Source organism: Xenopus tropicalis, chromosome 10 (assembly GCF_000004195.4).
Source record: "Xenopus tropicalis strain Nigerian chromosome 10, UCB_Xtro_10.0, whole genome shotgun sequence".
NCBI lineage: Eukaryota > Metazoa > Chordata > Amphibia > Anura > Pipidae > Xenopus > Xenopus tropicalis.
This window is the reverse complement of record NC_030686.2, coordinates 13,139,690-13,283,868: the sequence shown is the minus strand read 5'-3', so window position 1 is coordinate 13,283,868 and position 144,179 is coordinate 13,139,690. Positions and strand designations below refer to the sequence as shown.

Below are 144,179 nucleotides of genomic sequence, written 5' to 3'. Positions count from 1 at the left end.
CCCAGCCGCGTCCCCTAACCCCCCCAAGGGCCCCCCTAACCCCCCCGAAGGGCCCCCGCCTGACGTCCTCCCCGAGCGCGTATAAATTGAACGCGTCGGGGAGGAACAGTCAGTAGCGGGGAGCGCCGGCAAAGGTCGGACTGGGCCGCTGGGGCCCACTAGGGCCGGGGCCCACCGGGATTTTTCCCGGTGTCCCGGCGGCCCAGTCCGACCCTGGTAGTAGGCTAGTAGTAGTAGGTTTTATTGGATTTGTTTTGTAGGATTTCAAAGATAAGCACCTGCTTTGAGGCCACTGGGGACTAGTGATGAGCGAATCTGTTCCGTTTTGCCGAAAAATTCACGAATCTTTCAAAAGATCAGCGAAACGGTGAAAAATTTGCGAAACGGCGAAAATGTCGTGCAACAAAAAAAATGTCGCCCGCGGCTATTATTTTGTCGCGCGGCTATTGTTTCGTCGCCCGCGGCTATTATTTTGTCGCCCGCGGCTATTGTTTCGTCGCCCGCGGCTATTGTTTCGTTGCCCGCGGCTATTATTTTGTCGCGCGGCTATTGTTTTGTCGCGCGGCTATTGTTTCGTCACCTGTGACTATTCTTTTTTTTACGCCGGCGACAATTTTTGGACGTGCGGCGCATTTTTGCGCGGCAAAATTTTTCATCCGTTTCGCGAAACAATCAGCCAATGGCGAAACGCGGAAATTCGCCGCGAATCCATGCCTGGCGAAACTTTTCGCCCATCACTACTGGGGGGTGATGAGCAACATGTTGCCCCTGAGCCACTGGTTGGGGATCACTGACCTATAGCATGCTGTAAAATGGTATTCTGTAACAATTTGTTTTATTTTTGGTTTTTGGATGATCGTACAAGTATGGGACCTGTTATCCAGAATATTCGGGACCTGGGGTTTTCCGGATAAGGGATCTTTCCATAATTTGGATCTCCATAACTTAAGTCTGCTAAAAATCATTCAAATATTAAATAAACCCAGTAGGCTTGTTTTCTTAGTTGGGGTCAAGTACAAGGTTTTGTTTTATAATTACAGAGAAAAAGGAATCATTTTCAAAAATTAGAATTATTTGCTTATAATGGAGTCTATGGGAGATGGCCTTCCTGTAATTTGGAGCTTTCTGGATAACGGGTTTCCAGATAAAGGAAACCCATATCTGTACTTGTATTTTTACATATATATATTATACTTCATTTATAATATATTTATTACTACTATATTACTATATTATACTTCATTTCAGTGCATTCAGCTGGTTCCTTACCCCAGATACAGGTAATGGATTGAATGACAGGCTGAAGGATGAATAGGAGATGGTCTGGATAGAAAGCATAATAATTACAAACTTATATAGAGCCACAGAATGTATCCATTCGCTTGGTTCAGGCATTGCTGACCCTGGCTTATTGGATTTCAGACTACAGAAAAGCTGATTTAAGAGGCAAATCATAATAAAAAAAATGAAATCTTGTTAAAAATTGGCTCAATATATCAGTTTATACAGCATACTAAAAGCTAATTCTAATATAAACCTCACCTTAAGGCTTTAGATTTCATTTGAAAAGTAATAAAAACATGCTGCACCTCATATATGTGCTACCGAATGGAATTTTCAAAGTCATTGATCAGTGCCAAAGGTAAAGATATACAAGTGTGGGACCTGTTATCCAGAATGTTTGGGACCTGGGGTTTTCTTGATAAGGGATCTTTCCATAATTTGGATCTTCTTTCCTTAAGTCTACTAAGAAATCATTTAAACATGAAATAAACCCAATAGGATTGTTTTGCCCCCAATAAGGGGTAATTATATCTTAGTTGGGATCAAGTACAGGTACTGTTTTATTATTACAGAGAAAAGGGAATCATTTAACCATTAAATAAACCCAATAGGACTGTTCTGCCCCCAATAAGGGGTAATTATATCTTAGTTGGGATCAAGTACAGGTACTGTTTTATTATTACAGAGAAAAGGGAATCATTTAACCATTAAATAAACCCAATAGGACTGTTCTGCCCCCAATAAGGGGTAATTATATCTTAGTTGGGATCAAGTACAGGTACTGTTTTATTATTACAGAGAAAAGGGAATCATTTAACCATTAAATAAACCCAATAGGGCTGTTCTGCCCCCAATAAGGGGTAATTATATCTTAGTTGGGATCAAGTACAGGTACTGTTTTATTATTACAGAGAAAAGGGAATCATTTAACCATTAAATAAACCCAATAGGACTGTTCTGCCCCCAATAAGGGGTAATTATATCTTAGTTGGGATCAAGTACAGGTACTGTTTTATTATTACAGAGAAAAGGGAATCATTTAACCATGAAATAAACCCAATAGGGCTGTTCTGCCCCCAATAAAGATTAATTATATCTTAGTTGGGATCAAGTACAGGTACTGTTTTATTATTACAGAGAAAAGGGAATCATTTAACCATTAAATAAACCCAATAGGACTGTTCTGCCCCCAATAAGGGGTAATTATATTTTAGTTGGGATCAAGTACAGGTACTGTTTTATTATTGCAGAGAAAAGGGAATCATTTAACCATTAAATAAACCCAATAGGGCTGTTCTGCCCCCAATAAGGGGTAATTATATCTTAGTTGGGATCAAGTACAGGTACTGTTTTATTATTACAGAGAAAAGGGAATCATTTAACCATTAAATAAACCCAATAGGACTGTTCTGCCCCCAATAAGGGGTAATTATATCTTAGTTGGGATCAAGTACAGTTACTGTTTTATTATTACAGAGAAAAAGGAAATAATTTTTAAAAATTAGAATTATTTGCCTATAATGGAGTCTACGGGAAATGGCCTTCCTGTTATTTGAAAATTTCTGGATAATGGGCTTCTGGATAACAGATCCTATACCTGTATTATCATAACCCAATAGATTCATACATGACTTGATCTTGACAACCCATGTTTTGGGCCAAATTAGGCTAGTTGTTGGATAACAAATAGTTCAGGGGACTGGAGCGAATTAAAAAAAAAATAGTCTTTTAGTAGATGTAATTTTTGTTATTATTTCTTATTATTATTCTAGTGATTATTGCCCTTATCTTATTTATTTTTAAAAAAAAATGTATTGCCCCAGTCTCATTCTTGTTTTTTTCTTTCTTGGCCTTTCCTCTTCTACTAAGTCATAATTCAAGCTCATAGCCAAGTTAATGTATACCATAACGCTGCAAGGTCTTTAATCCTTCAAAGTCAGTGCTTAGAATATGTGTTATGCTTCAAAACTGCAAGGTGTTTAATCCTTCAAAATCAGTGTTTATCATACTGCTCTAGCAAGTCCAGACCTCTCATATCAGAATACTTTACGTTACCTGCCCTTCAGCAATGTTAAAGCACCTAAGAATAGACATTACATTACATTAACATTTATTTATAAAGCGCCAACATATTCCGCAGCGCTGTACAATAAGTGGGTTACATACATTGGACATACAGAGTAACATATAAAGCAATCAATAACCGATACAAGAGGTGAAGAGAGCCCTGCCCAAAAGAGCTTACAATCTACAAGGAGAAAGGGTTGAGACACAAGGTGTGGGAATGGGCATGACCAGAGTTGTGAGAGGTGGGGCACAGGGTGTTGCTAAACTAGATTAGGGTAAGCTTCTCTAAATAAATGTGTTTTTAGAGATCTCTTGAAGGCAGAGAGATTGGGAGAAAGTCTGACAGTTTGTGGGAGCGAATTCCAGAGAAGGGGGGCAGCCCTTGCAAAGTCTTGAATGTGATTGTGTGAGGAGGGAATGAGAGAGGAGTTGGGGAGCAGGTCAGTAGGGAGCGTAACAAGCGGGTTGGATGGTACCTAGAGATGAGTTCAGAGATGTAGGGTGGGGCAGAGTTATGGGCTGCTTTAAATGTGAGGGTCAATAGCTTGAATTTTATCCTGGATGGTAGGGGAAGCCAGTGCAGGGATTGGCAGAGCAGCTCGGCAGGGGAGGAGCGGTTGGAGAGGTGTATGAGCCGGGCAGCAGTATTCATTATGGACTGGAGAGGGGACAGTCTTTGGAGGGGAAGGCCAATTAATAGGGAGTTACAGTAGTCCAGGCGAGATATTATAAGAGAGTGAATAAGAATTTTGGCAGCATCTTGGGTGATAAATGATCGGATTTTGGAGATATTTCTTAGGTGAAAGTGACATGATTTGATAAGTGATTGGATAGACTGATGTTTAAATAATACTAAGGGGCCGTTTTACTAATCCACGAATCTGAATCCCGAATGGGAAAATATCGGATTGGAAACGAACATTTTGCAACTTTTTCGTATTTTTTTCGTCACCGTCGCGACTTATTCGTAGCCATTGCGACTTGCGCGAATTGTCACGACTTTTTCGTAGCCGTTACGACTTGCACAAATTGTCGCAACTTTTTCGTATTGAGCGCTAGTAAACGCCGGGCAAACGTTTCTGATTTTTTTGCGACAGCTAGGAAAAATTTGCGACAATTCGAGCAAGTCGTAATGGCTACGAAAAAGGCGCGTCAATTTACGAAAAAGTCGCAACGGTGACGGAAAAATCGCAAAATATCGGTCGTTACGAAAAAAACGCATTCGGACTCTTTCGATCCGTTCGTGGATTAGTAAATCGGCCCCTAAATGTTAATGCCCATGGTCAAATAAACTGGCCTTTTTGGTAAAGATGTCCACAAAGTATTCATTATAAACATATCTTCTATATTTACCTATAGAGGGGGGGAAAAGCACATTTGTAAGTATTATAATTTTAATGCTGATCTATACTTAATCTATATCTCCAAAATATTCAGGCCACACTGCAGCAATGTACCTACCACCTGGCCTATGTACAGTATGTAGGAATGTTTATCCAATATAATAAAATATAATTAATGCATAAACAGGTGAGAACCTATCCTCAGCCAGCAGTGAGCAGCCAGTTATTGGAGTTGGCGAAATGCAGCCTCTGGTAACTTAAATAGCTGAATATCCACTTTTTAAAACAGAAATTCAACTCTTCTGGTGCAGAGAGCACAATAGCACTTTCATGTGTTATCAGTTAACAGTACTGTTATTGACTGACTAATAGACAGAGCTGATGAACCAAAGCCTAGAATTAGCAGTCCAAAACTATTAGACTACACATGGAACAGTAGTTAAGTCAGGTTAAGCTGACTTAAGGTGGCCATACACAACAAATTAAAACTCCTGATTCGGCCCCTTCAGACCATGTCGGCAGCTTATCTGCCCTCCAACAGCCTGACCAACAGATATCTGTCTACAAAAACAGCCAGATATCGATGGGGCATATTAAATTATTCCTGTCGGGGCGAGGGCCAGTTCATTGATGTAGTCTTTGCCTTGATGGCCCAAAGGTTAAATGACCAGTTGAGCCAGATATCAGCCACCTCAGGGTGGCCTTCTCACAGAACCATCTGTTCATTTTGTGATTTATCAGTATATGGCAATATTAGGGTAACTTAAGACCAACATACAATTCTTAACACTGACCAGAGTTTGATTGGTCTAATCCAGTGCTGTCCAACTGGCGGCCCGCGGGCCGCATGCGGCACTCAACCCCCCTCTGTGTGGCCCCCCACCTGTCTGACTGCTTTGATGGTTTACCTTTGTGTAAGCTTTAAATGGTATCAGTACTGAGATTAACTGCCCCCCTGCATGGTTCTCACCTCAGATTCAGGCTGTAATCCCTCTGTATTGTTTAAAAATGTAATCCCCTGTGTTGTTCACACCTTCTAATCTCTGCATTGTTTACCCCCTGCAGTGGGGGGGGGGGGGGGGGGTAACACCTCAGGCTCAGGCTGTAATAACCCATATTGTTCTCCTGTTGACACCTCAGTCATTGTATGTACTGCCTGACCTATGCTGCCTGTGTGAAGACAGCATAGGGTAGGCAGAGTATGGCACATAGGCAGCATAGGGCAGGGAGGATATGGCACACACAGGCAGGGTAGGACAGGCAGAGTATGGCACACACAGGCAGCATAGGGCAGGGAGGGTATGTGCCATACTCTGCCTGCCCTATGATGCCTGTGTGTGCCATACTCTGCCTGCCCTATGATGCCTGTGTGTGCCATACTCTGCCTGCCCTATGATGCCTGTGTGTGCCATACTCTGCCTGCCCTATGATGCCTGTGTGTGCCATACTCTGCCTACCCTATGCTGCCTGTGGGAGGTGAACTTGGCAGGGGTTTGTTTTGGGAGTTTGTTAGCAGTTGGAAATAGCGATGAAATGGTCTCTAAGGTGTGTAATTATATGCTGGGAGTTGCTTCCACAGGGGAGGAGGAGGCATATGGATTTAAGGGTATGTCTTAATATGACATAATATAATTCTTTCACATATGAATGATTGTGTGAGTGAGGACGAAGCATTTGGGTTTTTGCTGCACTACCACCATTGTGATAAAATGGGTGTGGTTTGAAGTGGGTGTGGTTTAAAGGGGGAGTGGCCAAAATTGGCTTCCATTAGTGGCCCTCCACCATGTATGCGAGAGAAATTCCGGCCCTCGGCACCGCAGAAGTTGGACAGCACTGGTCTAATCCATTGTTAGTGGTGAGTAACATGTTGCTTCTGAGCCACTGGCTGGGGAACACTGATGTAGACATTGATATTCTGAGACAATTTGTAAATGGTCTTCTTTTTTTTTATGGGTTTTAAGTTATTTGGCTTTTTGTTCAGCAGCTCTCCAGCTAGGTATTTCAGCATCTACTTGGTTACTAGGGTCTTATTTACCCTAACAACCCAGCCATCGTTTAAACAGGAGATGGGAATATGAATAGGAGAGGGCCTGCATGGAAAGATAAGGAATAAAGAGTAACAATAAAACTGTAGCCTCACAGAGCAATAGTTTTTGGCTGCCGGGGTCAGTGACGCCCATTTGAAAGCTGGAAAGAGTCAGAAGAGGAAGGCAAATAATTCAAAAACTATTAAAAAAAAAAACTAATGAAGACCAATTGCAAAGTTGCTAGGAAACAGGATATTTTTTTTTCTAAAACGTTAGAAAAAAGAAAAATATATAAATAAATCTCACAAATGCGTAATGTGAATTACAGATAAATGTATTGAGACAGTTCTAATGGGTCTATAATAATATCAGTACTGAAAGTAAGTGGCACTGTATAGCTAGAATATTTAATCAATAAATACGGTAGTTATAAATAATTTATGTTGAATTCACAGTAGATAAAGCCCCTGTGTAAATACATTATGCCATATTCTTACATGCATCTGTTCCCTCCATGGTTTTTTGTGTTTTTCAATTACACTAAACCCTAAATAGGGAGTAATGCTCCTTCAATCCATGAGACTAACACGTATGTGGTATTGATAATTCAGTGTGCTTGTGAGTACAGGAGGTGTGTGGTTATATCACAGGTTATGTTTCATGTATCCAATGCTATGCAGTCATGCAGGGTTTCTTCATTTAATTATATGTAATAAGACATCTTGAAGTGGCTGCCATTTTTATAATACTGATGACTAAAATTGGCCATACACAGAAATCCTACCTGAGAGCCAGTGGGGATGCATATGCAACAATAGAAGAAGTAGATCCCACAGTCCAGGCCCCTCTGTGACCCCAAAATTTGCTTCTTCGGTTGTTACCCCACTGGATCTTTGCATGATTGATTGTTGAGCTGTTGTTCCCTAACATTGTCCATCAAGCAAATCAAATGTAATACAAATACAGTCATATAGTGCTGCAGATCTTCTTTACTTTACAAAGACAGCTCTTTTACAGGATTGCTGGCATTTTTATTAGTGGTAGACAGGGTTGATTACTTTGCCTCCTATCCATGTTCTCATGGTACTGGCACTGGTCTGAATAGTCGGTACAGTGGTTCCAGTGGTAGTGATAACTTAAAGTCTCCTAATCTTCCGGAATGCTTAGCAATCTCCTGGTTCTGGGATGTTTCGTAATCTCCCAGTGTTCTGGAATACTTATCAGTCTTCTAGTGTTCTGGAATGCTTAGCTATCTACTGGTGTTCTGGAATGCTTAGCTATCTACTGGTGTTCTGCAATGCTTAGCTATCTACTGGTGTTCTGCAATGCTTAGCTATCTACTGGTGTTCTGGAATACTTATCAGTCTTCTAGTGTTCTGGAATGCTTAGCTATTTACTGGTGTTCTGGAATACGTATCAATCTTCTAGTGTTCTGGAATGCTTAGCTCTCTACTGGTGTTCTGGAATACTTAGCAACCTTCTTGTATTCTGACATACTTAGCAATCTTTTTGTTCTCCTTGCTTCACTGGTTTCTGTTTGATGCTCTTTATACTAGTACTGTTCAACCTATTATATGGAATGGGCCAATTATTTCTAGTACAGCGTGCTTGAGGGTAATGGAAACATAACATTGTCTTGATTGTGGAGTAAGGGAGCTTTCACTGTTAGTATAGGAAAGATTTCTCTATTGTAAGTTTGGGTTATGGGGTTCCCTACAAAAGAAAGGTGTTTATGAGGGTCGTTGACAATGTATTCTTCCTTGAGTTATTAACTATACAACTATTTTCCACAATCCTCAGTGAAAATGAATTGGCATGTTGGGTGCTTGTGTTTTGGTATGGTTGAATTTATTGGCGATTCATGGGCTTAATTAAGCAGTGTTATTAAGCAATTAATCACATTTTCTTTGCAGAATTTTTCACAATTACACTTTTTGTCCAAAATAAATTTTGAAATGTAGTGATATAGGGGCCCATCTATGATTGCTCAAGCTCAGGGTCGGACTGGGCTGCCGGGACACTGGGAAAAATCCCGGTGGGCCCCGCTTCTAGTGGGCCCCGGTGGCCCAGACCCGACCCTTACCAGCATTCCCCCTCCCGAACGCTCCTCCCCTGACATGTCAAATTTGCGCGCTCGGGGGAGGACGTTGGGTGGGGGATCCTGCCAGGGGGGTTGGGGGGGGCCCTGCGAGGGGGGGTTAGGGGACGCGCTTGGCTGGGGGCACCTGTAGGGCCCCTGGGATGGGAGCCCCGGTGGGCCCTTCACCCCCCAGTCCGACCCTGCTCAAGCTTTCATGTTCAGGCAGTCATAAAGGAAACCTTACGTGAATTTCTAGTCATGGGGTGTTGTGCCGACAAAGCTCAGCAATCTTTGTAAGTTTGCCTGAACAGGCTTTCGTGAAGAAGATTTTTTTTTTATGATTGCCCGAGCATGAAAGATTGAGCAGTCATGAATGGGCCGATGTGTAAATGAAATTAATAGATAAATTTCAGTCTGAAGGATTCTGGGGAGAAGGAGTTTTTGGTCGGGTAGAGGTTAAAAAGTTACTCAGGTGGGATACAAAGTGTATGGGCTATGGGGAGATGGAGTTTTTGGTCAGGGCAGAGGGTAAAGAGTTAATCAGGTGTGATAAAAAGTGTGTCGGCAATGGAGAGAAGGAGTATTTGGTCAGGACAAAGGGTAAATAAATGCTATGGTGGTTTACAAAGTGTTTGGAAGGTGGGGAGAAGGAGTATTTGGTCAGGATAGAGGGTAAATAGTTGCTCAAGTGGGATACAAAGTGTGTGGAATTTGGGAGAAGGAGTATTTGGTCAGGGCAGAGGGTAAAGAGTTTCTCAGGTGGGATACAAAGTGTGTGGGCGATGAGGAGAAGGAGTATTTGGTGGGATTAAAGGGTAGAGAGTTACTCAGGTGGGATACAAAGTGTGTGGGCGATGGGGAGAAGGAGTATTTGGTGGGATTAAAGGGTAGAGAGTTACTCAGGTGGGATACAAAGTGTGTGGGCGATGGGGAGAAGGAGTATTTGGTGGGATTAAAGGGTAGAGAGTTACTCAGGTGGGATACAAAGTGTGTGGGTGAAGGGGAGAAGGAGTATTTGGTGGGATTAAAGGGTAGAGAGTTACTCAGGTGGGATACAAAGTGTGTGGGTGATGGGGAGAAGGAGTATTTGGTGGGATTAAAGGGTAGAGAGTTACTCAGGTGGGATACAAAGTGTGTGGGCGATGAGGAGAAGGAGTATTTGGTGGGATTAAAGGGTAGAGAGTTACTCAGGTGGGATACAAAGTGTGTGGGCGATGAGGAGAAGGAGTATTTGGTGGGATTAAAGGGTAGAGAGTTACTCAGGTGGGATACAAAGTGTGTGGGCGATGGGGAGAAGGAGTTTTTGGTCAGGGCAGAGGGTAAAGAGTTAATCAGGTGTGATAAAAAGTGTGTGGGCAATGGAGAGAAGGAGTATTTGGTCAGGACAAAGGGTAAATAAATGCTATGGTGGTTTACAAAGTGTTTGGAAGGTGGGGAGAAGGAGTATTTGGTCAGGATAGAGGGTAAATAGTTGCTCAAGTGGGATACAAAGTGTGTGGAATTTGGGAGAACGAGTATTTGGTCAGGGCAGAGGGTAAAGAGTTTCTCAGGTGGGATACAAAGTGTGTGGGCGATGAGGAGAAGGAGTATTTGGTGGGATTAAAGGGTAGAGAGTTACTCAGGTGGGATACAAAGTGTGTGGGCGATGAGGAGAAGGAGTATTTGGTGGGATTAAAGGGTAGAGAGTTACTCAGGTGGGATACAAAGTGTGTGGGCGATGGGGAGAAGGAGTATTTGGTGGGATTAAAGGGTAGAGAGTTACTCAGGTGGGATACAAAGTGTGTGGGCGATGGGGAGAAGGAGTATTTGGTGGGATTAAAGGGTAGAGAGTTACTCAGGTGGGATACAAAGTGTGTGGGCGATGGGGAGAAGGAGTATTTGGTGGGATTAAAGGGTAGAGAGTTACTCAGGTGGGATACAAATTGTGTGGGCGATGGGGAGAAGGAGTATTTGGTGGGATTAAAGGGTAGAGAGTTACTCAGGTGGGATACAAAGTGTGTGGGTGATGGGGAGAAGGAGTATTTGGTCGGGCAGAGGGTAAATAGTTGCTCAGGTGGGATACAAAGGGGCTGATTTACTAAGACACGAATTCCGACCGAATTGGAAAAATTCCGATTGGAAAACGAACATTTTGCGACTTTTTCGTATTTTTTGCGATTTTTTCGGCGCCTTTACGACTTTTCGGAAATTATCGCGACTTTTTCGTTACCAATACGATTTGCGCGAAAAAACGCGAGTTTTTCGTAGCCATTCCGAAAGTTGCGATTTTTTCGTAGCGTTAAAACTTGCGCGAAAAGTTGCGCTTTTTTCGTAGCGTTAAAACTTAAAAGGCGCGATGTTTTGCGCAAGTTTTAACACTACGAAAAAATCGCAACTTTTTGCGCAAGTTTTAACGCTACGAAAAAATCGCAACTTTCGGAATGGCTATGAAAAACTCGCGTTTTTCCGCAAAAATCGTATTGGTAACGAAAAAGTCGCGATAATTTTCCGAAAAAATCGCAAAATACCGATCATTACGAAAAAAAAGGAAATCGAACGCATTCGGCCCGTTCGTGAGTAAGTAAATGGGCCCCAAAGTGTTTGTCTCCCCATCGAGAAATTATTAGTTTGGAAGAGGTTGTCCATTTTCTATCCCTGCAAACTGTTCACTTTATGTTCCATTTCATCAGAGCTCATATGAGGAGTCAGATGAATCACTCAAATAGGCCAACTATTTGGTCTATTTCATTATTTAAAGGTGAATGGAAATTGTAAAATGTCTATCACTTTGGAGCTGAATAGAAATTTGCCCTTTGCGCATGATTTAGAATCACAAGCAGTGCTGGGAATGGCGTTGGTTATAGAACGCAGAAAATGGCACCTGTGTAATTATCCAGCTTCCATGAAGAAGCCAGTTTGCTGTAGCTGCTACTATCACCTTGATATATAGAGTCCTTAGTCAGCATCTCAATAGCAGCAATGATCTAGGACTTCAAGCTTGTCACGGGTAGGGATGTAGCGAACCTCAAAAAAAAAGTTTGCAAATGCGTTCGCGAACTTACGCCAAAAAGCGCAAATATTCGCGAACTTTGTGAACCCCATAGATTTCAATGGGAAGGCGAACTTTAAAACCTAGAAAAGTCACTTCTGGCCAGAAAACTGATTTTAAAGTTGTTTAAAGGGTGCCACGACCTGGGCAGTGACATGCAGGAGGGGGATCAAGGGCAAAAATTTCTCTGAAAAATACGTTGTTGGCACAGCGTTGCGTAAAATCGCAAAGGCAGCTGGCAGACCTAGCGGAAATACGCTGCGTTTTTTGCTATTTCGTGCTATTACCACCATGGAAACTGGATTTGCTGAAAAACGCCATGTGTGGCTTGCGCGGCGTTTTTAGGCCGAGAAAAAACGCAGCGGAAAAACGCCACGCGAACCCAAATTGCGAACATATGCGAAAAGTTCGCGAACTTGCAAACACCCGATGTTCGCACAAATTAGTTCGCCGGCAAACAGTTCGCTACATCTCTAGTCACGGGGGCCCCCCATCTTGGTAAGTGTCTGCAACACTCATATGGTCAGTGCGCTCTGAGCAGAAAATGAAGATGGTACAAGGCTGATTATATAATTCTGATACAAATTGCACTGGTTTCTGAGCTGCCAATGTAGTAATTATCTGTAATAAAGAGCAAGGAAAGGCTTCTACTAAAGCCCTGAATATATTGTAGAGCCCCCTTGCCTGTAGCAGATCGCCCATTTTTTTTTTTTTTTTTAAATAATCCTCCCTTGTCCCAAAATGTGCCTTCAAATTTCCCTCTCTTTGCACTCTGTGGTGGGCGCCATGTTGGATTTTCCCCTGGCTCCCCCAGCATTGTCCCTGCACAACCAAAAAACACCCCCCCCACGACCTCACCCCCCCAACCTGCAGCGCCACACTCTCAAACCCCCCCCCCGCTCCCCCCAGCGCTAGCATGTTCGCTCTGTGCTTCTGATCGCTCCTCATTCTGTGTCCTCTGGGAAGGGGAGGGGGAGCACGCCTGCTTGTAACACTGGAAACAGCAATGCGCATGCGCCGCCTAAAGTGTCCTGGTCACATAGTCAATGCAGGAGCAATGCATTATGGGAATCCTCTTTACCCAGCTCAGCGTTTTTTCTCCGTGTTTGGCTTCAGATCTTCTGAACAGGTGAAATATGGGGAGACTTAAGGGCACTAATGAGACAACTGAAGGTATGCCTGCAGCTTGACATTAACTCTTTACTAGCCTTTCCTTCTCCTTTAATTGAAGGGACACTAAACCCTGCTGCACAGTGCTGCTCAACCAAACTTTACTCAGCTGTTGCTGGACTACAAATCCCAGAATCCTCCAATGAGAATCCCAGCTGATATGAGTAAATCTGGCTCCCTGTTGTTTGTTCCTGCAATTGGAGTTGGGAGCAATAAGCACAGTTTCCCACTGAACAAGTCTGTCCCTTTATCCCCATGTCTGATTCCTGTGCCATATAATGACGGGGAAAAAATGACAACATATGATAATGGCAAGATGCATGGCACAATGCTGGGAATCAGCATTCTCACTGGTCAATTCTCTTGCATCTTTAATTAAGATTTCAGTCAGTAGTATTCTTATTGGTGAATTGGTTTCCATGTGTAATTATGTTTTTCATCAACTTCTATAGAGCGTGGGCGCAGTGGGACAGCTTTACGGTTGCGTTTGGTGCCCCTTTAATATTCATTGTTATATTGTAACATTTATATTCCATATATACAGTATAATGTGAGTGGGTCCCTAAACTCAGGTAAGTGGCAGCAGCACAGAGTATGTGCAGTGAGTAGATGGGGGGTACTGGGGCATCTTTGGAGCAACAGATTTTCCCTGCTAAAGGGCTGTGGTTGCCTTGGGCTGGTACAGAGCCAGTTGTACATTATTTCTGCCCTACTTCTTTAGTTAGTTAGATTTTAGTTCTCCTTTAATCATCCTCTGCAGCAAAGTATAACCAGTATTTAACCGATACATACAAATACATCTACAAAAACCACATACAACTAGGGATGTAGCGAACCTCAAAAAAAAAAGTTTGCGAACGTTGCGAACCCCATAGACTTCAATGGGAAGGCGAACTTTAAAACCTAGAAAAGCCATTTCTGGCCAGAAAACTGATTTTAAAGTTGTTGAAAGGGTGCCACGACCTGGACAGTGACATGCAGGAGGGGGATCAAGGGCAAAAATTTCTCTGAAAAATACTTTGTTGACACAGCGTTGCGTAAAACCGCAAAGGCAGCTGGCAGACCTAGCGGAAATACGCGGCGTTTTTTGCTATTTCGCACTATTAGCACCATGGAAACGGGATTTGCTTACACCAGTACTAGGCTGAAAAAGGCCATGTGTGGCTTGTGCGGCGTTTTTGGGCCGAGAAAAAACGCAGCGGAAAAAAAAACGCAGCGAACCCAAATACTTCCGAACACCCGATGTTCGCGCGAATTAGTTTGCCGGCGAACAGTTCGCTATATCTCTACATACAACCTTGAAAACCCATGAAGAAGACTGGAAGCTATCAATTATATCCGTGGCATATTTCAGCATAGAAATAATAATAGACAAAGAGGAATTCTTATGACAGTTATATGTATGAGTATCAGATTCAATGGAAACCAATCATTTTGGGAAGGTCAGGCATTCATGGACAAACCCATAATTAAAAGAAAAATTCCTTGCTATTGATGTAGATAGGCACACTATATCTGTTTTGCGTGCAAGCTTGGTATATCCAACCCAGGGGGTCGGACAAGGGAACCCTGTACCTAATGCCAGCAAACAAGGCCCATGAACCTATTGACTGCTGGATACTCTACTAATAATCATAGCTAATTAAACAGTGCACAAGTGGAACCCTACAAATTACTCCAATCAATGATGATGCACAGTGCCTTAATAACAGTCAAGTAAGATTTCTACCTAAGTAGACTAAAGGCATGAAAAGAAGTTAAATATGTCATTATCGTCTTAAATATTCTAGGGATAAGCAACCCAAGAGAATTGAATATTTTCAAACGTAATCAGATTTTTTCATATCAGTTCAGATCCGTGAGCTCTTCGAAAGGCCAGTTATAAACAAAACTATGAATAATTTGTCTGCTTTGGGATCTTTTCCCCAGTTAGATATTGCTTTTAAAATCATGCATAATTATACATTTTTTCCATTAAAAGGCAACTAGCCTGTGATATATATGATCCTGCTTTCTATGTTTTTTCTCGGCACGGACATGAGTGTGCCTCCTTTTCTGTATAAAAATCATATAGATAGATTTTAGGGAATCAAAAATGCTGGCTATGTACCTGTACTTGATCCCAACTCAGATATAATTACCCCTTATTGGGGGCAGAACAGCCCTATTGGGTTTATTTAATGGTTATATGATTCCCTTTTCTCTGTAATAATAAAACAGTATCTGTACTTGATCCCAACTCAGATATAATTACCCCTTATTGGGGGCAGAACAGCCCTATTGGGTTTATTTCATGGTTAAATGATTCCCTTTTCTCTGTAATAATAAAACAGTACCTGTACTTGATCCCAACTAAGATATAATTACCCCTTATTGGGGCAGAACAGCCCTATTGGGTTTATTTCATGGTTAAATGATTCCCTTTTCTCTGTAATAATAAAACAGTACCTGTACTTGATCCCAACTAAGATATAATTACCCCTTATTGGGGGCAGAACAGCCCTATTGGGTTTATTTCATGGTTAAATGATTCCCTTTTCTCTGTAATAATAAAACAGTAACTGTACTTGATCCCAACTAAGATATAATTACCCCTTATTGGGGCAGAACAGCCCTATTGGGTTTATTTCATGGTTAAATGATTCCCTTTTCTCTGTAATAATAAAACAGTACCTGTACTTGATCCCAACTAAGATATAATTACCCCTTATTGGGGCAGAACAGCCCTATTGGGTTTATTTAATGGTTAAATAGTTACATAGTTACATAGTTACATAGGGTTGAAAAAAGACCATTGTCCATCAAGTTCAACCCATCCGAGTAAACCCAGCACACAACCTATACTAACCAATCTATACACTCACATACATAAACTATATATATACAACCAGTAATACTAACTGTAGATATTAGTATCACAATAGCCTTGGATATTCTGCTTGTTCAAAAACTCATCCAGGCCCCTCTTATAGGCATTAACAGAATCTGCCATTACCCCATCACTAGGAAGGGCATTCCCCAACCTCACTGCCCTCACCGTGAAAAACCACCTACGCTGCTTCAAATGGAAGCTCTGTTCCTCTAATCTATAGGGGTGACCTCTGGTGCGCTGATTGTTTTTATGGGAAAAAAGAACATCCCCCATCTGCCTATAATCCCCTCTAATGTACTTGTACAGAGTAATCATGTCCCCTCGCAAGCGCCTCTTTTCCAGAGAAAACAACCCCAACCTCGACAGTCTAACCTCATAGTTTAAATCTTCCATCCCCTTTACCAGTTTAGTTGCACGTCTCTGCACTCTCTCCAGCTCATTAATATCCTTCTTAAGGACTGGAGCCCAAAACTGCACTGCATACTCAAGGTGAGGCCTTACCAGGGACCTATAAAGCGGCAAAAATATGTTCTCATCCCTTGAGTCAATGCCCTTTTTTATACAAGACAGCACTTTATTTGCTGTAGTAGCCACAGAATGACACTGCCTGGAATTAGACAACTTGTGATCTACAAAAACCCCTAGATCCTTCTCCATTAAGGATTCCCCCAACACACTACCATTCAGTAGATAGTTTGCGTTTATATTATTCCTACCAAAGTGCATAACTTTGCACTTGTCAACATTGAACCTCATTTTCCAGTTTGCTGCCCAGTTTTCCAATTTTGTCAAATCGCTCTGCAAAGCGGCAGCATCCTGCATGGAACTTATAGTTTTGCACAATTTAGTGTCATCAGCAAAAATAGATGATTCCCTTCTCTCTGTAATAATAAAACAGTACCTGTACTTGATCCCAACTAAGATATAATTACCCCTTATTGGGGGCAGAACAGCCCTATTGGGTTTATTTCATGGTTAAATGATTCCCTTTTCTCTGTAATAATAAAACAGTACCTGTACTTGATCCCAACTAAGATATAATTACCCCTTATTGGGGGCAGAACAGCCCTATTGGGTTTATTTAATGGTTAAATGATTCCCTTTTCTCTGTAATAATAAAACAGTACCTGTACTTGATCCCAACTAAGATATAATTACCCCTTATTGGGGGCAGAACAGCCCTATTGGGTTTATTTCATGGTTAAATGATTCCCTTTTCTCTGTAAGTATAAAACAGTACCTGTACTTGATCCCAACTAAGATATAATTACCCCTTATTGGGGGCAGAACAGCCCTATTGGGTTTATTTCATGGTTAAATGATTCCCTTTTCTCTGTAATAATAAAACAGTACCTGTACTTGATCCCAACTAAGATATAATTACCCCTTATTGGGGGCAGAACAATCCTATTGGGTTTATTTCATAGTTGGTTTAGGGGAGCATTAGTGATGAGCGAATCTGCCCCAAAATTCACAAAACGGCTAAAAATCTGCAAAATGCGTCACCTATTTCAACTTTCAACACACAACAAATTTTTCTTTGGCAATTTTTCAAGGAAGTTTCATGAAACAATTCACTAATGGAATTTGCTAATGGAAATTTTCTTCAAATCCATGCTTGGCAAACACAATTTTTTTGTTCAAGATTTGTTCAAAATACAGACAAAACCACGAAAATCAGAATGTCAATAAATCTGCCCCTTGAAGTATGGTGATTTAAACTTTGGAAAGATCCCTTATATGGAATTTCCGGTTTTTACACTTTGTGGAGTTGACACCAGTTTTGCTGCGTTCCTAGTGGTCCCAAGCATTCTGGATAACAGGTCCCATACCAGTTTACATAATCTCCTTCATTTTTGTCTACTATGTTATGTAAAAAGAAATGTAAAAAGCAATAATAATATGTATGCCTCATACAATATTTGTATGTTTGTTAATTATAAAACCATTTACACGCAAAGTTTCCCAGGGGTTATTACATTATCAGGCTATGGGTACTGGCTTCAATGTTTGTCAGGGACTTCATTAATCATTTGAAATGTAGATCCTCTAGGGATGAAACCAGCTACAGATGTTCATAGAATGCCAAGTGATTCTGACGACTTAAAGAATCAATAACAATACCGGTGCTTCTGAACTGTCACAGCACCTGTCAACGGGGGCCTTCGGCACCCACGGGGGGGGGGCGTGTTGTCAGGATCAAGGAGGAAGTCCTTTTCCAACGAGTCCAGGCAAAGTACAGTTTCAGGGGAATCCAATAGAGAGGTCAGGTTCAGGCAAAGGTTCAATAAGGCAGGCAGCGTCCTTGCACCCACGTGGAGTCCTGGGAGCCGCCATCTTGGATCCTGCGCCGCACCGAGAAGGAGGACGCCGCCGATCACTCGTGGCGGGTAAGGAGCAGCGATCGCTCGTGATAGCACCACTGATGAATGTAAAATTGCCCATGTTTACTCAAAAGTTTGCATTTTTGTGATGATTTTAGGCAGGATTCAGGGTTTGGCAGAATAAAGTTGGAGGGGGCTAGTAAGGAGAAAACGCTATGGAACTGCACTGGAATCAGTGGGTGCTTTTCTCGCTCAAAATGCATTGAAATCAATGTGCATTTTTCTCATATTTTCTCACATTGGAGTCAGTAGGGTTGATTCACTAAAGTGCGATAAGCGTTATCGCATGCTTTTTTGCGTTAAAATTGAAGCAAAAAAACCAGCGCAATTCACTAAAGTATTGCGTGCGTTAAGATGCATATCGCGTGCACTAAATAACGCATGATTGCAAGGCATTAATTTAATGCATTGTGTTAATTCTCACATAGAAATAATACTAACGCATGATTCACACACACATAAGAAGCGTTAGACGCACAAAATATCGCAACAGTCTGTGTGAAAATGAACACCTACTTGGGGGAGACGGTACTTATAGAAAATTGTGGTTCGTGAGCTTTTGGCAACACAATATGGATTTTGCAGTGGGATTTATTCAAGTATGTGTTGGCCCCAGAGTGATGCAGCCGCCAGTTTGCAGGGAAATGGGCATTTGCAGAAAAGTAGTTTTACAAACGTAATGGTTACGTGTGTTAAATTGTGCGTTAAATCGTGCACTAATATAGCAAGCGGCGAAATATATCACACACAGCGGGAATTAACCCACGCGCGGAAAATAACACAAGAAAAACGCTCATCGCGACTTAAATAGCGCAAACAACATTGGGCCTGATTCACTAAAGGGCGATAAAAATTATCGCACGCTTTTTCGCGTTAAAAAACGCAAAATAATTTGCGCGCGATTCACCATAGTATTTTCGCATGCGGTATTTCTCGCACTAGTTTTACCGTTTTGCGTTAATTTCCGCACTGAAAAGAATACGATCGCATGATTCACTATAACTTTTGCGCGCTAAATATCGCATTCGGCTATGCGAAAATTAACACCTACTACAGGCAGGCGAAAAATTATAGAAAAGTACAGTAAATGATTTTTTGCAATAAAATATGGACTTACAGTGTTATTTATTCAAGTATGTGTTTCCCCTAGAGTGACGCAGCCGCCAGTTTGCAGGGAAATGTTCATTTTTAATACAGTAATTTTCTGCAAGTATTGGCGTGTATGGCTAACATGACGTGCGTTCATTTGCGCGACTTTTTCTATTTGGCTACAAGTGATGAAATGTTTCGCCAGGCATGGATTCGCAGCGAAGTTTTGGACGTGCGTTTTTTCGCGACGGATTTTTTCATGTGTTTCGCAAAACAATCCGCCAATGGCAAAACGCATGAAATATATTCACCGCACATCCAAAAATTGATACAAGTGTCAAAAAATAATAGTCACAGCAACAATTTTTTTGCCCGCACAACATTTTTGCCGTTTCGTGGATCTTTCGAAAGATTTGCTAATTTTTCACTAAAGATAACCAGAACACATTTGCTCATCACTAGCGGCTACTATTTATAAACATCTACTATTTATATGCTACCATTTATATGTGGCTACTATTTATATACATCATTTATATGCGGCAACAATTTTTATACACTATTTCTATGCTACCATTCATATGCGGCGATTATTCGCGTAATTTAGCGCATGTACCGGCAAATACCGCATTGAAATAGTCTTTTCGCGAGTTAAATAACGCATGCAATATCGCGCGTAAAAAAGCGCGAGTATGCTTATAGTGAATCGTGCGAAAAATCGCCAAAATTAAGAAGCGGTAAAAATTTTAGCGCACAATAAAAATAGCGCACGTTTTATCGCCCTTTAGTGAATCAGGCCCTATGCATGTAAAAGGTAGTTAGAATCTATGGGCCTGATTCACTAAAGGGCGATAAAACGTGCGCTATTCTTATTGTGCGCTAAAATTTTTACCGCCGCTTAATTTTGGCGATTTTTCGCACGATTCACTATAAGCATACTCGCGCTTTTTTACGCGCGATATTGCAAGCGTTATTTAACTCGCGAAAGACTATTTCAATGCGGTATTTGCCTGTACATGCGCTAAATTACGCGAATAATTGCCGAATATGAAAGGTAGCATAGAAATAGTGTATAAAAATTGTTGCCGCATATAAATGGTGTATATAAATATTAGCCACATATAAATGGTAGCATATAAATAGTAGATGCTTATAAATAGTAGCCACTAGTGATGAGCAAATGTGTTCTGGTTTCTTTAGTGAAAAATTAGCAAATCTTTCGAAAGATCCCCGAAACGGCAAAAATGTTGTGCGGGCAAAAAAATTGTTGCCCGTGACTATTATTTTTTGACACTTGTATCAATTTGTGGATGTGCGGTGAATTTTTGCGTGGCGAATCTTTTCATGCGTTTTGCCATTGGCGGATTGTTTTGCGAAACGCATGAAAAAATCCGCCGCGAAAAAATTCAACGCACGTCCAAAAATTTGCTGCGAATCCATGCCTGGCGAAACATTTCATCACTTGTAGCCAAATAGAAATAGTTGCGCAAATAAACGCACGCCATGTTAGCCATACACGCCAATACTTGCAGAAAATTACTGTATTAAAAATGAACATTTCGCTGCAAACTGGCGGCTGCGTCACTCTAGGGGAAACACAGACTTGAATAAATAACACTGTAAGTCCATATTTTATTGCAAAAAATCATTTACTGTACTTTTGTATAATTTTTCGCCTGCCTGTAGTAGGTGTTAATTTTCGTATAGCCGAATGCGATATTTAGCGCGCAAAAGTTATAGTGAATCATGCGATCGTATTCTTTTCAGCGCAGAAATTAACGCAAAACGGTAAAACTAGTGCGAGAAATACCCCATGCGAAAATGGCGATTTTTCGCACGCGATAATACTTTGGTGAATCGCGCGCAAGTTATTTTGCGTTTTTTAACGCGAAAAAGCGTGCAATAATTTTTATCGCCCTTTAGTGAATCAGGCCCTATGTGTCTTTTTACAAAAACAGGGCTTATAAGTTTCAAAGTTATGATCATAAAATTGACAAGCCACCATACCACATCAAGGTAAACCCCATATGGTGGTTCTAACTATTTACTTCTGGTTATATCTCATGACCAGGGCACTGGTTTTATTCACAGGGCTTAGCCCTCCCCTACCATTAGCTTATAGGAGAGAGATTGGTGAGACCAACACCCATTTTTAAAGGCATAAGACCACCAATTTTAGAGATGGGTGTGAGGGTGCTACAACCACATGAAAGTTTGGCCATTCTTGGGCCTTTGTGGTCTCGCCACAAATATGAGCCTGACCATGTATTATTAAAAGAGAACTAAAGGTATAACTGGAAGGGTGGCCAGGCCAGTGCTCCTGTTTGCTAAAAACTGCTTCGGATTCTTCCATCTGTCAGACCTACCAGAAGTTTTCCAACGCTTACTGGAGACAACAAGATGACAGTGTCACATAAGCAGCTCACACACACAAAACCCACCCGAGGTTTGAACAGGGGGAAGCGTGAGTGGAGAGAAGCCTGTGAGGCAAACAAAATGTAGTACCAAAGGGAGAGGCAAATCGTAGTCGACAGTTCCGGCTCAGAGGCAGGCAGCACAGGTTCAAATCCTAAGTCACGCAGCAAAATAGACTACGGTCGTTAACAAGCAATATAGCACGGATAGGCTTCAGGATTAACTACGATAACCAGGCACTGTTCCAACCTGCAAACTGCTTTAAGATTTTTTTATTTATAATTTTGGCGCTACTTTGTGATGCACCATGTAATGACGCTCCATGACACGGTGCCTGTTTGCAAGTGGACATCGTTGTGGCAATGCAAATGCCTGTTTACTAAGCAACACCGCTCAGGAGTGGGATAGGAGCACGCCAAGGGACATGAGTGGACATTTTCTGGTCCAGGCAGCACATGCGCTGTAGAGTGCCATGTTATAATGTTGTAAATCCTCCAAACACCCATGAAAGTTAATTGTGGGTCTGTTTTATGGGATTGGAAAATCTTATAGGCTCTAGTCAGGGTCAGGTTCTGTTGTTGCAAGTGTTACTGTTATGGGCTGTAGTATGAGGAAGCCCATAGACTGCTAGTACCAACCTTATAGGTGAAATAGAAGAGCCCTGGCAACCCCTGGTTTTCACCGACGCCCTTTTGGGGCCCCGGACTTTCTGCTGCAGGGAAGACAGGGATTCTAAACACTGCCAAGGTTGATATGAAAATGCAGTACAAAAGGGATCAGGCAGAGGCAACGAGTCAGGCAATGCTCAAAAGGCAGGCATGGAGTTTTCGCGCCAGAATGTGCGCCAACACGCGAAGAAGAGGACGAGCCCGGGGACTAGAGGGAAGAGCGCGCGCCAGTTTCCTAGCACTCGTAATACTCACATTATCAAAAACATGGGTAAATTCCATACAGTGGTCTGGTAAGATTTGCACCTCCGGTTATTTTTGGCTGTATTATCTTGGAAAAAGTATCTTCTGCCCAAAGTGTTGGCTTACTGGCTGTTCTCTCTGCTGTAGCTTTTGTATGGGAGAGATCTTCAAGGCCAACATCGATATAATAAAGGCATAAGTGCTTTTCTATGCAAGTTGTAGCAAGTTTATCATTTGGCTTGTGCCCTTTGTGATTACTGTTTGAAATCACCCCTTGCCATCCCTCCCATTGCTGGTGTATTATGGTGAGCGTAACTGTTAACTGATATCATCATATATTCATCATATATTAATAAGTGGTAATTGTTGTATTATTTTAGAAAAAGTTTTGGTTGTAGCAACTTAATCATTTGGCTTTTTTTTTGCCCAGAATGATTATTGTGTGAAATCGCCCCCTTGCCATCCCTCCCATGCTGGCTATAGGAATTGACTTAAAATGCCAGCACTGGCGATATTCACAAAATGTACAGGTTCTTTATTTATGTGTTTTATTCAAAGGCAAAGAAAACCAAGTCATTGGCCCTCCCACCCTCCCCACGCCAATAGATAGTTTTTCAGTTTTCTCATTTCTTGTCTTTAATGTCAGTTTTTTTTAGCCCCATTAAATAAAGTTTTCTTTCAAACAGTCTAAGGAATGTTAGTGGACCCTGGTTTTATCAATACTTCAAATAGTCCAAAAACAGGTTTGTGGTCCGATTGTCTCATAAGGGAACAAGAGCCATATTTGAGAACATGGATATCATCCTGATTCCGGCTCTTGTACATCACTCGATCAGTGTAGGAAGGCGTCCTCTGTTTCTTACTGGTGTCATAGTCATCGGATCCGATATTAAATCTATATGTGGGACGGAAATGGATTTCGCCTTCCTTAAATCCTTTGAATATAGAACCTTTAGTCACCTCTTCTGACAGCTGATCGTGCTGCAGGAGGGACCTCATATCATTTTCTGGAAGGTTCTCTAGGATGGAATCAACTTCACTCCGACTCTTGCTCAAGCGGAAATTGAAGTCCCCAAACCAGAAGACTTCGTCAAACCGGCTCGTCGCATCGTCGGGATCAGAGTAAATGGGGTTTGTGTCAGGAACATTTTTTGGGAGCTGCAGATCTTTGATTATTTTCTCATAATTCTGGATTCTTTGCTTTACTTTGGAATCTCCTGCCGCAAAGTGGGCGTTGATAAAAAGGAATGAGGTTCCAAAGAATGTAAATGAAGCAGCCACAGCCCCTTTGGTCTTAATCATTGGGAAGAATCTCGTAGTGACGGTTGCACATTCAACCTCAGAGCAGAACCCCACGAGATCTCGCCTGATAAACAGAGACAGGTACAGGACACCGTGAGCGGCTGAGTGGAGCAAGACATAACGATGCCCCAGTGTCAGCTTCAGACGGTATTCCCATTCTTGCCTGTAGGGGCAGCCTTCTTGCACTCCGATTACATACAGGTCTTGCGCAGACTCGGCGCCCAATGGAAATAGGAAATCATCCAGTCTCTCTGGAAGATCCTTTTTTTCATTCATATTCCAGGTGGCAATAAATATCCTCAGAGTTTTTTGTGGAAGATGTCGTTGCAGTTCCTCTTCTCCAAGTAAGCCTTGACCAACCAAGGGCCTCTCTTCTAGATGCCTCTTATGGCTGGTCTGGCTGGGAGAAACACCAGTAAGCTTTTTAGCAATGTTACTCCAACACCAGTCAATGGCGAATACAAAGATAAATACAAGGAGAGCAAAGAGATAAACTAACAAGCTCTCATCATTCTCCTCATCTTCATCATTCTCTATATCTTCATATTCTGGGTTTCCTTTGTGGAACTCCAGTGATGTGTGACGGGTATAAAGAAGGGCTGTGAATATCATTACTGATATTAGATGGGCCCAACCCGCCCCCCTTCTGTAGGGATGTCTCCAATAACGGCCAACAGTCCAGTTAATGGCAACTGCCAAGGAAAATACCATTAGGATAACTGAACCCAATGGGTAGATCTCTTCAATATCCGTATCTTTAACATTTCTAAATAATTCAAATTCTTCTGGTGTCAGGATGACTTTCTGGGTCAGTGATGATCGATCAGAGGAATGAAAACATTGTTCCAATAGGATAAGTAAAGCAATGAAAGGTGGAAAATTCATTGTTAAGGAAAGGTTGCTGAGCTCTAGTCAGCTGATGTTGTTCGAAGCAAGTCTCACTTCGAACTGAGCTCTGTGCCCAGTGTCGGCCTTATATAGCCTGTTGTTGCCATGGTAACTGCATACTAATGAGCTTGTGGTTACTTATCAGTGATGTCACAATGCAGTTGCTATGGCGACCACACAATAGAAGATAAGAAAACTGATCTTATCAGTGTTGCCATGGAGACCGCATAATAATGAGCTTTTGTTTACTTGTGGTTGCTATGGTGATCACACAATAGAGCTAAACAGCAAACTAACCCTAGTATTGTCTTTAACCCTTTCACTTCTAGAAGATTTGGGGCTGCTGGTACTTGTATTGCCAGTCAATTTTTGAACATATTGGGCCCGATTCACTAAAGTCCGAAATAAGGAGTGCTATTTATAGCATGCGTTAAAAATCTTATCACTTCTAATTTTTCGCTCGATTCACTAAAAGGACACTTGTCATAATTAAGAAGCGATGTTCTTGGCGTTATTTATCTTACAATGACATATTTTAATGAAAAAACTATGCGATAAGCGTTATAGGGGCCAATTCACTAAAGGTCAATAACGCTTATCGCATAGTACCGATTCATCAAAGTCATTTCGCATGTGTTAATCCGCATATCGCATGCACAAAAAAACCGCATTGCGTTAATTAGCGAATAGAAATAATACTAACGCATGATTCACAAACACATATGAAGCGTTAAACGTGCAAAATATCGTGTTAATCTGTGTGAATATTAACCCTACTTGGGGCAGGCGGTACTTAAAGAAAATTGCGGTTCGTGAGCTATTGGCAACACAACATGGAGTTTGCAGTCGTATTTTTTCAAGTATATATTGGCCCTAGAGTGATGCAGCCGCCAGTTTTCAGGGAAATGGTGGTTTTCAGAAAGTAATGGTTACGTGCGTAATATATTGCGCTCTGCAAGTGTCCTTTTAGTGAATCGAGTGAAAAATAAGAAGTGATAAGATTTTTAACGCATGCTATAAATAGCACTCCTTGGGCCTGATTCACTAAAGGGCGATAAAACGTGCGCTATTCTTATTGTGCGCTAAAATTTTTACCGCCGCTTAATTTTGGCGATTTTTCGCACGATTCACTATAAACATACTCGCGCTTTTTTACGCGCGATATTGCAAGCGTTATTTAACTCGCGAAAGACTATTTCAATGCGGTATTTGCCGGTACATGCGCTAAATCACGCGAATAATCGCCGAATATGAATGGTAGCATAGAATTAGTGTATAAAAATTGTTGCCGCATATAAATGGTGTATATAAATATTAGCCACATATAAATGGTAGCATATAAATAGTAGCCACTAGTGATGAGCAAATGTGTTCTGGTTTCTTTAGTGAAAAATTAGCAAATCTTTCGAAAGATCCCCGAAACGGCAAAAATGTTGTGTGGGCAAAAAAATTGTTGCCGTGACTATTATTTTTTGACACTTGTATCAATTTTTGGATGTGCGGTGAATTTTTGCGTGGCGAATTTTTTCATGCGTTTTGCCATTGGCAGATTGTTTTGAGAAATGCATGAAAAAATCCGCCGCGAAAAAAATTCAACGCACGTCCAAAAATTTGCTGCGAATCCATGCCTGGCGAAACATTTCATCACTTGTAGCCAAATAGAAATAGTTGCGCAAATAAACGCACGCCATGTTAGCCATACACGCCAATACTTGCAGAAAATTACTGTATTAAAAATGAACATTTCGCTGCAAACTGGCGGCTGCGTCACTCTGGGGGAAACACAGACTTGAATAAATAACACTGTAAGTCCATATTTTATTGCAAAAAATCATTTACTGTACTTTTGTATAATTTTTCGCCTGCCTGTAGTAGGTGTTAATTTTCGTATAGCCAAATGCGATATTTAGCGCGCAAAAGTTATAGTGAATCATGCGATCGTATTCTTTTCAGCGCGGAAATTAACGCAAAACGGTAAAACTAGTGCGAGAAATACCCCATGCGAAAATGGCGATTTTTCGCACGTGATAATACTATGGTGAATCGCGCGCAAGTTATTTTGCGTTTTTTAACGCGAAAAAGCGTGCGATAATTTTTATCGCCCTTTAGTGAATCAGGCCCCTTATTTCGGACTTTAGTGAATCGGGCCCATTGCGTCTTAATTAACGCAAGTATCCTATAGTGAATCGAGTGTTAAGCCGAAAAAAATAAGAAGCGATAACATTTTTACCACATGCTATAAATAGCGCTCGTTTTAACGCACTTTAGTGAATCAAACCCTAGTGGGTGTTTTTTCCTCATGCCATGTCCATTGAAGTGAATGGCCTTTTTATCATCCTTTTTGCATTGTACCATTTTTATTCTAGTGCGAAAAAACACAATTTTTATTTTCTGCAAAATGGAAATTCTACCACACATTTTTACACATTTTTTTACCCCTGCCAAAAAATTGTGTTCATAACATAGTAACATAGTAAGTTGGGTTAAAAAAAAGATGTCCATCACGTTCAACCATAATGCCTATATATAACCTGCCTAACTGCTCGTTGATCCAGAGGAAGGCAAAAAACCCCATCCTCCACCCAGCCTCTCTAATTTGCCATAGAGGAGGAAAAATATTTTGACACCCCAGGTGCATGACCTTACATACTGTATATCGGCATCTCGTCACTTAAGGTGGCCATACACGCACCGATATTATCGTACGAAACCTCGTTTCGTACGATAATCGGTGCGTGTATGGCATGTCGGCGAGTTGACCGATATCGCAGGAAGCTGCCGATATCGGACGACTCGCCGATCGGACAAGTTTGAAAATTTTGATCGGGCGCCATAGAAGGCGCCTGACCAAAATTCTCCCTTCAGAGCTGAATCGGCAGAAGGAGGTAAAAATCCTATTGTTTCTACCTCCTTACCTGCCGATTCAGCCCTGAATGGTGTGTGGCGGATCTTACGATGTTTCGTGCGACCGATGGTCGTACGAAACATCGTCAGATCGCCACGTGTATGGCCACCTTTAGCCCCGATCCTGTAGCCCGTTTCCTATCCATGTGCAAACAACTTCACTAAGACCAACAGACCTTAGTCTGGGGCACGGTATCAAATGCTTTGGCAAAATCCAAATAGATTATATCTACTGCCCCCCCCCCCCCCCCACTGTCCAGCTTCTTACTTACCTCATCATAAAAAGCAATTAAATTGGTCTGACATGACCTGTCCTTCATAAAGCCATGCTGATTACTGCTCATAATGCCATTCTCCACTACATAATTTTGAATGTGATCCCTTGACAAGTCTTTAAATAACTTGCCCACCATGGATGTCAAACTTACTGGCCTATATTTGCCAGGCTGAGATTGTAATTCATCCAATCAATAGAGATGTAGCGAACTGTTCACCGGCGAACAAATTCGCGCAAGCATCGGGTGATCGCGAACGCGCATGTTCGCGAACTTTCAGCGTATGTTCACAGTTTGGGTTCGCGCCGCGTTTTTCGCCGCGTTTTTTATCGTCGCAAAAGTATTGTACAATACGCCGCACAAGTCACACATGGTGTTTAGCGCGACATAGCAAAAAAGCCGCGTATTTTCGCTACAATAGCTTGCGTTTTTTGCACAACGCTGTGCCAACAAAGTATTTTTCAGAGAAGTTTTTGCCCTTGATCCCCCTCCTGCATGCCACTGTCCAGGTCGTGGCACCCTTTAAACAACTTTAAAATCAGTTTTCTGGCCAGAAATGGCTTTTCTAGGTTTTAAAGTTCGCCTTCCCATTGAAGTCTATGGGGTTCGCAAAGTTCGCGAATATTTGTGGGTTTTGGCGCAAGTTTGCGAACATGTTCGCAAACTTTTTTTTTTAGGTTCGCTACATCCCTACCAATCAATAGGTACCATACCAGACAGAAAGCTCTCTCAGTACCCAAGGGTGCTTTATGGGGGTTAGTCATAGGGGCCCATTTACTTACTCACGAACGGGCCGAATGCGTCCGATTGCGTTTTTTTCGTAATGATCGGTATTTTGCGATTTTTTCGGAAAATTATCGCGACTTTTTCGTTACCAATACGATTTTTGCGGAAAAACGCGACTTTTTCGTAGCCATTCCGAAAGTTGCGATTTTTTCGTAGCGTTAAAACTTGCGCAAAAAGTTGCGATTTTTTCGTAGTGTTAAAACTTGCGCAAAACGTTGCGCCTTTTAAGTTTTAACGCTACGAAAAAAGCGCAACTTTTCGCGCAAGTTTTAACGTATCGAAAAAATCGCAACTTTCGGAATGGCTACGACAAACTCGCGTTTTTTTGCGCAAATCGTATTGGTAACGAAAAAGTCGTGATAATTTCCGAAAAGTCGTAAAGGCGCCGAAAAAATACGAAAAAGTCGCAAAATGTTCGTTTTCCAATCGGAATTTTTCCAATTCGGATTCGAATTCGTGGGTTAGTAAATCAGCCCCTTAGCCTCTGCTACTATGTGCTCCTCATTTTCCATCTTTGCCTTTTGGATTGCAGTTTTACAACACTTGTTATATTCCTTAAATGCAGCTTCTGTCTCCTCTGATTTGTATTGCTTAAATTGCTCATCATCCCTAATATTAAAGGAACAGTAACAGCAAAAAATGAAAGAGCTTTAAAGTAATAAAAATATAATGCGCTGTTGCCCTGCACTGGTAAAACTGGTGTGTTTGCTACAGTAACACTACTATAATTTATATGATAAGCTGCTGTGTAGCCCCGGGGGCAGCCATTCAAGCTGGAAAAAAGGAGAAAAGGCACAGGTTACATAGCAGATAACAGATAAGTTCTGTAGAATACAATAGTGTTTTATCTGTTATCTGCTATGTGCCTGTGCCTTTTCTCCTTTGAATGGCTGCCTCCATGGCTACATAGCAGCTTATTTATATAAATTATAGTAGACTTTCTGAAGTAAACACACAACTTTTACCAGTGCAGGGCAGCAGCACATTATATTTGAGTTACTTTTATACACATTTTTTGGTGTTACTGTTCCTTTAAGCACCATGCCCAGAGTTGGACGTAGGGATAAAATACCAAAACCTCTACATAGACAATAGCTACTGTATGCTGGCATAGTAAATCAGAAGGTTATAGTAAGTCAGTGGAAAGATAAATCCTGGAAAACACCTCATACTGAGGAGATATAGATAACCATGGACCAAATTATATTAAACTGTACCCCCTACACAATAGAAGGGTGGTTGGAGCCTATGAAAATGTTTTGACTAGTGATGGGCGAAAAGTTTTGCCAGGCATGGATTCGCGGCGAATTTCCGCGTTTCGCCATTGGCGGATTGTTTCGCGAAACGGACGAAAAATTTCGCCACGGAAAAATTCGCAGCACGTCCAAAAATTGTCAAAAAAGAATAGTCGCGGGCGACGAAATAATAGCCGCGTGCGACGAAACAATAACCGTGCGACAAAACAATAGTCGTGGGCGACGAAACAATAGCCGCGCGACAAAATAATAGCTGCGCGACAAAATAATAGCCGCGTGCGACGAAACAATAGCCGTGTGACAAAACAATAGCCGCGGGCGACGAAACAATAGCCGCATGCGACAAAACAATAGTCGCGGGCGACGAAACAATAGCCGCATGCGACGAAACAATAGCCGTGCGACAAAACAATAGTCGCGGGCGACGAAACAATAGCCGCGCGACAAAATAATAGCCGCGTGCGACGAAACAATAGCCGTGCGACAAAACAATAGTCGCGGGCGACGAAACAATAGCCGCATGCGACGAAACAATAGCCGTGCGACAAAACAATAGCCGCGGGCGACGAAACAATAGCCGCGCGACAAAATAATAGCCGCGTGCGACAATTTTTTTTGTCGCACGACATTTTCGCCGTTTCGCGAACAGATTCACTCATCACTAGTTTTGACCAATCAGCACAAGACAGAGACAGCTCTGGCAAGGCTTTAACTTTAAGATAAGCCAGTAATACTGTCATACTGTGCAGAAGCTGGGGGTGGTGGGACATGAATTATGCACCTTTAATATTTCCATCATATATAGGGAAAATTAAACAGAATACATGGTGGCACTTAAAATATAAAGAGTGAGAGAAAACAGGTGTAATAAGAATAATGCACTTCAGCTGAGAAAAAAAATGCTCCGCAAGGCATTTCTGTGATTGAAGAATTACTAAATCCTTTATCCATATATATATATCTTGATATTTTGGGACAGGGATGGGATTAGGTACTCAAATAAGAAATTATTTCTAAGGATATAAATGGGGGTAATGTATAGATGCAATTATATATACAGTATATACTGTATATATATATATATATTTATATTTAGACAATCTAAATGATCCAAGAGTAATCACATAATGGACAGATTTATATGCAGTTTAATTTATATTAGAAAATAGTCTATTTTTAAACTCTGATGCTATAGACTAAAGTGTTTCGGCCACTGAAGTCGTGGGTAAATGTATCATTTTTAATGCCTAATTACTTGCGTGGCAGTGCAATTTTTAAGCATTGGTTAGACTGCAAATTTCCAGGTCGTCACCTTAATAGCTTTAATAAAAGAAAGAATGTGACAGGCAAGTAAGGGAATGGATAGGAATACAGGGACAATGTCATGGATATAAATTCTGATGATTTCACAATACATATAAAAGGTCACTATCCATAGGAGCACTAAGCCCTATCCATGTCTGGACTGGGAGCCAAAATAGGCCCTGGCATTTCAAATACACAGAGGCCCAAGAGCCACCCACCAGCCCAATAAATAGCCCCCCCACCGCACCCCCTACCCCCCCAACAGGGGCCCCACCCACTGCCTGAAGTCAGGGCCCAGAGGTGGGGCCCTGAGGGGAGTGACACCTGCGGGCAGGGAAGTGCCGACAGGGGTAGGGTCTAGGCCACCTGGGCCCACCAGGTTTTTTCCCGGTGTTCCAGTGGCCCAGTCCGACCCTGCTTGGACTCATTTATTAACATTGGGCAAATTTGCACCTGGGCAGTAACCCATAGCAACCAATCTGTGATGAGATTTTTTTCAGCCAGCTGCAGGTAGAACAATGAGAGCAAACTTGTAATTGGTTGACATGGGTTACTGCCCAGGTGCAAATTTGCCTAGTGTTTATAAATGACCCCCCAGTATGTATGGTGTTATAGTGCATGTAGGTATGTGAACATTTTGCCCTAAGTACAGCTCCACTTTATCTTGTAGTGACCTTTAAGAAAAACACTAGTGTACAGGTATAGGACCCGTTATCCAGAATGCTCGGGACCAAGGGTATTCCGGATAAGGGGTTTTTCCGTAATTTGGATCTTCATACCTTAAGTCTACTAAAAAATCAATAAAACATTAATTAAACCCAACAGGATTGTTTTGCCTCCAATAAGGATTAATTATCTCTTAATTGGGATCAATTACAAGGTACTGTTTTCTCACTACAGAGAAAAAGGAAATTCTTTTTAAAATTCTGAATGATTTGATTAAAATGGAGTCTATGGGAGACAGGCTTTCCGTAATTCGGAGCTTTCTGGATAACGGGTTTCCGGATAAGGGGTCCGATACCTGTACAGGTATAGGACCCGTTATCCAGAATGCTCGGGACCAAGGGTATTCCGGAAAAGGGGTCTTTCCATAATTTGGATCTCCATAACTTAAGTCTACTAAAAAATCAATAAAACATTAATTAAACCCAATAGGATTGTTTTGAATCCAATAAGGATTATTTATATCTTAGTTGGGATCAATTACAAGGTACTGTTTTATTACTACAGAGAAAAAGGAAATCAGTTTAAAAATTCTGAATTATTTGATTAAAATGGAGTCTATGGGAGACGGGCATTCCGTAATTTGGAGCTTTCTGGATAATGGGTTTCCGGATAAGGGATCCCATACCTGTATAGGCATATATTGCAAAATAAACAAGTATAAGCAGTTCTAATTCCTAACATATAAATAAAAAAACATCCTTTCATGCATGGGTGCTTCTATTTGGCCATGTAATTAATAACTGTAAACAGGTAACTTGATTATATCTGTTGGGCATCTCTCCCGGGGCACACACTTTCCATTGCCCTGCCCCTCTACCCCATCAGTTCCATAATAATAAGTTCTACACAATACGCAATGGTTGGTTCCTGTGGCCTGGGGGAACCAGCACATACAGAAGGAAGGTATGAGCGAGGCACTTGATACCTTTCCTACATTTGCACAAAAGCAATTATCCAAAGCTCAGAGAAGAATGTTCTGCGATCAGCAAGATGAGATGTTATAAGGTTACAGCGAGCTCTGTCCTCTATTTGCCAACTATTTATTGTGGAAATTCAGAAAGCTGGAAATCACTTGGGGTAGAAAAGATGAAATGTACTGCGCACGTAGCTATGTGTGATTCTGAGCAAACGGTTAGAATCCAAATAACAAGAAAGGGAGGGTTTTTTGTATCCTCCTACAAAGAAATACAAAGGCACATTATACCAAAGCGCAAGGAGTTAACTGTAGGGGTATGAGCAAGGCCTAGAGAAGGAACGGGAGTAAAGGTCCCCATACACGAGGCAATTTCACTCGTTGTGCGATGAACGATTATATCGTATGACGATCGGGTTTCCATAGGATAACCTGGGGGGGCCGTTTGGTTCCACAGCAATAAAACATCAGACAGTACATAGTAAATGAACAATTTTAATACCACGGGAGCACTTACCGGACAGTCAGTGTGTGCTCTACGTCCATGTCGGAACCCAGACGGCTAAATTCTCCAATAGCAAAAAAGATTTGTACGGAGCGAATCAACACTGCTGTTAAAAAATCTTTATCTTTATTTTTTAAATCTCTTTAAAAGCATATTGTGCACATACAAAAAAGACCACACGCTTGACGCGTTTCGTGGTAGCACACCACTTTCTCAAAAGCTGTATGGTACAACTTCCCAAAGAATGCCTTTTATTCACTCCCATTACTCCTCCCATATTAGGTTAACCCCTTACATACATGTATCAAAACAAAATAAGAACACTACCCAAACTAGAATACATAGATAAAAGTAATAATCAAGGGATAAATTTAGTCAATATCCACCTCTATCAGCTAATAGATTCATAAAGGATCTAACTATAATACAGGTATCGGACCCCTTATCTGGAAACCCGTTATCCAGAAAGCTCCGAATTACGGAATGCCCGTCTCCCATAGACTCCATTTTAATCAAACAATTCAAAATTTTAAAACGTATTTCCTTTTTCTATGTAGAAATAAAACAGTGCCTTGTAATTGATCCCAACTAAGATATAATCAATCCTTATTGGATGCAAAACAATCCTATTGGATTTAATTAATGTTTTAGTGATTTTTTAGTAGACTTAAGGTATTGAGATCCAAATTACGGAAAGACCCCTTATCTGGAATACCCTTGGTCCCGCGCATTCTGGATAACGGGTCCTATACCTGTAACAGAATTATAGAAAATATTTATAGAAAATATTTAATAGAAACAAGTTAGTTCCCACTCTCTATTCATACCTCTATAGTTCCTAATCGGTAGATCCAAAATGCTTCCCTACGTAAAAGTCTATTCTATCGGCAAACGATCGTATGACGATCGGGTTTCCATACGATAACCTGGGGGGAGCGTTTGGTTCCACAGCAATAAAACAATCAGACAGTACATAGTAACTGATAAGACCCACTTTGGAGATGTAACACCAGTAGAGGAGGAATTCAGGGATTAAACTATACCCCCGAACAATGTAGGTCTCTATAAAAAATATATTGCATAAAAAAACTCATATGTGAAACCCTGCTTCATCTAAATAAACCATTTTCATAAAAATATACTTTTTTAGTAGTATGTGCTATTGTTTAATCCTAAATAGAAAACTGACATTTTAAGAATTAAGGGCCGCCCCCTGGGATCATAGGATTCACTATACCTTCTTTATATATCTTGGGGGGGGCAGAAAAGTCTGAACGCACAAATTCCTGTTTTAGTGGGTTAGCTTTTTCTTCCACAGGAATCGATTTGTAAGTATTTATTGAAAAATAAATGGTTTCACTCTAATCTGTTTCTTCAAACAGTAGGAATAAATACTATTTTTATATGCTGAAATCCAGCTGCAAAACAGTTCTTCTCTTTCTGTATTATCTTACAACCTGGCAGGGGAGGAGGGACTAAAACACTGATGTTACAAATTGTAACAACTTTGCTACTTTGCAGAAACTACATAACCCACAATGCATTGCACTGTGACGTTCCTTTCCTTATTGACATCATGTGTGCAGGGGATTGTGGGATTGGGAGGAGGCAGGCTGAAGGCAGGCTGAGGACAGGCGACTACTGTTACATTTTATTTGAGTCACAAAGTAGTCAGCCAGATCAGCAGGGGAACAGGGGGCGGGGCTTAGGGAACCATATTATTACATTATAAATCATGAAAAGTCTGCTTACAATTATGTTTACATTTTTAAAAAGCTCAAGTTGTGTCTGGGTAAAGTTCCCCTTTAATATGAAACTTCCAGCACCCAGCAAAACAATACAAACATTCAACATAATTGCTAGAAACGTATTTTTATAATTGCAATATCGGAGAAAAATCACACCTGTTCCTGCTAAGCCCTTGGTAAGAACCTTCGGTAAGATCAGCACATTTCCCTGGATTAATTCATATAAGAAGCAATATATGTAGTTATTAAGCTTATCTTGCAATAATGAAATATAATGGGGTCTGGCTTTCCAATTAGATATAAGCAGAGTATCTTCTTTTTTTCCTTTCCCCAAGTATCTGACCTTTATGGAAAGATTAAAACAGAATTATTGTGGCAAATGTAAAGGACTAAGATTTTCTAATGCAAAGCAACAACTGGTTATTTTTCATCTTTTGCTCGTGTTAAATAGACATTGTGCACAGATACAAAGCTGGTAGATGACCAGGACGCCCGGAAACAATTGTGAGCGCTAGTGAGCAGGCCTGGTGGTGGGGTAGGAGTAATACAGTCTGCACTACAGCAGGAGTCTTTGGCTTCTAGAGGATGAGTTGTGCCAATCTGGGGAAACATTTTTTAGGGATTATAGTGGATAATAGATTAATTCTATGCAGAATCGGCCAGTGTTGTTTTATACACAATCTACCCAAAGCGGCCCTGGACACCATTAATCAATAAATGTGCAAGAACTAGATGCACAGACACTCTCAACTTTGTCACTGCCATTGCTAAAATGCCATGTACAAAATGGTTGTGCCAAATCTTCATGCACCTAGTGTGGGTACAGCATTGCGCCATAAGAGCCCTATATGTTATATCTGCCATTACTATTATTATCTCCCTTTGTAATGTTAAACCATTGGCATTATTTAATTGCACCCCAAAAGACTCCCTTACCCCTCATTATACACAGTGTAGGGCTGGTGCACCAGTTTATAGGGAGAAATATTGGCCCTGGTGCTGGTGGGTCCCACCCAATAGACCAGCAAAAGTGTGTGCGTTTGGGTTGCATTGGCAGCAGAGGATAGATTAGTCTGTTAGGGGTGATCATTGGCATCAGCCGGGAGGGGTTTGTGGTGGGGCCTGCAATGGGCCTGTGGGTCCCCAGCCTGACACCGATTACACAGGCAGCACTGTAGTCAAGGGGCAAACATAGGTTTTTGAGCTATATTATGCACTGCAAATAACTGCAGCTTTGCACCCTGCCCTGCATTTTGCAAAGGAGGTATCTGAGGGGATTTAAACACCCAAAAAACAGATTAAATTATCTCCCCCCCCCACATACACACACATAAGTGTATAAGTGCCATCATTCTCATCCTATTGAGTTTTCACTCTGTATAAAGAAATTGTATGTTTCATATATATATATATATATATATATACACATATATATTTACATTTCGACAGTCACAAAAATCAAAACCATAAATACCGACTTACATTGAAAGCCTGATGACATATTATATCAATCATATTATACATCAGTGCGGTTGAGTTTATTACATAAAGTAGGCCAGTCATTTCTCATAAAGCATATTGGAGGGCCGAATGAAATTAAAATGATAATGTCATACAGTGAAGTCTATGGAGCCTTGGTGAAGACTGGGGGCATAAAAATCCTTTGGAGGGCCACATCCAGCCTGCAGGCCAGCAGTTGGACAGCCATGTTATACGTTCAGGGTCGGACTGGGCCACCGGGACACCAGGAAAAATCCCGGTGGGCCCCGACCCTAGTGGGCCCTGGCGGCCCAGTCCGACCTTTGCCGGCGCTTCCCCTTCTGACTGTTCCTCCCCGACGCGTTCAATTTATATGCGATCAGGGAGGACGTCAGGTGGGGGCCCTGCAGAGGGGGTTGGGGGGCCCCAGGGGGGGTAGGGGACACAGCTGGCTGAGGCACCTGCAGGGCCCCTGGGGCGGGAGCCCCGGTGGACCCTCCACCCCCCAGTCCGACCCTGTATACGTTTGATGTTTCACTGATTATTCCCATGTTCCTTAACTTTTTGCCTATCATTCTGGCCTCTTATTGCCCTGGGGATTTGGAGTTCCTAATCTCTGCTAGTGACATCTGATTGGCCCTTAGTGCTTACATTTCAGGTGGTTGGGATATGGAAGGTCACTGATAAAAGGAAGCATTGAGTATGGTGTTGGCGCCATTTGGAAGCAACACTGACAACACGTCCATTTTCCCATGCATGATATACAAAGAAAATGTCATAAAACAAACAGAATACCTTGACTAATCCTTTGACATTTAGCCGATATCAGGTCAGATACCATAGTAATAATATTATTCATGAAATATCAAAGTCTATGTTTCCAGCTAAATACTTCCGTCCTGGAAATGGAACAAACCAGTGCACAAAAAGTATTTTGATTAGTGTACAGTCGTGTAGGAACGGAAAGCGGATATTTCTAGATACAAATGTATGCGTTCCCCCTGAAGGAACAATAAGCAAATAGCTGAGCTTTGAGAATGCTGCAGTACATGAAATAAAGAGATTGATGTCACACACTACAGTTAGCCTGAGATATAACAGTATATACTGTGTATATATATATTTGTGTGTGTTAATATGTGACTGTCAGTGTTGTGATACCAGTGTGCACAAATTTGAACTATCACTATATGTTATAGAATGTCCTATTCTTGGCAACTTTGCAACTGATCTTCATTATTTATTTCTTTTCTCCCAGCTCAAACCTATATGTATAATATACATATGGCCGTCCCCCCCCCCCTTCTTTTTGCCCTGTGTTAGTCAATGCAAATCCAGGAAGCTGGTGTTTGACCAAATTACTGTAAAACTACAACTCTCAGCATCCCCAGGTTCATTAGCTTTTCCTCATCCTTACGATGCTCCCCTACAACTGCTTATACATTGTGCTGTATATAGGGGAGCTGGGGGGGCCCATAAATACATGCAGGTATATACCCAAAGCAGTGCAGAATTTAATATGCAGAATACTGTGAGTTGCAGTTGAACAACATCTAAAGTTGCCCACCCCTGCTGTAAAGCCACACACACCGCATGTGACCGTGGTCTTAAAGAGACAGCTGCTTAATAAGATAAAGCTTGTATGTCAATAGCAAGATCAGGGACTCCACACACAACTACAATTCCCAGCAGCCCCCACAGGCAAAAAAAAAAATGATGGTAGGATCTAGATTTTGTTTAAGTCTAGGTTGGTTCTGGAAAGTTTCTCATTCTAACCACTGCCTGGTTACCAAGGTCAAAAAATGACCCTAGCAACCAGATAGCTGCTAAAATACCAAACTGGAGAGCTGCTGAAGAAAAACTGAGATAACTGCAAGAAATAAAAAATGAAAACCAGTTGCAAATTGTCTCAGACTATGAATGTGTATGCCATACTTAAAGTTAATTTAAAGGCACCATATGTACTGTGTGATTATACTAATTGGTATCTTTCTTATAGCGTAGGGGTCACTGAACAATGGCAAAGGCGGAGCGCAGGTTACAATAAAAAAACAAGCCCAAGATATTTCCATTACTTTGCATCCTGCCCTGCTATCGTGTTACATTAGCCTATGATAGTGCCCAGTATAGGCACGAAACGCGTAGGGCTTAAATGTACTATGATGTATTTCATTCTTTAATAAATAGCATATTTTAAGCAGCATATCTATGACAGTCCAGTTTTGTTTCCAGGCCAGATGAAGTTCTCCTATCAGTGCCCACGAGCACATTTCTTTGAATCCCATTCTGGAGCTGGATGAATACAGCAGTGCCAGGGATCACCAGAGCTGTATTCATGAGGTTGAGTTGGGTGAGAAACATAGGCACACCCCAACTTGGTTTACATACATATGTACTAATTAGGGGGCACCAGCAGCCACATGGTAAAAAGGAGCCTAGCATCACCCCTTAGTATGCACAGGCCTGCCTTGAGCCTACCAGAGCTGCTTTCCGTGTCACACCCCAAACTCAAGTGAATGAGCACTAAGGACAATAGTTATCTTACTCTTCATCCGGGGGTACGGGTAAATGACCCCTATATTCCTAATTGGGTGCTGCCATATTTTTGGTGAGAACTCAAAACCCACACATGAGCATGTGGTGCCCATGGATCTTCATTGGTTACAGAAAGAATGGCTGCTTCCTCTGTATAGTACTTATGGCAAGTATTGGCTGTAGACTTCATTTGGTTGTTTTTCTTATTGCTGTTGTTGGTGCTGTAAGTGAATATCAGGCCAACTATATTTATCTCTGCTAGTGTTAGTCATCATGGCCTCCAGTTGGGGTGCTTTGCCTCCTAGTAGTCTTTTGCACCCTTACTGCACCACCCAAAGATATTGTTGACTTTATTTAATCTCTCACGTATGTAGGCAGGGTTGTGCTTACATATGGCAGGTGCCCCCGCCTAACCCCCCCCCCCTCGCAGGGCCCCCCACCCGACGTCCTCCCCTGAGTGCGTACATTTAACGCAACAGGGGAGGAGCGGTCAGGCAGGGGGAGCGCCGGCAAGGGTCTGGGCCCAGTCCAACCCTGTATGTAAGATTGGACCTGGGTCATTTAAAGCACAAGGAAAGGACTAGTCTAGCATATCTAAGTCCATAGATATTAAGCCATAGGACAGGCGTACTTGAAGTGGCTCTGCAGTGCTGTAAAATGTCTTTTCTGTGTAACCGCTTAGCTGTCAAATCCCTCAGTTCAGAAAAACAATCGCAGAATAAATACAAAAAAAAAACCACAATGCACCTCTCCCACACCAAAAGCAAGACCGCGAATATGCGCAGTTTACGAAAGCAGTGCGCTCGCGAGCAAGGAATTTTCTATGCGAACAGGAGCGCACAGTGACCCTGAGAAATGAGGATGCGGCAGAAGAAAAAAAATTATGTAGGTGCAGTAGGTTTACAGCGGCCATTTTAAAGGAGACATATCATATAATAATGAAGAATGTACCAGTGAATTATACTCCTCTAGATATAGAAGGATTGTGCCTCAAATAGTTGTGTTTCAGACTGATTTATTGAGAAATTCCCCCCAAAACCCCACTAGTCCCGCCCATCTGTTCCACTTCCTGCTGGCTGAATTCTCTGGTTGTGCAGGGGGGCTGGCGGCTCTCAGTACACTGCACTGTAGGATAAGAACCAATCAGCAGCTAGGCTGACCTGATAGGAAACTGAAGCCTGTCTTTGCTTGTGTGAGTGCAGGGCTGTGATTGGCTCTCCCCCTCTTACTGTGCTTCTGGCTGGGACTGTTAGGACACGCCCACCCTTCATTTGAAACACGGACAGAGAACTGATAGGATCTATAGGCAGCGCCAATAAAGGGGCCATTGTTACAGATAGGATTAATGTTTAGCCCAAAGTGAAACCAGCACCGGATATTATTTATAATTGCCTACAGGATTAGGGGTTTTCCATTTATCCAATATGTCTCCTTTAACTGTGTTACAGAAGAAAAGATGGCGCACACGTAAGAGAGGTCTTACAGATGTGACCGTGGGTTAATATAAATGTAGAGATTCAGTACAGCAGGGGGTACGTTATTAAAAACTTGAAATATGTTGGAATGTGTTTACTTGTCCTTTAAATGGTGATGTAAGAAGTCTGTAGGGGCAGAGAGAATAGCCATTGGTGGCGTGATTGGAAAAGATGATGTGGTTTCTTTTTACCTTCTGACCATAAGAAAATGTAGTGGTAGGTAAAATGGTCCTTGTTGTAAATGTATTTCCTTGTGTTCCTTATGAACAGGGTCGGACTGGGCCGCCGGGACACCGGGAAAAATCCCGGTGGGCCCCAGCGGCCCAGTCCAACCTTTGCCAGCGCTCCCCCTACTGACTGTTCCTCCCCTGACGCATTCAATTTATACACGCTCGGGGAGAACGTCGGGTGGGGGCCCTACGGGGGGGGGGTAGGGAGGGTAGGGGACACGACTGGCGGGGGCACCTGCAGGGCCCCTGGGGCGAGAGCCCTGATGGGCCCTGCACCCCCCAGTCCGACCCTGCTTATGAAGCCTAATCCTTATCTTTCAGGCTGGAAACACTGGGGCTGATTCACTAAAGGTCGATAAAACGAGCGCTATTTATAGCTAAAAGGACACATGTCATAATTAAGATGCGATTAACTCACGATGAGCGTTTTTCTTGTGTTATTTCCCGCTGCGCGCGATAGATTTCGCCGCTTGCTATATTAGCGCACGATTTAGCGCACGTAACCATTACTTTCGGAAAACTATGACTTTGATGAATCGGGACTTAATTATCGCATTCTTTTTAACACAAAAATGTGATAAGCGTTATCGACCTTCAACAATCGGCCCCACTGTATCTGCTGCAAAATTTCACTGTCAAAAAAGTCGCGCAGTACCCGCCTTTTGCTACTTTTTTGGCAAAACAGGACAGATTCGCTCATCACTACTAGACACCATACTGTGTCCCTTAAGCCACAAAGGAAAAATAAAAAAAGAGATGAGAAGCTAATGAACAACCAAGCAGAGATTCAAGGGCCAAGGGGTATATTTATCCTGCTGTGTAAAAAGTGGAGTGAAACATTACCAGTGATGTTGCTCATAGCAGCCAATCAGATGCTTTGGTTTTCTAACTGTTGAAATCTAATTGCTGATTGGTTGCCCTGGGCAACATCACCGGTAATGCTTCACTCCACTTTTTACACAGCATGATAAATATACCCCTTAGTAAAGTCTCCTCTAGGCATATAAGGGGTAATGTAGTTACGCAGATTGCTCTAGTTCAGTAACCCATAAGAAATGATGATTATTCCATCTGCAACTGGGTTTTTGCATAAATGGTTCTTTAGTAAAGGTGTTTCGGTGCCATGCCTACATTGAGGTTTTTGTTAACCCTATTGCAACAATATCTCTGGCATTGTGCAGTGTGCCGCATCCAGTATACTAAGGGGGCATTGCTTGCTGTCACCCAGGCATGAAAAGCTGTATAATAAAAGTCAAACATGTGTAGCCCACTTTAACAAACGGTGCTGCTACTTGTGCCCTCTAGGCTTACGCTTGGCACTAACAGGAGTCCTGAGCCCCCGCTTACTATGGGGGTAACAGGGAGTCTTCACTCTAATGGCGTGCCTCCTCCCAGGGGTGATATAGTGGGACTATAACTCCCACCCTAGGACCTGATGTTATACTTTAGCCTTGCACAGGGACTCAACACAACTCCCGGTACCTTGCCCCTCCCTGGGGTAGCTGCTTACCGGCGGGTAGGTGATCCCTGGGGCAGGAAAGAGCCAGACACACGAGGATAGGATGAATCAGACGAGTGTCTTTATTTGGGCAGAACCTCTCCAGGAGTGGCATACATTCGACAGGGAATATACTCCTCAGCTTCCCCTTAAGAGTAACTCCCTCCTGTTGGGTAACCTACTGTACTTCCGCCAAATGATCCCTTCTTGGTGCTCCCCCGCCAGAGAGACCCTCCCTTAGGGCTCTTCCCGGTACTCTCGCCAGGCTGACCCACCTCCAGGACTCACCCCGGTACTCACGCCTAGGTACCCTCAGATTAGGACTCCTTCTAGCGGCGGCTTGATCCACCTACCTAGACACTGCAGATGTATTGCTGGGGGGTCTTAACCCCACTACCACTCCTGGAGGGGCAATATCCACCCAATCTAGCTTAGCACCTACATGTCACTCCTGGAGCGACCTATTACTGTAACTGACTATCTAATAACTGAGCCTGTTGCACTCCTCTACTCAGAGGCAGTTCCAGGCCTAAGACCCCACAGCACATGGCTGCATCCCTTTATATAACCTGCACACCACCCTGTGGCGGCTACCTGAACTACAGGGATACTCCCTGTTAACTACTAATAACCCAGACCATACCACATGTCCCAATTACCAGCACTACCCTGGGGCCTATACTAGGGGTGTCATCCTACTGGGCCCGTTTTTGTCAAACCCCTACACATGAAATCCAAATTCCTTTTTTTATTAACACATCCATATGCATTATAAAGGCATTTAAAAATCCCAGCTGTCAATCATATATTGCCTGCCAAAGGCATAGAGGCGGGGCAGACAATTACTTTCACTTTCCATTCGTAGATGTCCCTGCCCTCCTCACTTTCCCCTTCCCTCTTCACCATCTAATTCAGGTATCAGGTCCCCCATTCCGGCACATAAACAAGATTAGGGCATGCTACAAAGCTTTCCTTAATATCAAAATGGCGCCGGGCCTGCTTGCTATGGTTGTGTAATTCCAAGACTGAAGGAAACAAGATTTAAGTACTGTATTTTCCGGCGTATAAGACGACTTTTTAACCCAGAAAAATCTGGGTTAAAGTCGGGGGTCATCTTATACACCGGGTACTTGCTTGCAGGGCCCCCCCAGCGTCCGCCACCACCCCTCCCGCTCGCCTGATTCATCCGGCTTTAAAGGGAACGGCTTTATCCACCACCCCTCCCGCTCGCCTGATTCATCCGGCTTTAAAGGGAACGGCTTTATCCACCACCCCTCCCGCTCGCCTGCTGCTTCCTCCGGCTGCTTAGGTTGACGCAACCAATAAAATTAACCGCTGACCCCTTTAAAGCGTTACAGGCTCATTGGTGGTCAGCAGTTAATTTTATTGGTTGCGCCCTGTGCATACACATCACGTCAGCGCGCACGGGGCGCAACCTAAGCAGCTGGAGGAAGCAGCAGGCGAGCGGGAGGGGTGGTGGATGAAGCCATTACGTTTAAAGCCGGATGAATCAGGCGAGCGGGAGGGGTGGTGGAGGACACTTGGGGAAGCTGAAGTATGTGGGGGAGGATGTTGGGGGGGAGATGAAGTATGTGGGGGAGCTGAAGTATGTGGGGGAGGATGTTGGGGGGAGATGAAGTATGTGGGGGAGCTGAAGTATGTGGGGGAGGATGTTGGGGGGAGATGAAGTATGTGGGGGAGGATGTTGGGGGGAGCTGAAGTATGTGGGGGAGCTGAAGTATGTGGGGGAGGATGTTGGGGGGAGATGAAGTATGTGGGGGAGCTGAAGTATGTGGGGGAGCTGAAGTATGTGGGGGAGGATGTTGGGGGGAGATGAAGTATGTGGGGGAGGATGTTGGGGGGGAGATGAAGTATGTGGGGGAGCAGAAGTATGTGGGGGAGGATGTTGGGGGGAGATGAAGTATGTGGGGGAGCTGAAGTATGTGGGGGAGGATGTTGGGGGGAGATGAAGTATGCGGGGGAGGATGTTGGGGGGAGATGAAGTATGTGGGGGAGCTGAAGTATGTGGGGGAGGATGTTGGGGGGAGATGAAGTATGTGGGGGAGGATGTTGGGGGGAGATGAAGTATGTGGGGGAGGATGTTGGGGGGGAGATGAAGTATGTGGGGGAGCAGAAGTATGTGGGGGAGGATGTTGGGGGGAGATGAAGTATGTGGGGGAGCTGAAGTATGTGGGGGAGGATGTTGGGGGGAGATGAAGTATGTGGGGGAGCTGAAGTATGTGGGGGAGGATGTTGGGGGGAGATGAAGTATGTGGGGGAGCTGAAGTATGTGGGGGAGGATGTTGGGGGGAGATGAAGTATGTGGGGGAGCTAAAGTATGTGGGGGAGGATGTTGGGGGGAGATGAAGTATGTGGGGGAGCTGAAGTATGTGGGGGAGGATGTTGGGAGGAGCTAAAGTATGTGGGGGAGGATGTTGGGGGGAGCTGGAGCATGTTGGGGAGGACGCTAGGGGGAGCTGGATGATGTTGGGGAGGACAAGCTTTAGGACGCTGCAGGGGGGAGATTGAGGATATTTTAACTGCAAAGTTGGGGGTCGTCTTATACGCCCAGTCGTCTTGTATGCCGGAAAATACGGTAATTGATACAGTGTAAGGGACATTTTTTATGATTGACTAACCCGACAGAAATGAATTTGGAATTATTTCTTAAGGTGACAGGTCCCCTTTAACAATGATAAAGCACTTACTGACATCATTGAAGCCCTGCGCTCTGCTGCAGACTGCACCTACAGATTCCCATCTATGCCCAATATCATCTTTCCGCACTGAAACCGTTTTGCCTATTTCTCTGTTTTTAAATGACATTATTGGTGTTCTTATAAAAGTTTTCTATTTAAAAAAAAGCATTTAGCATGTCTAAAAGTCCATGAAGTACATTTTAGCGACGGTTTATTAAAGATTCCCAGCGTGCCGCGCTGTGCTCCCTATTATTTGCGTTAGAGAGTACAAAAGTTCAACTGCCGAGTTAACACCACTTTTATCTCACAAATTTCTTAATCAAAGTTTTTATCCTCCCATAGAATAGGCTCATTAGTAGCAATTATGTGGCGGAGAAAATTACCTGACAAATGGATTTGAGGCGGTTGCAGCTATTCAAGGTTCATCATCGTAATCAAACAGGCGATTGTTACCTTAAATGACTGAATCCTGAACTGTCGGACCAGGTATTGGACCTCTAAGGGACGAGCTACTTAGGTTGGAAATCACATTAAATAGTCATGAAGTCCCTACCTGCTGCTGAATACATTTGCACTTTAAACAAGCAGTAGGAGCAGCCAGATTCCTGATAATCAGTGGAAACTTTCTGTACTTGAGTCAGGGTATTAACATAGTGATTTAGGTTGAAAAAAAGACATGTAGGGGCCTATAGGGTTAACCTTCCCTATAGCTTTAAACCCTACACATAGTGATGGGCGAAATGTTTCGCCAGGCATGGATTTGTGGCGAATTTCCGCATTTCGCCATTGGCAGATTGTTTCCCGGAATGGATAAAAGAAATTTGCTGCAGAAAAATTCGCCGTGCGTCCAAAAATTGTTGCGGGTGTAAAAAGAATAGTCGCAGCATCAAAATAAATAGTCATGGCGTCAAACAAATAGTCGCGGCATCAAAATAAATAGTCGCAGCGTCAAAATAAATAGTCACAGCATCAAAATAAATAGTCGCGGCATCAAAATAAGTAGTCACGCCGTCAAAATTAATAGTCGCAGCGTCAAAATAATTAGTCGTGGCGTCAAAATAAATAGTCGTGGCGTCAAAATAAATAGTCGTGCATCAAAAGATAGTCGCAGCATCAAAATAAATAGTCGTGCATCAAAAGAATAGTCGCAGTGTCAAAATAAATAGTCGTGGCGTCAAAATAAATAGTTGTGGCATCAAAATAAATAGTCGTGGCGTCAAAATAAATAGTCGTGCATCAAAAGATAGTCACAGCGTCAAAATAAATAGTCGTGGCGTCAAAATAAATAGTCGTGCATCAAAAGAATAGTCACAGCGTCAAAATAAATAGTCGTGGCGTCAAAATAAATAGTCGTGCATCAAAAGAATAGTCGCAGCGTCAAAATAAATAGTCGTGGCGTCAAAATAAATAGTCGTGCATCAAAAGAATAGTCACAGCGTCAAAATAAATAGTTGTGGCGTCAAAATAAATAGTCGTGCATCAAAAGAATAGTCGCAGCGTCACAATAAATAGTCGTGGCGTCAAAATAAATAGTCGTGCATCAAAAGAATAGTCGCAGCATCAAAATAAATAGTCGTGGCGTCAAAATAAATAGTCGTGCATCAAAAGAATAGTCGTGCATCAAAAGAATAGTTGCAGCGTCAAAATAAATAGTCGTGGCGTCAAAATAAATAGTCGTGGATCAAAAGAATAGTCGCAGCGTCAAAATAAATAGTCATGGTGTCAAAATAAATAGTCGTGCATCAAAAGAATAGTCGCAGCGTCAAAATAAATAGTCGTGGCGGCAAAATAAACAGTCGCATGTCAAAAGTATAGTCATGGCGTTAAAAAAAATAGTTGCGGTGTCAAAATAAATGTGACAATTTTTTTTACGCGCAACATTTTCGCTGTTTCGCAAATTTTTCTGCGAAACAGGACAGATTCACTCATCACTACCTACACACCCTAGTTTTACCGTTACTCGGCAGATGCCCATGTATCTATTTGGGAGAATTCTCCTTTACAGGCTTTGCTGCCTTAGTGAAGGGCCCGCAGTAGCCACAGGGAATTCAGGCATAGTCTTCTCTCTGATTCAAATTGATTGTAGGGATCCGGAGCACTTAAGGATATAAATCTACTTAAACCAGTTGGTTCTCCTCAGTGGTGTACTGTTCTGATACTTGTACCTTTTGATACCTGCCATTTCATCTGCATTTGTGAGTATTGATGGCCATGCGTTGCCTTGATTGCCTTGGACAATAAACCAGTTCTGTTCGAGTTTGCTGCAAAAGAACTTCTGGTATCCATTCTTTTACATCATTATTACATCTGGTAGTGCGAGGTGTAGTGCAACAACACCCGCCATAATAATCATTCCACATAGCAAAGGCCCATCCCTTGAAATAGTTCAATGTACCCCATGCTCTAGTGAAGTTTAACCTATAACTACTTGGACTTGTCTGTATTACAGCCAAAAAGGTGTTACACACACACACACAAACATGAAGCTTATTTTTTGCCTAAATGATCCAGAGGAAGGTCATATACCCCATCTAAATCCCCAGACCAGTCCCTTAGAATTTACTAAGAGTTAATTTCAATAACCCTATAGTGTTTCCCTTGCTAGAAAGTCAACCAACCCATTCTAAAGGTGGCCATACACAGAAAGATTTTGAGCCCTTAAGACCAATTCGGCAGTTTTTTTTCTGCCCATGTATGGGGCCCCCCAATGGACCTCCCCGATCGATATCTGTCTGAAAATCAGCCAGGTGTGGAAAGGGCAGGTCTCCTTAAGCACCTCTTCCCCAGTATAAACAATCCCACCTTGCCCAGTCTTTCTTCATTACTGAGACTTTCCAACCTAGTTGCTACTTGGTGGACTTTCTCCATTAATGTCCCTTCTTATCTATAGAGATGTAGCGAACTGTTCGCCGGCGAACTAATTCGCGCGAACATCGGGTGTTCGCGTTCGCGAAAATTCGCGGACTTTTGCCGATGTTCGCCACTTTGGGTTCGCCGCGTTTTTTTTTGGCGCTGCGTTTTTTCGCCTTGGTTTTCCCGCCGCGTTTTTCCGCCGCGTTTTATCGCCTATGCATATACATAGGAATAGCTTGCGTTTTTTTTTTTTGGCGTTATTTTTTTGCGTTTTTTTTTTTTTTGCGTTATTTTTTTGCGTTTTTTTTTTTGGCGCTTTTTTTTGGCGTTTTTTTTACAAGTATTTTTCTGAGAAGTTTTTGCCCTTGATCCCCCTCCTGCATGCCACTGTCCAGGTCGTGGCACCCTTTAAACAACTTTAAAATCATTTTTCTGGCCAGAAATGGCTTTTCTAGGTTTTAAAGTTCGCCTTCCCATTGAAGTCTATGGGGTTCGCAAAGTTCGCGAATATTCGCGAGTTTTGGCGAAAGTCCGCGAACGGGTTCGCGAACATTTTTGCGCGGGTTCGCTACATCCCTACTTATCTATATATTCTAGATGGGGACCTTACATATTAGGATGGCCATTGGATTTCCACTGCCTCCTGAAGGTTCTTGGGGCTCCCAATCATTCTTTTGTGTTATATACATGACATTTTTTGCATGTAGCCACTCTAAGGGGCAGATTTATCAAAACACGAGTTCGTATCCCGAAAAATTTGTATTGGAAACAAAAAAATCGTATTAGTCATGATAATATCGTATTGGCGATCCGAAAGTCACAAAATTTTCGTACCGAACGATTGTAAACAGCAGCAAAACCGATACGTTTTTTTTCGCGCTGAAAACACAAAAAAGTCGAAAAAGGCATGCAAGGGCTGAAAAAGTTGCGCAGGGTACGACAAAGTTGCGGAAAATGCGATTGGTCTGATCGAACGAACGCTTAGAGCGTTCTTGGATAAGTAAATGTGCCCCTTAGTTCAACTTCAAGGCAAGACAGTCAGCTAAAATTGAGTTAGGATGCAAAGTGTGTATCATTTACATTATCCCCACTACATAGATGTTTAGTAAAAGGAAAATATTTAAAAAATATCTTATGATGAAGAAAGTGCCAACTTCACTGTAGTGACAGTCATGCTATATGTTCTCTTTAACCTCAGGGACTTAATATATCTGTTTAATGCATCTACTCATTTAAGCAGCTTTGAAACATCAATGCCATACTACTAAACAATATCTAATAACACCGTTATTTTCCTAATGTGGCTCCTAATGTGCATAGCAATAATGACGCCGAATGTCTGGTTATGGTTTATTAACTACATATACTGCATGTTCAACAGCTTTCATTATGTCCCTTGAGCATTGAGTGATTATGGATGTTAGGGAGTAGTTGTGTATAGACTGGCTTTGACAGCATTAATTCCATACGTTTGTCTTTTGATGACAAATTATTATTATCATTTCTCACATTCTGACTACATTGCATACAGATGATTCATTGTGTAGTGGAAGTCAGGAGACACAGAAGAATGAATTAAAAGATACACATGCAGGCTCTAACCTTGTTTATACTGTTTTTTCTATGGCCAGGTTGCCAAATGTGTTGATTTTTGCCCAAGTGGTATTTAAGTTGCACTAAACCAGATGCTTCACCCTTTGGCCAACAAGCAGAACTTGGTAATGACCATAGGGCTCATTTACAATAGCAGCTGGAAATACGGGCACGCTAAAATGGATGCAATTGTTGCGCGTATTGTCACTATTCATTAAAGGTACTTGGGTCTAACCTCACTCCTTGCACTTCCATGTATTTGCACAAAGCACCATTGTGTCCATCTAATCTTGTCAGGATTGGCTACTGGTGAGTGACCAGTAGGTTGGAGCCTATGTGCCGAGTCACCCCAGAAACACCCTTTAATGGCTGGATAGTGAGCGAAGGTCAAGTGGGGTGAAGCAAACAGATTTAATGAAAACCAAACAGAACAAAAGCAGAACAAAAATAAGGGGGAGTTTTACTAATCCACGAATCCGAATCCTGAAAGGGAAAAATTTGGATTGGAAACGAAAATTTCGCCGTCTTTTTGTCGCTGTCACGACTTTTTCGTATTTGTTGCAACTTTTTCGTCGCCATCACGATTTTTTCGTATTAAGCGATTGTAAACGGCGGAAAAACCAATCCGATTTTTTCGCGACGGCGACGAAAAAGTCACGGAAAATATACAAAAAAGTTGCGCCGGTGACGAAAAAGTCGCAGAACATACAAAAAAGTTGTGACGGCAACAAAAAAGTCGCAAAAATACCGATCATTACGAAAAAACGCATTCGGACGCCTTCGGACCGTTTGTGGATTAGTAAATCTCCCCCTAAGAGTCAATATACAGGCCTGTGATGAGGCAAAGATAAAAAAAGAGTCCGGTAACAGGCAAGTTGGTCAGAGCTGGCAGAAGACTAGCAACATCCGTAATGCAGGCCGAAGTCAGTGGCAGGCAGCAGTCAAACAAGGTCGAGTATACAGGCCGAAGGTTAAACCAGGGAATCCACAGAAGATGGGTATCAGGTGGGGTCAGGAGAACAGAAGCAAGGAACCAGGTAGGGAACGTAGGAATCAGGAATGACGGATAGGGATGTAGCGAACATCGCCAAAAATGTTCGCGGACCCGTTCGCGGACTTTCGGCAAAACTCGCGAATATTCGCGAACTTTGCGAACCCCATAGACTTCAATGGGAAGGCGAACTTTAAAAAATAGAAAAGCCATTTCTGCCCAGAAAACTGATTTTAAAGTTGTTTAAAGGGTGCCACGACCTGGACAGTGGCATGCAGGAGGGGGATCAAGCAAAAATTTCTCTGAAAAATACTTCGTAAAAAAAACGCAAAAAAAAAAAACGCAAAAAAATAACGCAAAAAAAAACCGCCAAAAAAAACCGCCAAAAAATAACGCCAAAAAAAAACGCAAGCTATTCCTATGTATATGCATAGGCGATAAAAACGAAGCGAAAAAACGCGGCGGAAACAGAAAGGCGAAAAAACGCGGCGCCAAAAAGAAACCACGGCGAACCCAAAGTGGCGAACATCGGCAAAAGTCCGCGAATTTGCTCGAACGCGAACACCCGATGTTCGCGCGAATTAGTTCGCCGGCGAACAGTTCGCTACATCTCTAATGACGGATAACAGGCTCAGGAACAGCAATGATCGAGCAACTATCTGTTATAAGGAGTCATCTTATATGACAAATGGGAGACAAATGGGAAACAGGCAGAGATGTTGATTGCACATGGGGGCAACTGACCAAGTCCTGCTTCAAGAGCCTCCTGTGGCTCAGTAGGTTGATGCAAACACAGTTCCGCATAAAGTCCAGAGTTTGATTCCCCATAGACCCTGACATATCTATCTCTTAAAGAACATGTAAAGTGTATTTTACTGGGGGGTGCCAAAATATTAGTAGAGTAAACTTGGAAGATCTACTGTACTGCCCACGTGCAGAATGCCAAGCGCCAAAGGATAGAAGATTGAAGAGTTCTTAGGTAGCTTTTCCATGGGCCGAGGCAGTTTTCTCCTAACAAACTTAGAGATCTACAGTATTTCACGGGGGGTTCCTAGCATTTTGGCATGATCTCACAAATGATCTGTAAAATTTATCAAACCCCACTTTTTGGGGGAGAATTTTGTGAACAATTATCTTTTCTCTCCTTGACAAGGCTGACCATGAGTTTTGAAACATCATCCTCCAAATGTCCCTATGCAGGCCCGGATTTGTGGAGAGGCCACAAAGGCCCGGGCTTAGGGCGGCAGAAGTTTAGGGGCGGCATGCCGCCCCGCCGCAAGAACATTTTTTAATTTTGCTCCCATACGGAGCAGTCGGGACCTCTCCCCACTGCTCCGTATGGGAGTTAAAAAGAGCGTTCGCGCATGCGCTGGCGCTTTGCGCATGCGCAATGGGGAGCTGGCGCTTTGTGCATGCGCACTGGGGGCGCGCTTGCGCATGCGCACCGGGGGCGCGTTTGCGCATGCGCACTGGGGTGCGCGTTCGCGCATGCGCATGGGGGACTCCCACAGGGGCGGCCTCGGGGCGCACCAAAGACAAATCCAGCCCTGTCCCTATGTGATTAAAACTATAGTTCAACTTATTAGGCAGAGATCATTTTAAGAAAATGACAAAATTAAAAATAAAATATTATCTCTATGGTTTGATGAACTTGTGGAAACCAGGTCATATTAGGAGACTGGCCAAGAAGGCAATTGGATGATTAGAAATCAGTCATTGTAACCATTAGACAACTTTAATGTGACAGTTAAGTAAAAAAAAATGGCATGAAATGAGATTGTCATTTTGATAATTCATAGCCCCACGGACATCAGTTCTGAAAAGTAAAATACATGTGAATCTACCGGGAACTTGAAGGCCGAATACTTGATAATAAGAAAATGTAATGATTATGGTTAGTGGTGGCCGAAGTTTTTCACCAGGCATGGATTCACTGGAAACTTCCGAATTTCGTCTTTGGCGAATTTTTTTTTTGCAAAACTGTCGCAAAAACCTTCTAATACCCAGTAGATCAAGTTGGTGAGCAAAAAGCCCCTTTAAAGTCAATGTGATATTTTAAAATTGTATTTTGTTACAATTGTTACAATCTGTAGAGCAGGAACCAAGGTACTGCTAAAAAGAATCTAACTCTTAAGCAGGAGAGCTCTGCTGGTCTTCACCAGTGCCCTTTTTGGGGGCCAGAAACTCTTAGGGGCCCATTTACTAACCATTGATTTTTTTTTTTAGTGCAAAAAGTGCTGTGACTTTTCCAAGATTTACTATGTGTCTAAATGGTTAAAAATCCGAACTGAATTTGAATCCTAATTAGGTTTTTCAAAGCAAAAATTTTCATCTTCCATGTTAATGTGACAAAAAAAAAAAAAATCACGTGATTTTTTGGATTCGGATTTGGTTTGGCCAGGACCGTATTTTCAGCTGAATCCGAATCCTGCTGACAAAGGCAGAATCTTGGCTGAATACCGAACCAAATGCTGGATTCGGAGCATCCCTACTTTTGTTGCAGCAACTTTGGCTTGCAACTTTTTTAGTAAATATTAGACCTTCGAGAAAAACGAGTTTAGTTGAATTTGAAAGTAAAAATAAATTATGGAAGTGCAGTCAAAATCAGAGAAAAGGTCAAGGCAGGCAGCCAAGGATCAAGGTCAGGATCAGGTACAGAGTCAATAACCAGCAACAACAGTATAAAGGCTTGGGCTGAGGTTTGAGAATTCATAGGCTTGGGCATAAGCCAAAATGCATATAAACAACCGCAAAAAATCCTCTGCACTCACCCATTATCAATATGTAGAAATAGGACATTAGGACATTTCTGTGCATTCAGCTACTAAGAAATGCCTTCCCTCCCCACCCCAAAAAGAGGGATTGTTTGTCCATACATTGCAATATACTTCAAGCTGGCCAACTACGTCAAAGTCATCCCTTCTGGCCAGTCCTACACTGACCTATATAAGTAATTTAAGATTAGTACTGAGCAAAGGGACTAAGTTTTACCTGCAACACTCTTGCTTATAAGGTTAAAACCCCCATATGGTTGCCCTTTTGTTTGCTCCATTGGGATTACCTGACTGTAGCTAGGAATAGTGGGGGCTACAACATGGAGCTGGCCACTGCTCCTGTATAAACAATAACACAAGAAAAAGGGAAAATTGTGCTCAACCACTAAATTGTAAACCATTAGGCGGGGGCGCAATGAGGCTGTGACCACAAAATACATATAAACAACCGCAAAAGGGATGACTTTGACGTAGTTGGCCAGCTTGAAGTATATTGCAATGTACGGACAAACAATCCCTCTTTTTGGGGTGGGGAGGGAAGGCATTTCTTAGTAGCTGAATGCACAGAAATGTCCTAATGTCCCATTTCTACATATTGATAATGGGTGAGTGCAGAGGATTTTTTGCGGTTCTTTATATGTATTTTGTGGTCACAGCCTCATTGCACCCCCACCTAATGGTTTACAATTTAGTGGTTGAGCACAACTTTCCCTTTTTCTTGTGTTATTGTTCATAAGCCAAAATGGGCAAATATTTCAAAAATGTGCCGCCATACAGTCATATGGCATTAATGGATACACAAAGGGACCTGGGGGCACCTCCCACTGCGCATAACAACAATATTATAAAACACTGAACAGATTTTGGCCTTGTGTATTTGCGTGTACAGTAGCTCTCTCTCTCTGTCTCTTGTTTTTCTTCTAAAGGTGCTCGCCTAAACCTAATTAAATGTGCTAATATGTTTTTCTTGGATCATTTCCATCATAGAGGAAAATAAGTTTAATATCTTAGAAAGCATGACAGTGTGGTTGTGTAATCGCATTTATCCAGTATTGCAACAGTGGCATCTGGAGACAAGAGAGGGGAAATACATATTATAACGGTAATTTTTATGTAAGGAGTTGTGGGAAGCAGTTCACTTGAGGATGCAGCTCACTTATCAAAACCTGTTTTTTTGCCATTTCTATAGAATTAGTTAATGCAATTGTAAGTGTAATTTACTTTGGACAATTCTTTCCACACCAAAATATTCAACAAGAGGAACAGGACGAAAATAGGTATAATTATGTATGTTTTAAATGAAATTGTTGTTATATGTGACTCGTATGGAGTCACAGAGGGAGGGGCACCCCTGGACGGGAGCCAGTCAGGGTCAGACTGGGGGGTGAAGGGCCCACCGGGGCTCCCATCCCAGGGACCCTGCAGGTTCCCCCAGCCAGGTGCGTCCCCTAAACCCCCTCGCAGGGCCCCCCACCTGACGTCCTCCTACAAACGCGTAAATTTGACGCATCAGGGGAGGAGCGGTCGGGAGGGGAAGCGCCGACAAGGGTCGGGTCTGAGCCGACGGGGCCCACTGGAGCCAGGGCCCACCGGGATTTTTCCCGGTGTCCCGGTGGCCCAGTCCGACCCTGGAGCCAGTGATGGGGGTATGAAGTGTAGGGCATAACTGGGGTTTGGCCTGGGGCCAAAGTGATGGAAGGGGCCTGGAGAAAGGGGCGTAAGTTATGGAGGAAAGCCGCACCTCAAAAGGAAAACAGGTGGGCCCCTCACTCCTGGTTATAATGGTTTTCAGCCTTCAGTGACTATTGGAGCTTACAAGAAAGTTAATTATTAAATATTACAGTATATAAATGTAATTGTTAGCATTGCCTTACACTAAACTGCTGTTTATATATGTTGATTGTTATTTAAGTAAATTTGTTAATAAACCAGCTGCAGCCATTTTCCCCTAAAGGGTGATCCACCAAAGCAGCGCTTAATAAGATCTCCAATAAGTGCATACAGGGCACAGACGTCTGAGTCGCTGTGAGCAGGTTTCTCTTCCATGTGAATGGGGAATGTGTAGGTATTGCTATTTACTTAGTACAAGCAAGGGGACTGACAATGGAATGCTGAACAACAGCAAATAAACTAAACTCTGTCTGATATTAAAGAAACAGAAGCCTAAAAATGAAGATCCCTAGAAATGCTTTATTTTAGATACTGAACTTTCCATACCAGCCAAAAGAATCAGCAGTCCTATAACAGAAATGATCCAGGACTTCAAAGATCAGCTTTGTGAATTTCATATAGTATATAGTATATATACTATCATTATTTCTTAGGGTGACAGGTCCCCTTTAACCAAGCTTTCCTCATAACTGAGACCTTTCATGCCGTTTATCAACTTTATTGGCTTCTTTAATTAGCTCTTATTCTTCCATTTTCTATTTTATTAATATTTTTAAGGACAGGAGATCTCCTCCGGGACTGGGTCTACTGCCAGTTTGCCAATGTGCAATGAGCGTGGGGTAGTACTCATATTGTTTTTGTTGACCCTCTTCTCCGCTTACAGAGCTAGTTTACTGTTTTTCTTTGAAATAAATATTGAAAAACATATACACTGATGTCTCAATTAATGTAATTTTATTGGTATTTATTTTGATTATTAAAACTTAGCAGTAGCTGCTGCATTTCCCACCCTAGGCTTATACTCGAGTCAATAAGTTTTTCCAGTTTTCTTAGGTAAAATTAGGTACCTCGGCTTATATTCGGATCGGCCTATACTCGAGTATATACAGTAATTGTTTAATTCTTTCTCCCCATATGCCAAGGAAGTCAAGGTTTGGACAAGTGATAGTGCTGAGCAGCATTTAACACAACCATTCCATAGAGAATCAGAGCAAAGTTGCCAATTCCGTAAAATTTACCCTAAAAACTTTTATTAAATGGGGATAATATTTAACTATTTGCAATCCTTCAGGTTACAACTGTTGCTAACCATCATCCTCTAGAGCCAAAAGACCAATATAAATGGCTGCAGTTAGTGATGAGCGAATCTGTCCCGTTTCGCTTTGCCGCAAAACGGCAAGAAAATTCACGAAAAATCTGCAAAACGTGTTTGTCGCACAACTTTTTTGTCACCCATGTTTTTTTTACCATGACCACGCCCATTTTGACACGATCACACCTATTTTGCAGCGACTGCAACTTTTTTTTTGCAGTACTTGGTAACTAGACACAATAAAATCCAGCTCATTTTTCAATGCATTTTCATTACCTAGCCATGGAAAATGAATGGTATATACCAGTGATCCCCAACCAGTGGCTCAGGGGCAACATGTTACTCCCCAACCCCTTGGATGTTGCTCCCAGTGGCCTCAAAGCAGGTGCTTATTTTTTAATTTTCTGGTTAGGAGGCAAGTTTTGATTGCATAAAAACCCAGTGTAATTGCCAAACAGAACCTTCTGTAGGCTTCCAGTCAATATAAGGGCAATTATAGCTCTCATGGACACCTCTGGGAACCTTATTCATGCTTGTGTGGCTCTCCAAAACTTTTTCCATTTGAATGTTGCTCTCGGGTATAAAAGGTTGGGGATCCCTGGTATATACACTTTTGTCATTCCTACTCAAAATTTTGTCAACAATCAAATTTAATGAAATTCTCTTCATTTTTTATAAATCTGCCCCATACTTATTCAGTTACAAAAAGGAACATTTACCCTTATTAAAAAATAAAGGCACCGAAAAAATGGTTTCACTTAAATCAAATTATTTATTTCAATAGAGGTTTTGTTCCTGGGTTTGCATCATATCATTGAAAACTTTAGATAATTATGGTTAGTGAACCGATGTATTACCAAGAGAAACAATTATTGCACATTCTGCTGTTCCTGCTGGGGCAAGTGTTATAGTGAAAATCCCTAATGGGTTAGTTAAAGGTAAATAAGCTAATGATCCCAAGCAAAGTTTTTTTTTCCGAGTAAGACAACACTATTATATAATTCTCAGGATGGTAATTTATGAAGTAATCTCATTAAATCTTATGGGATTAAATATTACCAAGGCTATAAAAAACTCCCTGAAGAAATTAAACCAACGGTGAGGTTGAAGATTCCTTGAGTTGAGACCATGAACCTGCGTAGGCAAACTGAAATGCCGAGCTCCATTAAGGGGGCTATGTTTTTAAAATTTGTATTTGTGTTATTTTTGTAAATGTAGAAAAAACTCGAATACCTTGAATTCGTATTTTACTAGGGATGCACCGAATCCTCTATTTTAGGATCTGGCCGAACCCCAAATCCTTTGCAAAAGATTCGGCCTAATACTGAGCCGAATCCTATTTTGCATCTGCAAATTAGGTCAAGAAAGGGTTAAAGAGAAAAATTTCTGAAAAATGTTCAGTTTCCACAAAAACAATCAGCGCACCAGAGGTCACCCCTATAGATTAGAGGAACGGAGCTTCCATTTGAAGCAGCGTAGGGGGTTCCTCACGGTGAGGGCAGTGAGGTTGGGGAATGCCCTTCCTAGTGATGGGGTAATGGCAGATTCTGTTAATGCCTATAAGAGGGGCCTGGATGAGTTCTTGAACAATCAGAATATCCAAGGCTATTGTGATACTAATATCTACAGTTAGTACTAGTTGTTGTATTTATAGTTTATGTATGTGAGTGTATAGATTGGTAAGCATAGGTTGTGTGCTGGGTTTACTCGGATGGGTTGAACTTGATGGACACTGGTCTTTTTTCAACCCTATGTAACTATGTAACTATGTATTTATGTGACAAAAAGTCACCTGATTTTATGGATTCGGATTGGATTTGGCCAGAGGCACGGATTTAGCCCATTCCAAACCCTGCTGAAGAAGGCAGAATCTTGGCCAAATCCCAAACCGAATCCTGGACTTGTTACATCCTTATATTTTACTTATCATTTTAATGAGTCGAAAAGCTAAAAAGAAATAAAAAAAAACTCGAATTGAGTATTTTGAAGTTTTGCCTAGGACAGCTCCAATTAACTTCTGCTTGACCTTGCAAGCTTCCAGATGCTGAAGTTTTACATTCAAGTTTTTTAGCATTTTTTTCACTTAATAAATATTTCATGTTTTTTAAACCATTATTCAAATGTGTGATTTTTTTAGACAATACAAACATTGATAAATAACTCCTAAATCAGTGATCCCCAACCAGTGGCTCGGGGACAACATGTTGCTCACCAACCCCTTGGATGTTGCTCTCAGTGCCCCCAAACCAGGGAGTTATTTTTGAATTCCTGACTTGGGGGCAAGTTTTGGTTGAATAAAAACAAGATTTCCTACCAAATAAAGCCCCTGTAAGCTGATAGGGTGCATAGAGGCTGCCTAATAGCCAATCACAGCCCTTATTTGGCTCCTTCATGAACTTTTATGGTGCTTGTGTTGCTCTCCAAGTCTTTTTACATTTGGCTGTGGCTCATGAGTAAGAAAGGTTGGGGATCCCTGCCCTAAATGTTCAAGTATGGTGAAATGTCTGGATGAAAGTCTGTGCTCTATGTCTGTTGAGTAACTAAAAATGCACCTAAAAGCAAAGTAGGGGTACTTTACAGCCCCCCTGACACAAGTGTAAGAGAACTAGAAGAGCCAAGAATGTGCCCCATTAAAAAAGCATTTGGATCCTGATTCTGGCTGTGCTCTGAAACTCAACCAAGTAATGTTACCTTTGCTTTTCAAAGTAATGATGCTCAGACAGTACTAAAGAAGGGGATACTTTCTTTAACTTTAGAAAATGTATAGAACATTGTATAAAGAAAAGCCAGTCGATGGCCTTAGATCTCTTTGAAGAGTAAATAGTTTTCTCAATTTCTGTTTCTGTTATTGGCAACTTTATTTCTTCTAAATACTTTTAAGATATCTTGGTATACAAATATTATTTAAAAAATCTAGAATAGATAGAGTAGGCAGAAGATTTCCATTACTTTCCAAGGACATTTCCATCCTTAAGGGCCAGATTCAATACAATGAAAAAACCTTTCTCAAGTTTTATCTCATGAAAACTCTAAGTCTATGGAGATATTGCAGCAGTCCCGATGCCGCCCCCTCTCTCCCGCTCCGCGCTTACAGCTTTAGTGTTGGAGGGGACCGCATCTCTTGTGCAGAGACTTCCATTAGAATGTACTGATGATCTGTATAATATATATTCACAGTTCTGTAGAGTGCAATAACAATGCCAAATTCTCTGTTGTAAAGTCTAGGGAATAAAGAAGAGTGCTATGGGTAACTCATCTAGATAAGGATATCACTGACTACTTCTCTCCTTCTTTAACAGACACAAAAATTTGGCAGTTGTGACATTTTGGTGCCTTTGTCATTCAGTTGCATACAATTAATCCTAATGACAACCAGTAGGATTAACGCAGTGCCGGGCCAAGCCGGTCAGGTGCCATAGGCAACCCAGCCAGCTTGGCTTGCACCCCCCCCCTCGTTTGTGCTCACTGGAGAGGTGTGATGCAGTGGGGGGAAAGGGCCTGGAAATAGGGGTAGGTGAAAGAAGAGGTACCTGCCTAGTCCCCCCTTACCATTGCACCCTTCTGCCTACCCCTAGCTCCAGCCATGCAAATAAATAAAGGCATCAGGGCATGTACAGTGATGCTCAACACCAATCTCTCCAATGTGGCTCTTATTCTCAAATATGCCAGTCTTAGCATGGGAGATGTACAGTGACCTTGTGTTTCTTTTGCCAAGTCCTACCACTTTGGTACGGTTTTGAAAAAAGGTAGACATCCCGGCACACACACACATACATATAGACTGACTTAAAGCATCAATGTATTGGGAATTTGTAGTTAATTACAGATCCAGAGGTCCCTAGAGCCTTCCATAACTGTATAAAGATGCCACAGAGAGTACGAATGAAGAGAAAACATTTTATTGTCTGATATCATTGGTTTTGGAGCACTGAGCTGTATCTCGACCTAGAGGTAAACTGGATTTTGTTTTATCCTTTCTGATACTATCAGTATGATGAGTAAACTTGGTGATTGACTGTAACTGTGTAATAATGGCAGATAGTTGCACAATAGGTATGCTTATAGTTTTATAGCCAAGAATTTGATTTTTGTGATCCTAGACTTGGTACTATGTGCTTTGTGGATAGGCCTTAAGTAGTGTAATTTTGCTCCCTTTAGAACTACATTACTTGCACCTATCGGACAGGTACTGTATATACTGTATGTACTGTATATACCTAATTTTACCTAAGAAAACTGGGAAAACTTATTGACTCGAGTATAAGCCTAGGATGGGAAATGAAGCAGCTACTGCTAAGTTTCAATACTCAACTTGATTGGTATCAACAATGTGTTCAATTTTAAATTAAGTAATTAATAATAATTAACAATATTCACCTGTATTGGCAATGCTGATCACATGATATGGATATACCTGATCAGTATTGCTAATACTGGTAAATAATGTACTTACGGTACATACTAATTATAGGTAACTATTGATTGATTGAAGTTAAACACACATAAGTTTAACTTCAATCAATTTTGATTAACTATAATTAGGATCTATAAATATCTAGGTATAATATATAGCCTAGATTTTGATTTTTAATTTCAAATGAAAGAATAAAAACAGTTGATAATAATAGCTGTAATAATAGTTGTAATAATAATTCAGCTGTCTCCAGTACCTTGAAACTGCAGGGGTGCACTATTAGTAGGGCTGGTGGGGCTGCTGATGCTGGTGGGAATGGGAATCGTTGGCAGGGGGTGCCAGGAGAGAAGCGTGCACGAAGAGGAGAGGGGGGGGTCGCATGACATCACTTCCGCCCAGGCGCGCTGAAGAGCGCACTATTAGAGGGCCTGGCAGGAAGTGTATTGGGGCTGGGACGATCGCCGGCACTGTCTTTTGCAGGTGACAGTTGAGTATAAGCCGAGAGTGAATTTTTCAGCACATTTTTGGTGCTGAAAAACTCGGCTTATACTCGAGTATATACGGTAAGTGAGGCATGTGAAGTTTACAGCCTGCTCCCTCTGGGTCAGTCAAAGAAATGCTATGTTTAATCTCAACCTTATAGCCTATTAGTTCACACCCAGCTGCTATCTAAAATGCAAAGTCTCTTCATTTCAGCTTTTATCTATTAATTCTTCAACAGGCCACAATTTGGAGCATGGAAAATTGAGCCTACAAACGTGACATACTGAGTCTGAGTTGTGTGGGAAAAAAAATCTGATCAACCGAACCCAACTCAACATCAACAGACTCAACATAAATAATCAAGTGATACAACTTCAATGGCGTCCGTCTACAAACCTGTCGTTCTTGCACAGAAAAAGCCGACAAGCATGCTGTTAAGAAGAATTGATTGCAAATTTTGTTCATGAAATTTATTTTCCCTATACTTTTGCTTTTAAAGTTCTGTAACTTATCATCTAAACCCAATAAAACCTTTTACATTCAACGAGATTATGGGCAACCACACCTATTGTGAAGCCTTCCATATTTTAGCATTTTCAGATACACCAGTAAATCATCTTCTTCTGTTTTGTATCTTCTTCTTCATCTACTGGACGGCAATTCTCGGAAATTTGACTTTAATTACATTGGTGTCCGTGGATTCTCGTCTACATACCCCGATGTACATTCTGCTCAGCAACCTTTCTTTTTTGGATATTTGTTTCATCACGGTCACAATTCCAAAAGCAACAGCCATTTTATTATCTGGGTATAATGATATATCATTTACGCACTGCTTCATCCAATTGTGTTTTTATATTTTCTTTGGTACTACTGAAACTATTATACTGTCCTCCATGGCGTATGATCGCTATGTTGTCATTTGTCACCCTCTACACTATAAAATAATTATAAATGGGGGGACATATGCCCTGATTGTGGTAGGTCCATGGATAATGGGTTGTGTGAACTCATTGTGTCTCGCCTTATTGGTGTCAAACCTGTCATTCTGTGGTGTGCACGATATAGAGGCCTTCTTCTGCAACATTAAATCTCTATATAAAATCTCCTGCAACAGCTCTGGATTCCAAACGGTAATTTATGTTGATGCATTGATAATTGGCCTCTTCCAGTTCATACTAACCTTGATGTCCTACACTAAGATAATTATGGTCACCTTGCGCATTAAGTCCTCGAGTGGTAGAATGAAATCCTTCTCTACATGTTCCTCCCACCTCACTAGCCTTGTTATTTTCTATGGGACTATGCTAGGTATGTACATAAGGCCTCCTTCAGAACACGCAGATGATCTGGATAATGTGTTTTCGGTTCTTAACAGCGCAATAATACCTATGTTAAACCCACTTGTGTATAGCCTAAGAAATCAAGAAGTAAAGAGTGCTATGGTTAAAATGATGCCTTTTAAGAACAAGTAGATAATATTTTGCATTTAAAACAATATTGCCTTGTTTAAGTAGTTAGATTTATTTTTGAAAAGGCAACTATGAACTTTTTAGATATCTTGAGGGGAGTGGAAATGTATTTGTACATTTACTATTGTTCGATTTTTTTTCATGATTTGCATTTTTTGCACCAAAATACGATATTGCCGCAGAAAAAAATGTGATTTTCTTTTTTCACGATTTATTATGCGACAAAACTGCAATAAAACTTAATATAAATATAAAAGCTGTTGAGATTATGTAGAAGTCAATGGCTAGTGTCCATTTTATAAATTTGCTTTGTGGTTTTGGAGGTTTTTTGACACTTGCATTTGCGTTTGCAAGTGCTTTTTCAGTTTAGATCTTTTAATAAATAACTAGACAAATGTGGTTTTAGTGAAAATAAGTTTAGTCGTGGTTTCAAAAAACTCTAAAACTATGAAAATGTTATGTAATAAATTATGAAAATCTGCCTCTTAATATAAAGTTATAAAATGAGTGCCAGACGACAAAAAAACACATTTGCCAGCTAGTAAATTTATTGCGGTATTCCTGCCCCATTACCTTTAAAAGAAACAATCATGATATCAGTAACTCTGTGTTGAGTACCTTTAAATAGTTTAATTCACGCAAACAAAATATAAAATGACCCTCTACACTAACCCTTAAATAACATTAAGACATTTTGTGCTAAACAATGTTAGGTACACAGGCTTATATATATATAAAAACATATATAATTATTATAATATACATATGATAATGGTTGAGTAAATGTCAGGTACCTGGTCGTCCGCCTAAGGTAGGCGCGTGTCCGATCGCCGGTGCACATTCTGGCGCCCGCGCGCTCCGTCGGCCGCGTGCGTCTCAACGCAGGCGTGCGTCCTGACGCCGGCGTGCGTTCTGACCCCGGCGTGCGTCCTGACGCCGGCGTGCGTCCCGCATGCGCATTGCGCTCAAAAGGACGCCAAAGGCCTACTAGCATTGCGAAGTGATCGTTTCCTTGTGAAAGACGCCAAGCTTGTTCCTGTTGATTGCCTATTTGATTCTCTGACCCGGCCTGACTCTCGATCCTGAAACCTGCTGCCTGTACCGACCTCTCGCCTGTCCGACCTCGCTTTTGCCTTCCGATTTTGTTTTGACGTTCCGGTTCGGCACTCCTGCCACTCCTCCACTTGGTTCAAGTCCTGTTCCATCCTCAGTGGCTGTGTTCCTTAGTGGGAGGTGTAGGAGAGGTCCTTCCTCTACAAGTTCTTCCAGTGACGCTTCCGACTAGTTCTGACAGTAAATGACTTTGGTTGAGTAGATGACTAATCTAAAATGACTAATCTTAAAATGCTATAATAGAGTATATAGATACTGTATAATAGAGTGTTTGTTAGAATTACCCAGTGAGTTAGCCATCAGGAGCCCATGTGCTGAGTAACTACCATACTGAGGCTTTATAAAAGATTTAATAAAGAAGCACAGGATTCAGCACATATATGTAAGGAACTGGCAGAAAACAAGTCCAAGTTCAGGGTCAAGGCAGGCAGCAAGGCAAACACAGTCTGTGAGGCAGGGAAAAGTCAAGGCAGGCAGCAATACAGCAGAATTCAAATATCAGGCCAAAGTCAAAACCAGGAAATCAGGAAGGTCAGTTACTAGTCATCTCCAATGATAATTGAATCAACAGAGCTAAAATGCTATATAAAACAGGGGAGAAAACATTCCCATTGTTAAAACTCTAATTAATAGTGCCATAATAATGCATGTACCGGAAGAGTACATCAAAATGCACCTCCCTAATGGGAAGCTTTCATGAACAAAAATGTAATATAAGCTTCATCATTTCTAAATGTGTGAAATGTGTCTGATAGAGCAATTGTATATATATATATATATATAACATCACATTTACCTTGATTTTCTCTATTCTGCAATATTTACACTTTTGCATAATGTTACACTATACTGTTTGATGTAGAGAAAAACAAGTGAAGAGACAAATGTTTATTCAATGATCTTCAGGTTGCCAAAGGTCAGTTGACCTATCATCTGAATTTGACATGGTTGACCTGGTTGATGCAAATTCTGCATTCACTTGGTATCTCTAATCAGGCTCTATCCTGACTCTCTTCTTACCTTTCTAAATGATCCTTCACTGTCTCTTATGCTAACAGAACCTCATTAGAGATGTAGCGAACCTCACAAAAAAAGTTGGCAAACCCGTTCGCAAACTTCTGCCAAAAAGTGCGAATTTTTGCGAACTTTGCGAACCCCATAGACTTCAATGAGAAGGCGAACTTTAAAACCTAGAAAAGCCATTTCTGGCCAGAAAACTGATTTTAAAGTTGTTTAAAGGGTGCCACGACCTGGACAGTGGCATGCAGGAGGGGGATCAAGGGCAAAAATTTTTCTGAAAAATACGTTGTTGACACAGCGTTGCGTTTTGTGCTGTAAAGGGCAGAAATCACACTACATTTCTAAACTTGTGTAATAAACTGCTTTAAAACGTCCAGCGTCTACATGCCAATCAAGTCGTGTAAAGGTTACAGCCGGTTCACACGCAAAGACAAAACGCGCAGTAGTGGATACGGAATATATTATTGCTGGTGGAAAAACATCGATCAGGTGATTTTATTGCAATGCAATGTCACTACTATGTGTAACGTATTGGGTTACAGCAGATGATCAGCAGGACAGCTGTCCCCAGCAGCTACATACAGAGCAGTAGAAAGTAGATTACTAGTCAGCAAAGCTACCTAAACTGTCCCTCAAACCCCTGCACAGCTCTCTCCCTACGCTAACTCATCAAGCACACACAGGCAGAATGTAAAATGGCTGCTGGGCTTCGGTTTATATATGGAAGGGAGTGGTCCGGGGGTGGTCCAGGAGGGAGAGCTGCCTGATTGGCTGCCATGTATTTGCTGGCTCTGGGGTGAGAGGTCAAAATTTGGCTCCAGCTAAGGCGAACCCAAAATTGCGAACATCGCTAAAAGTTTGCGAACTTGCGAACACCCGATTTTCGTGCGAATTAGTTCGCCGGCAAACAGTTCGCTACATCTCTAAACCTCATCTCCAGTTCCACTTAATTTAGGGGTACCGCAAAGCTCTGTACTTGGTATGTTGTTGTTCTCCCTGTACAGTTTGTCTTCAGGAGATCTCACCTACTCATTTGGCTTTAAATATCATCTGTATGCTGATGATATCCCAAAATATTTTTCAACCCCTTCATTAACAGTTGAAACTGAGGGGCAGATTTAAGTGTGAAATTAGAGCTCGCCTCAGAAAACTCACCTATTTTATATTAATTACTATGGGATTTTTATTAAATAGTAAACTGTAACTTGCACCCATTTATAAACATGTCTCTAAAAATACTATAGGAACGACTAAAAAGTGAGGGTTTTTTTCTGTGGTGCCCTTGTATCTCACACTTTGTTAAATCTGCCCCTGAGACTCAAATGTCAAATTACCTTCTAACAATCTCCAACTGGATGAACCAAAGCCACCTCAAACTGATCACCTAAGCCTTAGGTCTTTTCACCTAAGCATTAGGTCTTTCAACCTAAGCCTTGGGTCTTTCCACCTAAGCCTTGGGTCTTTCCACCTAAGCCTTGGGTCTTTCCACCTAAGCCTTGGGTCTTTCTACCTAAGGATTAGGTCTTTCCACCTAATGCTTGGGTCTTTCCACCTAAACCTTGGGTCTTTCCACCTAAGCATTAGGTCTTTCCACCTAAGCCTTGGGTCTTTCCACCTAAGCCTTGGGTCTTTCCACCTAAGCCTTGGGTCTTTCCACCTAAGCCATGGGTCTTTCCACCTAAGCTTTGGGTTTTTCCACCTAAGCATTAGGTCTTTCCACCTAAGCCTTGGGTCTTTCCACCTAAGCTTTGGGTTTTTCCACCTAAGCATTAGGTCTTTCCACCTAAGCCTTGGGTCTTTCCACCTAAGCCTTGGGTCTTTCCACCTAAGCCTTAGGTCTTTCTACCTAAGGATTAGGTCTTTCCACCTAATGCTTTGGTCTTTCCACCTAAGCATTAGGTCTATTCACCTAAGACCTTGGGTCTTTCCACCTAAGCATTAGGTCTTTCCACCTAAGCCTTGGGTCTTTCCACCTAAGCCTTGGGTCTTTCCACCTAAGCCATGGGTCTTTCCACCTAAGCCATGGGTCTTTCCACCTAAGCCTTGGGTTTTTCCACCTAAGCATTAAGTCTTTCCACCTAAGCCATGGGTCTTTCCACCTAAGCCTTAGGTTTTTCCACCTAAGCATTAGGTCTTTCCACCTAAGCCTTGGGTCTTTCCACCTAAGCCTTGGGTCTTTCAACCTAAGCATTAGGTCTTTCCACCTAAGCCTTGGGTCTTTCCACCTAAGCCTTGGGTCTTTCCACCTAAGCCATGGGTCTTTCCACCTAAGCCTTGGGTCTTTCCACCTAAGCCTTGGGTCTTTCCACCTAAGCCTTAGGTCTTTCCACCGAGTCTTTGGTAATTTTTTTTTTGTTTCTGTATGTAAATACATTTGACCAGCAGGGCTAGAACCAGCCTGTAGCATTAGAAAAGTACAACTCAAAGACAAATTCCAACTACAACTGGAACAGTCAAAAATGTGAGTGAGAAACCTCCATATAAAAAATGAACTGATTACATCACTTGCAAAGACCAAGCCCATAAATATAGTAAAGTATATCAATGGTGAAAATATGTTGTTTGAGAGTGTAGCTCCATAAAATATTTTAGTTACAGGGGAAAAACATTGCTAGATGATTTCTTTCTCTTACTACATACAATAGAAGAATTGTAGTAGTCCAGAAGGCATGGTTCCAGTAGATCATCAATGGCTGACAGAGGACACTTAAAAAATAAAGCAAAGTTAATGCTATCATCACATTTACGAATATCATTTATTGGCCTACGGTCAAAGGAAAAGTATAGAGAAGGTTCTTTCCATAATTTGGACTCTATGATGGGACCAGTCTAAGATTTGGTTAAGCATAGCTGCTAAATACTATGTAGCACAGTTTTGCAGAATTCTTTCCCATATAAAGTGGCACCTTTCTTTGTATACAAATATGGCTTACCAATATGGATGAAGCTGAAAAGCCATCATTGACAAAAGCTAGATGGCAGCAATGACTCTTTGTACAAATATGTGAAAATGTAGAAAATATGTACAAATATATTAAAATATGTAGAAGAGGTCATATGCCATATGGTCAGATATAGTACCATTTAACTACACATTTGAATAGCCAAACTGCACCAATCAGACAAAAATGTTCATGGGAGAGTCAACTGTATCGCTATATAACTCTATAGAGCAGCAGACCGAGGGTCCTATACTCATCTTAATAGAGGTCATAGGTAGTGATGGGCGAAATGTTTCACCAGGCATGGATTCGCGGAAAAATTTGCCGCATGTCCAAAAATTGTCGCCGGCATCAAAAAAGAATAGTCGCAGGTGTTAAAAGAATAGTCGCAGGCGTCAAAAGAATAGCCGCACGACGAAATAATAGCCGCGGGCGACAAAAGAATAGCCATGCGACAAAATAATAGCCGCGGGCGACAAAAGAATAGCCATGCGACAAAATAATAGCCGGGGGCGACAAAATTATAGCCGCGGGCCACAAAATTATAGCCGCGGGCCACAAAATTATAGCCGCGGGCCAAGAAATAATAGCCGCTGGTGACTAAATAATAGCCACTAAATAATTTGCTGCACGACATTTTCACCGTTTCAGAACACTTTCCCATAAAAAATACATATTCAGAAGCAGTTCCCAAAGTCATAAAAAAGAAAATTAACAAACTTATACTTCTAATTGTAGAATAATCAACTGTCCCCTAGAGGAAGAAGCCGTCTTGGGTGCAGGGAACATGATATAAAAAACCATTCTGTGCATCTACCCATGACATGGACATTTTTGTGTAATGATCAGATCATTCTGTTGATGAAGAATCAGAAGAGTTCAGAATAGATCCTTTACCCCAGTTTAGGATTGAGAACAAAGAAAGAGCATTATTTCATTCTTTATTATTTACTCTTGGATGTAATATCACTCAAAGGTAAGATCTATGGAAAACAGAACTATATTATAAAGCACCATATTTATGACAAAGGGATATCGGTAGTTAGCTGAGTATCAGTATGTGTTATAGAAGGACCCAATTCCAAAACATATAGGGGCATATTTATAATACTGAGTAAGCCAATATCACTGGTGATGTTGCCTATAGCAACCAATTTTGTTTTCTAACTTGTAGATCACCATTTAAATCTAATACCTGACTGGTTGCTATGGGCAATATCACTGCGGATGTTGGCTTACACGCTATAAAAAATATGGCCATTATTATCATGTTAACCTTACACAGATCCAGGAAATCTGGTTTAACAATCAAACTGTATTTTGTTGTAATTCACTTGGAATTAGTCAACTATTCTAAAGATGAATTGTATTTGCTTCCAAACCCAGAATAATACATGACTAAAGCTGGCCATACACGCACCGATAATGGGTTTCGTACGATATTCGGTGCGTGTATGGTATGTCGGCGAGTCGACCGATATATCGCAGGAGGCTGCTGATATCGGTCGACTCGCTGAAAAAGATTTTAAAGATTTTAAAAGATTTTGATCGGGCGCCATAGAAGACGCCTGAGCAAAATCTGCCGTCAGCGCTGAATCGGCAGAAGGAGGTAGAAATCCTATTGTTTCTACCTCCTTATCTGCTGTTTCAGCCTTGAACGGTGTGTGGCGGATCTGACGATGTTTCGTGCAACCGATGGTGCTAGGAAGACTTGTTAAAGATTGCTCCAGAAGTAACAGGCAATATAGTTAGTAGAGCAGCCAGAGGCTCTAACAAGGAGGCCAGGAAGGTTTAGTATCCTCCGGTGTCACCTAAGGGCTCTGGCACCTGCGACAAATCTCCCTGTTCGCGGGCGAATAATCTCCCCGAGTTGCCATCAGTTGCCATCCCACCGGTGAACATGTAAGTCACCGGTGGGATGGCACACGCGGCGGCGCGATTTCGGCAAATCGCCGAAAATGCCTCGCGAGGCAAATTTGGCGATTTGCCGAAATCACCTGCGCAGCGTGTACCATGCCACCGGCGACTTACATGCTCACCGGTGGGATGGTAGTTCGGGGAGATTAGTCGCCCGTGACAAGGGAGATTTGTCGCGGGCGACTAATCTCCCCGTGTGCCAGAGCCCTAAAGCAGTCAGGAACAGGAGATTCCTGGAGTAATATGGACTAGTTAACTAAACTGTGAGAAAAATTAGTTTATTAATCAATAAATAGTTGTGCCCAAGTTATTTGAGAGATCAAGTTATGTGTGTTAATTAAGTGTGGTTAACTCACATGTAACCCTGGTCCACTGGGAGTTGTAACTTGCCTGGCCAAATTCAAGGTAATCCATCTGGGGTAATTTCGAGTGTTCCTAAATAGTGTTATCTATAGAAGGAAATGGCTCTTTATGTCTTTTTAAGCTGGTTCTAAAATATATTTTTTCCCTAAAGCTCTGCTTTTCAAAACACTAAAGTCACCTGGTTCACCTTATTTTGCATTGTAGAATAGATCATGATCAACCAAACATATCCGGAAGCCTTCCATATTGTAGCATTTTCAGATACATCAGTAAACCATCTTTTCTTGTTTTTTACCTTTTTATTGAACTACTGCACTGCCATTCTGGGAAATGTACTTATAATGACATTAGTGTTTGCCGACCCGTGCCTACACAAGCCAATGTACATTCTTCTCACCAACCTTTCTTTTTTGGACATATGTTTCATCACAGTCTCTATTTCTCAAGCAATGGAGATTCTGCTAACGGGATATCGTTACATTTCATATGCACGGTGTTTCACCCAGCTGTACTTTTTTGTTTTCTTCGGAAGCACAGAAGCATTGATACTGTCCTCCATGGCGTATGATCGCTACGTTGCAATCTGCCACCCTCTGCAGTATCTCATGATTATGAATGGGAAGAAATACGCCCTGATTGTTGGAGGTCCTTGGATAATGGGGAGCGTGAACTCATTATTTCTTACTTCCGTAGCCTCAAAGTTATCATTCTGTGGTGAGCTTGATATAGACACTTTCTTCTGTAATGTTAAATCTTTGTGCAAAATCTCCTGCAATAGCTCTGGATTTCAAACAATAATATATGTAGATGCATTAATAATTGGTTTGTTCCAATCCATACTTAGCTTGATGTCCTACACTAAAATAATTACAGTGACCTTGCGCATCAAGTCCTCAAGTGGGAGACGTAAATCCTTCTCTACTTGTTCCTCCCACCTCAGCAGTCTTGTCATTTTCTATGGGACCGCACTATGTATGTACATAAGGCCTCCTTCAGAACACAAGGATGATTGGGACAATGTATTCTCAGTTCTGCACAGTGCTGTAACACCTATGTTAAACCCTCTTGTGTACAGTCTAAGAAATAAAGAAGTTAAGAGTGCTACGTTAAAAATTCTGGCCTTTTTGAGGAAAAGTAGCTGACATTCTGCCTTGGGTTCAGTTTAGGCTGATGCCACACGTGGCGTTTTTACGCTGCATTTTTTCTCATCCTAAAAACGCCGCACAAGCCACACAGCCCCTGACTATGGCGTTTTTCAGCCTAGTACTGGTGATGTAGCAAATCCCATTTTCCCATGGTGCTAATAGTGCGAAATAGTAAAAAACGCTGCATATTTCCGCTAGGTCTGGCAGCTGCCTTTGTGTATACATAGGAATAGGTTGCTGTGCAAATAACGGCGTATTTTTTTCAGCCTAGTACTAGTGACGTAGCAAATCCCGTTACCCATGGTGCTAATAGTGCGAAATAGTAAAAAACGCCGCATATTTCCGCTAGGTCTGGCAGCTGCCTTTGTGTATACATAGGAATAGGTTGCTGTGCAAATAACGGCGTATTTCAGCAAACGCTTGAAAAATCCGTGGTAAGGCGTTTTCTAGCGTATTTACGCATTGTGTGGTTTGCTTCGAGTCTTTTCAAGTTATTTCTACGGATGATGATATCGGGCATTTTTCAGCCGCTGAGAGAATTAGAAAATACGCAGCGTAAAAACGCCTCGTGTGGCATCAGCCTAAGTAATAAGACTACAAATTTTAATGGGAAATGGGAAAACAATTGCCTGGTGTGGTATAGGGGTTATTCTATGATTATTTCATAATGATTTATATCTAATCAAACCTTAGTTTTCAGGAAGAAGAGATCAGCAGATTTTATGACAGCTACTGTAAACTTAAGGGGGCACATTTACTAATCCACGAACGTCCGAAAAAGCGTCCGAATGCGTTTTTTTTCGTAATGATCGGTATTTTGTGACTTTTTCGCGAATTGTCTCGAATTTTTCGAGCTCAATACGAAAAAGTCGCGACAATTCGCGCAAGTCGTAACATCTATGGAAAAGTCGCAAAAAATACGAAAAAGTCGCAAAATGTTCGTTTTCCAATCCGAATTTTTCCCATTCGGATTCTGATTCGTGGATTAGTAAATCAGCCCCTAAGTGTTCTGCAGTATTGTGTATTGGGTCCACCTTTGCCTCCAAGTTGAGAAACATGTTGCTTTTGAGCCACTGGTTGGGGATCACTGGTTTAGACAATATAAGTCACAAGTTGGGATGTTTACTTTAGAGAAGAGGTGTTTAAGTGGAAATATGTATGTATGGGGAACTTATAATTAGAGATGTAGCGAACTGTTCGCCGGCGAACTAATTCGCACGAAAATCGGGTGTTCGCAAGTTCGCGAACTTTTAGCGATGTTCGCAATTTTGGGTTCTCCTTAGCTGGCGCCAAATTTTGACCTCTCACCCCAGAGCCAGCAGATACATGGCAGCCAATCAGGCAGCTCTCCCTCCTGGACCACCCCCAGACCACTCCCTTCCATATATAAACCGAAGCCCAGCAGCCATTTTACATTCTGCCTGTGTGTGCTTGATGAGTTAGCATAGGGAGAGAGCTGTGCAGGGGTTTGAGGGACAGTTTAGGCAGCTTTGCTGAGTCTGACTAGTAATCTTCTTTCTACTGCTCTGTATTAGCACATAGGGAGAGAGCTGTGCAGGGGTTTGAGGGACAGTTTAGGTAGCTTTGCTGAGTCTGACTAGTAATCTTCTTTCTACTGCTCTGTATGTAGCTGCTGTGGGCAGCTGTCCTGCTGATCTCATCTGCTGTAACCCAATAGTCCTTGTAAAAGCAGTTTATTACACAAGTTTAGAAATGTAGTGTGATTTCTGCCCTTTACAGCACAAAACGCAACGCTGTGTCAACAACGTATTTTTCAGAGAAATTTTTGCCCTTGATCCCCCTCCTGCATGCCACTGCCCAGGTCGTGGCACCCTTTAAACAACTTTAAAATCAGTTTTCTGGGCAGAAATGGCTTTTCTAGGTTTTAAAGTTCGCCTTCCCATTGAAGTCTATGGGGTTCACAAAGTTCGCACTTTTCGGCAGAAGTTCGCGAACGTGTTCGCGAACTTTTTTTGTGAGGTTCGCTACATCTCTACTTATAATAAACTTTATGTCCAAAGGACATAAGGGCATCCCATGAGATTAGAAAAAAGGACGCTGTATTTTAAGGTAGGGAAGAAGGAACTTGCAAAAAAAGATGTTGCACAGGAAACAAAAAGTTGCAAAAAACGTATTGAACTTCTTAATTATTTTTAACTACATTTTCCCAGCAGCCATGATCATCACAATACTGAGTGAGGCTGCATTAAAACTGAAAAAATCCATTTCCATGGGCTGCAGTAAGGCCCAAAACTAGGTCCCGTCTGGCGACAAATAAATATTAAAATGAATAATCAAAAAAACATGGGTCAGTATATTAAGGGGCACATTTACTAAGCAATTCTGAGAAATTTACGAATGGGTTTTTCGTCAGTACTCGATTTTTCCCAATATTGTTTCTCGAAACGTTTTTAGAAAATAACTCCTAAAATTTATTATTTATTAATGTTTAGTTAAGGCTGATGCCACACGTGGCGTTTTTCCACTGCGTTTTTTCTCGGCCTAAAAACGCCGCACAAGCCACACATGGCGTTTTTCAGCCTAGTACTGGTGACGTAAGCAAATCCCGTTTCCATGGTGCTAATAGTGCGAAATAGCAAAAAACGCTGTGTATTTCCGCTAGGTCTGGCAGCTGCCTTTGCGTATACATAGGAATAGCTTGCTTTGCAAATACCGGCTAAGGCATTTTCTAGCGTATTTCCGCATTGTGTGGTTTGCTTCGAGTCTTTTCAAGTTATTTCTATGGATGATGATATCGGGCGTTTTTCAGCCGCCGAGAGAATTAGAAAATACGCGGCGCAAAAACGCCGCGTGTGGCATCAGCCTAACTTGTTTTGGCAAAAACAATAGAATAGTCAGTGACAGCCTGTCCTTGACAGTTAATCACTCAATTGTTTTCTGTTTCACACATTTTCAAGGGGAAATTAATCCCATCATTGGTTTCTATTTCCCCCAGTTTCAAGTGAACCTTTAACACATTATTATTTTTCAAGAATGAGTGCCAATACTCCTAAAATGGCGGCTGGAGCAATTCCTGTTTGGGGAAAAATAGAGGATTCATGGGAATGAACATTCGTTTAAACTTGAATTTTTTGAGTTTTAACGATTTTTAAGTTTGAAAAATTTGCGATTTTCGAATGTATTCAATAAATGTGTCAATTAATTAAATCTATTGAACTTCTGGGAATTCTTCAGGTTTCTCCAGTTTGATATTTCATAAATCCACCCCCACAGTACTTTATAAAAGTCCAGTGTAATGAAGAAGAAGGCTGTTTTTTTTTTTTTTAAACTTTAATTTTAAACTAAATTCAGTTCTGGTGGCTAAAAAAAAGTGTGGGAAAGGTGTTGTAGTGAAATTATCTCTTTTCCGTTATCTCTGGAAGTCACTGAATAATCCAGATATTATCACCACCAATGTCAAAGCTGGGGAAGTGGAGTACCCCATTATATGGATTCCTGAGAAAACGTGTTCCCCCTCCCCCATTATCCCTCTGGTCACAAGGATCTAAAGGGAAACCCTACCGCAATGTGTTTTATTTAACCTCTTCACTGCTCTCCAGCAAACAAGTCTTCATCGTCACGACAAGGTTCATACGTTTTTAACTTTCATAGGATTTTCTGGTTGAACATATAATAACATATAATAATATATATAACATAGGTCTGCAAGATACCATTATAAGTGCTAATGGTGCATGGTGTAACCAAATGTAAGTGTTGTGCTTTTAGTCACCAATTTGCCCAACAAAATACTGTAGGTCATTACTCTGTTAATACAGTGAAGGGAGGGTTTCTTTTGTTCTAGTGACGTTAGGCCAGTGAATTCTTTGAGGGGTCATCTTGGCTGTGGTGTGTGTAGCCAGGATGGCTGTACTGAGCACAGTAGCATTGTATATGTCATGGGTGGCCATGTGGTATGTCTGTTCTAGGTACCTCTCTAGCACCTGCATTCAGCACTTACATGCACTTGTGTCAGTACAGGCCGGCAAGAAAGAATAAGCTCTCTCCTCTTGTCCTGCCCTCTCCTAAGGTGGAACGCAGGAGAACTCCACCGCAGGGGAACGCAGGGTGAAACACCCATGCAGTGTCGGACTGGCCTACCAGGATACCAGGAAAACTCCTGGTGTAATGGTGTCAGTGGGCCCCCTTGCTCCTGACCATTTGGCCTGCTTCATGGTCATTCCCTATTTCTAAATGAAAACAAAGAAGAGAAATAAATGGAAGAAAAGATGTTAGCATGTTAATAAAAGAGACTAGGAGAATAAAGAGGTTGGGTGAGGAAAGGAGAAAAAATAGTTTGGAGAGTGAGCCCAGGGTCTAAGGTTTTGTGGTGGGCCCCTGGGGTCCCAGTCCGACTCGGTGCCCATGTGTATGAGTCCTAACAAAAGATTTTATAAGGAAAATGCAGGAACAGCCAGAAAAACAATGTTCAGGTCCAGGCAATGGTCAGGGCAGGCTGCAATCAAAGAAGTCCATGAAACGAAAAGGTCAGAGTAAGCAGAAAATAATCAAGTCCATATAACAGGCCAAAGGCCGAAACTGGGGAGTCAGAACCAGAGGAACCAGGACTGGGCAGGAACAGGCTTACGGGACAGGATATTTGGACTGGATTTTCAGAAACAGAAACTCAGGAACAAGATACTCAGGGCAGATGAGCCAATGATCCAGCATAGGCTGTTGAAGGAGACCCTTATTGGGTTATTGCCTGGAGCTGGTTCTTGGGTGTGGGCCAGAGGAGCAAACACTAAACACCAGGTCCCTGGTTCTAAACCAGGAAGTTCCTGACTCTCTTGGAATTACAACATTAATTAAAAAAATTGTTCTGGAACAAACATTTAAAAGGTCTTTGTACATATTTTATTCCAATTGTTGTCTTAAATTGGCAAGAAATAGGTGCATTTTTATTTTACAAACATTTGCTCTATTTTTATTTAATGACTCTTTTATTTATGAAAAAGGAGATAATTAGATCTTCTGCAACAAAGCAAAACATCTCCAATTATAAAAATTATTTTAATTTCACAGCTCTATTCCCTACAGGTATAACCTGGGATCGGTGCATAGCTATAGCATAGTATAAAAGTAATTCTCTGCTCATGACTAAGGCAAATTATCGGTTTATTTTTTTTAAGACAAGGCAGAAGAATATTATTTACACATGGTGAGAATTCTTATTCTACACATACAGAGGCAACAGAACAGTATATTTGATATTTCATACTACAGGTATGGGACCCGTTATCCAGAATGCTTGGGACCTGGGGTTTTCCAGATAAGGGATCTTTCCATAATTCAGATCTCCTACATAAAGTCTGCTAAAAACATTATTTAAACAGTAATTAAACCCAATAGGGCTGTTCTGCCCCCAATAAGGGGTAATTATATCTTAGTTGGGATCAAGTACAGGTACTGTTTTATTATTACAGAGAAAAGGGAATCATTTAACCATGAAATAAACCCAATAGGGCTGTTCTGCCCCCAATAAGGGGTAATTATATCTTAGTTGGGATCAAGTACAGGTACTGTTTTATTATTACAGAGAAAAGGGAATCATTTAACCATTAAATAAACCCAATAGGGCTGTTCTGCCCCAATAAGGGGTAATTATATCTTAGTTGGGATCAAGTACAGGTACTGTTTTATTATTACAGAGAAAAGGGAATCATTTAACCATGAAATAAACCCAATAGGGCTGTTCTGCCCCAATAAGGGGTAATTATATCTTAGTTGGGATCAAGTACAGATACTGTTTTATTATTACAGAGAAAAGGGAATCATTTAACCATGAAATAAACCCAATAGGACTGTTCTGCCCCCAATAAGGGGTAATTATATCTTAGTTGGGATCAAGTACAGGTACTGTTTTATTATTACAGAGAAAAGGGAATCATTTAACCATGAAATAAACCCAATAGGGCTGTTCTGCCCCCAATAAGGGGTAATTATATCTTAGTTGGGATCAAGTATAGGTACTGTTTTATTATTACAGAGAAAAGGGAATCATTTAACCATGAAATAAACCCAATAGGGCTGTTCTGCCCCCAATAAGGGGTAATTATATCTTAGTTGGGATCAAGTACAGGTACTGTTTTATTATTACAGAGAAAAGGGAATCATTTAACCATTAAATAAACCCAATAGGACTGCCTAGGAATTATCTTGGACTCCCATCTGTCTTTTATACCGCACATCCCAACACTTGTTAATCTTGTCATATTCCTCTGCGCAACATTGTCCGAATACAACCTTACCTCAGATTAGATACAACTAAAACACTTAATCAGTCTCTTATTATTTCCCCCCTTGACTACTGCAAATTACACAACTTGAGCTCCCCTACATATTGCTTTTCACAACTCCAATCTATTCTAAATGCTGCTATTAGACTCATTCATCAAGGTGTCGAAAAAGCACAGTCCAAAGTCCCAAGTAGCACATAATAGTCCCAAACGCTCTGGAACATTAGAGGTAACCAGTTTATTACATTTAACAGTCCTATAGCACAAACTGTTGATACTTTAGTAGACTCTAATACAATTCTGAAATATTTAAAATTCAGGGTCTAAGGAGCTAATCATTCAAAAACCATATAAAATAAACAATTGAAACAAAATAAGCAATAGCTTAGAATAGTTAATTCTTTAGCACATTTTTATGGTGAATAACATGGTTTTTGTTCTACAGCAAATTACATTTTCAAATTGATGAATTGAATGGCATAATTACTGTAAGGAAGGCCCACCAGTGTGTAGCTGGCGTGGACCAATGGCGTTACTGAGTCTTACCAGCCTTTTACTTCAGCACCATTGCGTTGAGTCGAGTCCAAGCTGAGACACACAGACACCCGGAATTACATCATCAGGTGCTTATGCCACAACTTGCCATTAACACGGCCTATTGTCACTAATGCACACTGCCAGTTTATTTACATCCTCCTGTTGCTGGTAAATCTGCTTGAGGTTTTTGCTGATCTGTTCCTGGATTTGACATTTGCCTGTCTGACCCAGTTTGTACCTGCCCTGATCATCTGCCTGAATCAGGACTCTGAGACTGTTAACCTGTGCTGTTCTTTGCCTTGGACTTTACTTATTATTTACCTGTTGATACAGTGTGTGCCAAAAGTTACCTTCTTGTTAACCCTGGATAAGCCTTAAAGGAGAAGGAAAGGCTAATAAAGAGTTAATCTCAAGCTGCAGGCATACCTTCAGTTCTCTCAATAGTGCCCTTAAGTCTCCCCATATTTCTCCCATTCAGATGATCAGAAGCCAAACAGGAAGAAAAAACACTGAGCTGTGTAAAGAAAGTTCCCATAATGCCTCACTCCTGCACAGACACCGAGACCAATTGAACATGCTCAGTTAGTAAGACTATGAGTCAGCTTCCTGCTGATTGGCTCAAATCCACATTCCTAAGGGGGGGGGAGTGAGTTCTTAGCATTCTTGAGGGAGGGGGGAGCAGGAGAGAGCAGAGAGCTGCGTGTCTGTGGCACAGGAATTACAGACACAAGAAATCTTTTGACAGAAAAGTCATTACAGCGTTTCTGTGAGTGCTTATGGCTGTATTTACATAGACCTTTCTGATAAAGCTTACTTAGTTTTTACCTTTCCTATATATATTATATATATATATATATATATGTAAAACAATTGGATTAGTCTTTGCATGTGAAGGAATGAGTTCCTCATTTTCTATATAAAATAGAAATGTTATTTTATTATATCTCGCAACAAAGTTGAAAGTTTTATTACACAAACGCTCACTTGGCAGCGAGTCAATACTTTTACAGGACATGCAAACCCTTTATCTTAAGAAACGCCAGTGTGTGCAAAGTAAAAAAAAATCCGGGCTGTTTACCCCGTAGATAAGAAAAATCGGTTACGTTTGGCCAAACAGATTTGTAGCACTGGCCCTTCTGCAATGGTACAATGTGAAATGATTTTTGGCCGGGCCCTGCAACAAAATAACCTGACGAGATCATGAGCAACCACTCATATTTTGAGGCGTTCCATATTTTAGCATTTTCAGATACATCAGTAAATCATATTCTGTTGTTTTTTATCTTCTTTTTGATCTACTGTAGTGCAGTTGTGGGCAATGTAATAATAATCAGCTTGGTGTTGGCGGATTCTCGCTTACATACCCCCATGTACTTTCTACTCAGCAACCTTTCCTCTTTGGATGTTGGTTTCACCACAGTCACTATCCCCAAACTGATGGACATTTTATTAACCGGATATCACTCTATCTCATACAGCAATTGTTTCACCCAGCTGTACTTTTTTGTTCTCTTCGGAAGCACAGAAGCATTGATACTGTCCTCCATGGCGTATGATCGCTACGTTGCAATCTGCCACCCCCTGCAGTACCATGCAATTATGAGCGGGAAGAAATACTCCTTGATTGTGGGAGGCCCATGGATAATGGGGAGTGTGAACTCATTATTTGTTACTTTATTAGCCTCACAGTTATCATTCTGTGGCACGCACAATATCGATGCCTTCTTCTGTAATGTTAAAGCTTTATCCAAAATCTCCTGCAATAGCTCCGGGTTTCAAACAATAATATACATAGATACATTTATAATTGGTCTATTCCAACTCATGCTGATCTTCATATCCTACATTAAAATAATTACAGTGACCTTGGGCATCAGATCATCAGGCGCCAGAATGAAATTCTTCTCCACCTGTTCCTCCCACCTCACCACTCTGATTATTTTCTATGGGTCGGTGCTATGTATGTACGCCAGGCCGCCTTCGCAACACAGAGATAATCTGGACAACGTGTTCTCTGTTGTGTACAGCGCAATAACACCCATGTTGAACCCTCTTGTCTATAGTCTGAGAAATAACGATGTTACAAGTGCTTTGGAGAGTAGTCTAAAAAAGATTAAAAAAAAAGGTTTATGAAAACTGAAACCATTATTTTTTGTTCCGTGCCATTAGAAGTCGTTTAAACAGAAGGAATTCATAGACCTCATTCTACACACATGGCACTGCCTTTTAACCAGAAATGAGAAGCTTTCAAATTTGCTTTAGGAAATTATGGGAAAATAATGTCCCTGTAACCAGCTATGCATGCAGGACTACCGGCTGAATAGAACAGGTACAGCCGAATAATCCAGAACTATAAATCCATTATTACCTGAATTATAGGAAGGCTGTCTCCCATAGACTTCATTATAAGCAAATAATTAAACAGTACCTGTACTTGAGCCCAACTAAGATATAATTACCCCTTATTGGGGCAGAACAGCCCTATTGGGTTTATTTCATGGTTAAATGATTCCCTTTTCTCTGTAATAATAAAACAGTACCTGTACTTGATCCCAACTAAGATATAATTATCCCTTATTGGGGGCAGAACAGTCCTATTGAGTTTATTTCATGGTTAAATGATTCCCTTTTCTCTGTAATAATAAAACAGTACCTGTACTTGATCCCAACTAAGATATAATTACCCCTTATTGGGGCAGAACAATCCTATTGGGTTTATTTCATGTTTAAATGATTCCCTTTTCTCTGTAATAATAAAACAGTACCTGTACTTGATCCCAACTAAGATATAATTACCCCTTATTGGGGCAGAACAGCCCTATTGGGTTTATTTCATGGTTAAATGATTCCCTTTTCTCTGTAATAATAAAACAGTACCTGTACTTGATCCCAACTAAGATATAATTACCCCTTATTGGGGGCAGAACAGCCCTATTGGGTTTATTTCATGGTTAAATGATTCCCTTTTCTCTGTAATAATAAAACAGTACCTGTACTTGATCCCAACTAAGATATAATTACCCCTTATTGGGGGCAGAACAGCCCTATTGGGTTTATTTAATGGTTAAATGATTCCCTTTTCTCTGTAATAATAAAACAGTACCTGTACTTGATCCCAACTAAGATATAATTACCCCTTATTGGGGGCAGAACAGCCCTATTGGGTTTATTTCATGGTTAAATGATTCCCTTTTCTCTGTAATAATAAAACAGTACCTGTACTTGATCCCAACTAAGATATAATTACCCCTTATTGGGGGCAGAACAATCCTATTGAGTTTATTTAATGTTTAAATTATTTTTTTTTGCAGACTTAAGGTATGGAGATCCCTTATCTGGAAAACCCCAGGTCCTGAGCATTCTGGATAATAGATCCCATACCTGTAGCATAATGCATCCTGCATATATATAATATACCTGATACATAATGCATCTATATATATATATATATTTTTTTTTATTCTGATGCAAGAAAGTATTGGTATATATATATATACATACATGCATACATACAGTACATAGTTGTTAAGGCCCAGCACTCTCTTTTTAATAAAATTTCTTTATTTCATATACCCCTTGTGTCCAACATTTCATACCACAGTAGAATCTTTATCAAGAATAACAAATCTTTTACAAATCTTACATACCCATAGCCACTGTGAAAATGGTCCCAAAATGATTTCACACAACCAATCAATGACGCCTCAATACAATTCATTTTAATGTGCAAATCTCAAACATGTTAATGCAATACACTTATCTGTCCTTTAGGTGTCACTCACACGCCTATGGAGAAGTGACTGCATTTTACCATACTATAATACCACATTTTTTATAGTATAAAAACTTTCAGTATTAAATATTGCAATGAACACTTTTGCATTACGCATTATGGTGATCAAGTGTTAGAACGGACCATATATAAAAACATTTTCAATAAGAATTACAAAGTGTATATTTGTCATACATCACCAATGTACTTCAATTAAAGTCCAATAGATTAAAAGTTCCATTATTAAATAAAAACCCATCACCTTTGTATTGGGCACAATTTAAGACTATTCTGGAATAAAATGTAAATGTAATAACTTACAGATCTAACCACTAATCAAATAAAATGCAGTCACTTCTCCATAGGTGTGTGGGTGACACCTAGAGGACAAATTAGTGTATTGCACTTTAACATGTTTGTTATTTGCATGTTTAAATGAACTTTATTGAGGCATGAATTTTGGGGGCTAAAGTTCTCACTGCTTCTTACTGTATCTAATGTATTCTGGATGCTTCTACTTCTACCCTCCCCTGTAAAAGGTATTTAGGATATGGAGTTATTGTTTATAGTAGTCAATGTACCATTATTTACTGTATACTGTGTATATATCCTTATATTCTTTACTGTACAAGCTAATTAAGGCAATTAGCACATTGGGCAGTTTTTTTTACAGTGCATTTTAGCTGGCAGAGAATGGCCTAAAACCACATTAAATTATTGGAACAGTGTATATGCTTGTTTACCCACTCACTAAAATTCAGTAGCAGCAGTGCTATTAGCCCATGGAGGCCCTATCAGTTCAGGCAGAGGTGTCAGGAAGCCGCTATCTTGTTACCTCCCATTGTTCTGCTGATCGGCTGCTATGGGGGGGGGGAGTATCACCCCAACTTGCAGCGCAGCAGTAAAGTGTGCCTGAGTCTGAGCTTTCAGAAGGAGCCAGCGCTACACATTAGAACTGCTTTCAGATTACCTATCGTTTCTCCTACTCCCATGTAACTGGAGGAGTCCCAAGCCGGACTTGGATTTCTTACTATTGAGTGCTATTCTGATACCTACTGGGAGCTGCTATCTTGCTCCCTTCCCATTGTTCTGCTGATCGGCTGCTGGGAGAGGGGGATACCACTCCAACTTGCAGCGCAGCAGTAAAGTGTGCCTGAGTCTGAGCTTTCAGAAGGAGCCAGCGCTACACATTAGAACTGCTTTCAGATTACCTATTGTTTCTCCTACTCCCATGTAACTGGAGGAGTCCCAGGTGGGACTTGGATTTCTTACTATTGAGTGCTATTCTGATACCTACTGGGAGCTGCTATCTTGTTACCTTCCCATTGTTCAGCTGATCGGCTGCTGAGGGGGGGGGGAGTATCACCCCAACTTGCAGCGCAGCAGTAAAGTGTGCCTGAGTCTGAGCTTTCAGAAGGAGCCAGCGCTACACATTAGAATTGCTTTCAGATTACCTATCGTTTCTCCTACTCCCATGTAACTGGAGGAGTCCCAAGCCGGACTTGGATTTCTTACTATTGAGTGCTATTCTGATACCTACTGGGAGCTGCTATCTTGCTCCCTTCCCATTGTTCTGCTGATCGGCTGCTGGGAGGGGGGGATACCACTCCAACTTGCAGCGCAGCAGTAAAGTGTGCCTGAGTCTGAGCTTTCAGAAAGAGCCAGCGCTACACATTAGAACTGCTTTCAGATTACCTATTGTTTCTCCTACTCCCATGTAACTGGAGGAGTCCCAGGTGGGACTTGGATTTCTTACTATTGAGTGCTATTCTGATACCTACTGGGAGCTGCTATCTTGTTACCTTCCCATTGTTCTGCTGATCGGCTGCTGAGGGGGGGGGGGAGTATCACCCCAACTTGCAGCGCAGCAGTAAAGTGTGCCTGAGTCTGAGCTTTCAGAAGGAGCCAGCACTACACATTAGAACTGCTTTCAGATTACCTATTGTTTCTCCTACTCCCATGTAACTGGAGGAGTCCCAGGTGGGACTTGGATTTCTTACTATTGAGTGCTATTCTGATACCTACTGGGAGCTGCTACCTTGCTCCCTTCCCATTGTTCTGCCGATCGGGGGGGTATCACTCCAACTTGCAGCTCAGCAGTAAAGTGTGACTGAAGTTTACCGAGCACAGGTCATATGGCTGTAGCCACCTGGGAAAGTTACAAAATGGTTGCCACATTGCCACATCCTAGGGTTGGCTTTTTTCGGTGGACTTAACTCCGGGTGGGGGGGGGGGGGGGATGTGACATCACGTGGGCGGGCTGGTGATGTCATAGGGGTGGGGCTATGACATTGAGGCATAATCCTTTCCCAGACATATAGGCATCTATAACCTTCTTTCTAAAGGCCTCAGAGAGCTCTCACAATCGAAGCATGGTGATAACTGATGACAGAATTCCTAATACATCTCATACTGTTCTTGTTGTTTTACACAAAACGATTATCCTCACTGCAAAAACATTCCAGTAGAGCCAATTTTTTTTTTTTAAAGGTCATTTTTTTTATTCTATAACATACAATAAAACATCAGCACAAACAGCACTGGTTGTCACTGGTTAGGCATTAAAGTTATATGTATAAACAGCAGTTCTTTAAAATTATGCATCATAGCTTTGTACTGACTAAGTGGGGGGGGGGGAGCAAAGGCCCCAAGTCCTGATTCCCACCAGGGACTCGACATTTCATGGAATTTGGCTGAGGTTCCTCTGGCTTTTATCAGAGGGTTTACATTGTTGACCAGTTTAATCCATGAGTCTCTGCTGGGAGGAGATGGCCACATCCAGTTCATTACAGGGTCATCTAACACTCCTAAGAGACACGTGAAAGGGGGGACAACTTGTGGGGGATCCAGGGCCGAGGCTAGTGTATTCATCTCCTGGGACCAGAAGGTGTGGAAAGTGGGGCAGGCCCAGATTATATGGAAGAAGTTAACTGAGGGGGTCCCACACCTGCAGTTCTCAGTTGGACATTTCCCCCATAGCCTTTGCAATTTGTTCACCCTTTTATTTGCAGATTAACATTCTCCACCACAAGACAAATTACTCTCATTAGAATCACTATAATTAGTTTAATTTGATAGCTCTAATCCCTACGGGTATAATGTGTGACAGGTGCATGTCTGGCTGAAGGTATAAAAGTTCTTCTTCGTTCATGCACCAAGGCAATTTTTATTTTGACCATCAGAGCATTGGTAAGAATTCAGCCTCATTTTGGATCAATTTTTTAGCCATGGTGAGAATTTTTATTTTACATACAGAAGCAATAGAATAGTGTGCGCTACCAATTGAAGATTTCTGAAAACTATAATTTTTTTTTCAGAAATTTAAATCGGAACTACCTATCAGTGCATTTTATAAAAAAGATCAAAAAGTTGTTGAATGGCAATTACGTTCTGAAAGATATAAAACAAATGGCAATTAATAGTAACAGTAATGATCTGCTGTAGCTGTTGAGCATTGACCTTGAAGTCTAAATCACTGGGGGAAGCCAAATGTTTAGGAACCCCCCCAAAGGGAAGATTGAAAAAACAATGCTCTCCCGCATACACCCCGGCCGGTGCTGTTTCCCCCTAATAGGAACACCAGCCGAATGGGAACAAATCGGATTGGAAACGAAAATTGTGCGACTTTTTCAATAAAAATATACAATAAAGTCGTACCGGCGACGAAAAAGTCGCGCAAAATACGGAAAAAACGTGACAGCGACGAAAAAGTCGCAAAAATACCGATCAGTATGAAAAAAACGCATTCAGATGCTTTCGGACGTTCGTGGATTAGTAAATGTGCCCCTAAGTGTCCCAACATATTTATTAGAGTAGGGGTTTCCAACCTTTTTAACCCATGGGCAACATTGAAATTTAAAAAAATTGGGAAGCAATGCAAGCATTAAAAAAGTTCCTAGGAGGTGAGCAACAAGAGCTGTGATTGGTTATTTAATAGCCCAATGTGGACTGGCAGCCTACAGGAGGCTATTTTTTGGCAGTACACATGGGGGCTGATTTACTTACCCACGAACGAGTCGAATGGAGTCCGATTGCGTTTTTTTCGTAATGATCGGTACTTTGCGATTTTTTCGTATGTTTTGCGATTTTTTCGGATTCTTTACGAATTTTTCGGATCCAATACGATTTTTGCGTAAAAACGCGAGTTTTCCTATCCATTACGAAAGTTGCGTAAAAAGTTGCGCATTTTGCGTAGCGTTAAAACTTACGCGAAAAGTTGCGCATTTTTCGTAGCGTTAAAACTTAACGCTACGAAAAATGCGCAACTTTTCGCGTAAGTTTTAACGCTACGCAAAATGCGCAACTTTTTACGCAACTTTCGTAATGGATACGAAAAACTCGCGTTTTTACTCAAAAATCGTATTGGTAACGAAAAATTCGTACAGAATCCGAAAAAATCGCAAAACATACGAAAAAGTCGCAAAATGTTCGTTTTCAAGTCGGAACTTTTCCAATTCGGGTCGGATTCGTGGGTTAGTAAATCAGCCCCATGGTCTTTATGCCTCCATATTTTGTCTCCAAGCCAGACGTTTAAAAATGAAGGCCTACTTTGAGGCCACTGAGAGCAAAGTCAAAGGGGTTGGGGATCACTGCATTGGGGCTGTTGATTTGGAAATTAAACACTGTGTAAATTTACAGCAAACGTATTTTAAGGGGTCTGTTCGATAATCTCTCACTATTTTAGATGGGTTTTTTTGTAACTAGGTTTTTTTTTTCTTTAATATTTTTTATTTTGCAGTTAATATAACAATGTACAAAGGTGCACCTTTTGGGATTTCCCATGGTGCAGGGTTGATATGAAATATAAATCAAGTACCTATATGAAAACAAAAGTAAAAAGTAAAAGAAGGGTAAGGGGGGAGGGGGGAAGAGGAGAAAGGAAAAGGAAACGAAATGTGGGTATAACTTAAAGATAAAGTCTTGTGAATAGTCCTTTTATCGGTCGGTAAATTTTTTGTAGGCCTTAGGTTGGGGCCGTGATGTTAGGGATGTTGATTTCCAGGCTTTGGCTATTGTTTGTTTCGCTGCCGAAAAGAAATGGGTAGTTAGTAGTGATGGGCGAACTGTTTTGCCAGGCATGGATTCACGGCGAATATCCGCTTTTCGCCATTGGTGGATTGTTTTGCGAAACGGATGAAAAAATTCGCCTTTGGAAAATTTGTTGCGCGTTCAAAAATTGCCGTGGGTGGCAAAAGAATTGTCGCGGCATCAAAATAGATAGTCGCGGCGGCAGAATAAATAGTCATGGCATCAAAGAATAGTCGTGGCGTCAAAATAAATAGTCGCGCGTCAATAAATTAGTCGCACGTCAAAAGAATAGTTGCAGGCAACAAATTTTTTTTTCCGTGTAACATTTTCGCCGTTTCGCAAATTTTTCGATGTTTCGTTTCGGGACAGATTCGCTCATCACTAGTACAGGTATAGGACCCATTATCCAGAATGCTCGGGACCAAGTGTATTCCGGATAAGGGGTCTTTCCGTAATTTGGATCTCAACCCCTTAAGTCTGCTAAAAAATCAATAAAACAGTAATTAAACCCAATAGGATTGTTTTGCATCCAATAAGGATTATTTATATCTTAGTTGGGATCAAGTACAGGTACTGTTTTATTATTACAGAGAAAAGGGAATCATTTAACCATTAAATAAACCCAATAGGGCTGTTCTGCCCCAATAAGGGGTAATTATATCTTAGTTGGGATCAAGTACAGGTACTGTTTTATTATTACAGAGAAAAGGGAATCATTTAACCATGAAATAAACCCAATAGGGCTGTTCTGCCCCAATAAGGGGTAATTATATCTTAGTTGGGATCAAGTACAGGTACTGTTTTATTATTACAGAGAAAAGGGAATCATTTAACCATGAAATAAAACCAATAGGGCTGTTCTGCCCCCAATAAGGGGTAATTATATCTTAGTTGGGATCAAGTACAGGTACTGTTTTATTATTACAGAGAAAAGGGAATCATTTAACCATGAAATAAACCCAATAGGGCTGTTCTGCCCCCAATAAGGGGTAATTATATCTTAGTTGGGATCAAGTACAGGTACTGTTTTATTATTACAGAGAAAAGGGAATCATTTAACCATGAAATAAACCCAATAGGGCTGTTCTGCCCCAATAAGGGGTAATTATATCTTAGTTGGGATCAAGTACAGGTACTGTTTTATTATTACAGAGAAAAGGGAATCATTTAACCATGAAATAAACCCAATAGGGCTGTTCTGCCCCAATAAGGGGTAATTATATCTTAGTTGGGATCAAGTACAGGTACTGTTTTATTATTACAGAGAAAAGGGAATCATTTAACCATGAAATAAAACCAATAGGGCTGTTCTGCCCCCAATAAGGGGTAATTATATCTTAGTTGGGATCAAGTACAGGTACTGTTTTATTATTACAGAGAAAAGGGAATCATTTAACCATGAAATAAACCCAATAGGGCTGTTCTGCCCCCAATAAGGGGTAATTATATCTTAGTTGGGATCAAGTACAGGTACTGTTTTATTATTACAGAGAAAAGAGAATCATTTAACCATTAAATAAACCCAATAGGGCTGTTCTGCCCCCAATAAGGGGTAATTATATCTTAGTTGGGATCAAGTACAGGTACTGTTTTATTATTACAGAGAAAAGGGAATCATTTAACCATTAAATAAACCCAATAGGGCTGTTCTGCCCCCAATAAGGGGTGAATATATCTTAGTTGGGATCAATTACAAGGTACCGTTTTATTTCTACATAGAAAAAGGAAATCAGTTTTACAATTCTGAATTATTTGATTATAATGGAGTCTATGGGAGACGGGCTTTCCGTAATTCGGAGCTTTCTGGATAATGGGTTTCTGGATAAGGGGTCCGATACCTGTAGTTAGCTTTCTTAAATGTTTATTACCACCAGAAATATTTTTGTTCAATAGAGCTTCTGCCGGGTTCTTCCGAAGTGATAGGCCTGTGACGGCCGTGATCAAGGTGTAAATTCTTATGCAATAGTGAACTGCAATTGGGCAGTCCCACCAAGTATGTATGAAAGTGCCTTGTTGGTCACATGCTCGGAAACATAATGGTGATGCGGATGGGTACCGGTTGGATATTTTGGTAGGTACCAAATGCCATTGATGTAGGATCTTTTGAGAAGTTTCTTGTATCGGTACATTCATGGAACAAGTTACTGAATCTTTAAAAATGGCAAGTCAGGTAGCTTCATCAAAGCATAAATGTAACGTACTTTCCCAAGTTTGCACAAATTCCTTGATTGGAGTTAGATGGGTTAATGTGCTATATAAATAGGATAATGCTCCTTTGAATGTGGTAAGTTGGAGGCACAACCTGTCGAAAGCGGTAGGTGGAGGGAAATGTTTGCCTTTATGTAAGGATCTGATGTTGCTTGCGATCTGGTGATAGTGGAGCCATTCAGTATGTGGGGTTTTGTAGTTATCCCGAAGCCTTGGCCATGGCAAGAGTATATTAGAGCTGGTCAATGAATGTATAGTGCATAAGTTGGATTGTTCCCACCATTGAAATCTTGCCGGTGACAGGCCTGGTTTGAAGTCCACATTATTTATGAGATATGCAACAGGCTTATGTGGAGAGCAGAGTTTGTAGGAGCCTTTTGATCTGTCCCAAAGTGTTACCAGGTGAGTTACTACTGGATTGTTTTGTATCTGGGAAATGAAGTGGGTAGTCCAAAGTATGTTGATATTCGGTTGAGAGTTTTGTTCAATGACAGCCCATAGTGGCTTTTCTTCAGTCAAATGCCAGGGTATTAAATGGGTCAATTGAGCTGCAGTGAAATATCCTTTCAGGTTGGGGATGCTTAGTCCTCCTTTGTGCCGGTTTCGACGCTCTCTGTTAAAGTTAATTCGTGGTCTTTTCCCATTCCACACAAATTTAGTGAATGTTTTTTGTAATTTCTCTATATATCCTTTAGGAGGGGAGGTTGGGAGTGTACGAAATAGATAAAGTAACAAATGAAGAGCTGACATTTTTAATGCTGTTACTCTCCCGAGCCATGACAGTTTACGTTTTTCCCATGACTTCACCATATTTAAAAATTTTTATTCTATTTTGGGATAATTGTGCGTAGCTAAAGACTTATAATCGGCTGATAGTTGTACTCCTAAATATTTGATAGTTTTGGTTTGCCATTTAAGTTGAAAATTAATCTCCAGTAATGTTTAATGTGGGGCTGAAGATTTATGCTTAGAGCTTCTGATTTGGAAGGATTAATCTTTAGCCACGAAATTTGGGGGAAATTGGAGAGAGTATCGTATAAATATGGGAGAGAAGTCATGGGATTGGCCACTGTCATTATTATATCGTCGGCATACAATGTACATTTATATTCAGAGTCTCCTGCCATTATACCAGTGATCCTGTTGTTGAACCTTAGAGTTTGGGCTAGGGGCTCAATGGCTAAAGCAAACAGTAGGGGTGACAGGGGGCACCCCTGTCTGGTGCCTCTGCTTATGCTAAAAGCTTCTGAATAAAAACCCATATGGCTAACTTTAGCTATAGGAAAGTTTTATAGGGCCTTAACGACAGACAGGAAAGGAATAGGGAAACCATAGGCAATTAACACATGTTGTAAATAGTTCTATGAAATTGTATCGAATGCTTTTTCTAGGTCTAAAGATAGAAGCAATGGAGGGAACTTCCTTTGTTTTTGCTATGTGTATGAGATTTATAATCTTGCATATGTTATCTGTGACCTGTCTTTTTTGGATATATCCTGATTGGTCCTTATGTATGAGTTGTCCTAGAAACCTGTTTAGCCCGGTGGCTAGGGTTTTGGCTAGAAGTTTGATATCTAGGTTTAGTATCGATATAGGGCCAAAGTTTTTACCGCTGGTATGGTCTTTATCTGGTTTTGGTATTACTTTGTGTTTGTAGGTCATCTCTTTTGAAATGACCTGTGCCTCAATACTACATTGAACAATAAATGTAGCCAAGGAATTAGTTTAGGAGCAAACAATTTGTAGTATTTACACGAGAACCCGTCAGTTGTTTTATGGCTTGATTTCTTCTAGAGAAATTGGATCAGACATTAATGTTTTTTGCTGGGATGTTAGGAGGGGTAAATTTGTCTGTTTTAGGAATTTTCTAGGCGATTTGGGCTGGGGTCTTTGTGTTTCTGATATAGTGTCTGATAATAAGTAGCAAATTCTTGAGCAATACGCTTAGGATTTCCTGTCAGGGATCCGTCTTTCAGTCGGATTTGGGCGAAAGGGGATCTATTGAATTTATTTGATAGCTGTTGTGCCATCATTTTGTCAGCTTAATTAGCTTTTCTATTAAATTTTTGCTTTATCCATTGTAGTTTTATTATTTCTTTTTCTGTTAGTAATAGGTTGAGTTCTGTTCTTACTTTCTCGAGTTCTCGTTTTAGTTTAATGCCATTGGGGCGGATTTTAAGGTGGTTCTCTAATTCCTGAAGTTTGTTATTCAGTTGGTTTGTAGCTTTGGTTCCGTTTTTTCTTAGCATTTATATTTATTAAGATCCCTCGGATATATGCTTTATGTGCTGCCCATAGTGTTGGGTATTGTTATGAGCAAAGTAAGAGTCTAGTTCGGTCTCTATTTCTTTTTAAGTTGTGGATTAGAGAGAAGGGAATCATCTAGTCGCCATTTATTGCTTGATGGTTTATGGGCTAAGCTGGTGAGTGATAAGGTAATTATAGAGTGGTATCTTAGACTGTATCTTTGTTTGGGAAATTTGGGGGGAGATTTGTTTGTGGATCAGGAACATATCTATTCTGGAGTGGGAGTTAGGCGGTGAAGAAAAAAATGTAAAGTCTTTCTTGAAAGGATGTAGTTCCCTCCATGCATCCACTAGAGAGAACTTGTCTATTAGTTTAGCAAAATAATGTATATTTTTTTGCCTGCGTGTGAGCAGGGGACTTGGCTGCCGGTCTATGTTTGGATAGGCTACCTCGTTAAAGTCGCCTGCAAATATAAGGAGGCCTCTACGCCATTCCTCCAGGATAGAAAAAAATTCTTTATAGTATACTTCTTGATGGTCATTAGGACCATAAACTGTTGCCAATTTATAGGGGGATCTTGAATTTGTCCCACCTATATCAGGTATTTACCTTCTGGATCTAATTTTATATTGATGGTTTGGAAGTTTAATCTTTTATTGATGAATATGGCAACCCCTCTATGTTTTTTATTTGTAACTAGGTTTTTAACTACTGGATTACTCTTGAATACTAGCTGACTGAGCTTCAAAGTGGAAATAACCACTAAAAAAGAGATGTTTGATGCAGTTTGACCAGACACTACAACAAAATAACTTGATACATTTTTAAATGAATCATGATCATGGGCAACCACTCATATTTCGAAGCGTTCCATATCTTGGCATTTTCAGACACACCAGTAAATCCTCTTCTGATGTTCTTTGTTTTCTTTGTGATCTACTCGACTACAGTTGTGGGCAATGTAATAATAATCAGCTTGGTGTTGGCGGATTCTCGCTTACATACCCCCATGTACATTCTACTCAGCAACCTTTCCTCTTTGGATGTTGGTTTCACCACAGTCACTATCCCCAAACTGATGGACATTTTATTAACCGGATATCACTCTATCTCATACAGAAGCTGCCTCACCCAGCTGTACTTTTCTGTTTTCTTCGGAAGCACAGAAGCATTGATACTGTCCTCCATGGCGTATGATCGCTACGTTGCAATCTGCCACCCTCTACAGTATCTCATGATTATGAATGGGAAGAAATACGCCCTGATTGTTGGAGGTCCTTGGATAATGGGGAGTGTGAACTCATTATTTCTTACTTCAGTAGCCTCAAACTTATCATTCTGTGGCACACACGATATCGATGCCTTCTTCTGTAATGTTAAATCTTTGTCCAAAATCTCCTGCAATAGTTCTGGGTTTCAAACAATAATATACATAGATACATTTATAGTTATTCTATTCCAACTCATGCTGATCTTCATATCCTACATTAAAATAATTATAGTGACCTTGGGCATCAGATCATCAGGCGCCAGAATGAAATTGTTCTCCACCTGTTCCTCCCACCTCACCACTCTGATTATTTTCTATGGGTCGGTGCTATGTATGTACGCCAGGCCGCCTTCGGAAAACGCAGATGACTTGGACAACGTCTTTTCTGTTCTGCACACAGCAATAACACCCATGTTGAACCCTCTTGTCTATAGTCTGAGAAATAATGAAGTAAAGAGTGCTTTGGAAAAAATAAAGGAAAAATTCAAAAAAGTTTTATGACAACTGGAACCACAGTAAAAGAAAACTGTTCCGTACAATTTAAAGGCATACTAACCAATTCATTTTACTAGTAATAGGGAAGGCATACAAGACACAGTTTTGTATTTACTTGGCATTGGGATTGTAGGGGATAGGGTGGTACCACCAGTTTAGGTAGTAAATTTGTGAAAAAAACTGGGTAATGACAGTCCACCATCCTCTTTTTCAGCTGACAGCTCTTGCCGGGCAATCCTTGAGGTCTTATGGTTCCAAACTAATGGCATGATGAGACTATTGATTATTTAAAAAAAATGCTTTAAGTATACTGGTTAGGGCATTGTGGAAATGGCAAATAAGTTTAGGGGGTTATATAAGATTAAGCAAGTTGATTTGCCCCCAGAGGGACAGCGGTGGTTTCATCCAAACTTGTATTTCTGCAGAAAGTGCAACCAGTACAGGGTCTAGGTTTCCACTAAGAAAATGTGACAGTTTGGCATGTATGGTGACCCCCAGATATTACATTTTTGGGAACACACTGGAGGGGAATATTTGGGGGAAGAAATAGAGCTGCTTGGTTATCTATTGGGAAAATGAGTCCCAGTTTATCCTGAGGCCCGAGACAGGCAGCAGTGCTCTCCCTCACTGTCTGAAGGTCTTCTCTCAGCAGGAAAATGTCAATTTTATGGCCTCAAACTTCACAGTGGATGATGAGCGATTTTCAATAATCGGCCCAGGTAGGTCTATAAGCATAGGTTCCAAAGATGCCCGTTCTAGTTGTGGCAGAGGAGAAGGAAAGTCACATGCATCAGTGCATGCTTGGGTCGGCTGGCAGACAAGATGGAATGGGGGAATCGGAGCTGCTGAGGTTCCGATCATTCATATATCGACCATGGACATGCCTCAATAAACTAATTTTTAAAATACATTCTTATCCCTTGCCCTCCTCCTAGTTACATTGGTCATACTTACATACTAAGTAGACTAAAGCCATCACACTAGGCTAAGGGTAACTCAGAGTGGGCTGGAGATCTGCGTCAACTGTACTTCCAACCGATTGTATCTTTGTGCCACTCCCATGAGCAGGTTAATAGCTCCACCAGTAGAAGATTGTTAGAATCTGCCTTCTCTAGTGGTTAAAGAAGAACTATACCCCAAACACTGTAGGTTTCTAAAGTCCTGTTTCATCTAAATAAACCATTTTCATAAAAATGTACTTTTTTAATAGTATGTGCCATTGGGTAATCCTTAATAAAAAAATTGCCATTTTAAGTACTAAAGGCCGCCCCCTGGGATCATATGATTCACGGTGCGCACAAACAAACCAAGGGCACACATATATGCTAGGCCCCATCAGCCAATGAATGGACAAAGTTCTGTCTTTTATGCCCACACTACTTCCTGTTACAGTCAGAGCTGCATTATTTCCCGTCAGCTGATCTCTGAGGGAGCACACAGCCCATCGCTAAATGGCGGCTCAAGGGAAAAGATAAAAAGGGGCAATATCTACTGATATATTATACAGTATATTCCAGGTTGGTAGGAATCTTTAATAGGCTAATTAATATGCTGCAAACCATCTATTGGTTAAATATGCATTCTGGGGGTATAGTTTTCACATGATAGTGCTATTTCTAACATTAGAGAATGGTTCATTAAAGCAAAAAATATGGCCACTCCTACTCATTACGTGATATGTAGAGAAAGAACGTGTTGTTAATAAATGACAACAATGACAACAAATACCCTCATGCTTTACAAAGGAAATAAGTTGGAGACAACTTCTCCTTAGAACTTACAGTCTAGTGCAGGCATTTTCAAACTACGGCCCCCCAAGGTAATTTACCCCGCCCAAACTATGATCTGATGCAAGGACACAGCGGGGAGCTGGAGGAAGCAGTGGGGAGCAGGAGGAAGTATGGGGGAGCCAGAGGACACAGCGAGGAGCGGGAGGATTCATGGGGGAACCAGAGGCAGCAGCAGGGAGAGGGAGGATGCATGGGGAGTCAGTGGATGCAGGGGGAGCTGGAGGAAGCAGCAAGGAGTGGAAGGACGCCTGGGGGAGCTAGAGGACACAGCGGGGAGTGGGAGGATGCATGAGGAGTCGGTGGATGCAGGGGGGAGCCAGAGGAAGCAGTGAGGAGCAGGAGGATGCATGGGGGAGCCAGAGGACACAGCGAGGAGCAGGAGGATGCATGGGGGAGCCAGAGGACACAGCAAGGAGCGGGAGGATGCATGGGGAGTTGGTGGATGCAGGGGGAACTGGAGAAGCCGCGAGGAGTGGACAGATGCATGGGGGAGCCAGAGGACACAGCGTGGAGTGGGAGGATGCATGGGGAGTCGGTGGATGCAGGGGGGAGCCAGAGGAACCAGCGAAGAGCAGGAGGACGCATGGGGGAGCCAGAGGACACAGTGGGGAGGGGGAGGACGAATGGGGAGTCGGTGGACGCAGCGGCGAGTGGGAGGAAGCAGTGGGGAGTGGGCCATAGTATGAGGACACGGGGGGAGGACTTTAGTCCAGCCCCCAACAGTCTGAGGGACCATGAACTGGCCCCCTGCTTAAAAGTGTGAGGACCCCTGGTCTAGTGTATTTTTTTTTTATCTTTAGCGAAATAGTAAATGGAAACAAATGGTGGATGTGCATTACATTTGAATCATTTTTCCACTAATATCTACTCTGGGGAAAAAAATATAATAAACACCACAATCAAAAAGGTGCAATATGAACAAAACTTTGAAAACTTTTGTTCCTGGCTTTGTTCACCCTTTTATTTATAAATTAATCATTCTCCGCCACAAGACAAATAACTCTCATTAGAATCACTATAATAATCAGTTTAATGTAATAGCTCTATTCCCTACAGGTATAATTTGTGACAGGTGTATGTCTGGCTGAAGGTATAAAAGTTCTTGGTTCATGCACCAAGGCAATTTTTAATTTTTATTTTGACCATCAGAGCACTGGTTCAGCCTCGTTTTGGATCAATTTTTTATGCATGGTGAGAATTTTTATTTGAAATACAGATGCAATAGAATAGTGTGCGCTACCAACGATTTCTAAACATTTCAAAATCTTTGAAGAAGGAACGCTCGCCCGCATACACCCCAGCTAGTCCAGTTTTACACATTGGCAGCCTACAGGAGGCTCTGTTTGGCAGTACACCTGGTCTTTATGCCTCCAAATCTTGCCTCCAAGCCAGACATTTAAAAAAGACCTTCTATGAGGCCACTGGGAGCAACATCACAGGGGTTGGGGAGCAACATGTTGTTCTTGAGTCACTGCTTGGGGATCACTGCTATAGAGGCTGTTGACTTGGGAATTAAACAAAGGAATCAGACATAGGGAAAATGTAAGCAACACTGTGTAAATTTACCTTATCCAGAAACCCGATATCCAGAAAGGTCTGAATTACAGAAAGCCTGTCTCCCATAGACTCCATTTTAATCAAATAATTCAGATTTTTAAAAATTGATTTCCTTTTTCTCTGTAATAATAAAACAGTACCTGTACTTGATCCCAACTAAGATATAATTACCCCTTATTGGGGGCAGAACAGCCCTATTGGGTTTATTTCATGGTTAAATGATTCCCTTTTCTCTGTAATAATAAAACAGTACCTGTACTTGATCCCAACTAAGATATAATTACCCCTTATTGGGGCAGAACAGCCTTATTGGGTTTATTTAATGGTTAAATGATTCCCTTTTCTCTGTAATAATAAAACAGTACCTGTACTTGATCCCAACTAAGATATAATTACCCCTTATTGGGGGCAGAACAGCCCTATTGGGTTTATTTCATGGTTAAATGATCCCCTTTTCTCTGTAATAATAAAACAGTACCTGTACTTGATCCCAACTAAGATATAATTACCCCTTATTGGGGCAGAACAGCCCTATTGGGTTTATTTAATGGTTAAATTATTTCCTTTTCTCTGTAATAATAAAACAGTACCTGTACTTGATCCCAACTAAGATATAATTAATCCTTACTGGATGCAAAATAATCCTGTTGGCTTTAATTAATGTTTTATTGATTTTTAGTAGACTTAAGGTATGACGATCCAAATTACGGAAAGACCCCTTATTCGGAATAACCTTGGTTGATTACTTGCATTACAGGCGAATGTAACCAAAGTTGTAAGCTAAATAAAAGCTGATACAATAAACAAAGTAATGGATACAACATTCCAGGGTATTTAATTCCAGGAAGCTTTGAAAAAGTCATTCTGATTTGAGCCAGTTGGGTGACTAACTAAATGTCAAGAAAAATACAGCAAATCCATTTGATTTGACTTATTACTACACATATACTGTACCATGACTTGGATGGATGAGAACCTTCACAGACATAAATACATAGTTACATAGGGTGGAAAAAGACAAGAGTCCATCAAGTTCAACCCTTCGAAGTAAACCCAGCATACACAAGCTATACTGACCTATCTATACACTCACATACATAAACTATATATACAACCAGTAATACTAACTGTAGATATTAGTATCACAATAGCCTTGGATATTCTGCTTGTTCAAGAACTCATCCAGCCCCTCTTATAGGCATTAACAGAATCTGCCATTACCCCATCACTAGGAAGGGCATTCCCCAACCTCACTGCCCTCACCGTGAGGAACCCCCTACGCTGCTTCAAATGGAAGCTCCGTTCCTCTAATCTAAAGGGGGGACCTCTGGTGCGTTGATTGTTTTTATGGGAAAAAGAAACACCCCCCATCTGCCTATAATCCCCTCTAATGTACTTGTACAGAGTAATCATGTCCCCTCGCAAGCGCCTCTTTTCCAGAGAAAACAACCCCAACCTCGACAGTCTAACCTCATAGTTTAACCCTTCCATCCCCTTTACCAGTTTAGTTGCAGTCTCTGCACTCTCTCCAGCTCATTAATATCCTTCTTAAGGACTGGAGCCCAAAACTGCCCCCCATACTCAAGGTGAGGCCTTACCAGGGGCCTATAAAGAGGCAAAATTATGTTCTCATCCCTTGAGTCAATGCCCTTTTTTTATACAAGACAGCACTTTATTTGCTTTAGTAGCCACAGAATGACACTGCCTGGAATTAGACAACTTGTTATCTACAAAAATCCCAGATCCTTCTCCATTAAGGAAACCCCCAACACACTACCATTCAGTAGATAGTTCGTGTTTATATTATTTCTACCAAAATGCATAACTTTGCACTTTTCAACATTGAACCTAATTTTCGATTTTGCTGCCCAGTTTTCCAGTTTTGTCAAATCGCTCTGCAAAGCGGCAGCATCCTGCATGGAACTTATAGTTTTGCACAATTTAGTGTCATCAGCAAAAATAGAAACAGTACTCTCTATGCCCACCTCCAGGTCATTAATAAACAAGTTAAAAAGCAAAGGCCCAAGGACTGACCCCTGCGGTACTCCACTAACCACACTGGCCCAATTAGAAAATGTTCCATTTACCACCACTCTTTGTACTCTATCCTTCAGCCAGTTCTCTATCCAATTACAAATATTATGTTCTAGGCCAATATTCCTCATTTGTATCATTTACAATGTTGACTGGTAAATACTGAAGAAAAAAATACTTTTTTTCCCAGTGGCAGATTTAGACCAAACAAACTTTTATGATGATGACTCGGACAATGAGCAGTTTGACCAGACACCACAACAGAATAACTTGATACATTTTTAAATGAATGACAAGATCATGGGCAACCACTCATATTTCGAAGCGTTCCATATCTTGGCATTTTCAGACACATCAGTAAATCATCTTCTGATGTTCTTTGTTTTCTTTGTGATCTACTCGACTACAGTTGTGGGCAATGTAATAATAATCAGCTTGGTGTTGGCGGATTCTCGCTTACATACCCCCATGTACATTCTACTCAGCAACCTTTCCTCTTTGGATGTTGGTTTCACCACAGTCACTATCCCCAAACTGATGGACATTTTATTAACCGGATATCACTCTATCTCATACAGAAGCTGCCTCACCCAGCTGTACTTTTTTGTTTTCTTTGGAAGCACGGAAGCATTGATACTGTCCTCCATGGCGTATGATCGCTACGTTGCAATCTGCCACCCCCTGCAGTACCATGCAATTATGAGCGGGAAGAAATACGCCCTGATTGTTGGAGGCCCATGGATAATGGGGAGTGTGAACTCATTCTTTCTTACTTCAATGGCCTCAAAGTTATCATTCTGTGGTGCACGCAATATTGATGAGTTCTACTGCAATTTTAAAGCTTTGTCCAAAATCTCCTGCAATAGCTCTGGGTTTCAAACAATAATATACATAGATACATTTATAGTTATTCTATTCCAACTCATGCTGATCTTCATATCCTACATTAAAATAATTACAGTGACCTTGGGCATCAGATCATCTGGCGCCAGAATGAAATTCTTCTCCACCTGTTCCTCCCACCTCACCACTCTGATTATTTTCTATGGGTCGGTGCTATGTATGTACGCCAGGCCGCCTTCGCAACACGCAGATGACTTGGACAACGTCTTTTCTGTTCTGCACACAGCAATAACACCCATGTTGAACCCTCTTGTCTATAGTCTGAGAAATAACGATGTAAAGAGTGCTTTGGAAAAAATAAAGGAAAAATTAAAATGGTTATGAAAACTGTTCCGTATAATAAAGGCATACTAATCAATTTATTTTACTAGTAATAAGGAAGGTCAATTCTGCCTTGATTTTTAAGGTGAACATTTTATTTCTAAATTACTGATTACATAGAAAATAATTCTCTCTGCCATTTAAAATGTTATTCTTGAACCAACAAATGTATTTGTAGCTGTAATATTGGTGTGTAGGCGCCATCTCAGTGCATTGTGCCTGAGTCTGAGCTTTCAGCCAGCGCTACACATTAGAACTGCTTTCAGCTAACCTATTGTTTCTCCTACTCCCATGTAACTGGAGGAGTCCCAAGCCGGACTTGGATTTCTTACTATTGAGTGTTATTCTGATACCTACTGGGAGCTGCTATCTTGCTCCCTTCCCATTGTTCTGCTGATCGGCTGCTGGGAGTGAGGGGGGGGATTTCACTCCAACTTGCAGCGCAGCAGTAAAGTGTGCCTGAGTCTGAGCTTTCAGAAGGAGCCAGCGCTACACATTAGAACTGCTTTCAGCTAACCTATTGTTTCTCCTACTCCCATGTAACTGGAGGAGTCCCAAGCCGGACTTGGATTTCTTACTATTGAGTGCTATTCTGATACCTACTGGGAGCTGCTATCTTGCTCCCTTCACGTTGTTCTGCTGATCGGCTGCTGGGGGGGGGGGGGATATCACTCCAACTTGCAGCGCAGCAGTAAAGTGTGCCCGAGTCTGAGCTTTAGAAGGAGCCAGTGCTACACATTAGAACTGCTTTCAGCTAATCTATTGTTTCTCCTACTCCCATGTAACTGGAGGAGTCCCAAGCCGGACTTGGATTTCTTACTATTGAGTGCTATTCTGATACCTACTGGGAGCTGCTATCTTGCTCCCTTCCCATTGTTCTGCTGATCGGCTGCTGGGAGTGAGGGGGGGGATATCACTCCAACTTGCAGCGCAGCAGTAAAGTGTGCCTGAGTCTGAGCTTTCAGAAGGAGCCAGCACTACACATTAGAACTGCTTTCACCTAACCTATTGTTTCTCCTACTCCCATGTAACTGGAGGAGTCCCAAGCCGGACTTGGATTTCTTACTATCGAGTGCTATTCTGATACCTACTGCTTGCAAGAACCAAACATGGAGTAGCTTCATATTCCCTATTTGACTGAAGTTCAGCACAAGCCTTACATATTCAACTCAGGTTTAACGGTTACATTTAAAGAGATACTGACACCATAACTCAAACCCTATCATAACATTGTCTTTACATGCTGTTTATACTTTAGCCATAAAAGTATTTTTCCTATGCTTTAATATTAACTATCTGATCCTCCATGTTCATCTATAAGGGAGCTGCCATATTTGTGCAGCAGGAGTCCGTTAGCATTAGAAGCTGTAACTGACAAGTAACAATTACTTACAAAAACAACTCTATTAGCAATAAAACAATGAACATGACCTATAGGTAATTTTTAATGTACATTAATACTTTTGAGAAGTAGTTTTTAGTGTATCACTTTAAGGAGCCATACACTGATTTATTTCACACAGTACCCAACCAATTAGCCTTCGGGTCAAACTTACAGATATCACACAAAGGAACCTTACATGTTGCTCCGCAAGTGAGCAAAATTTCAGGCCGGCTTGGGCGGCATGCCAGCCCAGGCCTGGGCCTTGCCACAAATCCGGGCCTGACAAAAAATTTTTTTTATCAGTATGTGTATCGACAGCTTTAGATGTGTTGCACTCTTCCATTGCAGTTCTTGTCCCAACGCATGATGTCAGACAATAACCCACCAACTGGATCACACCCTAAATCCATCCATAGAGATTTCACACTCCGCAGATAGGCATGCAAAACCAAAAGGGAGCGTAGGAAAAACAGAGAACAAGAAAGTGGAAATAAGTGAGACCTTTCTCCCGATATGCCCACCTAAGGTAGGCGATATTGGAGTAATCCAATTACGAGAATAGGACCCGTCAGAGCGAGGAGCATCTCAATGAGCTGATAAAGTCCCTGACAGGAAAATCAAACCCACCAAATTTATGCCAGATATTGGTCGGTAGGCCTGTCAGGGGTGCCCATACATGGGCAGGTAAGCTGTTGAATCTATCTGAAGGACCCCGATCATCAGCACAAGGCTCTGCTATCGCAGGCTACTAACTGCTCCAAAATGCCCTGCCGGTGGAAAGCCCTTCGTTTCGCTTTGGTTTTCAGAAGTCGTGCAAAGTTGCCTGCCAGTGTATGGCCATCTTTAATGGTTGAATGAAAAAAAGTTATTCTTTCTTGCTTAGCTTTTAGCTCAAGTAAAGGATACTTTCCAATTCTTGTTTGCAAGTAAACCCATTCTATATTTTAAGAAAAGACACAAAAAAATCTCCATGATGGGCGTGGTTGCCATAAACTGCAGCCATGTTGTTTGGCTATAACAGGGGTGGGCAAATTTTTGGCTCAGGGCCACATTGACTTACGCCCAGGGCTGCCATCAGAAATCACGGGGCCTCTCAGCTCCCCCCCAGCATCCTCCAGCTCCACTCCCCAGCATCCTGCAGTTCCCCACCCCAGCATCCTTCAGCTCTCCCCCCCAGCTTCTCCTCAAAATCCTCCCACCAGCTCTCCCCAGCATCTTCCATCTCCCCCCCCCCCCCCCCCCCCAGCAACCTGTGGCTCCTTCCTCCAGCGACCCGCTGCTTCCTCCGTCCTTGGCTGCTTCTGTCCCCCAGCTCCCCGCTGCATTCTTTTATACAGCTGCGGCCCATGCGTGCTGACATCACGCGCACGCACCGGGCGCAACCTATCAGGGCCCGCCATTCTTTTAAGGGGGCCCGGAGTCGGTGGGCCGGATTAAAAAGGCCAACGGCACGAATGTGGCCCGCGGGCCTAGTTCGCCCACCCCTGGGCTATAAGCAAATTACTAACCAGCCAAAAATTATGTCAGAAACAAAGACAAGAAATTAGAACATACAGTAAGCGATGAAATATGCTATTCCACCAATGAGTCAAGTTCTTATAAAATTACATTTTGTAATTAACAGCTTAGCCTTGTTGGAATGACAGACATACCGACAACTTTAAGGCCTTATTCCATTGATGGAAGCATAGTTAAATGTGTTAGTTGATAAAATATGGTATATAAATATAAAATAACATTGAAAGTCTTAATTAATCAGCCCCTTAGTAATAGTATAGCCCCTTAGTAATGACTATAATTGGCAGTACAGAAATGGTCCTTTCTTTATTTCTAATGTGCATAGTGGAAAGCCTAGGCTCGACACCCTGTCTACAACGATGAGGAACAAGATTTATTTTTGAGTAATAAAACTGTTTATTATTCATAATAACCTAGAATATATTTAAGTGCAATATAGCAAGCAGATGCTTACACGACACTCTTTTTCCCTGTCACAAATTGCAGTTAAAAAAAGCCATTTCATTTTTATTTCAGATACAGTTTTAATGCGATGACAGAATAACAAAGACATATTTGGGCGACAGCGCTCTTGGGAAGTCCAGTTTGGTGAAAAAGCTGGTAAGCGACAGAGTTGTTTGTTTGAGCAAAGGAACGATCAGGGATGCTTGCCATTTTTTTTATGTTAAACTGAAATGAAAAATAGTAAAAAAAAAAAAAAAGTTAGGGCTTCTTGGTATGTATAACAAAAAACAATATCATGCAAAACAAATAAATACAATACTTTAATATTTCACACTGTATGTATAGTATGTATTGTTTCCTTTGGAAAGAGAAGTATAATTCTATAGTAAAAGGCACTGAATAAACTGAATGCATTTCAATTAGGCTTTAATCCTGCCCAAGGTACACTCTCTGAAGTTAGTAAGCCAACAGAAAGTTGAAATGTCATTGAAGTGCCACGTGGCACAATAAGTGGCAGCCATTTGTTCAAGTTATGTCATATAAACCTAAAAACACAAAGCTTAGCAACAACATTTTTTGAGTTACCAAGACTGCTTCTTTGTAGATATAGAGACTGACTTCGAAACTGGGTAAAATAGACAGACTGCACAAAATAAAAAAATGTTTTCAATATAGTTAGTTAGGCAAAAATGTAATCTATAAAGCTGGAGTGGATGGGTGTCTAACATAATGGCCAGAACACTACTTCCTCCTTTACAGCTCTCTGTTAGCAGTCAGTAGCCAATCAGTGACTTAAGGGACATATGGGACATAACTGTTCAGTTAGTTTGCATTTGAATCTGACCTAAATGCTCTGAACTGAACAGTTATGTCCCACGTGGGCCCCCCCTAAAGGAAAAGTAACACTAAAAATTTGTAACTAAAAAATCTATTCTACCCTCCCCCAATAATTGCCCTATCCTGAAAACTATTTGTTATTTATAATGCTTTAGAAGAAAATACCTGTAAAAAACTTGGCTTCTGGTCATTTCAACAAAGGTGATATGGCGATGCTGGGAAAGTTTCAGGGAATATGGCCATGCAGGAGAAAATATCGGGTGAAGTTTAACTATGCGGCGATCGACTGATCGAGTCTAGCCTGACTCCTTCCTATACAGAAGGAAGGCTAGACTCGATCAGTCGATCGCCGCATAGTTAAACTTCACCTGATACTTTCTCTTGCATGGCCATATTCCCTGAAACTTTCCCCGGCATCGCCACATCACCTTTGTTGACCGGAAGCCAAGTTTTTTACAGGTATTTTCTTCTAAAGCATTATAAATAACAAATAGTTTTCAGGATAGGGCAATTATTGGGGGAGGGTAGAATAGATTTTTTAGTTAAAAATTTTTAGCGTTACTTTTCCTCCCCTAAAGTCACTAACTAAGAGGTTAGCGAGCTGAAAGCAGGAAGCAGTGTTCTGGCCTTTCTAGATTACATTTTTGCCTAACTATATTACAAAAATATTTGATTTTGCGCAGACTATGTATTTTACCCAGTCTAATTTTTACACTGATCTATTCCTTTAACGCTCTAACTTGCAGTAGTATGGGCAAAAGTAAAGTATGATTGGTTGCTACTGGCCATTATTGAACATGAGACGTCTATAATAAATTACATCCTAAAAAAGAAAGTTCTCAACTAAGGGTAAAAAAGAGGCACAATGCAAAATGAAAATTCCTTACCTGTCAATGAGGGAGTCTCTCATGCTGGTGGCAATAGTACTAGGATGTGCGTCGCTCAGTTTAAATACACTTTCTATAACGGACAATTCTGTACTTGTGGTATCCAAGCCGCAAAACGCTGACCAGTCATTCACAACCATTCCTGCAGCGATCACTTCACTGCCGCGGTTTACAGTTCCCGTCTGTAATACAATCAATACAGTCATTACTAAAAATTTGAGGAGAGCAGCTAATCTTCCAATAAATAATATCTTTATTTTCTCAGCTAAGAACATCAAAACCTTAATGCTGTATGCGCTTCAGTTGCTACCACCCTTAGTCGTAGGCACACAGTCCAAACACAAAAGTATTTACGCCAAGTGTGGCATGGGTAAAAAAATTAACTATTTAATAACTCGCCTGTCTCCTCTTGCACTGCCTGTGCTCTCAGGCACAGCAAAATAAAAAGAGTTCTGAATACAAAGAGGGACTGAACTATAATTATTTTATTTCCTGTTTGCTTGCCTTCCTGTAGTCAAACAGCCCTGAATGTATAAATATTTCTTACAGAGTACCATGCCTTAAAAGGAACAAAAAAAACACAAAAATGTAACTGTATCAAAGTAATTAAACTTTTATACATTTACAATTCAAGCTGAAAAAAAAAATAGGCAAAGGTTACACAGCAGATAAACTCTGCAGAATACAATGGGGTTTTATCTGTTCTCTGCTATGTAATCTGTGCATTTTCTTCTTTTTCCAGCTTGAATGGCTGCCCCGGGGCTACACAGCAGGGTATTTATATAAACTATAGTAGGGTTTCTGTAGCAAACACCCCAGCTGTACCAGTGCAGGAATGGCTGCCCCCGGGGCTACACAGCGGGGTATTTATATAAACTATAGTAGGGTTTCTGTAGCAAACACCCCAGCTGTACCAGTGCAGGAATGGCTGCCCCCGGGGCTACACAGCAGGGTATTTATATAAACTATAGTAGGGTTTCTGTAGCAAACACCCCAGCTGTACCAGTGCAGGAATGGCTGCCCCCGGGGCTACACAGCGGGGTATTTATATAAACTATAGTAGGGTTTCTGTAGCAAACACCCCAGCTGTACCAGTGCAGGAATGGCTGCCCCCGGGGCTACACAGCAGGGTATTTATATAAACTATAGTAGGGTTTCTGTAGCAAACACCCCAGCTGTACCAGTGCAGGAATGGCTGCCCCCGGGGCTACACAGCAGGGTATTTATAGTAGGGTTTCTGTAGCAAACACCCCAGCTGTACCAGTGCAGGAATGGCTGCCCCCGGGGCTACACAGCAGGGTATTTATATAAACTATAGTAGGGTTTCTGTAGCAAACACCCCAGCTGTACCAGTGCAGGAATGGCTGCCCCCGGGGCTACACAGCAGGGTATTTATATAAACTATAGTAGGGTTTCTGTAGCAAACACCCCAGCTGTACCAGTGCAGGAATGGCTGCCCCTGGGGCTACACAGCGGGGTATTTATATAAACTATAGTAGGGTTTCTGTAGCAAACACCCCAGCTGTACCAGTACAGGAATGGCTGCCCCGGGGCGACACAGCGGGGTATTTATATAAACTATAGTAGGGTTTCTGTAGCAAACACCCCAGCTGTACCAGTGCAGGAATGGCTGCCGCCGGGGCTACACAGCAGGGTATTTATATAAACTATATTAGGGTTTCTGAAGCAGGCAGTCCAGTTTTACCAGGGCAGGGCAACAGTTAAAGTTAAAATATAATGTAAACACTTGTTTTTTGGTGTTACTGTTCCTTTAACAAACAAAAATGTCTGATTATCTGTAAATCCAGACACCTAAACATGGCTTACCACAAGAGGGACCTGTAGCAGAGAAGACAGTTCATCTTGATCCTCAATAGATGTTTTGGGATGCAGCAGGCCTCCTTGGTTACTGAAGGCACAGTAACTCCCTACAAGTACTTGATCGGCTATTGTCTGTCTAAAAACCTCAACTTTAAGGACGTCTGCCAAGATCTCTTCTGTCTCCTGTAAGAAATTACAATAAAGAAAAGATTTTATTTCTATATGAACACATCACTAACAGATTATTACATTTCAACATTGAGGCTAAATACCAAACAAAATACATTTCCAAACTGTAACCCTTATACATTATTGCCTGCTAAGACGGCACTGTTCATTTTATTGTCTATGCCAGGGGAGGGCAAACTACGGCCCGCGGGCCACATCCGGCCCGTCAGCCCTTTCAATCCGGCCCGCCGTCTCCGGCCCCGAGAAAAAAGTTTGCCAGCTAAACCCATGAGCTGGAGTACTTTTAAAAACGGTCAAGCAGGAAAATCATACTGTACCCTGTCAAGATCAGGATGCACAAGAGCCACGTAGTCATTACATGCAATAACATTGCCCAAGGCAGAGAGGCGCTCCTCTACTCTCTGAATTCGCACCGAGTCTGGTAAGCTGTTTCTGATGTGCTGAAGTTCTTGATCTGTTGTGTTGTTTGGAACCATGAGGCCGTGTCTGTTGCCTGTAACAATAAAGAATGTTCATAAAGAGGAATTCCTAGCCGAGTTTCAAATAGCATACAAAGAAAAAAAAACCAAATTCAAACATGAATTGTCTAAGCGGGGATTCAATCTTGTTCTTTAGTATCGTGTTCCATTTAGTAGTGACGGCTATCTTCATGGATACACCATTAATCAACTATTCTTCAATACATGTATGCTGGGAGTTTTAATTAAAGGGGAAATCCACCCAAACACATCTTAAGCTTTTTGAAAAGTAGACATAATTTCAAGCAACTTTGCAATATACATCCGTTAAAACATATGCAGCCATTTCATGATTTTGAATGGAATAATATGGTTTGGAACAGTTCCCTAAGCCCCACCCCCTGTTCCCCTGCTGATCTGGCTGGCTACTTTGTGACTCAAACTGTAACAGAAGTCGCCTGTCCTCAGCCTACATCCTCCAAGTCCCACAATTCCCTGCACACGTGATGTCAATAAGGAAAGGAACATCACAGTGCAATGCATTGTGGGTTTTGTAGTTCCTGCATGCTGTCTGTAAGCTGTGGAGAAATTGTTACAATTTGTAATGTCAGTGTTTTAGTCCCTTCTCCCCTGCCTGAATTTCAAAAGATGCAGAAAGAGAAGAACTTTTTGCAGCATATAAAAATGGTATTTATTCATAGTATTTAAAGAAACAGATTACAGTGATGGGTATATTAGGGGTTTCTGTGTTGTGTGGGGCTCTGACAAATTTTGATTTGGAAGCCAGAGTTCCCCTTTAAAGAACAGACAAAAGGTTTTATGCTAGATACTATGTTGAGGATACACATTCTTAGATTTTTAACATCTGCTTAGTTAAGTTCAGTTAGAACATCTTTCCAGGCACAAGAGACATAATTTCTACCAGATTATAAAAATAAGATAACACTGCAGGAGGGGCAAGAATGAAATGAAAATAAATGAATTTATCATCACCTGAAAACTTTTGGTTAACATGTGGTTAATTATATTATTATTTGTTTTTTTTAATCTACAGCTACTTTTTTGTTCCATTATTATTACACAGGGTTACTCTTGCGTTTTTCTATTATACCTCAGTTTTCCTGTGTACAGAAATAATAAGGCTGTATGGTTGTGCTATAAGAGAAAACATGTACTTTACACCACAGACTCTCTTTAAATGCAAAGGCAAGGCTAAAAATCAAAAGACTAGGAGAAGGAGGCTGATGTGTGGCGATCCAAACTGAGGAAAGATCTCTTATACGAAAAACTCCAGGTCCCGAGCATTCTGGATAATCGGTCCTATACCTGTAGTACCTTTCTATTTTACTACTAGCTTTCCTATTTTATGCTTTGTCTACAATAGCGTCACAGTAGTGCGTATCTCGGACAGATCTACTTAACATGGGAACCACAAGAATCACTAAATACTCACCAACGCACATCCTCCCGATTATTCTACAGCCAGCGATAGATGCATGTACAACAGGTATTGTCTCGGAAAGTTCTCCTTCAAACACACTGAAAAAATAAACATTGTAAACATTGGTAACTGAAAGTCAATAAATTAGTTCTGAAACCTTACTTAGATTGTAAACTCTATGGGGCAGGGACCTCCTTCCTATTGTGTCTTACTGTGGCACTTTATCTCTGTGTATTTCTACCTATTTATTGTATTATAACACTTGTCCTACCTGTGTGTAATTGTGTATACAGTTATAGGATCCGTTATCCGGAAACCCATTATCCTGAAAGCTCTGAAGTATGGAAAGCCTGTCTCCTATAGACTCCATTTTAATTAAATAATTCAGATTTGTAAAAAAGTATTTCCTTTTTCTTCGTAATAATAAAACAGTACCTTTTATTCGATACCAACTAAGGTATAATGGATCCTTATTGGGGGCAAAATAATACTATTGGGTTTAATTGTTTGTTTTTTTAGTAGACTTAAGGTGGCCATACACGAGCAGATCCGCTCGCTTGGCGATGTCGCCAAGCGAGCGGATCTTCACCCGATATCCCCACCTACGGGTGGGCGATATCGGGGAGCATTTAGGGAAAAAAAATAATAATTCGATCGTTTTATGTGGGCGGCAATGGGGCAGTCGGTTCGGGGACCGCATCAACGAGCCGATGCGGTCCCCGATCTGACCGGATTTTCTAACCTGGCCGATCGAGATCTGGCCAATTTCAGGCCAGATATCGGTCGGCCAGGCCGCTCTGCTCTCCCCATACACGGGCCGATTAGCTGCCGAATTGGTCCAAGGGACCGATATCGGCAGCTATAGTCGGCCCGTGTATGGGGACCTTTAAGGTATGGAGATCCAAATAATGGAAAGACCCCTTATCCGGAATACCCTTGGTCCCCAGCATTCTGCATAATGGGTCCTATACCTGCATTGTAAGATTGTACATTGCTGCGTATTCTTGTAGCGCTTTATAAATCAAGTTATACATACAGACATCAATCAGACATGCAGCCACAAGATCATCAAAGGGACAGGTTGATAAAACTAAGCCTGACCTGTAGAAGTTCTCCGATCCCCCAATGGCCACCAGGCAGTAGGTGTTGGTAAGCTTGGCAAAACAGCCAATTTCATTGTTGTTCTCAAAAGATGCACGGACTGCCATGTCTGCTTCTTAGAAATCACTGATGCACTGTGGGAGTCAAAAAAAAAAGAAGATATTAGCTTCTCATAACAACCCCCTTACCCAACTTGGCATATGACATTTGTATTGGGTTAATATATATATATATATATATATATATATATACACACCCATTAATATTATACAGCGCTGCAGAATATGTTGGTGCTTCATAATAATGCTGCTAGCAGCCATTTATAATGTGAGCACACCACAGGCACCATGCTTTCCCTACACTATAAAGGAGGCAAACCGCAAACAATAAACTATTCAAAGGTATAATATGTGGCTGGGTGGGACCAGACTGAAGGCCTATTAATGGGGCAGCGTGTCGCTTTATTATATGGAGATGACTCTGAAATAACAGAGGGATGACTGATATGCCAATGTTTCCAAATATCTGTTACACTGTAATGCAGTGTATTCATCACTTAAAGGCTCGTGCCTAGGAAAGCCCCACAATAAGAGAAAGCTGCAGATCAAGGCAGTCACACTCTCGTGTTTTAATCCAAGGGAAACGCAGTTTATAGACAGCGGCTTTGTTTTCTCTGCCTGTGTTTTAAGGTGACATTTTAAAACACCGCAGAAAATGTCAGCATTACATAAATGAAGGCTATTATTTCAGAACCAGAGTTTTGGGGTCTTATGGGGGGGGGCAAATGGCTTTTGGGTCTTATGGGGAGGGGGCAAATGGCTTTTGGGTCTTATGGGGAGGGGGCAAATGGCTTTTGGGTCTTATGGGGAGGGGGCAAATGGCTTTTGGGTCTTATGGGGAGGGGGCAAATGGCTTTTGTGTCTTATGGGGGGGCCAAATGGCTTTTGGGTCTTATGGGGGGGCCAAATGGCATTTGGGTCTTATGGGGAGGGGGCAAATGGCTTTTGGGTCTTATGGGGGGGGGGCAAATGGCTTTTGGGTCTTATGGGGAGGGGGCAAATGGCTTTTGGGTCTTATGGGGAGGGGGCAAATGGCTTTTGGGTCTTATGGGGAGGGGGCAAATGGCTTTTGGGTCTTATGGGGAGGGGGCAAATGGCTTTTGGGTCTTATGGGGAGGGGGCAAATGGCTTTTGGGTCTTATGGGGGGGCCAAATGGCTTTTGGGTCTTATGGGGAGGGGGCAAATGGCTTTTGGGTCTTATGGGGAGGGGGCAAATGGCTTTTGGGTCTTATGGGGAGGGGGCAAATGGCTTTTGGGTCTTATGGGGGGGCAAATGGCTTTTGGGTCTCATGGGTTATGGGGGGCAAAGGGCTTTTGGGTCTCATGGGTTATGGGGGGCAAAGGGCTTGTGGGTCTTATGGGGGGCCAAACGTTTTTGGGTCTTAAGGGAGGGTGGCTTTTGGGTGTTGAGGGGGGCCAAATGGGTTTAGGGGGGCCCAGTGTGTTTGAGGCCTTCTGGGGGCCCCACCTGAGCTGCACTTAGTCAGTGAGTTACACTTGGAGGGGAGGGAGTAGCAGTGGCTGAATGTTCTCACACAGCTTCTGACACAGGAGTTTCAGTCCCCGCAGAGGCGCACAGGGATTGGCTGGGGATACAACTTCTGTCAACTCGCAGCTCCCTGACAGCGGTGGGCCCGGCTAAACCCGATAAGTGCCCAACCGCCCCGCTTGTCGCTCCCGATTTCCTTGCCACGTTCCGCAACTTACCGATCCCGCAAACAGCCAAGCCAGACAACTCCCGGCAACTCCCGGCCCCGAACCTCGTGCGTTACACACAATCCCGAAGTTACAGGCTCCTCTCGCGAGATTGCGGCGTCACCGCTGCACGTAACGCCGTGACGCAAGAAGGTAGCCTTCTGGGAGGACGTACAGTGGTGGCGTAACTCTTCCTTTCGCTCTGGGGAGCTGCTAGTGGCAGCTGGTCTGGGAACAGTATTTTTTGGATATATATATATATAACAGTATATAACAGTATTTTTGGATATATATATATATATATAACAGTATATAACAGTATTTTTGGATAAATACTGTATATATATTAAAAAAAAAAATATATATATATATATATATATATATATTTTCACTTTGGTTGCTTTCTGGCACCTCAGCTCTTGAAAATTTCCCTAGAAGTCGTTTCTATTGTTTCCTGAGAGCTTCTACTTGTGCCAGGGAACTTTAAAAATAAATATTTTGCTGGTTGCCCACAATACCTCACTTTTTCAGAGCGTATTCTTCCAATTCGACCAAAAAATAGAGTTTTTCAACAAACTGTCATCTTTTTAGGTGCTTTGTATTTTGAGGGAGTATGTTCGTGCATATATAGGATGTAGAACAAAAACTAATTTAGAAGACGTCACTGGGTTAAAATGACCAATAGTAATTTAACTCTGTTTCCTGTGGTGCTAATGTGTGCAGGTTACGTGTCCGTTCCGCCTAGGTTTCCCATCTTTTTGGAAGGGCTGACCGGGTCAAAACCATCCAAGTTTCCAAATTGGGGAAACTGAGCAGAACTCTTAGGGGCCGATTCACTAAAGCACGTGTTCCAATTCTGAATGGAAAAAATTCAGATTGGATACGATAATATCTGAAGATCACGACTTTTTCGTCGCCGTCACGGCGTAAACGGCGGAAAACCTTTCCGACTTTGATCCTCCTGTGCATGATTTTGGAAGCCTCCCATAGGAATAAATGGCACTCTGCAGCTCCAACCCGGCCCAAGGAAAGTCTCCCATAGGGCTCAATGGCACTCTGCAGCTCCAACCTGGCCCAAGGAAAGTCTCCCATAGGGCTCAATGGCACTCTGCAGCTCCAACCCGGCCCAAGGAAAGTCTCCCATAGGGCTCAATGGCACTCTGCAGCTCCAACCCGGCCCAAGGAAAGTCTCCCATAGGGCTCAATGGCACTCTGCAGCTCCAACCTGGCCCAAGGAAAGTCTCCCATAGGGCTCAATGGCACTCTGCAGCTCCAACCCGGCCCAAGGAAAGTCTCCCATAGGACTCAATGGCACTCTGCAGCTCCAACCTTGCCCAAGGAAAGTCACCATACCGAAGCTTGAATGAATCCGAAACTTTCATACTTGGCGCGACAATACGAATTTGGATCTCCAACCTTTTTTACCTGTGAGCGACAGTTAAACATAAAAAAAAGATGAAGAGCAACACAACCATGCATAACGCTCCTGGGGGTGCCAAATAAGGGCTGTGATTGGTAACCTCTGTGTGGACTGGCAGTCTACAGGAGGTTCTGCTAGTACACTTGGTTTTTATGCAACCAAAATTTGCCTCCAGGCCAGGAATTCAAAAATAAACACCTGGTTTAAAGTCACTGAGAGCAACATTTAATGCAGGGGTCGGGAACCTTTTTGGCTGGGAGAGCCATAAACACCACATATTTTAAAATGTAATTCCGTGAGAGCCATACAATATGTTTGGCTGCGGGGCAAGGTAGGATGGGTCCCAAGGATGCCGGAAGCGGATGCAGAGGAGGGCGTGGCCTGCGCTCGGCGGATAGAAGACGTGTTCTAAGGCTTAGAGCACATCTTCTATCCGCCGAGTGCAGGGACAAGGTAGGGTGGGTCCCAAGGATGCCGGATGCGATGAGGAGGAGGGCTTGCCTGCGCTCGGCGGATAGAAGACATGTTCTAAGCCTTCTATCCACTGAGTGCAGGCCACGCCCCCAGTTATTTTTTTATTAAAGATTTGTCAGTGAGCCAGATGTAGCCATCAAAAGAGCCACATCTGGCTCCCGAGCCATAGGTTCCCTACCCCTGATTTAATGGGTTGATGAGAGTTTTGGCCTGTCTGACTGAATCTGAACAAACCTCATGTTCTGTGGGAGGGGAGGGAATAGCCATATCAGACAAGTGAGGCCAATTTTCTTTACCTTCCTATTAGGGATGCACCGAATCCATCCCGATGGATTCAGCCGAGTACCAAACCGAATCATAATTAACATATGGTAATTAGAACCTGGAAGGGGTAAAAAAATGTTTCCCCTAACATTTAACCCTTCCAAATCCTAATAACCATACTCTAATTTATGCTAATTAGGGTTCGAATTCGGTTCAGCCAGGGCTGTGGATTTGGCCGAATCCAAACCCTGCCGAAAAAGGCCAAATACTGGATTCGGTGCATCCCTACTTCTTATTTCAGCATATTTCTTAATGAAAATCCAGAACATAGATCAGATTTATACTTAAAATTGTAAAGAACAGGGTCCTCTTGATCTCCTGTACCTATTTGTATGCAATGTCATTTTGTAGTGTACACACTTGTATTGTACAGCACTCCCAAATATGGTGGCCAGTAAATGTAATAATTTATGGCAGCAGTTTGCTCACAAAGGTGGAAATGTATATATATATATATATTTTTTTTTTTTTTTTAAGAACTTATGGTGTATTTTTTAAAATTTAAGGTTCCACCGAGATTTGAACTCGGATCGCTGGATTCAGAGTCCAGAGTGCTAACCATTACACCATGGAACCTTGGTTTTGTTTGTTTAATTGCACTTTCTTCCAGTTTTATCACACAAGGCAGTTAATGAGAACTATCCATTGCTTTTTATTAATATCTAAGTACAAATATACTAAGAATTATAAAGTACTAATTATTTACAGAAAAGCAATTCAGTTCCTATGTTTTTTGGCTAATAGTAAGAAATAATAATACTCAAACCCACCACAAGATGTCCTGCAAGGGACCCATACAAACCTCATGCACAACGCAGTTCTATACAGATAAAGATGCATAGTACCAACGGAGTATATAGGCACAACTGTACCTAAGTTTCTTTTACTAACCTTGAGAAGCAGAAAATTAACACGAACCGTATCAGAATATGAAAAGTGAAAATATTACAGTTTGTATAAATTGAGACCATACAGCATGTGCAACATATAGAGCCAGATTTATCAAAGTCCAAATTTTGGATGATTAAAAGTACGATTGCAAAAAACTCGGATTGAAAATAAAAATTTCTTATGTGCGTTAATTGCGCAAAAAATCATATCGTGGTCGTACGAAAATATCATGGTACAATCCAAAAGTTACAAAATTTTCATATTCGAACAATTATATACGGCGAAAACCTTTCTGAACCTTTAGTGCATGATTTTGGAAGCCTCCCATAGGGCTCAATGGCACTCTGCAGCTCCAACCCGGCCCAAGGAAAGTCTCCCATAGGGCTCAATGGCACTCTGCAGCTCCAACCCGGCCCAAGGAAAGCCTCCCATAGGGCTCAATGGCACTCTGCAGCTCCAACCCGGCCCAAGGAAAGTCTCCCATAGGGCTCAATGGCACTCTGCAGCTCCAACCCGGCCCAAGGAAAGTCAAGATACCGAAGCTTGAATGAATAACAAAACTTTTGTACTCGTTTGTCGCACAAATTGATGCAAAGCATGAAAAAGTCGCGGAAATTAACGAAAATATCGCAGAAAATACGCAAAGTTCTATAAATTAGAAAAAATTAAAAAATTTTTGATTGTACACAATCGTGCTTTGATAAATGTTATTGTAAAGAGACCCATTGTGCTCATACACACAATGCTATAACATATTTCTTCTTCTGCTCGGACTCCGCCATCATTGTATCTGTATCAGTGGAGGCGATATTGACTTGTTATGAGGGTTTAGTTAAGTTGGCCATAGACTGGAAGTTATTGTCTCCAGAAACATCCACTCCTAACCAAGTCAGCTGATTATCAATTGGAGTATTAAACCAAAATGACAGCCTGCATGACTGGTATATGGTCCAAATATCATTTTGGTTGGCTGGGAAATTCCAGCGGGCAAGGCTTGCATAAAGCCAATGGGTCTGCACAGTTACTCCATGTGATGTGATCATAGGCCTTGTGTCAAAACAGTCTCATAAACCTGACTTGACGCAGCTCCTTGACAGCCAAATCAGACAAACCACAACTCCCACTTTGTTTTTTCACTGGCCAATAGCAATCTTGCCTACTGCATGTCTTACCTCACCGCCAACAGACAAGCTTAGGGCGATGGGCCCTACAGGACTGGACTGCATTTCCAGGTTCAGTGCACTATCCTGATTTCTGTTGGAAAAAGAATCGATTCCTATGATCTCATCAATGTTAATGTGAATTATTCTGTTTTTCTTTTAGCACCTGATAAAAATTCAATTTACACCAAAAAAAAGTAGTATTTATTGGATTAGCATTAACTTTTTATTGTAATCACTTGTGAACAGCCCTCCTATTCTATTTTTAGTCTTTAATTCTTGTTTGCTATAAATTAATATGTTTGATTAAGATAAGGATATATGCATTTTTTTTTGTTTCATAAGGGAATTTACATGTCATGGGATTTTACATGTGAATTGTAGAACACTGCACACAGGATTCTGCACGGATACGACATACAACATGGAGCTTACAGGAGCTTTCCTACTAATCCTACCCCAGGGATACAACTGCTCCTGGCAACACCTGCATCCTACCCCTCCTCCCTAGAGGCTACACTACATGCAGTTAGTATGGAAATTTTTATGTTTTACCTCCTAATTGCTTTAAAAAAAATGGTCCTTCGTTACCTTAGAGCTTACAGCATTATTTTGCACATTAATTTCTCTTAAAGGAGATGTCCACCCACTGCTAGTTTTTTCCTTGGTGCTCAAAGGTTCAGTACTTAATAAATATTAATATTGTAGTAAATTGCCCACACTTTTTTTTCAAACTACACACCTATCTGAGCTGCTGAAACTTGAACACCCTTCGGGGGTATTTCAAAACAAATCAGTTTGTCAGTTGGAATTTCATCATTTCACTTGTTCAAAGAGAAAACAGAACAATACACGTCTGACGCCAAACCTCAATTACCATACCTTTGATTGGTGCAAAGCAGTATGGATATTGGAAATAAATAATTGTTTGGCTGTTATAGGTTACTGTCAGGCTTATCAGGATCAAGCGTAGAGAAGGGGCTCACTAGCAGCTACTAAATGTGTCTGAAGATGGAACAGGATATGGAGCCCGAGAACGACATAACGGGGTAGGACAAGCCAAAGTCAGGTCCAGCAGGCAGCAGAAGTTTAAATAGGCAACAAGCAGCACTAAGTAACTAAGGAAAGACTAAGATAACCTAGCAACTTGCTACCGCAACAAAAATGGGCCTCACTTGCGTTCATAGCAGAATGCAGTGATGAGCCAATGCGTAGAAACATATGGATATAACTCGGAATTAAGTCGCAATTGATTTCAGAAGTCTGTCTTGGATAGGGAGACTGAATTGGGTTTATGACCGTCCTGCACCCAATACGCAGCTTTCCACACCAAAACTGCAGTTCCAGTAATGCCTACTTGATGGCGAGCGCCTCAATCAATGCTATGACTTATGAATGTGAAGCTATTACTATCCTTAATTTAGTACTTACATTTTCCGTAGAACTTTCCGGAGACTGTTCTTAGTATCAGTCCCTTTCCTGTGCACTAAAGCCAATTAATCTTCCTGTATGCATTTGAAGTGTGGGAGGAAAACAGACGTAGGGAGAACATACAAACTCTGTGGAGGTAGCGCTCTGATCAGAAACGAACTGAGGACCTATGACTGCAGAGGGGAAATGGCACTCTGATGTTCCTTTCCTTATTGACATCACATGTGCAGGGAATTGTGGGATTGGGAGGATGCAGGCTGAAGGCAGGCTGTGGACAGTCGATTACTGTTACATTTTATTTGAGTCTCAAAGTAGTCAGTCAGTTCAGCAGGGAGCGGGGCTTAGGGATTTCCAAACCACATTATTACATTAAAAATCATGAAACGTCTGCATATTTTTTAATTGATGTATATTGCAAAGTTACTTTTCAAAAAACGTAAGTTGTGTTTGGGTGGTATTCTCTTTTAAAAACATTTTTTTCCCGGTTTATGATTGTGGTTTGTTATATCTGTTTTACATCGATAGCATTGCAAGGGAAAGATCAACAATCTATTAACTCAGAAAGACTCGTGGCTTTTGTTGTCAACATTCCCGAGACACTTGCTTGGAGAAGGCGTAATAGACTTAAATATAAGGGTGAGTGAAAGAGAAAAGAAAGGGTTTATTGAAGCAGAAAATGCAAAGATAAACTTTGTACATTTACTTTAGAGAAAATAGAGAAGCATCATGTACAGTAGGCCTGTGTAACACAGAATAAATGAGAATATGACATGGCAGCATTGCTCAGACCGGAAACTTTTTAGCAGAGCATCTTGGGTAATTCAGAAAACTGTATTAGGACATAATTAAACATCATTCCAAGCCCTTGTGATTCGATTGCGTCACTTTAACACTACATTGAAAGATGTACACTTGTTTTTATTTAATTTGTTTAATGAAATAAGTTAAACTGACTTCACGCCCCAAACCAGTCAGACCAGTCGTGCTTTGTAAAGTATAGAATCTGCAGTTCCTGAACCTACAGTATATAAGCAACGAGTGCTTCTGGATATACACCTCAGTTACTTGCAACCCTATCTTTTAATACTATTTCTATTTAAAAAAAAAAAAAAAAAAAAGGTTCTGGAATTTACATAATGTTTGTAGTAAGCTAAATTCTACTTTAAACTAATCAGGGATAGCTATTGAATGTGATGGACTATTGTAGACTATTTTATATACCATAATAAACCTATGTTTGAATGTTGAGCTTGCCTGGGCCCATAACCATGCAATGTGTATAATGGCATTCTAACCTGATTGGATAAAGGTTTTAGTGCTTCCCATATACCAGCTCTTTGGAAGTCCTTTGCTACATTTTTGGGATGATACAACTAATCTGAGAAGTGATCAGCGGACTCTGCATCAAGGAATGGCGGCATATAACCTGACATTGGGCCCACTGTCACAGCAATTTGATATAGACAGTGCCAAATGATATAGCTTTGTGTATAGGCCCATGATGGAGACAAAAATGACCTGGATGGAAAAACGATTCTGTGATGGGAATTGTCCTTGGCTGGTGCCCACTAACCTACTGAGAGACCTTCTGGAAGGCCACTTCAACCCGGCTTGTTTACTTACTAAAAACTACAATACACTCATTTTGTTATATTTTGGAAAATGCTGAGCATCTAAGACAGACATGTTCCTAAAAATAAATGTTAGATAACGTCTAACATGACCATACTTTTGGAAGTCAAGTCAAGAAGTGGGATGTGACCTAATACAGTTCAAGATCAGTTGATAAACCCAGACAAGAAGATTGACTGATGGTAATTCCTTAATAATATTAATGTCGAATTTCTAAAGTTAAGGGGGGCAAAATGATTTTGCTGTGGGACCCAGTGGCTTCTAGTGATGCTACTGACTTTTGTATCTTATACAAACTAATGTCATCCCTAGGACATGACCAATGCGATATTTGTCTGAAAACACCTACATTTACATTTCCAGGCAGCTTCCATATAAGAAGCACTAGCTCAACTGCATGGTTTTGGGAACATGAGTGCTGCATTTTGAAAGAAATACTGTCATGGGAAAACACATCTGTTAATAGAGCTTCTCCAGCAGAATCCTGCGTTGAAATCCATGTTTCAAAAACATCACATTGGGCTAGCCATATTCTTCATTTCTCGGGGTGCCCAACCATGTGACCTGTGCTCTGATAAACTTCAGTCACACTTTACTGCTGCACTGCAAGTTGGAGTGAAATCCCCCCTCCCAGCTGACGATCAGCAGAACAATAGGAAGGGAGCAAGATAGCAGCTCCCAGTAGGTATCAGAATAGCACTCATTAGTAAGAAATCCAAGTCCAGCTTGGGACTCCTCCAGTTACATTGGGAGTAGGAGAAAAAATAGGTTACCTGAAAGCAGTTCTAATGTGTAGCGCTGGCTCCTTCTGAAAGCTCAGACTCAGGCACAATGCACTGAGATGGTGCTTATACATTAATATTACAGCTAAAAAATACATTTGTTGGTTCAAGAATAACCTTTTAAATGGTAGAGTGAATTATTTGCTATGTAAACAGTGTAATATAGGAATAAAAAGTACCCCATAAAAGTCATGACAGAATCCCTTTAAGTTGCCCTTTTCAAATTGGAACCTTGGTACTGTAGATAATGCCACATGTATATGAACGTTGCAGTAGCAGAACCTAACATTGTTTTGTTACCTTTTATTTAATAATTTGATTACTGAGTTTTGTTTAGAAAATATACAGCTTTATTTCTTTGTCTCTGTTATCAAACAAATCCAGTGTAAATCCATGCTCACAAACAATTTTTTATTTTATTATCTCAGTCACATTCTGTGAACCCCAAAAATATTGCAAAACAAAAAAATCTGTGAATCTGGTTTCAAAGATGTCTCAGCAGAGAAAGCTTTTTATGCACTCATAATGTCCAACATATATCTTGCAACAGTGTATAAGTTTCATCATATTTTTTTACCCTTAGTTTCTCTGATTGAGTAAAGGTTTTGGTGCTTACAATATACCAGCTCTTTGGAAGTTCTTTTCTATAATTCTCAGATGACTACAAATTTGAGACGTGATAACCGAACTCTCTGCATCAAGGAATGGCGGCATATAACCTGACACTGGGCCCACTGTCACAGCAATTTGATATAGACAGTGCCAAATGATATAGGTTTGTGTATAGGCCCATGATGAAAACAAGAATGGCCTTGATGTAAAAAGGATGATGGTAATTGTCCTAGGCTGGAGCCCACTAACCCACTTAGAGACCTTCTGATAAGCTACTTCGACCCTGGCTTGTTTACTAAAAATACACTCATTTTGGTAAAATTTGGTAAACTCTGATCATCTTAGGCTGACATGTCCTTAATAATAATGTCAGTATCACTAACATATAAGCTCAGTGTTACCAGTGGGTCTAGCACACTGAACTCTGCAGGCCAGAATAATCCTGGACAAAAGCGGGCCATCAAGTGAAACATGGGTCATTTTTAACAATATCTGACCAATATTATCCTGCAGAAGAGCACTCAGATACCATCTAACATGACCGCCAGGGCCGGATTTGTAAGCCGGGCGCCCCGAGGCCACCCCCTGTCTGTCGCCCCCCCCCAGCGCATGCGCGCACCCCCCCCCAATGCGACTGGTGATTACGCATGCGCAGGTCTTTTCAATTGCATACATAGCAGTGGGGAGAGGTCCCCATTGCTCCATATAAAAGAAAAACTTTAAATATTTTGGTGTGGCGGGGCGGCATGCCCCCCCCAAATTGTGCCGCCCTAGGCCCGAGCCTTTGTGGCCTTTCCACAAATCCAGGCCTGATGACCGTACTTTTGGAAGTCAAGTCAGTAATTGGGATGTGACTCAGTACGGTTCAAGATCAGTTGATAAACCCAGACAAGAAGATTTGCTGATGGTTATTCCTTAATAATATTAATGTCTGATTCCTAAAATTAAGGGGGGCAAAATAAATTTCCTATGGGGCCCAGTGGCTTCTAGCGATGCTGTTGACTTTCATTTAATAATTTGATTACTTTATTTTTTTAGAATCTATGTACAACTTTATTTTATTGCCTCTGTTATCAAACAAATCCAGAGTAAATCTGTGTTCACAATTTAATTGTCACATTCTGCGAACCCCAAAAATATTCTGAAAAAATAGTCTGTGAATCTGGTTTCTCCGCAGAGAAAGCTTTTTATGCACCCATAATGTCCATGCAACAATTTCCAGTGTTTATGTTTTAGCATATTTTTTTACCCTTAGTTTCTATTGGGTCTTTCAGTTCTTTAGCAGCTGGTAGGTAACAGATTTTATCCAGAGGTTGTATTGGCCCTGTCTCCGTGTAAAAGTTTTTGTGCAAAAATGATAAATTAGCATGAAAACAGATGACAGCTTACATTCTTGACGTTGTTTGTTATAACACAAAGCAAAATCATTTTCATATTTTTCATGTTTGTGGTCTATATTACGTCTGTGGTCTATCTATGCATGGTTAGAAGTCTTTATCTTGCATAGACTTGCACCTGTACTCCAAACAAAATGGGAAAATGATTTATTTTTCAAAGCGACTAAAAACCTTCTTTGCCATGTTATTATACTGTGTGATGAGTTCAAGTTTACTATGTCCAAGTGTCATTCGTTTGGAGGCAATAGCTGGTGTATCATGTTTCCCATTTGTCAGGATTTCGCCATCCTTCCTACTGTCCATGCCGACACCATTCAGAACCTTATTCAGAGCTATATCGCTTTTCATTCTGGGTGTCACCTTGTTTTCAGGTTGCAACGCCTTGTTCTGTAAGCCGCCAAACCTACCTATATATTGAGGACTGGGCGGTAGGTGGCTTTTGTCATTAAGAACAGGAGAAGACCTTGAGAGGGGTGACTTCTGCATAATGTGAAGATTTTTCATGTCGGGTTCAGGATCCGACTGTCTGCGTTCTGTTAAGTTTTCTACTATCGGCTTACTTTGATCATTTTCCTTTTTAATGACGTGACTGGAACCTATTACCCTCCCTTCGTGAATGATGGTGTTGGCCTGGTTCTTGGAAAATGGAGGGGTCTTGACGCTTGATTGACTGTCAGTGCTGGAGTCGCTGTTGGAAGGAGTTGAGTGCCCAAAAATGGGCAGAGGCAAGGGCGGGGTTTTTAAAGGTGCCCATCGGTTCCGTGAGATGCCTTGTATGAAAGACCTGTTTTCATTTTCCGAGTTATTAAAATAATCGACTTCCAGTGAATCCGCGTATAGACATCTGAATTCTCTGTCAAACTCTTCAACTATATTTCCTTTGAAGTAAGTAACCATGTTGCTGTGCACGTGACTTGAAAGCCAACTGAAACTGAAAAAAGAGAGAAAAATATTAAAGGCAAACTATACCCCCAGAATACTTAACCAACAGATAGTTTATTATATGTTAAGTGACCTATTAAAGAATTTTGCCAAACTGGAATATATATATCAGTAAATATTGTCCTTTTACATCCTTTCCCTTGAACCACCATTTAATGATGGGCTGTGTGCTCCCTCAGAGATCAGCTGACAGGAAGTAATACAGCTGTGCACTCCCCCAGAGATCACCTGACAGGAAATAATGCAGCTCTAACTGTAACAGAAAGTAGTGTGGAAGCAAAAGACAGAAATCTATCCATTAATTGGCTGATATGTCCTAGCATGTATGTGTGCCTTGGCTTCTTTGTGTGCACTGTGAATCCTATGATCCCAGGAGTAGGCCCTTTATTTTTAAAATGCCAATTTCACCAGGGCTGCCATAATGCAGCTCCCCTAGTGCCCACACTGCTGTAGAATGGCTAGCTACATTATATAAAGTCACACTGGACATTCTACTGACACACATGGGCCCAATAAATGGCCATTACTATGATGTATAATGTTTGCCTTTTGATTTGTTTCTATCAGATGTAGCTGACCCAAAAGAGATGCAAGTTTTATCCTTCAACATATACTGCTATAGTCTGCTATTGGCCAGTGGCTCAAGAGTCCCTTGTTTAAGTTGTCTAATATATGATTCATAATTTGAGTGTTTTTATATTACATTTTACTAAAGGTGACGGTTGCATTTTTTTAAGGTGACACATCATTTTTAAGGTGACACATCATTTTTTAGGCCTTGTGTTCTGTAAACAGTAGTTTTGATTGTCCCACATGAACAAGGTTCCCCCCTCTCCACTAGCACAGCAGACATCCTGTCATCTATCAGATGCCTTGAATTAAGGTGTCCATACAGGAGCAGATTTAAGCTGGACCCTTCAGACCAATTTGGCAACTTATCTGCCCATGTATGGGGCCCTCCAACGGGCCTATCCGACCGATATCTGTCGCTTGTTTTTCCCGTCAGATAGAGCACCACATATGTGCCTAATATATGCCCCATGTCCCAGTATCAGGTGACTGTGCACACAGGACAGACCTGACCTATGCCTGTACTTCTGACCCTTCAAGATATCACGCTATTAGACCAGTGTCTGTTACCAGTGTCAGCTTTCTCCTAAGTCTTTACTCTCTGGTCCATTTGGCCATTATGGTTGTGCCAGTTTTCAACCAGACAGTCTGTTTTTTACATAGTTTTTCTGGTTTAAAACTGGCTGTGCAGATATCAGAAGTTTGATCTCTAGTTTAGGGGCGTTTCGGTGGTAAGTGCTGCCTTAAGCAGGTTAGTGAATGCCGCCCCCTCTCTGCGAATAGTTTTTTTCACGTCCAAGCAGGTTGGGGGGGCTGCATCGCTTGTGCAAAAAAAACCTGAATTTTAGTTCTTGCTTTTACCAGGAGAGGCTTTTTACCGCCCCTGGTTGCTAGCAGGGTGCTGCTGCCTGAGGCATCATGGCAGCACCACCTCTGAACCAGATAGGAACCTGCTCTGATTAACACACATCATAAACTCACCCCAACATCACCGGTTTGTCCCTTAACATCATAATTTTGCCTAATTGTGTCACAGTCTTGGCCCCTTGTCCAGATGCTCTGCCCATAAAAAGGTGACAACCCTATTTGCCATGCAGAACTGTCAGTAGCACCCTAATAGTATTGCTCACTCAAGGCTGTGCAAGAGCTGAGCTTTGGATAGGCAAACCACACTTCCGGTGACACCAACAATGATGTTACAGAGGCTTGCCAACATGGCTACTGCATACCCTATCTTTGCAGATGCGGCAGTTTTCTCTGCAAGGGCCACAAATGGGGCTCCATCCTAAACATTACTGATGATAAACATTCATATCTCCTATATAACCTACAGCTTACCTGTACGATCCAGCAAACACATGTTCACAGTCCGTCATTAAAAATTTCTCCATGCACTGGCCAGTAAACTTCTTTCCTGATTTAGTACAATACGTGTCCCCGGTAACAGTCCGGATTTTCATATTCTGAAATCAATGAAATACAGTATATGTTAATGATTTTAATTCAGGCACATCTCCATTCTTATTGGGCACCGCAGGGATCACCTGGCACAGGTTGAGAATGATAGGAGCTAAAACACTGGAACACTTTAATAGCAGTGCTAATGTGGGAGAACTATTTTGCCCAATTCTAATCTGTTAAGAGGTTGGCACCTTAAGCCAAAAACATGGCAGCGAGGGACAATTATCCGTCTGACAGTTGGAGCACGGGTGCCTTGAGAAATAAAGGCCTTTGTGTCTGTAGGCAGCGCCTGTAGCAAAGCTAAATAATTCACAGCATAGGTGGGTCCCTTTTACTCTGCAGAGCAGGTTGCTCTTTAGCCATATGGAACCTGTGCCTTTTGTCACTTGTCCTTTTCAGTCCAGACATAAAGCGCACAAATAGCAACACCAACATCTCCTTATTACACACTGTTATAATAAAATCTTAAAATAGATTTTAAAACCTGTATTTATATTGTGTAAATATTATGTAAAAATATGCAGCTTATTTCGTAATTGCCAGAATACATTTTCCCACCCATCCTGAGTGGAGCAGCATTAAGGTGCCACTCTTTTAATCAGAGGGTTATTAGAAGTATCTGCTGTGTTTAGGGGGTCCAGATAAGGGTGACTTCCCAGAGCTTGGTGTATAGGGCCAGCAACTATTGGCAGGAAGAGTGTGGATAATAGGTGCAGTAGGACAAAACGTCGACAGTAGGGCAAGATGGCCACAGTAACACTTTATATGGGACAAAGTAATATATGTTTTGCCCCCTATAAGGGGTAATTATATTAGTTGGGATCAAGTACAGGTACTGTTTTATTATTACAGAGAAAAGGGAATCATTTAACCATTAAATAAACCCAATAGGGCTGTTCTGCCCCCAATAAGGGGTAATTATATCTTAGTTGGGATCAAGTACAGGTACTGTTTTATTATGACAGAGAAAGGGGAAATCATTTAACCATTAAATAAACCCAATAGGGCTGTTCTGCCCCCAATAAGGGGTAATTATATCTTAGTTGGGATCAAGTACAGGTACTGTTTTATTATTACAGAGAAAAGGGAATCATTTAACCATGAAATAAACCCAATAGGGCTGTTCTGCCCCCAATAAGGGGTAATTATATCTTAGTTGGGATCAAGTACAGGTACTGTTTTATTATTACAGAGAAAAGGGAATCATTTAACCATTAAATAAACCCAATAGGGCTGTTCTGCCCCCAATAAGGGGTAATTATATCTTAGTTGGGATCAAGTACAGGTACTGTTTTATTATTACAGAGAAAAGGGAATCATTTAACCATGAAATAAACCCAATAGGGCTGTTCTGCCCCCAATAAGGGGTAATTATATCTTAGTTGGGATCAAGTACAGGTACTGTTTTATTATTACAGAGAAAAGGGATCAGTTTGAAAATCCATCCATCGCCTGATAACCATATGGTTGTGTTGATGTGGTCCTTGTTTCGTAGTTTGATCCAGTTGTTGGTCTCTGGGCACAGCATAGTTCTTTTTTGGACAACTACTCTTATAATCTCAATTACCCAAAGTCTTTGTCTAACCATACCTTAAGGTCCCCATACACAAGCCGATTGTAGCTGCCGATATCGGTCCATTAGACCAATTCGGCAGCTTATCGGCCCGTGTAGGGGCACAAACGACGGGCCTGACCGACATCTGACCTGAAATCGGCCAGTTATAAATTGGGCAGGTTAAAAAATGTATTCGAACTGACTGTTACGGCGTTCTAATAGGCATTTACTATTACCGGCGTTCTAATTCGACCGAATTAGACTAAATTTACCCTATATCGCCCGCCTGTAGGTCGCCAAGTGAGCGGATCATAACGTGTATGGCCACCTTTAGTGGGTTAGACCGAGCGCTGGCGATTTCTTTCTGTGTTTTGTGTACAAATTGTAGCCAAATTTTGCTTCTAGCTGCTATGTAGCCTTAAATCAATGAATCACTTTCATGTGTGTACTAATGAGCTGGGGCTTAAAAGCTCCCTGCTTTTTCACTAGAGCCTTTTTGAGCTGAAGGTAGGTGCAGTGGGTCTTAATACTCAGTCACATTGCTTTCTGGGGGACTTTATTTTAATTGCATCACAGACTCAAAGTCATTAGACAGTGTAGGACTCACGTATAATGAGGGGCCTTGACGTGGCACGTGAGCTTACATATTTTGGCCAAAGTGTGGTACTAACACCTCATTTTTTGTAAAAATTATTTTTAAAGGCAAACTAAGTGCTGGAAAACTTTCTTCACCTTTAGTCATATCAGGTCACACTCCTTGTCCAAAAGGAATGGCCCTTGGTGTATCCTTGTAATGAGATTATGAACCTTCTGGAGGTTATGGGTGGGAAAAAGAAAGGATAGAGAAGCTGAAAGCAGTTGGGGTATTTTACAGAGCAGAACCTACAAATGGAAAATCATAAAGAAATAGCACAAAGTTCCGTCAGTATTTCATTAAGGAAAAATGAAGAAACAGTGTCAGGCATCTAACCATGCCTTATGAGCTCAGCGAAGCCACTTAATCACCCCTTAATGAGAGTACAGATGCTGTAGAGTCACACCCTGCAACAAATGACACCCCATGTGTCTCTAACAGAAAAGCTGCAAGGACTGTGTTATTAACTTACTGTTCCCCTAGAGTTAGTTGACGTCTTTATATGACATAGTTATGAACCCAAGTTTCTATTGTATTGCATAAGACTGGGATTAAAAAAAAAAGAAAAGTTTTGGTGCAGCAAAGTATCTGACAATAGAGAGACTTGGTATGTGCGTACTAAACACTGATACACCTAGAGCCCTTTTATATTCATGGGATGTTTGGATTTTCAAGTGAAGCTGAGGGACCTGCCAGTTGCTACCTACCTATGTAATTCTTTAGGTGGTTTCCTGCTTGATAGGTGTCCAACATTACAGGTAGGAAAAGGAAGGGCCATTAGTGAGTCAATAGGTGTGTGACTCGCCTGACCTTAGGCATAAATAACACAAGCCCTTGCAGGACACTCCTAATACCTTACAGCTTTTGTATCAGTCCATTGTTCCCTGTCTTTGAAGTGCTAATATGGCTCCTTAGATTGTTTTCCCAAGATCTGGTCACTATTTCAGCAAGCTTGTGGAATTGTACGGACAATGTCCATCCTCTATTCATGTCAACATGTAAGCTATGGGACGGTCACACCCAGTCTGTGTAATCACACACATCATTTCAGCACTGGTTTATATGTCCCTGAAGAAAGAAATATTTCTTTTACTGAAATGTTGCCTCCTTGTTTTACGTGCTAACAAACTTGTAAAGGGGAACCAAACCACCCACTACCCAGTCCACTGCCTTCACTTCAGGCCTGTCTACCCCCTCCCAAATGGCATCACTTGGCCACCCCAGCTCAGGTCTTCCACCTTTCTATGTAGCTCTTTGGGAAATACAGAGGATGGAAGCCACCATATCCGGTAATGTTTCAGTAGGTGCTTAGGCTTCCTGGTTGTTCCACAGAATTAACACATATACAGGTATGGGACCTGTTATCCAAATTTTTCGGTACCTGGGGTTTTCTGGATAAGGAGTCTTTCCGTAATTTGACTCAGCATACATTAGGTCTACTAAAAAATAAATTAAACATTAAATAAACCCAGTAAGATTGTTTTGCCCCCAATAAGGATTAATTATATCTTAGTTGGGATCAAGTACAGGTACTGTTTTATTATTACAGAGAAAAGGGAATCATTTAACCATGAAATAAACCCAATAGGGTTGTTCTGCCCCCAATAAGGGGTAATTATATCTTAGTTGGGATCAAGTACAGGTACTGTTTTATTATTACAGAGAAAAGGGAATCATTTAACCATGAAATAAACCCAATAGGGCTGTTCTGCCCCCAATAAGGGGTAATTATATCTTAGTTGGGATCAAGTACAGGTACTGTTTTATTATTACAGAGAAAAGGGAATCATTTAACCATGAAATAAACCCAATAGGGCTGTTCTGCCCCCAATAAGGGGTAATTATATCTTAGTTGGGATCAAGTACAGGTACTGTTTTATTATTACAGAGAAAAGGGAATCATTTAACCATGAAATAAACCCAATAGGGCTGTTCTGCCCCCAATAAGGGGTAATTATATCTTAGTTGGGATCAAGTACAGGTACTGTTTTATTATTACAGAGAAAAGGGAATCATTTAACCATTAAATAAACCCAATAGGGCTGTTCTGCCCCAATAAGGGGTAATTATATCTTAGTTGGGATCAAGTACAGGTACTGTTTTATTATTACAGAGAAAAGGGAATCATTTAACCATGAAATAAACCCAATAGGGCTGTTCTGCCCCCAATAAGGGGTAATTATATCTTAGTTGGGATCAAGTACAGGTACTGTTTTATTATTACAGAGAAAAGGGAATCATTTAACCATGAAATAAACCCAATAGGGCTGTTCTGCCCCCAATAAGGGGTAATTATATCTTAGTTGGGATCAAGTACAGGTACTGTTTTATTATTACAGAGAAAAGGGAATCATTTAACCATTAAATAAACCCAATAGGGCTGTTCTGCCCCCAATAAGGGGTAATTATATCTTAGTTGGGATCAAGTACAGGTACTGTTTTATTATTACAGAGAAAAGGGAATCATTTAACCATGAAATAAACCCAATAGGGCTGTTCTGCCCCCAATAAGGGGTAATTATATCTTAGTTGGGATCAAGTACAGGTACTGTTTTATTATTACAGAGAAAAGGGAATCATTTAGTCTTTTCATAATTTGGAACTTTCTAGATAACTGGTTTCCAGATAACAGATCCTATACCCATAGCTGAATTCTCTACCAGGGTGATGGGTAACTGTAATGGCTTAGAAGCACCACAAATAGTCAGAAATATCTATACAATATTTTGTGCCAAAAAAAAAAAAATATATAGTTCATCCACCACATCTGTAAGGTAATCCATAGCAACTAGTGATGAGTGATTTTTTTTGTGAAACTGCCTCAAAAATTCACAGTGACCCACCCATTTAAAGTGTAAGCTCTATGGGACAAGGACCACATGGCACTTAAAGGGGTGGGTGGTTCATCTTTAAGTTAACTTTTAGTATGTTATAGAATAGCTAATTCTAAGTAACTTTTCAACTGGTCTTCATTTTTCAGATGGGGGTCATTTACCCCAACATACAAAAATCTAATGCTCTATGAGGCTACAATTTTATTGTTATTGCTACGTCTTATTACTCATCTTTATTAAAGCCCTCTCCTTAGGGTTTCCACCTCTCCTAACTGGGAACTCCAGGCAGGGAGGTGGGCTGCGCCATCACGGGGGTGGGGCTATGACATGGCGATCCCCTATTTGTCAACCCTACCTCTCCTATTCATATTCCAGCCTCTCATTTTAATCAGTGCCTGGTTGCTAAAGTAATTCTGACCCTAGCAACCAGAAAGCTTGTGAAATTCCAAACTGTAGAGCTGTTGAATAACTTAAAACCCACAAATACAGGTATGGGATACCTTATCTGGAAACCCATTATTCAGAAAGCTCCGAATTATGGAATGCCTGTCTCCTATAGGCTCCATTTTAATCAAATAATTCAGAATTTTAAAACTTATTTACTTTTTCTCTGTAGTAATAAACCAGTACCACTGTCCCAACTTGATCCCAACTAAGATGTAAATAATCCTTATTGGATGCGAAACAATCCTATTGGGTTTAATTAATGTTTTATTGATTTTTTAGTAGACTTAAGGTATGGAGATCCAAATTACAGAAAGATCCCTTATCCGGAATACCCTTGGTCCCGAGCATTCTGTATAATGGGTTCTATACCTGTAATAAGAAATTAAAACCAGATGCTAATTATTACAGAAAAGCACTCTCTACATCAGTGATCCCCAACCAGCAGCTCAGGGGCAACATGCTGCTCCCCAACCCCTTGGATGTTGCTCTCAGTGCCCCCAAACCAGGGAGTTATTTTTGAATTTCTGACTTGGGGGCAAGTTTTTGTTGAATAAAAACAAGATTTCCTACCAAATAAAGCCCCCTGTAAGCTGATAGGGTGCATAGAGGCTGCCTAATAGCCAATCACAGCCCTTATTTGGCTCCTTCATGAACTTTTATGGTGCTTGTGTTGCTCCCCAAGTCTTTTTACATTTGACTGTGGCTCACGAGTAAGGTTGGGGATCCCTGCTCTACATCATGCTAAAAGTTAATCTGAAGGTGAACTTTAATCCTATGGCTCGTGTGTACTTTTCTATATTGTAAAATTGTACAATGCAGATGAGGGGAGTATGCAAGCAGCTGGTTGGCCTAGGTGTGGGGCATACAGAAATATGTAAAGGAGGCCACATAGACCAAATTTAGAATGACTAGTTATTAGTTTAGCAGAACGGATTTCCATGCATGTAGGTGTGTGCCTTTATTTAAACATATGACTTCTCACACCTCCCTAGATTAGATTTAATGCATATATCACACTGATTAGACATAAAGCACCACCGTCACTGGCACGTTTCTCAGGGCGGTGTAAATATACCTTCATATCCTGTATACCATATAGCCATTAACCTCCCTTTCCACTATATGATTCTATAATGGTGGCTGTTATCAGTAGATAATAACACCGTAAGGTTAATGTGTAACAGCAAGGATAAGTATATAGGGTTATCTACCTAGATTGCCTTTATTACTTATTTTAGATCTGCAGCTAAGGTGGCTCACCTTAGTTACATTTTAATATGTAATAGAATGGCCAATTCTAAGCAACTTTTCAATCAGTCTTCATTTTTTATAGTTTAATTATTTAGTTAAATTATTTGTCTCTTTTCAAGCTTTCAAATGGGGGTCACTGACCCCCAGCAGCCAAAAAACTATTGCTCTGTGAGGCTACAGGTTTATTGTTTCTTTTTATTACTTATCTTTCTATTCAGCCCATCTACTATTCATATATCAGTCTCTCGCTCAAATCACTCCCTGGTTACTAAAGGTCCCCATACACGGGCCGATAGAAGCTGCCGATATCGGTCCCTTGGACCGATTCGGCAGCTAATCGACCCGTGTATGGGCAGAAAGGAGCGGCCTGGCCGACCGATATCTGGCCTGAAATTGGCCAGATATTGATCGGCCAGGTTAGAAAATCCAGTCGGAACCGACTGCCCCATGGCCGCAAATGTAATCCGATCGTTTGGCTCCAGGGCCAAACGATCAGATTATTTTTTTTTAAAACCACATGCTACCCGATATCGCCCACCCGTAGGTGGGGATATCGGGTGAAGATCCGCTCGCTTGGCGACATCGCCAAGCGAGCGGATCTTATAGTGTATGGGGACCTTAAGGTAAACTGGACCCTAGCAACTAGTTTACTGCTGAAATTCCAAACTGGAGAGCTGCGGAACAAAAAGTAAAATAGTTAACAAAACTACCAATAATAAAAATGAAGACCAATTGCAAATAGTCTCAGAATAGCCCCTACGAGTGGCATTAAAAAGCAACAACAATTTAACTGCATTTGTAAATGAGCCCTGTTATATCTAAATGCATACAAACACTTAGGTGTTACTTTATTGTAATAATACCCTAGACAGTCTGTGCTACTTAGCGAGTCAATGACCCTGCCCAGATTCTTGTGTATTGCATGGTTACCTAGTAAAATAAAATAAAACTCAATTTCTGATGACCGACTCCCTATAAAACCCTTCATTTTGCTGAGTGACTTCATTTAAAGCTTATTGTGTCAACAGCGGTTTCCATGTAAAGCCCTATTAATTAAAATAAAAGACTGTATTTGCTTAGGGGTTATATAAGTGCAGATCATTTGTTCATGTTAATAATCACATTATCTGCCATAGGATCTCTCTGGGAGCTAGGTGTTCAGCCAAGGCACAGATAAGGTCACCCAGGCTGGGTCATTTGCTAAAGGGATTTTTGGTTGTTTTGGGCCAAACATGTTCTTAAGAACTTGTATAAGCCAAAGCATTTTAAAGGTCAGATATTTTTTCCAAGAAGTTATCCTACAGGCTGATTAAGCCATGTTTAATGTGTTGTTTCTTCCTGGAGATACAGCTTTAATTTGAAAGTGAGCTTAATGAGGGTCCCTTAGTTGGCAGATGGTGGCTCAATGTTATCTTGGATTTTAGCCACATCCTACACTCGGTACATGTGCCTAATCCACACCCAGACACAGTGTCAGACTGGGCTGCCGGTGTACCGGGAAAAAACCCGGTGGGCCCCGGCAGCCCAAATCCGATCCCCACCAGGGTGCTCCCGTGATCCACTATCTCTCTCCCCCCGACGCGCCGTAGGTAAGTGTCTTTTAGGAGCGTTTGGGGGAGGGGGTCAGATGGTGTTGGGGGCCTCTGTGGGGTCGGGGGTGGGGGGGTGCAGGGGCCCCTGAGGCAGAAGCCCCGGTGGGCCCTGCACCCCCAAGTCTGACCCTGCCCAGACACATGACACTGAACTCAAATGCTGAGAGTACTAAGGGTAGGGTTGCCTTTACATTTCCTCCTGCCTAAAGCCAGGCAGAGGGACAGGTGGTGACATCATAGGGTGAGACAGTGACATCACAGGGTGCAGCTATAATGCACGGTCAGTAATTGGCCAATATCCGCATCAATCTATGAAAGTCTGCCTGGTTTTCCAAATTAGGAAACCAGGCAGACAGTTTTGGCCCAGACAGCCCTTCCGAAAACTGGATTGCAAATCGAGAGCAACAGTTTGGAAAAGTTTCCAACTTTCCTCTTTCTATTATCCCTTCGTAATTTAATGTTTGAATGTCAGTCAGTCAGTCTGACATTTACCTTTAATGGCTTATCAAATTAACAGATGCAAAATCTGCTCTAGTTCTAGTAACCCCTAGCAATCAAGGAGCAGGTCTTGTGACCAATCAGAAACTAAAGGTCTAATGACTAATCAAAAAGCCAACATCTGACTAGTACATAACTAGACATTTGGAAGAATACTGTATAACTTCAAATGACATAGGCTTTGTTTCCATATTGAACAGGGTTGTGTATGCAGGGTTCACTTGGAAGGGCTGAACTTGATGGACTCTGCAAATCCCACCTATTGTACAGCGCTGCGGAATATGTTGGCGCTTTATAAATAAATGTTAATAATAATAATAAAATCAGAAAGGCAAGTAAAGATAACAAACGCCAAAGCCACAGGAATTCTTACTTCTAAGGAAGTTTTGTTGAACCCTAGCTTTTCATACATGTCGATAAAATGCCCAAGGTTCTGTTCATCAAGCAGGAGGTACACGGGCACTCGCCGTTTGTTGGCAGCTTCAACGAGATCACATAAAATATCCACGTCTGTGAATAGATCCATTACTACAGCAATGACCTGCAATACAGAGAGAGAGAGAAAGTGAGGGAGATGGTGGTATCTAGAGATTTCACTATAACTTGGGCTAGGATGTGTTACAGCTACAGTATCTGCTCCCATATTCCAGTTATCAGGTAGCCTGCCAAAGCTGTCTCCCAGCAGAACCCCTGGAACATTTTACATGTTCATCATGGGTGTATATGGCCACCATGGGTGTATGTGGCCACCAGTACTTTGGATTTATGGTGAGTACAGTTGTACTCACCATAAATCCAAAGTTCTGGTGGCCACATACACCCATGGTGGCCACATATCATACCATTTAAATGCTATGGCACCCATGGGAACTTTTTGCCTAAAAATGCCTTCCTTGGCAGTAAACGGCAATCATCATGGGTAAAACATTTGAATCCCGCAGTCATGCGAAAATACCTTTGAAGGCATTCTCACGCAATTATAAGATTCAGATGTTTTGCCTGCAGCGATTTCCATTCTCTGCCATGGAAAGGTATTTTCATTCAGCACATTGTTGCCCACAGGCGAACAATAAAGTGCCCCAAGTGCCATGACCCTGGCACAGAAATGTAAATAGAAGTCACTCCACTTCCGAGAAATTTTTAAGGTCCCCAAACATTGGCAAACTCTACCTCCAGGTAGATTAAACTTTGTTCTGGCAACACGTGTGTACACACACCATGGTACAACACAGAAAGGGACACAGAAACACTTAATCGTTAGGTAAAACTGTTAAGGTGGCCACACAGGGAGGATTTAAACAGCCGATTGGAACCCTTCAGAGTGATTTGGCAGCTTTGAATAGCCCACCCACCCAATATCTGGCCGAAAATTAGCCATATGTTGTTTGGGCAGGTTTGATTTTCCTATTGTTTGGCCAATACAAGCCACCTTATATAGGAATATCGGGGACAGATCTACTCGTCTGGCAGCTTCAACAAATGAGCGGATCTTATAATGTATGGGCATCTTTAGTTGTACGTCTTGGGCACAGAATGGTTGCATAAGGGGATGTTTGGCCTGTATTTCTTAATTTGGGTGTATATGGTATATTATGTGTACTGAATAATAATAATAATAATGCTGATGATATCTTTATGTTGTGCTTCCCGGTGTTTGCAGTACGTGTAATAGCTGGATGTTGAGAGTATGCCGGTCTATGTTTATGATCACGTGCAATGTGTGTTTGTGGTTAAGCCCATTCTTTTCCTTGACTGAGATTCATTGTTGTGGGCTGAACCATAAATGTAGTTTCCGTATCTCATATCAAATATTTATATGTACATTCCCCTCTCATTCACACTGCCTTAAAGATATTATCCCATTGTGATCTCCAGCAAAACAATTTGTGTCAATAGCTAAATATAAATTCTGTGGAACTGGGTGTTTATGTCATATCTCTGCTGTGCCCCAGGGAGCTTTACAGGAAACACATCCTGGTTCTGGTGAACTGAAAGCCCATGTATCCTTGGGCAAAGAAACTAGATTCCATCAGGTATCGCATCAGTCACGCGTCACGGATTTCACTCTGATTCATGCACGATATGGGAAGTGCAAGGGTTTTACCATAAACAAAGTGTGTCAGAGTCTCACGTGTAATTAGATGAGGCTACACTTTCCTTCCCATTTATGATATTTGGGTCAGGCTATTGCCAAGAATTGGTTTATATGTCTAATATGATTTATATGAGAAAAATGTGGCTGGGGAGTGTAACATATTGTTAATATTGTTAATGCCTATAAGAGGGGCCTAGATGAGTTCTTGAACAATCAGAATATCCAAGGCTATTGTGATACTAATATCTACAGTTAGTATTAGTGGCTGTATATATAGTTTATGTATGTGACTGTATAGATTGGTAGGTATAGGTTGTGTGTGCTGGATTTTCTTGGAAGGGTTGAACTTGATGGACTCTGGTCTTTTTTCAACCCTATGTAACTATAACTATGTAACTATTGTATTTGAATTCAGCGGCACAACTTGGTCGCTCTGGGCACCCCTACTGAAAAATCTTTTGAGGGGGCCCCCGGCATGACCAGTCCCTCCTCACCCCCCCCCCCCGCACTGTACTTCCCAGCCCGTCAGGCTATTGCCAAGAATTGGTTTATATGTCTAATATGATTTATATGAGAAAAATGTGGCTGGGGAGTGTAATATATTTTATTTGAATGAAGTGGCACAACTTGGTCGCTCTGGGCCCCACTACTGAAAAATCTTCTAAGCGGGCCCCTGGCATGACCAGTTCCTCCACACCCCCCCCCCCCCCCCACACTGTACTTCCCAGCCCGTCAGGCTATTGCCAAGAATTGGTTTATATGTCTAATATGATTTATATGAGAAAAATGTGGCTGGGGAGTGTAATATATTTTATTTGAATGAAGTGGCACAACTTGGTCGCTCTGGGCCCCACTACTGAAAAATCTTCTAAGCGGGCCCCTGGCATGACCAGTTCCTCCACAACCCCCCCCCCCCCCCCTTGCGTTGAACTTCCCAGCCCTGACCAGGCTGCTATATTTAAGTAGGAGAGGGACCGGGGAGGGTGAACTGTGGTACTGCAGATCCTGGGGTCTGGGCCATGACCATGGGGGTCTGCTGTATACATACTTACGCCACTGTTTGAATGAACACATGATTTATTTATTGCAGACGTTGATACTCATTCTAATGATACTGAATGACATGTTTAGAGGGTTGCCAAATGCAAAGTACATAGGGTACCTGAAGGCAGTGACCATAGAGTAGAGCAGTGATCCCCAACCAGTGGCTCGGGGCAACATGTTGCTCACCACTCCCTTTGATGTTGCTCCCAGTGGCGTCAAAGTAGGTGCCATTTTTACATTTTTGGCTTGGAGACTCCAAGCAGAACCTCCTGCAGCCCAGCAGCCCACATGGGGCTACCAAATAGCCAATCACAGTCCTTATTTGGCATCCCCAAATAACTTTTTTCATGCTTGTGAGGCTCACCAACACTTTCTGAGTGTGGCTGATGAGTAAAGGATGGGGATTCCTGGAGTTCAGTGTAAAGGCAGGACAATTAAAGAGGCTTAGAAGTGTAAAAAGAAATGGTCTGGGTCTGGATAAGTATAATACACCTTGATGTTGAAGTGGACCAGTTTGTTCTAGTTATATTGCCTATACATGGTGAAACTCTATAAAGTTCCCCTACAATTTCCCATAGAGATATGGGACCCTTACTAATGGTATTGTGCAAGTTGGACTGAGTCCTAATTGCTCATTAAAGGATGCACGTGAGGAAAGGGAAATATATTGACTGTTGCCTAATTTCTTAAATAGACATGTAGGGCTGTACCCGCCTTGCCTAATTGCTTTATTTGCTTTCTGCATTGACAGCCCAATTTCCCAATTTAATGGCCAACTAACGAAGGTTCCAGCCAAGAAATAGCATCAAGAAGGCTCGTTTACACAGGCAAGCTCTGTGTTCTTTGCCAGTTTTATCACTGTGCCTTAAACTGCTAGAAGGAGAAGAAAGGAGATTGGTCACCTGTAGCAAGCAAAGCAAACAAACATTTTTGCCACGTGGTAAAAGGAATTCCGAAGGAACTGGAATTAAAGGAGCCATTGAGGTCTTTCATGTATATTGTGCAAGTATAGGTCCTGATGGAAATCATGTAAGCTAAACCAATAATTGACAAGTACAGGTATAGGACCCATTATCCAGAATGCTCGGGACCAAGGGTATTCTGGATAAGGGATCTTTCCATAATTTGGATCTCCATACCTTAAGTCTACTAAAAAAATCAATAAAACATTAATTAAACCCAATTGGATTGTTTTGTGTCCAATAAGGATTAAATACAATTACAAGGTACTGTTTTATTACTACAGAGAAATAGGAAATCAGTTTTAAAATTCTGAATTATTTGATTCAAATGGAGTCTATGGGAGACCGCTTTCCGTAATTCGGAGCTTTCTGGATAACAGGTTTCCGGATAAGGGATCCCATACCTATATATTAAAACTAACTACATAGCAACTGGGCAGCCATGAGGGGGCCCCAGACGGTACAAACATAGCAGACCTAATCATGGGGTCCCTAAAGTACAGGTATGGAATCCCTTATCCGGAAACTTGTTATCCAGAAAGTTCCAAATTACGTAAAGGCCATCTCCCATTGACTCCAGTATAAGCAAATAATTCTAATTTTTAAAAATGATTTCCTTTTTTTCTGTGATAATAAAATAATACCTTCTACTTTATGCCAACTAAGATACAATTAATCCTTATGGGAAGCAGAACACTCCTATTGTGTTTATTTAATTTTTAAATTATTTTTTAGTAGACTTAGGGGCTGATTTACTTACCCACGAACGGGTCGAATGGAGTCCGATTGCGTTTTTTTCGTAATGATCGGTACTTTGCGATTTTTTTCGTATGTTTTGCGATTTTTTCGGATTCTTTACGAATTTTTCGGATCCAATACGATTTTTGCGTAAAAACGCGAGTTTTCCTATCCATTACGAAAGTTGCGTAAAAAGTTGCGCATTTTGCGTAGCGTTAAAACTTACGCGAAAAGTTGCGCATTTTTCGTAGCGTTAAGTTTTAACGCCACGAAAAATGCGCAACTTTTCGCGTAAGTTTTAACGCTACGCAAAATGCGCGACTTTTTACGCAACTTTCGTAATGGATACGAAAAACTCGCGTTTTTACGCAAAAATCGTATTGGATCCGAAAAATTCGTACAGAATCCGAAAAAATCGCAAAACATACGAAAAAGTCGCAAAATATTCGTTTTCAAGTCGGAACTTTTCCAATTCGGGTCGGATTCGTGGGTTAGTAAATCAGCCCCATAAGGTATGGAGATACCTTATCCGGAAAACCCCAGGTCCCGAGCATTCTGGATAATGGGTCCCATACCTGTACTGTCCAATATGGCAAGAAAGCCTCAATATGGCACACACGTGTGGGGATGCATTACAAAATGCATTTCAATAGTATCTCTTCATGCCACCAAGTCTTATGTCAACACGGCAAATAGCTTCAGGACCTGTCAGTAAGGGAACATACTTGTGGTTGCCAGTATTAACTGTCACCTAGGGAGAATGTATGGAAAGGGCAGATAGTTTTCTATAAAAGCTTCTATAAAAGTGTTTGGTGGGGGGACATTTTGGACAGGCCCATTTTACCTAAGACTGGTTCTGTAGGAGCATTTGGACTTGTGGCATAACCATGTCCCGCCCTGGGAAACAGTTTTACTGAGTATTAATCAACCTCATGATACAGTATCAGAAGGGGTGTCACCACTGGAGGGCTGCAAGTTTGATTGGCCTCATACAACCAGCTATAACAAGCCAATGCCTCTCCTTTCCAGTTATTGCTGAATAAGCATCTCCAAACATATTTTCCTGGTATTTGGCTGAGCATGCTGGGACTTGCTGTTCCACACCCCCACTTGCATTTGTACGTCAGAGCTGTTATGCATTTTTTAAAATTGCATTTTAATAGGGCTGAATGACAGTTTGCCTATAAGTGCTTTATCATATATATTTTATTGCCTTTGCTACCTTTCATATTTTTCTTTTGTCCTGTTTAGTTTATTGACTGCTGTCTCTGTACATCAATATAGACTTTCTTTTGGAGCACTCGCCCAGCACCTGATCTGGGAACTGGCACTTATATTGTTGTGTCACCCACTGTGACCTACAGCACTTATATTTGTGTCTGTTAATTACCCTCCCATATAGATTGTAAGCTCTACGGGGCAGGGACCTCCATCCTCTTGTGTCTTTGACTCTTAACTTATTGCAACTGTATCTTGTATTTATTTGTATTTATTGTAATACTTTGTACAGGTATGGGATCCCTTATCCGGAAACCCCTTATCCAGAAAGCTCCCATAGACTCCATTTTAATGAAATAATTCAGAATTTTAAAACTGATTTCCTTTTTCTCTGTAATAATAAAACAGTACCTTGTACTTGATCCCAACTAAGATATAATTACCCCTTATTGGGGCAGAACAGTCCTATTGGGTTTATTTAATGGTTAAATGATTCCCTTTTCTCTGTAATAATAAAACAGTACCTGTACTTGATCCCAACTAAGATATAATTACCCCTTATTGGGGGCAGAACAGCCCTATTGGGTTTATTTAATGGTTAAATGATTCCCTTTTCTCTGTAATAATAAAACAGTACCTGTACTTGATCCCAACTAAGATATAATTACCCCTTATTGGGGGCAGAACAGCCCTATTGGGTTTATTTCATGGTTAAATGATTCCCTTTTCTCTGTAATAATAAAACAGTACCTGTACTTGATCCCAACTAAGATATAATTACCCCTTATTGGGGGCAGAACAGCCCTATTGGGTTTATTTCATGGTTAAATGATTCCCTTTTCTCTGTAATAATAAAACAGTGCCTGTACTTGATCCCAACTAAGATATAATTACCCCTTATTGGGGGCAGAACAGCCCTATTGGGTTTATTTAATGGTTAAATGATTCCCTTTTCTCTGTAATAATAAAACAGTACCTGTAATTGATCCCAACTTAGATATAAATAATCCTTTTAGGATGCAAAACAATCCTATTGGTTTTAATTAATGTTTTTTTGATTTTTTAGTAGACTTAAGGTATCCGGAATACCCTTGGTCCTGAGCATTCTGGATAACAGGTCCTATACCTGTATTTATCTGTTATCTTAATAACCCCCTGTTTGTATTAATGTATTCTACTGTACAGCACTGCGTATATAAGTTTATAAATAAAGATATACATACATAACTACAGTGCCAGTCTGGAACATAAACCTATAAGCCAGTTTTTTAGTGGGCTTCCTGTAGTCCAGGGGTCCCCAACTTTTTTACCCTTAAGCCACATTCAAATGTCAAAAAGAGTTGGAGAGCAACACAAACATGCAAAAAGTGGTATGAGATATGGGCTGTTATTAGCTATTGGTAGCCCCATGTAGCCTGCCTGGCAGCCTACAGGAGGCTCTGTTTGGCAGTACACATACGTACACATGTTTTTATTTACAGCTAAAATTTGCCTTCAAGCCAAGAATTCAAAAATAAGCACCTGCTTTGAGGCCAAGGCCAAGTGAAGAATGTCCGGAGCAGAATGTCCCCTTGGCTGCAACTGAACCCAATACAAGTGTAAGGAGCAGTCATGGCATGCTGGCTTGGGCAGTTGGCCCCTCATTTTATAAGATACCCCATGTAACTTGGTGGGTACAATTTTCAAAAACACTGTAAAGGTATTTTGATATGACTTTTTGTTTTCCTTGCAAAATCCAGTTGATCCATGGCTCAAACCATGTAACAAGTCAAATCCCAGATAGTTCATGAGCCCTAAACATAGGGGCACATTTACTAATCCACGAATGTCCGAAAAGCGTCCGAATGCGTTTTTTTTCGTAATGATCGGTATTTTGCGACTTTTTCGCGCGCTCAATACGAAAAAGTCGCGACAATTCGCGAAAGTTGTAATGGCTATGAAAAAGTCGCGACAATTCACGAAATTTGTAATGGCTATGCAAAAGTCGAGAAAATTCACGAAAGTCATAATGGCTATGAAAAAGTCGCGACAATTCACGAAATTTGTAATGGCTATGAAAAAGTCGCGACAATTCGCGCAAGTCATAACGGCTACGAAAAAGTCACAATAAATACGAAAAAGTCGCAAAATGTTCGTTTTCCAATCCAAATTTTTCTCATTCGGATTCATGGATTAGTAAATCAGCCCCATAGTGTTTGCATATCTAAGCCTAAAAGTCAAGGAGACATTTGAACTTACTATTACATATAGGAAAAGTACAACCATAACAACAGATTCTATAGACAGTAGATGTATTGCAACTTCAGGCACATTTGCTGGCTGTTTGGCTAAGCATGCTGGGACTTGCTGTTCCACACCCATGTTTTTATGTGTCATTCAGTTCTGTGACAAATGGAATTTTAAAAAATGCAGTTGCTTTGCCTCAAGGTGCTATTTCTTTTCTTGCTTTTCAAACTTCTCTGCCTTCCAAGAAACTCTATTTGTTTACTATAGTCACTATACAACATACAAACATTACTCTTTGAACATAAGTGGCAGTTTATGAGTGTGGGGAACCCGGGGACCCTTGCATGATCTGCTTTGGTCAAGCCAAGGCCAAGTGCGGGAATATCAGGATGTCTGTAACTAAACAGACTGCCAGTTTTAGGAGGAGTCTTGGCATTCTTCAACTGTCATACTGTTTGTACAGTTGATCCTCATTCATGTGTTTTCCATATGACTTGGCAGATATGATTCTAAATACACTTTAAAATGTTTTTTTATTATTGCAAAACCAAATCTGGCTCAGACCATGCAATATGTCCACTAATAATGCGATATTTGAACCTAATATGCTTAGGGCAATTATTCATTTACAATGGAAACAGTTCAACCAGAACAGCACAAATCTATTAAAACTAAATATACACATGTTTTGTTGCTGTAGAATGCATATAAAATGGAATATATATGTAATTGTGAAGACACACAGAGCTACTTAGTAGCAGCAGCAGCAGAAAATGCCCTGCCATAGACAATACAGAGAACTGGTAAAACACACATAGAGACAGTTATCAGTAAATGATCAGCATTGTCTGTTTCTGTAGCCGTGACAAGTAGCTGCTACTAGTAGCTCTGTGTGTCTTCACCCTAAGGACTCTGGCACACGGGGAGATTAGTCGCCTGCGGCAAAACTCCCTGTTCGCGGGCGACTAATCTCCCCGAATTGCCATCCCACCGGCGACAATGTAAGTCACCGGTGGGATGGCACATGCTGCGCAGGCGATTTCGGCAAATCGGCGAAGTTGCCTCGTGAGGCATTTTCAGCGATTTGCCGAAATCGCGCCGCCGCGTGTGCTATCACACCAGCGACTTACATTGTCGCCGGTGGGATGGCAACTGATGGCAACTCGGGGAGATTAGTCACCCGCGAACAGGGAGATTTGTCACGGGCGACTAATCTCCCTGTGTGCCAGAGCCCTAAAGAGTAGTTTGTAAATAACCCCAATGACTTACTCTTTTTGCCATATTTATGTGCGACCGTATCAGTTCTTTGATCTCGTTGGATCTGTGCTTCTGGAAGAAAACTTGAACTTCTGTTTTCCTGGCTTTAGTGGCCAGAGGGATTTCGGGCCAGCCAAGTTCCAAGTCAGGCGCATCGAAGTCTGACATGAAAGGGAAATAGGTGCCAGATGTCAGCTCAGATGGACAGTGGTCTTCTGATATAGAGTTCGTCCCATCAAGGTCCTTCTCAGAAACAATACTGTGATTGGCTTTCCCATTGATAGCAACACTGTTGCAGATGAAGTCAATATCTAAGGTGGAAAGGAAAGGCAGTTCTTTTTCTTCCTGAAGCACCTGGAGATATGCTTTCTCCCCTCGTTCCACCAAGGCATCAGTGGCAAGACGAGCGGTTTCATTGTAATTAAAGACGAGGGGGGAGCTCTGCCTCCAGGGATTTTTAAGCTCTTCCACTCTGTTCTTCAGCTGCCCAGTCGTTCGGGCCACTCTTCTTGCTTCTGGATTTAACATAATTGTCAATATATCCACAAGCCCAGTGAGAGAATAGTCTTCTACTGTGTTCTTGGAGTCTCCACTGTCAGCTAAACCAGCTCAGAATCCCAGACTGAAAGCTCCCTAAGAGCACATATGCTCATGATCTCTACGCTTTCTGCTGAACTTCCTTATGCCTTAGAGATTCTATTAGGTCTGGGATAAAGCAGAGGAGTCAAGCCCTGCCTCCACCCCCACCTGTTGGATAGGTTTTGTCAACCTGTAGCCAGGGGAGGAGCTAGGAAGGCAACCTGCCGACTGAAAAGGTGTTTTTTCTCCTGACAATAGAATGTGCTTTGTATTAAGAAACACTTGCTTACAGTTATATTCCTCATACCCGGTATATATATTCTTCTACCCCTTGTTTACTAAAGTTGACCATTAACAACCAGTCCAATATTAGGTTTTATTTTTCTTGTAGTACAAAGCAGATCAGATAAGATCTGCAATTCTTATTCAATTATCTTTTTCTTAATTAAAATAGTAACATAGTAAGTACGTTTGAAAAAAGACACATGTCCAAGTTTCATCATGAACCTTAATGCCTATATACAGGTATGGGACCTGTAATCCAGAATGCTTGGGACCTGGGGTTTTCCGGATAAGGGAACTTTCCGTAATTTGGATCTTCGTAACTTGAAAAATCATTTAAATATTAAATAAACCTAATGGGCTTGTTTTGCCCCCAAT

The 144,179-nt window shown here is 41.4% G+C and overlaps 3 protein-coding genes, 1 non-coding gene and 1 pseudogene across 6 annotated transcripts; 1 reads left to right on the top strand and 4 right to left on the bottom strand.

Annotated features, from left to right (window-relative positions):
* Positions 1-23,293: 23,293 nt before the first annotated feature.
* On the bottom strand, positions 23,294-24,857 carry LOC108648935 (annotated as a pseudogene).
* A 73,877-nt stretch (positions 24,858-98,734) lies between these two features.
* LOC116407997 (olfactory receptor 1-like) lies at positions 98,735-99,661 on the top strand. Its single transcript, XM_031894605.1, has one exon. It carries the CDS (start codon positions 98,735-98,737, stop codon positions 99,659-99,661), a length of 927 nt encoding a protein of 308 aa, XP_031750465.1.
* Positions 99,662-102,932: 3,271 nt separating this feature from the next.
* Positions 102,933-111,599, bottom strand: eif6 (eukaryotic translation initiation factor 6). 2 transcript variants are annotated; one of them, XM_031894044.1, is made up of 7 exons: positions 111,334-111,477; positions 109,739-109,872; positions 108,650-108,735; positions 107,056-107,231; positions 106,556-106,732; positions 104,729-104,910; positions 102,933-103,229 (listed from the first exon to the last, which is right to left on the bottom strand). In XM_031894044.1, the coding sequence occupies exons 2-7, from the start codon at positions 109,843-109,845 to the stop codon at positions 103,220-103,222; spliced, it is 738 nt and encodes a 245-aa protein (XP_031749904.1). In that variant the 5' UTR covers positions 109,846-109,872; positions 111,334-111,477; the 3' UTR covers positions 102,933-103,219.
* A 2,616-nt stretch (positions 111,600-114,215) lies between these two features.
* On the bottom strand, positions 114,216-114,287 carry trnaq-cug. The gene has a single exon. It is a non-coding gene; the product is annotated as a tRNA-Gln (tRNA).
* Positions 114,288-119,934: 5,647 nt separating this feature from the next.
* On the bottom strand, positions 119,935-143,679 carry fam83c (family with sequence similarity 83 member C). Of its 2 annotated transcripts, NM_001045662.1 has the most exon segments (5): positions 119,943-119,969; positions 121,285-122,547; positions 124,467-124,591; positions 133,774-133,941; positions 142,953-143,669. In NM_001045662.1, coding segments are annotated over 4 exon segments (1,593 nt in total). In that variant the 5' UTR covers positions 143,469-143,669; the 3' UTR covers positions 119,943-119,969; positions 121,285-121,763.
* Positions 143,680-144,179: the final 500 nt, after the last annotated feature.

Excerpts from the sequence above, each read along its gene's own strand:
- fam83c (XM_031894154.1), bottom strand. The coding sequence starts at position 143,468 with ATGTTAAATCCAGAAGCAAGAAGAGTGGCCCGAACGACTGGGCAGCTG. Across the intron at positions 133,942-142,952 it reads ACATAAATATGGCAAAAAGA|GTCATTGCTGTAGTAATGGA; the intron begins GTAAGTCATTGG and ends TCTGTATTGCAG. Across the intron at positions 122,548-124,466 it reads GTGTTTGCTGGATCGTACAG|TTTCAGTTGGCTTTCAAGTC; the intron begins GTAAGCTGTAGG and ends CTCTTTTTTCAG.
- LOC116407997 (XM_031894605.1), top strand. The coding sequence starts at position 98,735 with ATGGGCAACCACTCATATTTCGAAGCGTTCCATATCTTGGCATTTTCA.
- eif6 (XM_031894044.1), bottom strand. The coding sequence starts at position 109,845 with ATGGCAGTCCGTGCATCTTTTGAGAACAACAATGAAATTGGCTGTTTT. Across the intron at positions 107,232-108,649 it reads AATCGGGAGGATGTGCGTTG|GCAACAGACACGGCCTCATG; the intron begins GTGAGTATTTAG and ends TTATTGTTACAG. Across the intron at positions 106,733-107,055 it reads TGCATCCTGATCTTGACAGG|GAGACAGAAGAGATCTTGGC; the intron begins GTACAGTATGAT and ends AATTTCTTACAG.